The 142,659-nt window shown below is 49.0% G+C and overlaps 3 protein-coding genes, 1 long non-coding RNA gene and 1 pseudogene across 4 annotated transcripts; 2 read left to right on the forward strand and 3 right to left on the reverse strand.

Moving 5' to 3' along the window:
• Positions 1 to 772: 772 nt before the first annotated feature.
• On the reverse strand, positions 773 to 30,436 carry UBE2V1 (ubiquitin conjugating enzyme E2 V1). Its single transcript, XM_037810938.1, has 4 exons — positions 30,378 to 30,436; positions 12,834 to 12,982; positions 4,295 to 4,420; positions 773 to 3,100 (listed from the first exon to the last, which is right to left on the reverse strand). Exons 1-4 carry the CDS (start codon positions 30,397 to 30,399, stop codon positions 2,954 to 2,956), a joined length of 444 nt encoding a protein of 147 aa, XP_037666866.1. The 5' UTR covers positions 30,400 to 30,436; the 3' UTR covers positions 773 to 2,953.
• On the forward strand, positions 13,956 to 15,977 carry LOC119515961 (annotated as a pseudogene).
• A 5,044-nt stretch (positions 30,437 to 35,480) lies between the features above and the next one.
• On the reverse strand, positions 35,481 to 64,927 carry LOC119515150 (plasmanylethanolamine desaturase). The gene is made up of 6 exons (XM_037810937.1): positions 64,716 to 64,927; positions 54,220 to 54,339; positions 44,376 to 44,467; positions 43,150 to 43,294; positions 41,713 to 41,925; positions 35,481 to 40,492 (listed from the first exon to the last, which is right to left on the reverse strand). Exons 1-6 carry the CDS (start codon positions 64,837 to 64,839, stop codon positions 40,371 to 40,373), a joined length of 816 nt encoding a protein of 271 aa, XP_037666865.1. The 5' UTR covers positions 64,840 to 64,927; the 3' UTR covers positions 35,481 to 40,370.
• Positions 64,928 to 91,284: 26,357 nt separating this feature from the next.
• Positions 91,285 to 96,725, reverse strand: LOC119516114. The gene is made up of 3 exons (XR_005213194.1): positions 95,947 to 96,725; positions 94,733 to 94,844; positions 91,285 to 94,388 (listed from the first exon to the last, which is right to left on the reverse strand). It is a non-coding gene; the product is annotated as an uncharacterized LOC119516114 (long non-coding RNA).
• A 1,129-nt stretch (positions 96,726 to 97,854) lies between these two features.
• On the forward strand, positions 97,855 to 99,788 carry CEBPB (CCAAT enhancer binding protein beta). The gene has a single exon (XM_037811962.1). The coding sequence runs from the start codon at positions 98,087 to 98,089 to the stop codon at positions 99,143 to 99,145; it is 1,059 nt and encodes a 352-aa protein (XP_037667890.1). The 5' UTR covers positions 97,855 to 98,086; the 3' UTR covers positions 99,146 to 99,788.
• Positions 99,789 to 142,659: the final 42,871 nt, after the last annotated feature.

Genomic DNA, 142,659 nt, shown 5'->3' on the forward strand with positions numbered 1-142,659 from the left:
ACTTTAGACCACCTGTAAACCCACCCCTCCCCACTACCCTTCCACGAACAGCAAATGACAGCTGTGGGGACAGTAACCACAGGAATGTAGATTCAATGCTGCCACCAGGGGGTTCTCTGAGTGTCAAAGCGTTTGAGGAGCCCCAAGCTCGGTCAGTTTGGCCGGTGTTAAGGTGAAAAGTGTCTGCTCCAGGGTCAAGTCTTCTCTGGAAGACATTCAGCCAAGAAGAGGTGCCACATTTGAAATAGTTTTAGATCCTCACCTGTCTTCCCTCTCTCTTGGGAGAGTTGACTGAGGGTGGAAAATGTCCTTGGCCTAGTTCCCCTTAGGGGAATTGAAAGGCAGCAATTCACTCCAGAGGATTCAACGACCATCTGGCAGAAATTCTGGCAGGCCTTCTCGAAGGTGGCCTAGGAGGGACAACAAGGCCTTTTCCTTGCAGTCAGCTCTTCTCACATCTAGGCTCCACAGCCAGGTGTGGCCCCAGCAGCTAGAAAGGAACTACCTAGCTCCGGCCCCAGGACACTCAGGTCATGCCTGTTGGTGGCTGGGTCCACAGCAGCAAGTTCAAATCCTAGGGAAACATAGACACAGACACCTTCCCACTCCACACACACCGTAGAGGATGGCATACAAATCATCAACCATCAGATCAAAATTCTTATTTCAAACATCAGAAATGCATGTGATGGCTTTTCTCTCAACAGGCCACTTAAGTCCAGTTGATAATGACTTCTAGCAGACTTAACTAGGTTCAGTCCCACAAGATTACTTAAACCAAAGGGGAGCCTTTTATTTTTTATTTTTTTCATGATAATCTTTTAGGACAGGGGTGGCAAACTATGGTCCATGGGCCAAATCTGGCCCACAACCTGCTTTTGTACAGCCCCATGAATGAAGAATGATTTTTACAGATGAACATGTACAACTGATTTAATAGGGAACACTAACCTTGAGCCCCAAAATAAGCAAAATGTTATCCCCTAAAAAAAAGGAATTCCTATTAATAGGCCTGAAACATTACAGAAAAGATTGTACTCACTATTATAATTTCACCAATAAAAATTTGGCGGAAAATTTTTTCTTTCTTGTTATGTAAGTACTTACTTGATATCCTCAGTTTTGCCTCTTGGCCCACAAAGTCTAAATATTTACTAATTTAGGTCCTTTCTAGAAAAAGTTCACCAACCCCTGCCTTAGGACAACAGTTTGAATCCCAAAGCACCCTTAACATTAAATTCTGTTCTTAAAATAGTATGCCAAGAGGAAGAAGAGCACAGCCTCTTAAATAGTAATGCACACTTTTTTTTTATTATATTAAAATCAGGCAATGGTCTGACAATAAAAAGGCTGCTTATGGAATACTGTTAAACTTTACTTACAGGATGTTAAATCCTTAGAACTAACGCTTTCCCCAGAAAAAAAAAGATTAATGGAAACATCAATCATTTTTCAGACTTGATATCTGCTGCTTCGGAAGGTGGTTTTACACAAATACTAAATTAAAAAAGAAAAGAAAAAAAAAAAAAACCTTTAGGACACAATGACTTGCTTTTATTTCGGTATGCATCCACATTTTAGCATTTAGTGGTCCTGAACAGAAAAGTGGGAAAACGCAGCAATTTGTCAGGAAGTCAAGCCCGCCAATTTCAGGATCTGCTGTGCACACCGAGTTCCCCTGCTGAGGCTCGTCAGAGGCAGCAGCACCAAAACCGAAGTGTGCCCCGAATTCAAGGTTATTTTTGTTCCAGTTGTCAGAGTCCAAACTAGACCCAAATGGATTGCAAGGATGACCAAATGAGAGCCCTGTTTAAATGTCTTCAATTTTTAAAAGCAAAAGCAATTATAAGAAAACAATTCATTCAGAGGGATTGTGTGTGCTTACAAGTGTCTTCATGTGGCCTTTCTCCAAGTTTAACCACCAAGGACTTTGAGAGCTGGCAGGTCTGAGAAACCCTGGTGAGTGTTCTTTTCACTGTATCAAAACCTGAGCTAAAAAAATTCATCAGCTGACGATGACAGCAGAGGGTGGCAGGGCTGAGGACCTAATTTTCATTTCCCAGGCTGGTGGAGAGTAAAGAAATGTGGTTCCAAAACTAAATAAGGGAGGTCAGAGACTCTTTCCAACCTTACCTGATGGCTTCTGGCCAAAGCAAGGAAGTGTCATGGAAAGCGTTGGATGGTGAAGGTGCAGAAAGGGACTTCAGGAGGAGGAAGGAAAAAGCAGCACCCCTCAATTGGGGGTGGCGGGTGGGGGTGGGGAGGAGATATGGGGAGAGCCCTGAAAGAATTCCTCATCAAAGGCCAATTTCAGAGGGGAGCAGAGGGGGTTACAATCTATTCTTCGGCCAAGGGTGGCAGTGGAGAGTGGGGAGAGGATGATGCCTTGGAAGGGGGTAGTCATTTAAGACTTAAAAAAAGAAACTGGGGGGGTGCAGATGAAGCACCCACACACACCCAGCAGTAGTCCCACAGGCTGCGACCTGAAACCTTCACATCTATTCTAATACGCCACCCCAATCTGGAGGGCTGTTGTAGGGGGAGAAGGAAGGAGGAAGGTAGGGGGAGGGAAAGGGGGAGAGGCAGAGACCCCAGGCCATGTAATCAGCAGCAAGGTGACTGTGTGATGTGTCTCTTCACAGTTGAGTTAGATGTGCCCCACCAGTTATGATGGGAACCAATTTAAATATACTTTCTTGATCCCAGAAGTTCAACTACATGGACAGTGGTTACACTTGACAGTATGATTTGTTATAGCACAACTTATATATTTCAAATGGACAAAAAATTAGTTATCATTTACAGTATCTTAAGATAAAATGCCTTTGAAGGGGAGCTTCCTTTCCAGTACTTTGAGGTCTACAAGACGTATCTAGAAAATTTACTACTGTGGAAAATGAAGACTGCTTAAATTGAATGGGATGGGGGGAGGGCCTGTGGTTTTTCTTTTTGATTAATTGCTGTAACACTGTCCTTCAGGCGGCTGAGGGAGTTTCATATTTTCTTTAGACATCATTAGGCGCCGAAGTTCTTGCAGGACAACTTTGATGCTATATGAATTCTGCCATTTTGCTAGCACTGATATGGCTCTTGGGTCCACCTACAAAAAGGGAAACACAAGTTACTGTTAGGCTCCCAAACAAAAGAATAGCTGCAGGCTGGGGTTACGTTGCAGAACAAACTTGAGTAAAATGCATTTTTCTAGCTGTGAACATACTGATCACACAACTGATATCTGGCAGGCAGAATACCTGCACAATTCCCTCCTTCCGGTCTTTCTGTTTTTCCCTTTTTGTCCCTCAAACCCTCAATGTTTGGGAGAAAGAAGTCACCTGGAGAAATGGCCCTGACACTTGGCGAGACTCAATCTGGCTCTTTCACAATCACCTGCTACTAGATCGGGTGGCCACCACTGCCAGGGACTGGCCTTTTGCTACTCTAAAGACATGCATGGCAGCAGGCAGACCCATGCTCTAGCGACAGAGGCCCGACACCAACTCACACTCTCTCAGGTTAGTGCAGTTTCCCAAAAACACTTGAGTTCAGGACTTCAGTTGGAACTCAGGCACAGCACTAAATGCAACTGAATACATGGTGACAAGGCTTTGTCACTTTTCAATCTCTCTTCAATTTTCTTCCAAGTCTTCCAAATACCTCAAAGACCAAGGCTCAGTGTGATGCTAACATGTGGTTAACACCCCTCAAGCACTTGCTGATCTCCCTTCTGAATAAGAGCAGGCTGCAAGCTCAAATCCCTTGACATGAAGTAAGATCTTACTAACATTGTTTTGTTTCTGTAATATTTATGTTGCTGTTAATTTTTATGACAGTGATACTGGCTTTCCACTTATGGTAGTGAAAACAGTAGGAAAAAATCAATTTAAAAAGCAAGACCATTAAAAGGAAAAAACTGTGCACCAGTGGTCCACAAATAAGATTGAGGAGGTAAAGGTAGCTAGCAGTTGTTAGCTGTGTGACCCTGGGCAAGTTCCTTCACCTGTGTGTGCCTCAGTTTCCTCACCCCTACCTCATGGGGTGTCATGATGACAGAAGGAGTTACTATCTTGATGTGACCAGCATAGTGCTGGCTTGGAGTCAGTGCTGGAGAGCAAAAGTTAAATACAACTGGGAAACAGGGCCCACAGCCCATATGTGCACACAAATGTACTGTGATTTGATTTTATCATCAAATAACCAAGGGACCTAAGGAATCAGGCCCAAAGTGCCTCCAATGTTAAAGTACAAAGCAATTTTGAACCCCAAGAAACAAGAGAGGGCAGAAACAACAACTTACCACTCCATTAGAACTATTAACTCCATTCATATTAATTTTTGTTACAAATCTTACAAAGGGGGGTGCTTCTGGGTATTTAGGTCCACATTCTATTTTAAGGCTGTATATTCGGTTTTCATAAATTGTCTGAAAAAAAATATAAGGGTAGAGATGTCAGGTAATGGGTGGACTCCCAATTACAAATAAAGAATTCAAAAAGGTAAAACTCCTGAAATGCCAATTTATTCTTGACTGCAGAACTGATGCATCTGCTCCCATTATGTAAACTCGTTACATGAAAAAGTAGCAGTAAGTAGTCCCTACAGTAGTTTATGTGACTTCTGGGCCTTGAAGAAATTAAAAGAGGACAGAAAAATTTAAGCTAGTATCATTAAAGTTTTAAACTAGTATTAAGTCCAGTCAGATGGACTTGCTCTTATGTTAATTCCTTTACTTTGCAGACCTGTCCTACTCTCTGGAATGGTGTATAAAAGGCATTCTTTATTCTAGGAAGCCATGCAAAATGTCCACTCATGCCATGAACATCAGCCAATATATTAAATAGTGCTATGTGCAAAGTGGGGAACAGACTACTGCTTAACTGCTTTACAGAACTTCAAAATTACACCTGAGGTTTGGGCTTGAAATGCAAGGATTACAGCTGCTTCCCCACTTCACTGCACAGAGGAGCCCAACTAGGCTGTACCACCCCAGCCTGCAGGCTTTTTTTGGGGGAGGGGGTTTGGGGGAGGATAATCATGATGACCTGAGAGATTACTGATGGTTAGTGCGTAAGGTGGAGGCCAAGGATACCAGGCATGCACAGGGAAAAACAGTCATTCCTAAACACCAGCTGTGCCCACCTGAGAAACACTGGGAAAGTCCAATCCCCCACACCAGTGAACTTTTCACTGTAACTTCTACTCACTGAGTAGCACAATGCGCTGCCTTTGCCCAGGCCGTTCCTTTAGCCTAGAGTGCCCTGCCCCACCTTTAAGACCTAGTTCAAACATCACCTATCCAGGAGCTTTCTGTCCTATAAGACACAGCACTATTACTTGTCTGTATGAAGACCACGTTAAAGACCACACTAGACAGGCTTCCTGGAGGGCAGGGGCTACCCACTTATGGAGTCCCCTTTCAGGTGTCAGTGCCCCTTCTTCAACAAAGGAATCTTGTGCTGCACAAGTAACTGCTCCTGGGTAAATAGCGACACCTAGTGGTCTTTGAGGGAATAGGTAGCAGGAATAGGAATGTGATTTAAACCCTTGAAAACATTCTAAACAGCGGCCTGTCCCCAATAAAGCTGGAATATAATATGAAGATACTCAGAATGTATCTTTTCAGATACACTTAACAGGGGTCCCAAACTGTAACAAGACTGAAATGCAATTCTGGATTTCCACCCTTCTTCAACTGGCTCCTCCTCTATTCCCCAGAAGGAGCACTGCCCAGTTAGTTAACCCAGTTAGTTAAAACAAAACCTAGCAGCAGCCAGCCACGATTACCTCTTCTCTTACTTTCTACCTTCTAACCATTAGAAGGTCCCATCACTTCTACCTCTAAAAGAGACAACACATCTATCCACTTTCCTCCATCTCCTCAGCTTCCAACTTAGTATAAGCCACCAATGTCACCTCCTCTGAACTACCCCAGGTCTCTGCTTCCTCTCTTGCTCCCCTATGATCTATCTGCTCTCCACACAGCAGCCCAACTGACCTTTTAAAACTAGAAACTGTCTCCCCTCTGCTGGCTTAACCCCGACAATGGTGGGTTTTCTGGTGACCTGAGACCAAGTTCTCAGCTCTGACCCCATCGACTCCTGCCCTCCTCTCCTTCTATTCTCCTCTCTCCTCCGTTCAGCCCATCTGGTCTCCCTACTGCTCTTCAATAAGTTCTCTCCACCTTGGGGTCCCTATACCAGGGCTGCTCCCCACCATCCTGCAGCTCTTCAGCGCTCAAATGCGCACCTTCTCAGTGCCAGCTCTCCCTCACTAAGCACAGAACAAGGAGGGCACGGCCTCAACAGGGTCCCCCTGAGAACTGGCACTCAAACGTTTGTTGAATGAATGAATGTTGCTCTTCATACTTTAAAAATATGGACACCGAGCTCCTAATTGCAATTAAGGTGTTCCTCAGAGGAAAAAAATTCACCCAGTAAAAAGAACCAGTAGAAAGCAAACAAGGGCATGATTTACATACAGAATAATGGAAAATATTAGAAAAGATCTATCCTCAGCACCTAGCACGGTCTCCACCAACTACCATGTGGTCAATATCTGTTACTGAGTGGGCCCAATATTCATCTCTGGGTGTGCCCAGCATTCATGCTTGATAATTCTGTCACACAATCCAAAGGCAGAATTTCTTACATAAAAAAGCCAGGCATAATTCCTATTGTTCAAGATAAAGGTTCAAGATAACTACTAAAACAACAGTCTTTGAAAATATTTGATACCCATTTTGGAGGCTCTGATGCACTAATTTATTCATCTGCAGGGATGTTTTCTGGCTCATCTGCACTGATCAGATTTCACTCATCATTCTATCTATCAACAACAGCATCAAAATGCTAAAGAAGGTGTGCAGTTTAGTAATAGTGGGATTATGATTATTCCATAGATTGAATCTTAACATTACTCTTGACACCATGAAATCTAATTTTAAAACATCCATGCTATGACTAATTTATAAAAAACAAAAAAAAGAAATATTGAGAATTTCTGACCACTGATGTTCAACTGGCAACTGCACTGAAACACAGTAAAAAAGGCCTCAGGTCAAGTGATCAAAACTGAAGGGTCATTAAAAAGCCCAAAGCAAGACTTCCTTTTGTAGAACAGGTTTTCTCTTTTATTTAGTTCCTGAGGGCTCCAGTGACCTGCTAAAAACATTTCAGCAAAGAAAGGAAATGTGGCTGAAGGAGAATTGCTCGAACAGTGTGTTTCTGTGAGGATCGCTGCTCTTAAGATTCATTATTTGATCACAAAACACCTTGCACTTTGTTGATATGTTTTAAACTTTGTGGGGCAATTTGGCAGTACCTAAGAAAATGTGAAAACAGACATGCTCCACTCAGCAAGTCCATTTTTAGGAACATCCTGCAGATAGACTCATACTTGTGTCCACCAATATGAAGCACTGTCTGCAAAAGCAAATATAATTATAAGCAATCTAAATGTCTATCTGCAAGGGACTAAGTAAATAAATGTGGCCAAGTCATAAAATCAAATACTTTGTAGCCTTTTCAAAGGCTAAGCCCCACTACAAACACACACACACACAGAAACATGGTGAAGACAGCTCTTGGTAAAGCCATCAAGTTGCAGAATATGCACAACCTATCCCACACCTATAAAGATGAATAGACACCTTCCTCCAACTCAGGCACATTTAGTGAACGGGCTGTTTCATCCATTAGACTCTCCAGAGCCCGAGCTTTTCCTGGGCCTCAAAAATATATGCAATAACCCCAGTCTAATCCTGAGAAAAACATTAGAGAAACCCCCAAAGAGGGACCTACCACAAAATACCTGGCCAGTGCCCCTCAAAACTGTTAAGGTCATCAAAAACAAGGACAGTCTGAGAGACTGTCACAGCCAAGAGGAGCCTAAGGGGATATGTCAACTAAATGTAGTAACAGTATCTTGGATGGGATCCTGGACAGAAAAAGGATCTAAGGTAAAAACAAGTACATCTGAAAAAGTATGGACCTTAGTTAATAATAACAATGTACTGGTACTGATTAGTTAGTTGCAGCCAAGGTACTGTACTAATGTAAGATGCTAAAATTGGGGTCATGGGGTATAGGGCATATGCAAATCTCTGTACTATTTTTGCAACTTTTCTGCAAATCTGAAAGTATTCTAAAATAAAGTTTATTTTTAAAATATATGAGATATGAGATAAGCAAAAAGTACTGGCTACAAAAATGTGCAAAAAAATTACAAAATCTAAATTAATACATAAAAAAGGTACTATTAAGTCAACAAGTCAACTTCTACTCAGTTAAGATCTTATGCAGTTATATGAAAATTATATTTGATGTGCAATGTGGGCACATGCTATATTAGAATGAAGGGTGGGCCCTCAAAAAAGTGAGAGCTTCCAGAGCCTAAGAAGATCTTAATGGCTCAGGATGTAGACAGGCAGGTAAATGCACAGAACGAGGTGTGGACGGAGAGCAGGATATGGTAGTGAGGTATAAGTCAGGAACAAAGAAACCACACTAAGTATTTTAACAGAATTTTAAACAGATGTCAGAGACCTAAAAAAGCAAAATAGGAACCCGAGCTAACACAGATGTAATAACTGCAGGAAGCAGGGAGGTAACTTATTAAGGCTGGGAGAATAAAAGGAACCAGGAGGAGTTTATCAGACCTATCAAGCCTAGAGGCTCAGAGATAGGGGTGCCAAAAATTGAACTCAGACCTCCAAGGGGACACTGCCTGGCTGCCGCAGTTACCTCCCAAGGAAGCACAATGAGGCTGCTTCTGGTAGTGCCAGAAAATGATGGAGGCTGAACCAACAACCGATGCCAGGATGAAGGCCCAGTCAGGAACAACAGTCAAACAGGAAAGAGTAAGTCCCTTCTCCCTTCCTCCTGCCTTTCGGTCTCTCTCCTGTGTCCCTGATTGGGAAAATCTAACAGGAAGCCAGCTGACAAGGAAAAAACGCAGTGTGGAGATTTCGAGTTCCAGCCCCAGCCCCAACAGCAGAGTACAGAATGGTGGCTTTGGAGTTAATAACCAGTACCATCCCTCCCTCTGACGACTTGGCATCCATACACAGCCTTCCACACACATCTGAACTTACAACAGCAGTACCTTTTGCTTTTTTGTCTGGCAAGATGCAACTGTCCTTTATACAGAGACATTCCACCTCCTCCCTCTAGTCATGGTATCCTCCTGAGGGAGCCACAGCTCCAGCTCTAGGCAATAGGAATTGCTCATTTCTCTAATTCAATCCCAGTCCTAACCTGAACATACAACCAAGAGACTAAATTGTCAAGTTCACCACACAATCCTAATACAAGAGAAAAAGGAGAAAGGAAGCACGTACTCTTCCCATTTGCTTACTGTTGCGTCAGCATCACCCCAGCATCAGGCCCTCCTCTTGGTGGCAGCAGCTGGTTGCAGTGTCCAGAGTCTTTCAGCCTCCCCCAGCAGCCTCGCAGGGCCCCCACAGAACCAGCGAGGGGTGGGAGGTTGGCACCCTCTCCTCTGAGTGCTGGAACTGACAGCCCTAACCTCTCCCAGACCCAAGGGGTGGTGACTGTCTTCTGCTCCGGCAATGTGCCCTTTTTTGCTTTTTCAGTCCAACACTCACTGGATCAACTCACTATATAAATTATCTGTGCTGAAATACCTAGTATGGTTTCTCTTTCCTTGAGTAATACAAAAAGTTAAGGGGAACTAAATAGACTTCTTCCTCTAGAAACAGTATTATTTGAAAGTTTTTATGAAAATATAGTCATATATCAGTCATATAATGTAAAGCTTTTTAAAGAGTTAAGTCAATATGCACTGATACGGAAAGATGTCCACCCTCTAGCAAATGAAAAACGGCAAAACATTATACAAAACAAAGTCTCATTTTTATTAACAAGTTTATATATTTATGTTTGTGTATCTAGCAAAAGCCAGAAGAAACACATCACATGTAAACTTACCAGTTTTCATTCTCTGGGGATTACAAAGAACTGGGGAAAGGATCACTTTCCTTTTACATCACACACCCTTGTAGCTACGTTCTGTTCTTTTTAAGCAAATGCACAGTGTTTTCAGGTATGTGTATGAACACACACCCAGGTTCTAACCAACATACAAAAGCACTATTTTGGAGAACCCAAGTCATAACAGTCCTTCTCAACTGGGGTGATTCTTTTCTGTCCTGCCCCTGCATGCTGGGGGCATTTGGCAATGTCTGCAGACATTTTTGGTTGTCATAATCATGGGGGCACGGGGATGGGGTGGTGGTGGCATTGTTTGCTACTGGCATCTAGTGAGTAGAAGTCAAGGATGCTGCCAAACATCCTACAACACACAGAACAGCCTCTCACAACAGAGAATTATCTGATCCAAAATGTCAGTGCCAAGGGTGAGCAACCCTGTTCTATAACCTCACACAGTTAGCAACTCTTTGGACATAGTAGAAATACTCCATGTCAAAAGGTGTGGACAAATAGACACCTGCCAGAATTTTGCAAGGGGCACCTGGGCGGGATGCTCTGCTTTTAGGTTTCAAGGACTTCCTTTTCTTAAAAATGATACAGCAATTCCACTTCTAGGTACATACCGAAGAGAACTGAAAACATATGTCCATATAAAAACCTGTACACAAATGTTCGTAACAGCATTATTCATACTAGCCAAAAAATGGAAACAGCTCAAATGTCCCTCAATAGACGAATGGATAAACAAAATGCGGTATATACATATAAATACAATGGACTATTACTGGTCATAAAAAGGAATGAAGTTCTGATACATGCTACAAAATGGACAAAACTTGAAAACATTATGCTGAGTGAAAAAAGTCAATTATAAAAGACCACTTAATGGATGATTCCATTTATATGAAATGTGCAGAACAGGCAAATCCAGAGAGACAGAAAGTGGGTTAGTGGTTGCCAGGGGCTGGGAGAGGTGGAAGTGGGGAGTGACTGCGATAGGTATGGGATTTCTTTTTGGGGTGATGAAAATGTTCTGAAATTAGATGGTGGTGACGCTTTCACAATTCTGAATATTCTAAACACCACTGAACTGTATACCTTAAAAGGGTGAATTCTAAGATGTGTGAATTATATCTCAATAAAGCAGTTACTACAAAAAAAAAAAAAGGAGAACATATGGAAAGCACCTGGCCTACTGTAGTTATTCAATAAAAGCTAACCCCCCTTGGGAAGTGATAACCTGAAATTCAGGGCAATCCTTAAGTGTTTTAGGTAGAATATTTCAACAGAATTCAGTGGTTCATTTTTAGTTTGCTAGAACCTGAAAATCAGTAAGTTGATCAACAAATCTATTGAATAACTAACGTATTGTGAGCCATTTCCAGGTGCTTCGAAGAGGGGAGGATAGTTCCCACCCTCAAGAAAGAGGAACCATTCTTAGAAGAGAAGAAATGCAATAAAGGAAGCCCTCAGGATACAATGGACTTTCTGAGCCAACAAAGGAAATTATCCCCATGGAACAAAAGGATTTCCAGATTAGGCTTTCCCCAGTATTTAACAGACAGAAAATCCTGGTTTTCAGAGAGAACAAAACACCACCACCAAACAAAACAAAACAAAACAAAACAAAAACCCCAGAAAAACACCCAAACAGATTAAATACATATAAAACACCATCTCCACCACAAAGCTATAGGATCACCAAAATGACTCAAGAAACAACACTAAATGGCAAAGCTGGTCACTTGTTTTGAGAGTCAATGACAGTGTAACACAAACATCAGATTTTCCTAACACTTGATGAGCATGACCCTCCTTCTTGTTTCAGCTGGGCCATGTCCTCCCTGTCCCTTTCCCACAGGGCCTACACACAGCAAGTGAGAAGAATCAATAAATACCAGAGCGTTAAGGACAAGCAGCAGCAGGAAAGGTACAAAATCTCCTACTGCTTGTCTGAAAGGAGTCCCCTTATGGGAATATATTTCTTGACTCCTAAATCAAGTTACTACTTGACACTCTGGTTAATTCTATAATGGCAACAAATGGAAACTCCAAAGAGGGAGGCAGTGTAGCCAGTGGTTAAGAGCACAGGCTCTGGAGTCAGGCAGAGCTGGTTGGGGAATTATCAGTTATGTGACTTTGGACAAGAGATGTCACTTCTCTGAGCCTCCTTCCTCACCTGTTAAATGGAATGCAATAATACAATATTAGTACCTCACAATGGGTGCTTGTGAGAATTAAATGACATTTTTTGAGGATTTATTATGTGACTTGAAAAAAAATGCAGGTAGCATTACGAAGACTGGGAGCTCTCATAAATCACAAAGCTCTAAACCAGAGGCCACCTTTCCCATCCCCATTCTCTTGGTCTTCTTTGCAAAAGGCTCTGGGCCTAACCATGCCTGAAATAGAGCAGTGCGAACCAAGCAGGCAGTAAATCTTTGTCAAATGGCCCAAAGAGTTAGGCTACAGGTGCACAGCAAAATTAGCAAATAGTGAATAAAAACCACAACTCCGAAGGTTTTCCAAAGTCCGCTTATAGGCTGTCTTCAGGAATGCTGGTTATACCTGGAGACTCCTTGTTCGATAAGTCCATGAGGTTGTTCTAAACTATACCCGAGAATGCATTTACCTCAAACCTCACTGTCTATACTGTCATGTAAATTTACACTACGAGTCTAAACAGGCTTTTGCTTACCATTTAAAGGGATTAAACAGAATCACAGGATGTTCAAATATATAAACTGAAACTGGTCAAAAAAGAATAGCCACATTTCAGAAAATATACCATTGGTGAGCTTTCTCCATGATAAGGCTAATATTTTTTTAAAAGAAGGCACAGTGAATTTAAGACATTGACATTTATAGCCGTAGCTCGACGCTTACTCTTGGAGGCCCAATTATCATCCCTGTCCATCTTGTAAGTGTCATGTCTTCGTCATCTTCTAGACCCCAGCTAACTGTGCCATCTCCTACTCCTTTCTGGCCTTCTTCGAGTTCTTCCAACAGTCGGAAATTGCGAGGGACTTTTACTCCTAAAATAAATGGAAAGAAATTCAAGATACTAGCAACTCCAGGGGAACTTGTAAACCTAGAGCCAGCTGCTCATTATCACTACCTGGGAATAAAGACGCTACAATGCAAAAAAATTGCTGCAACTTGTTGGATCTCAAAACTTGCCTCTTAACAAAGCTATCTGTATCAATCAGCACAACCAGTGGAGGGGATGCACAGTACTGTTCAGGTGACATGACTAATAAACCAGTGCTGGATCAGCAAACCTAGAAAGACACCCCGTACCTATGCCCACGGCTCTCACAAACCTTTGACAAACTTTACATTTCTAAACGTTGACTTGGTCACTGGTTTGAGATGAAAACCATCATGTGCTAACAAAAATGTCTTGTAAGAGAAGAGGCTATTTCTTTTGTTTTGTCCTTATTATGCTTTTCTGAGGCTAAGGGTTTGCTCGATTGTTATAACAACTTTCAAACTACTTTAGGAGGAATAGCGATATCAAATAAAAATGGTGTTTCCTTGATCAACCAAGAGTCAACTGAAAGTGCCAAAGGATAAAATTTACTTCAAGGATAAATTCTTAACACATAGTTAATTTTTCAAGGATTTAAGCCATTGTTTCTCTCTTAACTGGCAAAAAAGTTAAAAGAGGGGAGTGGGTTCCTGATTTATTTGTTTCCAAAAATCCCAAAGCCTGGTAAGCAGCTCACAAAAGCAACCATATGAATATATCTCACAGGTCCAAGCCATGGTGCCTTAGTTCCAGCTGAGGCTTGAGCCATTTCTGGGTGTCTTTGAGAGAAGAGCCCAGGTACTGGGATGCGACAGGGGATGAGGCTGTGGGAGGGCAGGGAAGACCACCTTTCTTCCAGTGTTTGGGCACAGAGCATCTCTGCCTCCCCCATTGCCCCCCCCTTTCCCTGGAATTTGGATGGTTTTCTGTAAAAGAAACTCAGAATCCAGACACATCACAAGCTCCCTTTGCCTTGCATGCTGAGCCCCAGCTGGCCAGACTCTCAGAGGCAAGTGGCACTTACCACGTGACCCACTGGAGGGAACGAAGACTGTGGGAGGTATTCCCAGTGTATCTCAGTACTTCCCAAAGCATGGGACACATGCCACCACTACTTCAGATGGAACGAACACCTGAGTGCCTTACTATATGTCAGGCACTTTTCTAGGCAAAGGGGAACATGCAGGGAGCAAAATAAAACTCCTGCCTTCATGGAGCTTACATTCTAGTGGGAGACATAATCAACAAAATAAATAGGTAAACTATATAGTATGACAGATATTGGTGTTCTACAATAGAGTATTGGGGGAGGGGCTACGATTTCAAACAGGGTGAACAAAGAAAGCCTTGTTGAGATCTGGTGCCCTGACTAAAGACCGGAAGGTGCAGAAGCAAAGCGCCTCCCAGGCAGAAGGAACAGCAAGTGCAAAGGTCCAGAGGTAGGATCTTGTCTAGAGTATCAAAAACCAGCAAGGACGACAGGTGAACTCGCTGCCCTCCCCCCTATGTGGGACCCGACTCCCAGGACTGTAAATCTCCCTGGCAATGCAGAATATGACTCCCGGGGATGAATGTGGACCCGGCATCATGTGACTGAGAGTATCTTCTTGACCAAAAGGGGGATGCAAAATGAGACAAAATAGTTTCAGTGGCTGAGAGATTTCAAATGGAGTCGAGAGGTCACTCTGGTGGACGTTCTTATGCATTATATAGATAACACCTCTTAGGTTTTAATGTATTGGAATAGCTAGAAGTAAATACCTGAAACTACCAAACTCCAACCCAGCAGTCTGGACTCCTGAAGAGAATTATATAATAATGTAGATTACAGAGGGTGACAGTGTGATTGTGAAGACCTTGTGGATCACACCGCCTTTATCTAGTGTATGGATGAGTAGAAAAATGGGTATAAAAACTAAAGGACATATGGGGTGGGATGGGGGGATGATTTTGGTGCTCTTTTTTCACTCTTATTTTTTATTCTTGTTCTGGTTCTTTCTGATGTAAGGAAAATGTTCAGAGATAGATTGTGGTGATGAATGCATAACTATGTTATCATACGGTGGACAGTGGACTGTATACCATGGATGATTGTATGGTGTGCGAATGTATTTCAATAAAACTGAATTTAATTAAAAAAAAAACAAAAACCAGCAAGGAGCAGTTGTTGCTGCCTGGCAGTGGGAGAAGCCACACTCATGCCAAGGGACGCATGTCTGCACTCGCGTGGTCATGGAAGCGCCACTGCCGCTATCAGCTCTGGGTCAGAGCTGAAGGCTGCGTTTGCCACTGCTGCCATTCTTGCTGTGGACCAGGACTTTGCAGGCAGATAAAAGGCCCTGGACCTGTGAAAAGGAATGCCACTTCTACGCGGGTGGACCCAGGGAAGGTGTCCCAGGTATTAGTTGCCAACCACTCCCTACACCTCAGCAAAGCCAAGATTTCCAAACCAGTACCTGTCTGGGAAGGAATGTTGTGATAAATGGAGAATTTAAGGAGCTCAAGTTAACTATCATGGAAAATACCTGTTTCTTCCTTCTCTCCACTTGATTTTACATGTGTGTGTCAAACTGAAATTATCAGTTTTGGTAACAGAGCTAAGAATTCAGATCTGTAAACAAGGAAGTGGTTGTCTGCTCTGTTGATTCAGTTTGCCCACTGAGCCTGGAATAATACCCCTCAAAAAGAGGATGACTTGGGCCAACAAGGTTTCCACTTCTTTCATATTTGCCCTATTAGATCTCAAAAGACTATGGCATTTACAGGACTCAGGCCACACTCTTCGAGTCCTCTTCATTACTAATGACAAAGGAATCCTAAGGCAGACTACTTTGAATGATCTTCCTGTGGGTAGGATGGTGGCTGAGATACTATATTTGGTTCATGCATTCCAGTACACTGACAAACAGGTGTAACCTGGTAGTGAAACAACAATCCTAGGTCCAGCAGGAAAACTTGAGTATTTCGATCAACTAAACAGAAAAGGAGTAGGAGATTAAGGACTCCAGCTGGAACTGAGTGACATTGAGAAGCCACTGCAGTTTTGAACAGAGGTGTGACATGATGACTTGTTTTTAACAGGACCCCTCTGACTGCTGTGGGAGGAATACACTGAAGGGAGCAAGGAAAGGGGCAGTTCAGAGACCAATGCAATAATCCAGGCAAAGGATAATCCTGGCTTGGACCAAAGTGACAGCAGCAAAGGTGGTGAGAAGTGGCACATTCTAGATATTTGGGAGTTCTAAGTTAACAAGATCTGCTGCCAGACTGGCTGTGAAGTATGAGAGAAAGAGGGGTCAAAACTGTGGCTTCCAGGTTTTTGGTCTGAGCAACTGGAAGGTAGGTGAGGTGATTTTAGGTGGTACGGGAGTGAACACTTTATTTTACAGTCATGTTTTTATTTATTTAATGTATTATTTTATTTATTTATTTTTAAGAGTAACTTACTAAGGGCAAGTAATATACTAATGTCCCATCTGTGATAACGGTAAAAGTTTCTTTTTACAATAAAATTTAAGCAAAAGAATAAGTTGATTGAAGAGCAATATTAAGTAAATAAAAGCACAGATGGTACTAGGGAACAGTAAAAACCTGATAGCATAGTTTGAATGACTCATTTGGAAAACACTAGCATTTTTCATCCATAGAACCGCCAACTGGATTATTCATTATTCCGCTATATTTCATTAAGCCTCTACTAACAAATACAAAACTGAGGGGAAAAGCCAGAGAACATGATGACTCTGGTACAAAAAGAGTTAAATCTAAATCTTTAACAAAAAAAACCAAAAACATTGTGCATTACTATTACAACTGATAACTCATTAGCCTATACTAATAAAAATGAATACCAAAAGAGCACAGGAGCCACCTAATAGGAGGGCTGATGAATATTTAAGATACTCATTCATAGCTAGTAAGTGACAGCTTTTAAGAAGCTTAGGAAAGTTGGAAAGGCTATCTCTGGATATAAGGATTATAGGTGATTTTTTTTTTCCTTTTCTACATTTTGATTTCTTTTACCATGATCCCATATTATTTGCTTAACAAAACTAAAAAAACAACAAACAAACAATCTAAGAACTATACTCTACACAAAGGTCTACATCTCAGGGCCTTTGTACTTGCTGTTCCCTCAGCCTGGAAGACTTCCCCCAGATATCTGTAAGTCATGCTCCCTTCTCTTCTTCAGGGTTTTACTCATGACACCCCATCTCAATAAGGACCAAAGATTCTCCAAGACTGGGAACCTCACCTAAGTGAGACAGTATTTCCTAATGACTAACTTTAAATGGTCCGTTTTTTTTTTTCTTCAAATATTCAGACTGTCAATTGAACAATGGCCAAAGTAAAATGGATTCTGTAGCTTAAGCCCATTATTGACTGGAAGTTCAATGTGTGACCTTTGTTTTGAGTTGCTCTTTTTGGCAAAATAAAAAAATGTGCTACTTTCATGTGTCAGATACTTAAAAATCAGGCTAGACTATTTCTATCCCCCTAGCTATTTCTTGTAAATTTTAGCAAGGAACATCCTTATGGCTGTGAACATCCGTTTCATCTAACTACCAGATCTGAAAAGGAAATCCTAACATCCAAATACCACAAACGCATTGCTATTATTTTCCAAATAGATAGTGAATTCATGTTATATTTTTCTGATATTTGATTTTTACTTGTGAATTAGGGCAAAATATTATGTCAGCCATTAATCACATATTTCCAACAGACATTTCCGTTGGATTAGACATTCAACTACTTAAAAACAAAGTGTGCAAAACTCACATATACATACAAATGAACCAAAGCGGTAAGAGGAGGTCAGTTCAAATTATTTTAGGTTAGTGTTTGGAACAAAATCGCGCTTGTTGTTATTGCAATAAGGGCATTATAAGATGATTCAACTTTGATTCAAGTTATAAAACAGGCTTCTGAAACAGTTTAACAAATGAAAAACTTTGGATTGGCCAATATCTATTAGGCAGTCTAGGAATGTTCCAAGTAGGAATTGGAATGTACATATAAATATCAGAATAACTATAATGGTCCTACAATAACATTACAATAAACATTTTTTCCATTTGAACAGCAGTTCTCAAAAGTTTCTGATCTCAAGACCCCTTTATACCTTTATACTCTTAAAAATTACCGAAGACTTCAAAGAGCCTTTGCTTATGTGGGTTATACCTATTGGTATTTACCAAGTTAGAAAACAAAACTAAGAAATTTTAAAAGTATGTATTTATTTATTTAAAACTAACAACAATAAACCATCGCATGTTAAGGTAAATGACATGTTTTATCAAATAAGTATATTTTCCAAAGAACAGAAGAAAATTAGCAAGAAGAGTGGCATGGTTTTGCAAACATCTTCAATGTCTAGCTTACAGCAACAGTGAATGTTAAAAGCAAAAGTGAGCTAGAGAATCCATGTCCTACCTAACAGGGCAATTGCTCTTTGCTCTGGTCAAATGTCTGCGGGCCAGATCCAGCTCGCGGACCATCATTTTGCAACCTTTAGGGTCACCCACATACCCTTAAAAATCCTTTCACCCCTAACACTCTAAGTTTAGTGCAAAGAATATTTAAAACCCTTTCTTCTTTTGTCAGAGGATAAGTAAATACTGGTAAACGTTGTGCTGATCTGGCACTGGGCAGTTAATTACTCTGTTAACCTTTATTTAACTAAATCTTGAAGAACTGGTCCACAAACTGGATAACTCCTTAAGTAGACCACTGATTTTTAATTCACGTTTTCTAAGCCACAAGATTATTTTCACTCAAAAACTGATTAAAAGCAAAGGTTGGGGGGGTAATAACAGCTAGCAGAAATGAGGAATTACAAAAAAAAAATTTACAAATTGTGGAATGTTACACTTAATTTTTCCTGAAGTTCAAAAAGAAGTGGTTAATTACTGCCTAGTTAGCTGGTATAATGAACTCTACTGGGCTTAAAAACATAAATTTCATGGTAAGGGACCTTCTGGGGCTCACCGCATTTAATATGCATAAAATTGAACTCCTAGGACTCCAAATTTACAAGCAAAAAAACAAAAAACTACACATTGCAGAACTGTACTTTTAAAAAGTTTGCTAGGCTTTTTACCCATTTGTCAAAATTTCCCTATACGTTAATTTATCAGTAACATTGCACACACACACACCTTCTTTCAATGCAAAAATTATCCAATACTTATCCGACACTATGTTAGACATTATTGGGGCCATACTCATCAGAATATAAGGTCTCACTATAGAAACAAGATGTACACATACAAAATTCAATAAAACAAAACAGTATCAAAAGGTATGAAAGAATTGTAACCTACTACAGGACAATGTTTCTTAACCTTTGGGGGAGGGGGTCCTGAACCCATTTGAAATTTGATGAAAGCTAAAGATTTTGTTTTCCAGACCAATGCAGTCCTGTAAAAGTTTACATACAATTTCTGGGCTAAAACTATTCTGGGAAGCCCACATCCCCATCACCCATCCTCATCACCCATCTCTATTTCAGAATCTCAGGAAAGGAAGAGAATAATACATGCTTTATCTCATTTGTGCCTATAACATCCTGAGAGTCAAATATTATGGCTTCCATACACAGCAGAGAAAATCAGGGCTAAGAGAGGTTAGGACACCTACGTCACACAGCTTCAAGTGAGATGCCAAGATTTGAACTTAACATCTGTTTAGGTCCAAAACATATTTTTTAATTCATTATTTCTTTTCACTTCCCCCATAAGAAAATAATGTAGACTTTAGCAGGTGGAGAAAGTTTTGGGGAATAGCTAAGATCTGAACAAGTCACTGGAAGACTGTATGGCTGGGACAAAAGGGAGGTGGAGGGCGTACTTCTCTGTCAGCACAACGGCCTCCTTCCAGTGGCAGGGGCTGACTGGTTGAGGGGCAGGGCTATGGGAAGCTGAGAAGGAGAGACCGGGTAGGGAGAGGAGGGGCCACTTTACTAAGAGGGACTAAACTTTATCCTGAGGGCTGAGGGCATCAGTGGGAAGAGCTGCAAAAGGCTCTGAATAGGGCAGGAGATGAGACAAAGACAGGTCTGCTGGGTAGCGTTTAAGAGGACTGGAAGGGCTGGGGGCAGGCTAGAGAAGTGCTGCTACTTATTTCTCAGAGTGTAAAACTAGAAGCATTTGCTTAGCGCAAATATTGTGACAGAACCTCTGTTAGCAAAATTCTTACAGGCCTGGACGGTGGCAAGCAGAGGAACGTAAAGGAATGTAAGGGAGCACTTTAATTTGCACATGGTGGTGGCAGTCCCCAAGTTTATAATGTGACACAAAAACAACTGGCCTGCACACAGAAAGCTTTAGATAAATATTTGTTGAAAAATCCAAAAAATAAGCAAAGAAAGAAAGAAAGGTATGCAAACTCATTATATATATACATATATATAAACAAAGTCAACTCATACTTCCTTGTATGTGTATATTCACATAAATGATCTTTGAATGCCATAAACATAGAATCATAGAACATGAAGATATGTGGTCTGCCACTTTAATTTAAAAAGATCAGGGTAATGGTTATCTCCCACAGAGAAGAATCAGAATATACTTTAGAGAAATTATAGCCTTTCAGCAAAGGATTAAGAGCGTAGACTTGAGCTCAAGCCCTGGCTCCACAACATTCTAGCTGAGTGACTGTGCAAGTTACCTTGAGCCTCAGTAAATCAGGGATCACAATACTCCCTGTTCTCTATACATAACAAGAAGAATAAAAGAGGAGAAACCTGCAAAGCACGGTGTACAATACCTAGCAACAGTAAGCCTTCTACTGAAACAACTCCAACAGCACATTGTGTTTGCCATCATAAAATAAAAAAAACTCTCACTCCACAATCCCCTTATAGCTACCACCTCATTTCTTTGTTCTTTCTTGGCAAAAAAACCCCAGAAGGGTGGTCCAGACTCTTTGTTTGAAAGTCTTCACCTCACTAACATCTACCTATTCCAATCAGGCTTCTCTACCTAGTCACTTACCAAAATTTAGGATACCTGTCACCCTCTTGGGGGCACCAACAGCAGCCTCTAGCCAAATCCTGTGGTCAATTCTCAGTCCCCACCCCAAGTTCCCGGCGCGCTCTGCAGCACCTGATCTCTCTCCTTTAATTCTTGCTTCCCTTAGCCTCAGGTCTCTTCCCACCTCACAAGCTGCTTGGCCTCACCTTTGACCTCCAAACACTGACTGACAGGCCTCAGGGCACAGGCCTCCAACCTCTACTTTTCTCTGTCTACACTTCTTAGATGAAGGCTGCAAATAAACTGGTAACTCTCTGGTTATTTCCAGACATAACCTCTCCAATTAATTGCTTCCTAGACATCTCCATTTAGATGCCCAGTAGGCCTCTCAAAATTAACACTTCCAGAACTGAATTCCCTTGCACTCCTCCTCAAAAAACAAATACAAACTATCCACTCTGCAATCTCAGTATAAGACACAAACATTTACCAGATTGCTCTGGCCAAGAATCTTGGAGTCATGGTAAGAAATCTTTCCCTCACACCAATATCCAACCCATTTTCAAATATATCCCAAATATAGTCACTTTTCACCATTTCCACTGCGATCTCCATAGTCCATGCCACCTTAGCTTCCTAAATGGCTCCTCAGTCTACCTCACCTCCATCTACAATCTATTTTCCACAGCCCTTTTAAAGGTAAATGAAATTCCATCACTGCCCTACTCAAAGCCCTCTACTGGCCTCCCCACTGCAGCGAGAATATATCCAAACTCCTCACCATGCCTATGAACCCCACCTACTTCTCCAATATCATTTCCTGCAACTCTTTCCCTGGCTCTCACCCTTCTTCTGTCATCCCAGCCCTTAAGCTCCTGGATAGGCAACCTTACTTTCTGCCTTTGCACTAGCTGTTCCCTCATTCTAGAATTTTCTGTTCCGGTGCCTGGGGATGGCTGGCTCCCTTATTCTTCACCTAAGGAAGACACCTCTCTCCTCAAGACACCTCTTCAAATAAGGCCTTCCCTGATCTTCCTACCTAAAACTGAGCAGCCCGTAACTCCCCATTCTCTTATCTTGCTTTTTCTTCATAGCACTCATCACTACTGGACATTTTAATTATATTCACTTCATTAGTTTATTGTCGTCTCTCTCATTTGAATATAAGATTCATGAGAGTAAACTTCATCTGTTTTGTTCACTGCAGAATCTCCAATACCTTAAAGAGTGCTTTGCCAGAGTACGCACTCAAATGTCTGCTGAACGAATGAATGGTTGTTAGCTGGGGACATTATTTCCTCAGTGTCACAAAATTCTAACTCAGGTTTATTTCTGAAAATACAGCAGGGAAATATTCACAGAACTATTAAAAGGGAGTCTAATATAAAGATTATCAAAGGGGTTTAGCACGGATTTTAAATTGCCCAAGAAAAGTTATCAATTAAAATTTGAATATAATGATCTTAAGAAATATAAATCTTAATTAGAAGCCTGTCAAAGTTCTCTTTGAGCTCCCCAGCCCACATAACTTTACTCCAACACAATGTCTATACTATATATTTTTTTTCTTTCTTTCCTTTTTTTTAACTTGTCTTACTGTCTGAGCATCTCAAGTCAGGGCTATGACTCATTCAATCCTGCCTCCCCAGAATCTCGTATGCTACCCTGCCTGCCATAAAAGAGTACTCGATAAATGTTTCCTCATTGAAGAAGCTGCAGTATCTCTTTCTTTCCAATTGTAAACTCTAATATGATCTATTGTGACCAAGATACTGGACACTAATACCATATAATTGAGATACCTAAGGTTTTTTATTTTGGGATAATTAAGATTTGATAACTAATTTTATTTATTTTTTATTAAATGTGACTGAGACTTTTAGGGAAACTCTTTTTTAAATGAGGGAAAACATTATTTCTCACCCAAATCATGCATGTAAAAGGATTCTCCTTTGTTTTGGTTTTGTTTGAAATGTTTTTGTTTTTTTTTAGTATTTGTTATTTTTAATTTTTTTTGATAAAGTTTTAAAAAAAGGATTCTTCACTATAAAATAGTTTCATAAATGTGTATGAAAGCATGTTACTAATATCCCAAACCATTTACTAACTGCATACGAAGCTTACACATCAATATTTTCTACAAAGCAAAAAAGCATTTAACTCCCAATGGCCTGACCACATCTAGTTCTAGAACTTCAGGAGCTACTCCAAAGACATAAAGTCAAATAGCGGTGGAGTTAAGAGATCCTGCAGACCTTGCAGACATATCAGTCACAAGTAAAGACTTCATTTGATCCTAAATGCAGGAGTATAAGCTCAAAATCATGAAACTTTAATTTAAATAAAACATTTCAGTGAATATATTTAAAAATCAAACCCAGATATGCCGAGGAACATAAGCATAACAGATTAGAAAAAAAGTCAGACTACTCGAACACATGATTTATTCCTATGTATTTTAATCTACTGAATCAGCCCAAATTTTAAGACAAGATTTCTGTGTGACTCTTACACCTAAAAGGCAAGTGGAGAAACAACTTCAAGTGACAATATGGGGGATACAAAAACAGACTCTTGATAATTTTGCAAACACATGAGAACTATAGGCTCTACAATAGACAGAAAATCCACATCCAAAGATAAGTATAACTGAGTAGACTGTAACTATTAAAATGTTAACTAAGAAAGTGCTAAGATAATTTCACCAAGGTGCTAAAATATCATTGTAATCCAAGACTTTCTTAAAGAAAGTATTTGTTCTTGTTACTTCAGGATTCATCTTTCAGGAAAGATTTTTCCTGGATCTGTGTCAGTAACAAAAGTCAGCCAGTTATTCTCTCGGCTAAATATATACTGAAAAGTCAGCAGCTGCCGTATACTACAAAGAAAAGATGACAACCAGGTTGAAAAAGCATGAATATTTTGATAGGGTTACACTATGTCAGAGTAAAACATTTCATGCAATAATTTGAAACATAGCACCCCATTAAAATATCAGTGGGACAGAAAGGATTTTGAAGCCTTTTAAAACATCTTTTTGGGAATATCATGGCCACAAGCAGCAGCTATTACAGCATGCCAATCTTGGAAACCCCTGGCCTGAACCTTGTCTCACTGGGTTCTCCTGAAAGAAACTTGCTAATTAAAAATGGTTTGGTTGCCCATTCAGGGAGGACAGTGTACGGAGCTAGGAATCTGGTGCTGCTCCCACTTCTGAAAATAAAGAGACCTGTAAGGTGATGTGCTGGGATTTGAGATTCCTGGAAATTGGATATAAAGTAGAAGCAGGTAACTTTTATTTCTGGGCAACCAGCAAGTGTACTCTGGCTGCCTAGGTATAGCTAGTACCTGCCCAGATGAGCAGATCTTTGTTCTCCTTCCTTAGGGCAGTGGGTTGCTGGGTGTGGTCCCCAGACCTGCAGTATTGACAGTACCTGAAAACTTGTTAGAAATGTCAATTCTCAGTCCCACCCCAGACCTAGTGAATCTGAAACTCTGAGGGTGGGGTCTAGCAATTTAATAAGCCCTGCAGTTGATTCTGATACATACTAGTTTGGGAACCACTGCTCTAGAGGAAGACACAGTGGCAATACGTCCCTCTTTTCAGATCCAGACAGTGGGACAACAGCTGGTGACAGAATGCAAGACCTTGTGGTCCTATACTGTTAGGGTCAGTGACCAAGGCCAAGAACCACATTTTCTCTGACAAGGATAAGACAAAAAATAAGATGTGAGGAGTGTGCCAGGACAGCTGAGGTAAGAGAGGACACAGTTAATTCCGCCATAAAGCACTTCTATAAAAAACAACTAATCAAGATAAGAACTTTCCTCTTTGAACAGCTAGACAGCTAGACTTTGCTTCTGCCCTATCAGATACAATGTTTCTCCCTATGTATCAAATTTATATATTTGGCTAAATTAATGTGGGACTATGGATTAATTCGTTCCAATGGTCAACAAATATTTATTGAGCACCTACTATATGTCATAGAGCTGGGTGCGAGACATGTAGCAGAGAACAAAACAGAATCCAGCCCTAATAGAAAGGGACTGTTTGCAAGAAAGCAAATAAGAATTTTCAAGTAGTGGTAAGTGCTTTAGAAGAGAACAAAACAGGGAGATGTGGTACTGAGGAGACTAAGTTGAATTGGGTGGTCAGGGAAGGCCTTCCTTTCTCAACAGCTGAGGCCTGAAGGACAAGAAGCAGCCAGGAATGTGAAGATCTGGGGGCAGAGTATGCCCAAGAGGGGGAAAGCAAGCGCCATGGTGTATGTGATTCTACGGGAGGGCTGGGGGCAGGCAGGGGCTGCCATGTGGACCATGGAAAAGAGATTGGATTTTATTCTAAAGTGCAGTGGGAAGAGCTTTTTGCAGGGGAATTTCTGTTTTATGTCTGTAAAAGATCCTCCTGATGCTGTATGGAGCTTAGTTTGAGCAAGGTCAAGATTAGAAGCAGGAAAACCAGTCAGCAGGCTTTTGCAGTCTTCCGAGCAAGAGAAAGGTGGTTCTGAATTAGATTAGGGTGACAACAATGGATGGGGATAGAGAGGAAGATTTGGCATATATTCTGGGGGTACACTCACTGGACTTGTGATGGGGTAGATATGGGAATGAGGGAAATAGTCCTACTTCAGGGTCATTACTGTCTACCCATGAATAACTCCCCTTCAACCAAGACACAAGTATTAATAGACATGCCAATGGCTGAAGGAACTTGAGATGTGTAGCCTGAAGAAGAGACAATGGGGGATGGAAGAATGGCCAACAGCATATTCCTGGAGCAAAACTGCCCTGGTTCTGCACCCTGGCTCTGCAACTCACTTGCTCTGATCCTCAGGCGAGTCGCTTCTCCTCTCTGAGCCTCAGTTTCTTCACTTTCACAATAGATACCTGTCTCAAATGTGAAGAATGAGGTAATGCACTTAACATAGCATCTAGCTCCTAGTAAGCCCATTTAAGTACCGTTTACTAAGCAGCTTGAAGGGCTTCCATGTAAATGAGCACAAGGACCTACACTGTCATGAGGAGACCCCATGCCCAATGTTTGCTTGTTATTCTACATAAGGTATAAGCAAAAGCTTCCTTAAAAATAGACCTTACTGTTGTTGGAGAGTACATCATTCAAAAGGGGATAAACAACCTGGGATGCTGTGAAAGGGTTCCTGCAAGAGGAGGCGGATGCTTCTCATTCAAGTCCTTTCCCTCACTAAGATTAAATGCTCAAAGACCTAGGGAAGAGCATATGCCAAAATCCAGGCCTAAGGTAATGTAGCTTGTTGGAGAGGGAACTGGAGTCAAAACACTTGGGCCCTAGTCTGAATGTCACTACTCCTTAGCCACTCCCCAGCTTTTGGCTCCCCTCTCAGTAACACTGTGGTGCCAATATACTTCCCCTGGTCAGCTCACTGGGTTATGGAGAGTTAGATAAGACAAAATACAGGTAAGTCAAAGTAAGAAAAACTCTAAAGCATTATGCATAACATAAAAGTAATAGTATCAAAATGTTTACTTCCAAATGTGCTGCTCTGTACTTCACTGTGGACTTTCAGAATTAAACAGTTTCTGACTTCACATTTTATAATCCACTTTTATCAAGTTACTGTAGAGCTACAATACAGGTGAGAGAGAGAGGAAGGGAGAGAAAATGTGGTGGGGAGAAGAAGGTGGATTTAAAGTTAATTCAAAGGAGAAAATCATGATCATCAATATTAATTTGGCAATCCCTTAGGAGAGCACTAGGTTGTACTAGCCCAACAAAGCCAGTTGCCCCCTCCATCACTGGAGCAGACTGCTATTTCTTCCACTGAGCACCAAATGAAGCAGTTCTCTTGAATTACAGCTCATGTTGTACAAAAGGCACTTTATAATACAATCGCAAAGGCAAGACAATGGGAGACACAATGGGCACTGAGACCACCTAAGGGACTACAGGTTCTCATCTCCCATCTCTAGCTCTCTCTGGGAAACACCTTCAACGGAAGGGAAGACTACTTAACCTTTATTGCCCACATGGCACGAAAGCTGAATGTGTGTATGAGGCCAGTCTGTTGTACGCAAATTTAAAATCACACCCAGACAGGGCTTACCCTTCTGGTACTTGGTTTCTGTTTCACTATCAGGAAGCCCATGGGATGCTGGCTGAGAGGAAGGACCTGGCAGCCAAGGGCCACTGTTAGGGGTCCTGCAATCCTGGCCAAGAAGGAAGTCACCTGTGACAGTACAGGCATCCTGAGGCATTCTAGCAGGCATTGCACAGGTCTACCCTCTGCGAGTTATGCAGAAATCACATAATGCAGAACTAAAGAAGGCAGGGAAGGTGGTCTAGCCAAGTGCTGAAAGCAGTATAAAAAACTAAGTGCAGCTCTTACAGGAAATCAAAGGTTTCATAGCTGTTTCTTGGCAACCAGGGGCAGAAATTAATCAAGAGACTTGTTCTAAACATGACTAAGGAAGGCCTCAGAGCCCTTGACCATATCTGAAAGCAGAGAGGCCTCTAATTTCATTTGTAGTGGGCTTAACCCAACGGTGGTCTTTCTGCTTCCACTCTTAGCACTCCGTACTCTTTTCACTGTCTAAGGGCACAGGTCAGATCTTGTTACTCTTCTGCTTTATAGGACTCTCATTTACTTATTCAAGAAATATTTACTGAATGCCTGCTTCATACCAGGCAGTATTCAATGGCTTCCCCTTGTACTTAATAAAATCCAAAGCCAAAACTCTCCAACTCATCTCCTTAACAAGCCTCTCTTGAACGCTATGGCCTCTTATTCTGTTCTTTCAACATGCCAAACTCATTCCCACCACAGGGCCTTTGCACTCACTGTCCTCCCTCTCCTGCCTGTGACACTCTCTGCAGGGTTCACGCCTTCAATCATTTGTCTTAGTCAAAATGCCACTTTTCCCTAACCACTTCTCTAGACATTCTCTATCATACCACACAATCTCCTTTATAGCACATACTGCTCTCTGAAACCATCTTATTTCTCCTGTAATGAATTTCTACCCCACTAGAACAGAAGCATCTCAAGGACAGGGCCTATATCCATCTTGTTCATTTCTGGCATAAAAGGTCCTCAGTAAATATTTGTTGAATAAACAAAGGAGTTTTGGGGAGCCCATTTTAGGATACCTTAAAGTTTGTTCTGTTATCTAAACATACCAAGTGCTCTTATATTCCACTAGACAGAAGCTGAGGATATTTTATCTGAGCACCACAGCATTTATGAAGCAGTCTTCAACTGGTAAGGCCTCAAGAAGTTAGAATTAAGAAGCTGTTAAACTGGATTGTAGAAAGCCAGTCACCAGGGCTGAGTTCCAATACTGCCATAACACTGGCTGCCATGAGCCCTACTGCCCACCTAGTTCATAGCAACCTGGCAGGGGTGGTATTCTGGTGAGAAGTTTCCCACAGAAGTCTGGCCTGACTCAGCCTCTCTCTTCTGGGAGTGTCCGTGGCAGTGTCTTGATAAATGAATTAAATCAGCACTGCTCAAGCTTAAAAACATAACCAAGGAAAAGGATGTGAGGTCTCTCTATCCTCTAGGAAGAGCCCACTGTTTTGAGTGTCAAAGGCAGCTTGTGGCATATCACCTCAGTCACATCTCCTATATCCAATTCCTCCTATTCCTCACCCTAACAATCATACAATGTGGCTCCTTGGGATACTAGATGAGCTTGAGAGAAGAGCAACATCCTGTAAATATGTGCTTTCCACACCCAGTTCCTCTTTGGTCATCAACCCTCTCCCAACACTGTGGGTGCTGTGGCCTTAAACAGCCCAAGGATTTTGGCATCCAGGCTGGTGTCCCTGCAGGCTCTAATGCTCTTCCTGTTTGCCTCACACATCAGGGACTACCCATCTGGAGATGGGTAATGAAGTTCCCCAACTGGGAGAACTTCCTTGGCCAATCCCACTGGCAGGCACCTCAGGGTACAGCCTCCTCACCAAAAGAGGAACACTTGGTCTCCCCCAAACCCTGCTATTCCCGAATGTGATCCTCTTGCTTCATCAGCAACTCTGGGGGATCATTCCCAGCCAATCTCCAAGTGCCTGCAAAGGCCAGCTGAGCCTAACCCCATCTTAGGGGGTAAAGCAGGGAACCCAGTCTCAAAATAAGAGCTGCTTCCCTTGACCTACCTAGGGACTGGAAGAAACCCCCCTTCCCCCTGTATAACTCCCTCATTTCTCTTTTGTCCATCCAGAAGGAGTTTGCTCAGCCTTTCTTATCCAAACAGCTACCCCAGAGCTCCTATTTCATTAGTTCCTCTCCCCCAACTCCCACCTCCAGCCAACAAGAAACTTCCAATCTGAACACACACATCTATTCCCAATATCCAAAGAGATGGAAGGGAGTGAGGTACAGTCTCCATAAAGCAGACACTTCTAAGGTATGCTCCCATCATCCAATCTAAGAAGAGAGTCTTCTTCTCTGAAACATATGTGCAACTTCTCTTCTCTGAAACCTATCTTCCTACTCTCACCCCCAGCAGGGGGCCTCCCTCAGTTAATCCCCTCAACCCCCCAGACAGACACCCCTAGAGTTTCCACCCTGTTTTCCCTCATCCAATATCAGAGGCTTCCACCAGATGTTCCAACTTAGAGCCTGCCTCCTAAAAATCTAACTTGGAGGAACCCATCTGTCTCTTCAAATAGGTGCCTGGTAATGATGGGGTCATTTCACTATCAATCACCCCAACCAGATCCCTCTGGAATCTGACTTCGTTTTCCCCTTCACTCATCCTGCGGAGATGCCCTCATTCTCCTCCAGAAGCAGCAACCCCAAGTTTCCCCCTTTCTAATCAACATGCAGATTGCCTCACCTAACCCCATCTCCCAAATTGACTGCAGCCATTCCCCTTAACCAATGGGGGGTGGTCCTCTCAGTCATCCCCTCAAGATCCTATTCCTCCTTCCACCCATCCTAAAGGAATTCTATGATGTCCCCCCAAAACAAATATCCCAAGGCTCCCTCCTTGCCCGGACCCCAGCACCCAGTAAGCGGTTTCCGTCACTTTGGGGTGCACCCTCATCCTCTAAAGAACCCCCCTCGATCTACCCCAAAGCGCCGCCCGTTGCAGCTTCCTCAGCAGTGCCCTCAGGACTCAACCCGGGCCTATTCCGGCTCCTAAGCGGCGCCGCGAGGCCGGGCCCTTCCTCCCAGCGGACCCCTCACGCCGCCCGGGGGAGCCTCTTGGGCCTCGCCGCGCCGCCCACAGGCCCCTCAGGCCCCCGCCCGTGCTTCCGGCCACCGCCTGCTCCTCCTCCTCCTCCCCCCTCAGGTCGCCCCGGTCGCAGTCGCAGAGCCCAGGGAATAGAGGCAGCGCAAGAGCCCTGGCTTCGCTGCAAGGGCCTTTGCGAGTCCCCGGTTCCCGGCCCCACCCCGCGTCCCCTCGGCCAGCCGACCCGGCGCCCCCGCTCACCCGAGCCCGTGGTGGCCGCCATCTTGCGTCGCTGTCGCTAGAAGGCCGGCCCCTTCTTCACCCCCCCACCCGTCCCGGGCCCTTATGCGCAGGCGTGCGCGCATGCGCCGCCGTGCCGCTGACGCCTGCCCCGCAGACCCGCGCGTCCTGTCGCCGGGAAGTTTTTTTTCTCTTTGCTTTTTGAGGGAGGAAATACGTGCTTTGGTGTGGGGGCCCGGCAACCTGCGAGTCCCTCCGGGCTCGGGTGCGAGGGAGATACTGAAGGTGCTTGGTGAGAAGGGCTGTGGTGAGCAGACTTGGAAGGGCGCGATTGTAAAAGCAAAAGAAAGGACACTTTAAAACAGAAAGCGCCGATTTCGCTTCGGGCATTTTCCGATCTAGTTAGATCCTCGCAACATCTCTGTCGGGTCGGGATTAATGTAAAGTGAAGCCAAAGGTTAAGCGAGTTATCTAAACGAATATTTTTAGATAACAGCTGTTAGGTGGCTGAGTCAGCATTTGAACCCAGGCTAGATCGTCGTACTTCCAAGGGCCGATGCTCCCTGGACAGAAGAGGCTTTGTGGGGCATTAGGTGGCAGGGAAAGCATTCACTCATCCAACCATTCATTCGTTCACTCATCAATCCATTCATTCATTCAAATAAATATTTAATAAGCACCTACTGTGTACCAGGGGCTGTGCTAGGCACTGGGGATGGCTGTGCATCCCTGGAGAAATAGGTTCCTGCTCTCAAGGGGCTTACATTCTAGTCAGAAGATCCACAGAGAACAAGTAAACAAATAAATAGGATTTATGTGTATCGTACCTATGATAGAATAGAGAGTAAGTCAGAGAAGAGGCGGCAGGGGAGGGTCAGGGAGGGCCTCCAGAGGTGGTAGCATTTCAACGGAAACCTGAATGATGATAAGGAGGTAGAGGAAATAGCAAAGGCCTGGATAAATGTTAAATCCAAGAGTCTACTCTTCCTTTATCATAAAAGGTCTAAGAAGCCCTTATATGGATGTGAAAACTGGGGCTGAGAAAGGTGAAGGGACTGGCTCAAAGTCACACAGCTAAACACCTGCAGAGGAAGAACTAGAACTCTCAGTAGAGAGGGGCAAAGAAGCTGGAAGCTCTCACCCAGCACATCCAATTCATCACCTTGTCCTGACAGAAATGCCTCTGAGGCATCTCTCAACTCCGTCCACTTTTCCCACTCAGGGCATTCTTTCTTTGTCTCTCATTTGACGGCCACAGAGTCCTCCACTCTTGTCCCCACAGTCCATTCTCTATATGACAGCGAGATCTGCTCAAAACACTCTCCTACTAAAGCCTCCAGTGGCTCCCCATTCCATCTGGATAAAATACACAATCTAGTACCCATAGAATTAATCACCACCAGGGACACTCTTAGAGTGAAAGGGGGCCTATTATAAACTTGCAGAGACCAAAAGCTCCAGGGCAAACCAGGTTGGATGGCCAACTTACCCATAAGATCTTGCCAGCTCCCAGAGCAGAACCAGGCTGGGGCCAATGAAGAGCCCAGGGTACCAAATTTAAGGAGGCTCTCACTCTCAGATCCTGACCCTGCTATTGTATTGTACAACACTGAGAATGAGTGTCACCTTAAAATTTGCACCCTAGCCCTGGTGCTGTCTGCATCTCTTTGCACCTCTGAGATTTGTTGCACCTCTCCAGCTGTAGGCCCTTTTTGAAACCTCTGGAATATAACATGCCCTCTTCCTCCTCAGGGCCTTTGTCTGTGCCATTCCCCCTCTTTGGCTCTCAGAAAACTCTTCAGCATCACAACCTCAGGGAAAGCTTCCCTGACTTCTCTAGCCAGATCTAAGTGAGCTATAATTTGTTCTCAAAGAGCCAAGTGAGTTTCTTGCCCAGCACTGGCCACACGTAATGCAACCTGACATTTATCCACGTATGGCGTGGTTCAAGTTTGCTCTAAGAAGAGCAGAATATATCTGCCGAGTCATGGTAGAGTCGGTAGGGAGTGGAAGCATTTGAGATCCTAAAGTGGGCTCACCTTTGAAGTAAAATGGCGTAGGTTCGAGTCCTCCCCCACCATGCACTTTGCTTTGTGACTTAAGTCCAAGAGTCTCCTGGCCTCAGTTTCACCATCTGAAAAGGGGGATAATAGTATCCACGTCATAGGGTTTCTGTGGAGAAAAACAACCCTTGGCACAAGGAAGAGAAAGGGACACTAGAAGAGCTGAAATTTATCGAGCCATTATATCCAGCTTTTAACCCTCACAACAACTCAATGACACCTCCTAGGAATACCTCCACTTTATTGAGGACAAAACTGAGACTCAGAGCTACCAAGTGGAAGAAGGATTAAAACACAAGCCTCTATCCACGATGCTCATGAATGTCTACTCGCGGAGAATCCTTGGCTTTCGTAAGGAATTTCTGGCAAGCAAAATTGACAATAAAGCGAATTCCTGACAAGAATTCCTACGAGCATGTCTCGGAACACACGGATCCCACGAGGAAAAAGGAAAGAGGGCCAACTCGGAGCATGCTGGTTACTGTAGTCCAGCGGCGTCGCGGCGCCTGCTGGGAGTTGTAGTTCTCTCCTCCAGCCACTCGCGCCACCGCGGCTACACCGCGGGTACTCGGTGCGCGATTCCTCTTTGCAGCCTAACCCCTGACCCCGCTCTGCGCTTGAGCTGGTAGCTCCAACTGATAGGGACAAGAGAGTTCTGTTTTATCGGATTGTTGGGATGATTAAGACGATTAATAGAACTACAGAATTTAGAAGAGGGCTTGGCCCAGAGTAAGTGCTATGTAAGTATTAGCGTCTTTTATTCTTATGTTTTAATCTCCAATGACCCTTGCAAAGTAGCTATTATCGTCTCCATTTGTCAGACGAAAATACTGATGCTGGGAGGAGTTAGATGGTTTTCCTAGGGCCACACAACAAAAGAGGAGGAAAGTCAGGTTTAGAATCCATCTAACCCCAGAGCACCTGCTATTTCCCCTGTGGGGAGGGAGGTGGAGCATCGGGTTTTAAGCAGGACGTGGGCAGGTTTGCATTTTTAGAAAGTGCAGCCTGGCTGCCTCAAAATGGGTGGCAGCAAATTGGAGGTGGGGAATCCAGAGAGGAAGTGTGGCAGACGCTGTTGACTGCCAAGCCAATCACCATGTTCTCCTTCTGTGCACACAGAAGCCTGGTATTGTTCAGGAGACAGAGGGGACAATGCTAGGTGTGAATCATGATTGATTCAAGCTAGTTATGAACACTGCCGTTTCCTTTTGCCAGTGATTGGTCCAGTGGTGTGCCTGTGACCCAGTTCTGGCTAATTAGTTGGGGAGGGAGGATGTTTGGAAAGTTCCTCTCCCCTTAATACTAGCTGGGGAGAGAGACTTTTGGTCCCCATTTCCTTTTTCTTACTATATGAGGTTGTGATGGTTGGCGATGTGTCAGGCATATTGAAATGCTGAGGCACAAGCCTAATACCAAAAAAGCTGACTCCAGCATAGAAGGATGGCAAGAGTTAGGTCCTGGATGATGTGGTTGAGCTACTGAAGGAATCCTGAGATTGCCTACCTACAGATTTCTTAAGACATGAGATAATAAAGATCTGTTGCTTAAACTGCTCTTATAGGTAGGTCTTTGTTACTGACAGCAAAAAGTATACCTAAAACAGACACCAGAAGCTTGTGCAGTGGTCCAGCCAAGAGACATATAAATAGGCCTGGATTGTTCCATGGTGTTCATTCAAAAACTCTAATCTCAAAAAGGTAGGAAAACATCCAGGCTATGAAAGCCATTTTACATTTCAAAATGTAAAAACTTTCAACATATTTGTATTTGTAGTCTATATAATGTTCATTATAGTTTATAAAACCTATATTATTATTTTATTTTTTAAAGCAACAACTCTCAAACTCTAATCACTAGAGATCTTGTTGAAATGCTTTTCCTAGGCTGTTTAAAGCAAGTACCATGAAATGGTTAGGTTAAACAATGAGAATTTTGTTGCTCATGGTTTTGAGGCCAAGAAAATACTTGAATCAAGGCATCATCAAGGTGATGCTTTCTTCCCTAAGACCAGCCACCAGCGATCCTTGGCTCCTCTGACACATGGTAAGGCACATGGCAGCCTCTGCTGGTCTTTCCTTTCTCTTCCAGGTTTCCTTGATTTCACCTTCTTGCTTCTGTAGTTTTTTATCTCTTATAGTCTGAATTTCATTCTCTTGTAAAGGACTCCAGTAATAGGATTAAGACCCATCCTGAGTGAGGTGGGTCACACCTTAACTGAAGTAGCCTCATCAAAAGGTCCTACTTACAACAGGTTCACACAGAGGAATGGATTAAGTTTAAGAGCGTGTTTCTCTGGAGTACATGCAGCCTTAAATAACCACAAATGCAGATTCTGATTTCTGATTCCCAGGGATGGCACTGGGGTTCTGCATTTTTAACAAGCCCCCAGGGGATGCCACTGCTGATCAACAGATCACATTTTTAGTAGAAAGGTTGTGGATAGCATCATATAATGTTATGTTTATATTTTTATTTATAGTTAAAGGAAATAAAAACCCAACTTCATGCTATAGCTTCTGTAATGCAAACTATTGAAAATAAAGCTGACAAATTGTTGACCGGAAGGGTAATGGACAACCAGAAGGCAGAGAATAGAAACCCTGAGAGGGGGTCTGTGGTTGATGGTGGGTGTGACATATTTGCTGGTGATAGCTTATGACCCATACATGGAGCCATGTACCCCATGTGAGCCATGTATTACAGTATTAAGCACAAGTGTGATTTTCATATTCAGTGTGTAATATCTTATTTAATGGTAGATCCTGTAGTTGCTAAAATATACCACCAAAAAGAGCTGGGAGTGGGTGGGTAGTGGGTCATGGTGCAATTCATTTACTCACTTCCCTATTGTTGGGCATCTGGTTTGTTTCCATTGGCTTCTTCCTATACAATTTATTTCTCTAAGGTCTGAATTTTGTATTATCTGTTACTTTTATGGTCAGGAAAAAAGGGAGTAAAAACCAGGGGTCCAGGGCAGGAGAATGACAAAAAGGATGAGTTTAATTTATAAAGAGCTCTCGTAGTTTGTCAAGAAAAAGATGAACAACCCAAAAGAAAGCAATAATAATAGCAAACATTTATTGAGCATTTACTATGCTCCAGGCACATAGTGTTTTGTACATATTAATTCATTTTTATCTTCACAACAATCCTATGAGGTAGGAACCATTATTATCCCCATTTTACAGATAAGGAAACTGAGGCACAGAGAGGTTAAGTAACTTGTCCAAAGTCACACAGCTTCTAAGTGGCAGAGCTTGGATTTGAGCCTCAAGCTCTTATCCACTGCTACCCTGCCTACCAAGAAAAATGGGCAAAGGACACAAAGAAAATTAAAGAGTCAAATGCCTTTTAAACTCATGACAAGATACCCAATCTCACTCTACATGCTGTATTTCAATGATTCTAACATGCAAAGTTTTACATTCAAACATCTCTGGAATCAGGATGCATCTTACAATGGATGACATCTTAGATTTCATGTAATTCAGTAAGAGAAATGCAAATTAAAACCACCTATCAGATTGGCAGAGAACGAAACATTTGATAACTCACTGTGTTGGCAAGGGTGTGGAGAAACTCTCAAAAGCTGTGAGAGTATAAACCAGCACAACCTCTGTGGAAGAGAATTGGGAGGGAGCTATCAGAATTTAAAACACACATACCTTTGACCAGCAATTTGATTGCTAGGAATTGGCCTTTCTGAGCAAAGACTTAAGTTCTCTGGTGCACATTACCTCAAAAAAAAGTGGATTAAAAATTGATGGGCCATCCCAATGTTGGAATGTATGCAGCTCTAAAAAAGAAAAGAATAAGGAAGGCTTCTCACTATTGATAGAAAACTATCTCCAAAATATAGTGTGAAAAAAAAATGCAAGATACATATCTGTGTGTATAACATCCTCCTTTTGTGTGAGAGTCAGGGAGGGACAGACAAGCCTCTATGTCCGAAGTAGGGAACTTGCAAGGGTCTTGTTGAAATGATGGCCTCTGGGGAAGGGAACTAGGGGCTTGGAGAACATGGGTGTGAGAGAAATTTACTCTTCACTCTAGACCCAGGGCCGGTAACTTTTTCTGCCACTCTAGACCAGGGGTCAGGAACTTTTTCTGTAAAGGGCCAGATAGGAAATATTCTAGGCTTTGCGGGCATTGGTTCTGTGTCGCTGCTACTCAACTCAGTCAACACAAATGGGGATGGGCATGGCTGTGTTCCAATAAAACTTTATTGATGGACACTGAAATTTGAATTTCATATCATCTGCATCTGTTAGGGAATCTTCTTTTTTCAACCATTTAAAAATACTTGTGGGCTAGAGAAAAGCAGATGGGCCGGATTTGGCCCTCTGACTGTGGTTGGCTGGCCCCCCCTCTAGACCCTTTTATGTTGTTTCTTATTCTTTACCTTATGCGTGCATTAATCACAAAATAATGTCTAAAAGGGGTGCTTGAAATTTTCAGGCTTATCAAAAGAGGGTAAGGGTTAAAGTTGGGGTATGTGCCCTGAGGCGTGTCCTCAGACTCCCTCTAAGGAAAAGTGAGGCACCACGGGCGTTGCATATTGCCAGTGGAGCTGGAAAGCATGTTTGCCCTGCATTGCCACCACCCCACTCTACTGACAGCAGCACAAACCCACCTAAAACCAGGCCATCCCTTCATGTGTTTTATTTTGTCCACAGTACATTTTATAAATGGAGCCACTATTTTTAAAATCCTGATTTCTGATTCCTCTTTAATCAGCTGATGCAAGTAGCAGCTGCCGGCTGGGGCCTGATGTCTCCAGGCCATGCCAGTCCCCAGCTCAGCTGCCATTTCTCATCCTGCATGTGCTGTTTTCTCAAAGTAGACAGAGTTCTCACTTGACACCTGTCAGCCTCCCTCTCTCCACGGGAGCGGGAGCAGCGGCGTGAATGTTAATGCAGGGGCTCTTGGTCAGCCCTGGGCTCACATCCCGTCTCTGCTACCACTAGCTGTGTGATCCTCGGCATGTTATGTGACTGCTTGGTGCCTTAGTTTCCCCATTTGCAAACAGGACTATAGTACCCACCTCTCAGAGTTGCAGGGATGGCTGATGAGTGCAGGTCTTTGGAGCTCTCTGCACAGAATCTAGCATTGGTATTAGCATTTCCCCTTGCTGGGCCCTGCTAGGCACTTGTTTGCAATGCCTCCATCTCACAAGTGACGCCAACAACCCCAAACCTGACACAGAACATACCTCCTTCCAGTTTTGAAAAGTACTTTTCTAGGCCACAGGTCTCAGGAGTAGCAAGACAGTCTGGGTTTGAGCTTGGCTATGCTGTGACCAGCTGTGGGACTTTGGGCGAGTCAAAATATGTCTCTGGACCCAGTCTGGGTTCTTTCCCTGGCTCTAGGGAAACTGGAATGGGCTTGGCCAGAGAATCCCCCAGCAGGTCTTGGGGGCAGGAAATTGGCCCCTCTGAAATTTGGCTGTCTGCCCCATCCACCCCTGACTTCTTTTGGAAACACTTTCATTATTCTTTTGGGAATCATCCTGCCCTCCTCTCAGCCCAGGAGGCTTGGAAAGGGCTAACTCCACCCTTTTGCAACCTCAGGAGTGGAGAGTTTCAGCCCTGGCCAATCAGAACGCTTCGTACCCTGGTCAAGGTGATTGGTTCAAGGGTAAGCACATGACCCAATCCAAGCCAATGAGAACCTACCCTGAGACTTTTGCAGCAAGTATAGGGAGGAAAGACTCTTCCCATTGGCAATGCCAAACTGATCCAGTGTCAAGTCTCAATTAGAGAAAACAGAGCTAGACAGACCAAGTTCTGCTGAATCATGTGAGCCCTGGGTCCTGCCAAACCTTAGGTCAGGACCACCTTTGGACTTTTCAGTTACATGAACCAATAAAATTATTTTAATTATTAATTTCTTTTTAAATTATAGTTTTCTGTCATTTACAAGTTGGCTAGTTTGAATACTCCTTCCTTCTATGGTTCCCTCAGACACAGTCACAAATCAAAATAGTCAGATCTAGTGATGGGCAAACTTTAAGGAAAATGAAGTTTATTGGCCACATTAAAAACAACAAAAAAGCTAAATGTCTTATCAGTGGCTGTTCTAAAGGGATTTTTATCATTTCCCTGTCCGCAATAGGCTTTCTTTCTTTTTCTTCCTAATATTGCAGTAACTATCTAGCCCAGACCAGATGAGATTGTAATGTGTTGTTGACTACTGAATTACTATTTAGGCCAACACAATAGGTGCCTAAAAATTTGTTGAATGAATAGATGATCTAGATACTCACTTGAAATGTTCAGTGCATCCCCACTCCCCTTAGCCTATGAGGTTTCATATAACAAGCCCTTATTCTTCCACACTCATTTCCTCCCACTTTCCCCTTGCTCACTTCACTCTAGCTACACTGGCTGCCCGCCTATCCCATAAGTCCCAAGCTTGTTCCTGCCTCAGGGCCTTTGCACTAGCTGTCCGTCAAGAGTCCTCTTCCCACAGTTCTTTCCCCTGCTAGCTCCAGCTCCTCCTCCAGGTCTCAGCCTAAACATCGCCAACACTGAGAGGCCCTCCCTGACCAATCTGCTAGAGCAGCCCTCACCCTGCTTTTCTGATGTGGTTCCATCCTATTTGATTTTCTTTACAAATCACCATCTGAATTTCCAGGTGCATGTATTTATGTTTATTGTCTCTCTTTCTCCACAGGAGTTCAGCCCCACCAGGGCAGGTCCTTGTCCTTTTGTTCGCTGCTGAACTCCCACGCCCAGGCCAGAGCCTGGCACACACTAGGCACCAATATACATTTGCTGAATGAATTCACGAGTAGGGATTGGCCTTCACTGATCCCATCATCATGATCTCCTGTGAGAAGGCCTTCCCCCACCAAATTGGGGGTCCCCTGGGAAAGTGTTTGAAGCAGGTATCAACATTAAGTCACTGATTCAAGTGGCCAAAACCTCAGCCTGAATCCAACACTGGGGGTGGGGTGGGACTGGATTGAAGTGGGGCCTCGCCCCTGGGCTCCTTTATTGACCCCTTCCCCACCAGGGTCAACCAGGAAACACCACAAGGCAGCTGAGGTTAAGTAGACTCTTGCTGCTTTGTTATAAATATATTATTTACATCCAAAACATGACATTAAAATATTACTCCGTGATACCGAAAAGATATTAAGGCTTTCTATTATTTACATTAAACAAGCAAGCACCTTTAAAAAAAAAAAAAAAAACCAAATCAAAAAAGCCCCATTCTTCCTTCCCTGACACACCCCTGACCAAGGGGACACTGTTCCCTTCCAACTGGCCAAGGCCCCTTGCAGGGGCTGTGCCCTGTGAAGACGTCCTCAGGTTGGAAACATCAGCACTGGCTGGAACCAGGTGGGCAGACAGGTAGGGATAAGGGGGGTCCAGACTTGGGCAGGGGACTCCGGCCTCTTCTGGCCACCTGGCCCCAGGAGCCTTTATTGAGCTCTGCTGTCCTTGAGCAGACAGGCTGGGCTGAAGGCGAAGGCTTGGTCCGTCTGCCAGGCCATGCCCCACAGACACTTCATGTGTCTGGGGCTCTCCAGACTACTGGGGCCAGAAAAAGGAGGGACAGGTAAAGACAACTCAGTGGCTCAGAAGCCAGCCAAGCTGAAGGGCTGTCCTGTGGGGCACTGGGGGTATAAGGAGCAGGTAAGCGTCCCCTCTGCCCGAGGGACAGGTAGCAGGGTGGGGCTCCTTTCCTGCAGACTCTGAGGCTTGGCAGACAGCAGCTCAAGTGGCTGGGGAGGGGCAGAGGAAAGAAAACGAAAAAAGGAAATGGAAAATCAGTGGCTCAAGTATTCTGTGTCACGAGGGGTGGGCTGGGGGTGCCCGGGCCCAGCCCAGGAGGCAGCCTCTCCACCTGGAGGGACCAGCAGTGAGGAGGCTGAGATTTGGCAGATGGCTTCAGTTTCGGGGACTGGGGCAGGTTGGCAAGGAGGTGGCAGGCTCAGAGGGGTTTATTTGATCTTCTGAGCCCATTTCATGTCGTCTGCCCGAGGCTTCTCGCCCGTCAGGGCCTGGATGATGTCCTCCAGGCGTCGCCAGAAGCCAATCTTCTCTAGAGGGTAGTTGAGCCAGCCTGCAGTAGAAACAGGGCACCAGGGTGGGGGTGGGGGGTTAAGCAGGGGAGCAACAGTCAAGGGCATTGGAAAAGAGCTGACCCTGATCGGGTCAGGGGGATCAAACGGGAACAGGCCTGCAGAGGCAAGGAATGGGGACCCGACCAGGGAATCTGGGGGTGGGGTCTCCCACTAATAGGCTCAGGAGCTGCTCAGAGAGGTGCGTTCATCCCCTTGCCCACTCGCTTTCTTGCTGAGCACTTACTATATGCTAGGCACAGTGTTGGTGGTTCTTGTCACTTGGCTCAAAGCCACCCCTGCTGAGAAGCCTTCCCTAACCACCCCACCGCACTCTAGGCCTGTCACATCACATTCCATCATTCGTTCATAATTGTATTATGGTAAAATATATATAACGCAAAATTTCCCTTTTTAACTATTTTAAGTGTACAGTTCAGTGGCATTCATTGCATTCATCACCAAACTTTTTCATCACCCCCAAAAGGAACTCAGTACCCATTAAGCAATAACTTGCCATTCCCCTCCTGCCAGCCCCTGGCCACCTCTATAATCTACTTTCTGTCTATGTGAACTTGCTTTAGATATTTTATATCTCAACTTTATGATTTCAAGGTTCATCCATTTTGTCACATGTATCAGAATTTCATTCCTTTTTATGGCTGAATAATATTCCACTGTATGTATATACCACATGTTGTCTATCCATTCACCCACTGATGGACACGGGTTATTCCACCTTTTGGCTATTGTGAACAATGCTGCTGTGAACACTGGTGTGCACGTATCTGTGTGAGTCCCTGTTTTCAATTTCTTGGGTATGTATCTAGGAGTGGAATTGCTGGGTAATATGGTAGTTCTATGTTTAACTTTTTGAGGAACGCTCAATTTCTTGACCCTTATTTCTTTATGCTTTCATCATAACCTGTAGCTATCTTCACTCATTCTCTATTTCCCTCTGTGTTGCCCTCCCTAAACCCAACCAGAATGTAAGTGCCAAAGGTGGGAAAACTATGTTGTTTCACTGCCTTATCCTCAGTGCCTACACTAGTGCCTGGCACATAGTAGGTGCTTAGTAAGTGCACTTCTGAGATGACCCCTTCTGGGAAGGAAGGACTGGATGACCTCCTACTGTGACCTCTGCCTGCCCTCTGTTGACCCTAAGGAAGTTGCTGCAGACAGGGGCGGGGAGAGCCCATTCCATGCCAGCACATGGCCACACCTGTGGTGATGCAGAAGTAGGTCTCGTGGGGCGAGACGTGGTGGATGCGGTGGTGTTTACGTGGCAGGATGATGTGCCAGTCCTGCAGGAGGGTGACCCAGCGTGGCAGCCCGAAGTACGTGTGTGACCACTTATGGATCTGGTTGGTAAAGGTGCCGAAGATGATCAGGCAGAAGACGAAGCACTCCCAGGGGTACAGCTGCCTCAGGACCTCTGCAGGGTGAGGAGAGGGCCCCATGGAGCCATGAAGTGGGATGGGGCCCACCGCCAGCCTGGCCCTCACTACCCTCCCCTGGGGAGCTTCCCATCCCAGGGGAGCACTTAGCAGCCTCCTCCCAATCTCCCAGGTGGTCCCAAGCAAGCTCAGATCCCCCTCTGGGCTTCAGTCTCTCCTTCTGCTCAGTGGGCTAGCAGACGTGGGCTGGCTAAGGACGTGGGCTGGGGAGTCAGCTGACATTTCTTGGCTCTTTGAGGTTCAGTTTCTTCATCAGTAAAAAGGGAATAAGGTTTTGGTCCAGGTCACCCAGAAGCAGAGTCAGAGACAGGGATTTGCATGTACGTGATTCATCAAAGGAGTCGTCCTTCAGGGAAAACATCTGATGGTGTGAGGGAAGCTAGGGCAGGGGGAGAGCTAAGCCACGCTGGTGGGTGCAGTCTGATCTCAGCCCAGTCCTGTGGGGGGCTCTGGAGCACTAAGGGTCCCACAGAAGTGGTCCCACCCCACTGGTGTTTTGTTTTGCATGGCTTTAGCAGCCTCTGGCTGCGGGAGGGGACAGGGGGTGCGAGGGGTGGGACCTCCCCTGGCAATTCTTTGGAGAAGGGGGCAGCGGTGGGGAGGACTTGGGCTAGGCAGGGCACCACGGCACCCACCCGTCGGGAGGTGTCAAGTTGTTAGAACAGTATCTGGCACAAAGTAAGGACTCATCATCCTACCTTACAGATGAGGTAACTGCAGCTCAAAGAGGTAAAGTGACTTGCTTTGAGGTCACTCCCCCAAACAGGTAGGGCCAAGATGTGAAATCAGGACTGAGTCCACAGTCTATACTCTTTCCACAGAGCCAGGGCATCAAACCCCAAAGCCCGCAGGACTAGGCAGGTAACATACCTGAGCAAAGTGGGACAGGTGTGGGGCAGCAGGGAGCAGTGGGGACTGTGGTAAATGGAGGGCAGGTGGCTACCAGGGGCAGCTGCAGCTCAGCTCTGGCCCAGTGAAGCCAGGTGAGAACAGGGATGCAGAGTGGCCAGATGAGGTTTTTTAAGAGAAACTGGAAATCTAGATTATGTCAGTTCTCCTTGTTTGATATAAAGACAACTAAAATAATTTTAAAACCCTGAGAAGGGCCAAATGCCCACCAGCCACCGGAGGCTCATGGGGGTGGGGGGTGCCTGTCCCTGACGGCCCAGCCCGGTCTGGCCCACCACCACTGCATGCCTTACCGGGGCTCTTTGTGCAGAACTTGTAGGCCATGTTCAGCAATGGCAGCAGTGTCACCAGGCAGTTGTCCCCATTGGTCTCGATGAAGTCGTGCCGCGTGATGGCTGTCGGGTCGATGTGGTGCTCCCGGAATGGTCGGATGAATGCCTGGGGTGGGGATGGGTGGGAGTCAGGGTCTGGCCCAGCAGTCGCTGTGCTTGTGGCATCCTGAACACACTCCCCCCAGCTCACTTCTCTGCCTTGGCTCCTGCAACACCCTCTGCTTGGGATGCCTGAGCCCACTGCCACTGACCCCGACCCCCCCAGCTGTCAGGGTCTACGTCCAGCAACTACAACAAGGATGGGTTGAGAGGACATTGACAGGGATCTTTTTATACTTCGGTCTCCCCAAGTTGGCTTTGAGGGGCTTGGAGACAAGCGCCACCCTTCTTCCTTGCCATGACAGGTGGGGCCCTTAGCGGTAACAGGCCAGGCTGTCTTTGCCTCCCCAGCACCCAAGCCCTTCCTGATAATAGCCCCCTTCTTCTCTTGGTTCAGGGGTTTGGACAGGGCTGACCCCACACCCCAGCTAAGAGGCCAGCCTGTGACCCGGGCCTGGCCAGTCAGCACATTCCACCCTCCTGGCCCCAGGGACTGGCTGAGGGCAATGGGAATGAGCCATGGCATTTGGGCTACAACTACGGGAAAGGAGAAGATCTGTTTCCGCTGGGGTAGCTGAGCAGGGAAGGCTAGGGCAGCTGGGGGTCAGAAATGGAGAGAGACCAAGTCTGAAAAAGATCCTTGCTTGTCGGTCTTATGGGATCCAGACATGCCTGAATTCAACACTCTCTCTGAAATTTTCAGTTACATGAATCAGTTCCCTTGTTTGATTAAGCCAATTTGGACTGGATTTTCTGTCTCAACCAAAAAATGTCTGACCGATACAAGATAAATGTGAGGAACAACCGAGATGCAACAGAGAATAAGATGTAACCCCCAAATACAAGGGCTTCTGGTGAGACAGGCACATGCTAAACCTCTCCAACCATCCCAGGCCTTATGCTTTTGCTTCTGAGAATCCCAGGGGATTCCTAGTCCAGTCTTGGGAGTCGGGGACAGGCTGGAATGATGGCCCCATCTTTCAGACAAGGAAACAGGCTCAGAGAGGAAAGGGGGCTCCCCCAAGGTCATGCAGCCTGACCTTCTGGAGGAGACCGGCTGGGCCATGGGGCTGGGTCAACATACGCACCTTGCCCACGATGGGCAGCTCCACGGAGCCCCAGGTGTCGGCACCCCAATGCACCAGTCCAGACAGGAAGTCAGCAATGAAAGCCCCTGTGACTGTGGGCGAGAAGAGGGTGAGCTGGGGGTGGGCAGCATGCGGAGGGGACACCCCTGTCCAACCCAGCCCCCAATGGGGGAATTGCTCATTCACAGGGTGGCTTGCTCACTCACTCATTAGGGGTACCCCTTCTCTACTTGGGAGATTTCCTTCTCTGTGAAAGGTGCCTCAGGTATGACACTCCTGGCCTCAACCTGCCCTTCTACATGCTCTGCTCCAGGGGAGGTGCAGGGATGCATCCTCTTGGTGGGCCTGGAGAGAATAAACTGGGCACGCTCAGCTCAGCAGAACCTTCCAGACCAGGTGCTGGTCCCTCCTCTCTGCCCCCAGCAGTGGAGAAGCCCCCTTGAGACTGGATTCCTTCTGGTTTTGGTGTCTGGAAGTACCCTGCCTGCAGGTGGAAGCCACATCCCCCGACCTAGCTTTTATCAGCCATAAATGTGATAATTTGGCCTCCAGCAGCCTTCCTGTCTTTGTCTTCAATTGATTCAGAACTGGAGGGAGGAAGTGGAGTGCTGTTTACTGGGTTCCCTCAGAGACCCCAACACCTCACTCACTTGTGGGTTCAGTATAATGCAGAGATTAAGTACTGTTAGATCTGGGCTCAAATTCCAGCTCTGTCACTCACTAGCTGTGTGACACTGGGCAAGTTACTTAAGCTCTCTGTGCCAGTTTCCTCTTGTAAAATGGGAGTGAACGTGTTTTTTTTTTTAAAAATAGTGGCCACCACTTAGTACTTTCTCAGTGCCAGGCACCAGGGCTTGACATGCTTGAGCTCAGTGAATTCTCACCATCTGTTAGGAAGATAGGACCATTTTTATTCCCATTTTAGACATGGAAACAGGCTCTAAGTGCAGAAATAATTGGGCTCAGCTCACACAGCTAACACGTGGCAGAGCTGGGTTCTTAAACTGTATTGAGGTCCAAATCTAACACAATAGGATGCATCACCCCCATCGTACACATGGGGAAACTGAGGCAGAGTGGGAGAGGACCTGCCTAAGATTAATAGCCCACTGCACCTTCCATCACTCTTCCCTCATTCACTGCAGCCAGCCCTCCTGGCTCCTTCCCTTTCCCTCCCAGGCCTCTGGGTCTTGCATTCGCCAGTCCCTCTGTCTGGAACACTCTTTCCCATTCCTTCAGGGCTTTGCTCCAGAGTCCTTCCCAGATACCCGATCTCAAGTTGCAACCCTTCCGCCTCATCCTACAGCATTTCCTATCTCCCGACCTCTATTTTTCTCCAAGCACTTCTCTCTCCACAAAGATGTCAGCTTCACAAGGGCAGGGATTTTGGTCTGCTTTGTTTATGGCTGTATCCCCAGTTCCCGGCACACAGTAGGGGTTCAGTAAGTGATTTGTTCAATTAATCAACGTAGAGCACCAAGTACAGTGTTTGGTGCAGAGTAAGCCCTCAGGACACATGACTGCTATTATTACTCAGTCATTTAATATCAAGCAAGCAGCAGCCTGTGAGGACCTACTGAGTGTCAAGCCCTAGGGCCAGGCACGGGCTCAGCATCTCCAGGCTGTGAGGAGGGCAGAGAACTAAGGCTGCCCCAGGGATGCTTGATGCACTCCCCTGGGTCAGGTGATTTCGGCAAACTCCTTCCCTTCCCCTCCCCAGACTTAGTTTCCCTGTGTGAGCCCTGGGGCATTGAAGGGTTCTCCACGTCCTGCTGGGGCCCTCAGCTGCTCGGTGATGGGGGACCAGGGTCTTGGGGCACTGTGGAAGCTGCAAAAAGAAGCCTCAAGATGCTCCCTGGAGAGCTGGGATCTTGAGCAAGGAGGCGAGAGGAGCATTTGGGTCACTGCGGACGTGTGATTCCGAGGCTGGGGCCTGAGTTCAGACACCGCTGCCGAGGACTGTGCAGAGGCCCCGGGGTATCTGTCCTATGGGTGCCAGGTGTGGGAGGGGCAGGGGTGAGGGGACCTGGCCACTTGCAGGCACCTGCACATTTCCGGCCTTGTAGCTCAGGGCAAACGTCACCCAGCCCGCAGCTAAAGCCACCCTCCCAGGCAGGTGCTCTTGCGCACACTCCCTGCTCTATTTCCTTTACGGCACTTCTCGCCCCTGGAATGATCATTCATTACCCCACTTCTGGGAGCAAAGGGGCTCAGTCCCCCGGTCCTGCCATCTGGAGGTGGCAGCACTGGGCTGGGGCGATGTGTTGACCTGCTCCCAAACCAGCATCCCCTCACACCCTCTAAGTGCATCTCAGTAGGTCCAGGGAGCATTAGGAGAACTCCGACTGCATACTATGGGATGCTGTATACACACCGCTTCATGTCTACTGAGAACCAGAGCTAGATGGATAATCGGGAGCTTCATCTCTTGCTTTCTCGCTGTGTGACCCTGAGCAAGCTCCTTGCCCTCTCTGGGCCCTTTACGCACATAGTGAGGGGTCAACTGAGATGTCTCCAGAGGTCCTGTCCTGACAGCTCTGACCAACAATGCTAAATACTGTCTTTTTGAGAAATAAAGCCACAGAAGAGAAGTGACTGGAGGCTACAGGAGCGTGGCCTCACAGGGAATCAGAATCCAGGATTCCTCATTCTCAGAGTACTGGGCACCCCGTGAGACTTTGACAAATCTGGTCACCTCCCCAAATCTTATGATTGGGTATCACTTGCATAGGGTAAGGGACTACATCTTAAATGAGCAGCTCAATGCCTTTATGCACACCTGTTTGTCCCCCACCCGGATCAAAATATAAATTCTATACCTACATAGAATATAGAGGGGTCAGCAAACATTTTCCTTAAAGGGTCAGGCAGTAAATATTTTGGGCTTTGTGAGCTTTATGGTCTCTGTCAAAACTACTCAATTCAGCGTCGTAGCACAAAAGAAAACATAGACAATACATAAACTTTGTTCACAAGTATTTTTGGTCCTCAGACTCTAGTTGGCCAACCCCTGCTAGAGAACATTCCCAGGCCCCCAGCAGGTTCCCTCAGGCCCCCCAATCTTCCTCCCCGCCCCTGCTCTAGACAACCATGATCTGTTTTCTGTTATTATAGACTGGTTTGGCCTATTCCAGAACTTCATATAAATGGATTCATACAGTATGTGCTCTTTTGAGTCTGGCTTCTTTCACTCGGCATGCTTCTAGGATCATCTAGAAGCCATGTGTATCAGTAGTCCATTCCTTTTCACCCACTGTTTGGATATACCACAATGTGTTTACTCACTGGGCTGCTGTGGGATGTTTGGGTTGTTTTTCAGTTTTAGCTGCTGTGAACGTCTCTAGACAGGCCTGTGTGTGGACACAGGACATCCTTTCCTTCCAGCAGAGACGCCAGCTATTTTTATTGTTCACCTGACATTTACTGAGCGCTTCATAGGTACCAAGTCCTGTGCCAGCATCTTCAATGTTTTATCTCCTTTAATCCCTAAATTGAGCCAAGGCCAGCCCTAAACCAATTACAGACCTTACCTCTTTTCATCTTCCTACGTTGGCACCAAGAATTTAATCTCATACAGATGACCTGACACTCACTGCCTCAGCCAGTGACCATGGCCAACACCAGCACCGAAAAGTGATGCTGACAGTATCAACCCTTGACGGGATGGGATGAGGATGGCACATTCCCTCTGTGGCCTTCCTCCCCAAAAACTCATAACCCCAGACTAATCATGCAAAAAACATCAGACAAAATGCAACAGCAGGGCATCCTATGAAAGACCCAACCAATAATCCTCAGCACTGTCAAGATCACAAAACCAAGGACAGTCTGGAAACCGTCACGGCCCAGTGGAGCCCTGGAGACATGACGACACATGCAGTGTAGTGCCTTGGATCCTGGACCAGAAAAGCACACTGGGGAAAAACTAAGGAAGTCTGAATTAAACTATGGACTTTAGTTAATAATAATACATCGAAATTGGTACATTAGTTGTAACAAATGTACTACACCAATGTAAGATGTTAATAATCGGAGAAACTGGGGTGGGGGGGGTATAATATGGGAATTCTCTGAAAAATAAAATTGTTGTTTTTTTTAAAGTGCATTATCTCATTTCATCTTCACAGTCATAGGGCCCTCCCTGTTCCATCTTTCCAGAGGAGGAGATGGGCTCAGAGAGTGAGGATCACCAAGGTCACATAGCAGCAGGGACACGTCGGAGGGTGACAAGTGGCCAGACACTACCACTGTGGTCATTTGTGATAATGTGACCACAGGTGGCTGCACCTTCATGTCTGGGCCTGGGAAAGGGAGCTACTAATAGCGCCTATTTCACTTAACCCACAGAAAGTTAATAAAATGGGTTAATGCAGCTACAGGGCTTAGCAGTCCCCAGGACACGTAATGCTCCCAAGCGTAGTTCTCATTAGAGTTTAAGTATGACTCCCTTCTCTGACCCCAATCTTGTCATCTGTCAAATGGCCAGACCTCTAAGCAGGGAGAGACGTGCTTTGGACAGATGTCAGGAATTATTTTAGGGGAGAAGACACCCTCCCCCTTCCTCTGGGGAGCAATGGCCCCACGGTCCTGGGGCCTTGGTGAGTGGCTGTTTCTAGAGCCCTGGCTCCAGGCTGGCTGCCCTTTAATGGGGGCAGGGGCAGCAGAGGCGGGCAGACAGAAGCTTCTTTGTCCCGGCTCCGGTGGCAGAGGCTGGTGGCTGGCTCACCCTGAGGGTGGCTGCAGCCTGGTTACCTCATCTCTGCAGAATGGGGATGGCTCACTCTGGGCTGCCCTGACTCACTGGGGGCCCTTGAGACAGACACTGGGCCCCAGAGGCCGCCTCTGTTTCCCCACAGCTCACCAGCTGGAACTTATCCACCCCTGTCCACCTCGACAGCTCGGTGCGGAGATGGAGAGTGAGTGGCTGGGACACAGAAGTGGACACTGTTGAGGGAGGACCCACAGGCTTTGTTCATCACAGTGGTCCTGGGTTCAGATCCTGCTGTGGTGGCTTAGAGCTATGCACCCCAGAAAAACACGTTCTTAACCTTGATCCAATCCTGTGGGTGTGTACCCGCTGTAAATAGGACCTTCTGATGAGGCAACTTCAGTCCAGGTGTGGCCCAAATGCATCAGGGCGGGACTTAATTCTGTTACTGGAGGCCTTCATAAGTGGAATGAAATTCAGACACTTAGAGAGAGAGCCACAGGAAGCAAGAAACTGAAGTCAAAAGAACCCAGAAGCCAGGAGAGGTTGCCATGTGACAGAACCAAGGGTCACCAGCAGCTGGCCATGAAATGCCACTGTCTTCAGGGTGAAGCAGCATGACACGGCCGCTTCGAGTTTGGACTTTTCTAGCTTCAAAACCATGAGCCAGTAAATTCCTGTCGTTTAAACTAACCCACTGCATGGTGTTTTAGCAGCTGGTTAACAAGAACACCAGCCTGGACTCAAATCCAGACTGATCTCCTCGACCTACAAGCCCGGACACAACCCGAGACCTCATGACCTCTGACCTCATCACCCACCGTTGTACTTGCTGTTCCCTCTGCCTGGACACCCCCCTCCCCCCACTTTGCTTGTCTGCCAGAGAACTCCCACTCACCCTTCCAAGGACCAACGCACGAGCCCCCAAACTCTTCCTCCATATTCCCATTTTTCAAGTGGAACAAAGAGCACAGGGTGCCCCCATGGCCATTCATTTGTTCATTCATTCATTCTTTCGATCATTCACAATGACTCTGTCCTTGTCAAGGTCATTAATGACCTCCACATGACCATTAATTAACCCCACTACCCCCACTTGCTAGTCTGCTCAGTGGCTGTTCCTGATTGGTTCCAAGTCTTCTGGAAACACATTCCCCTCTTGGCCAATGCAATCCCCTCACCGGTTCTCCTCCCACCTCTCCCGTGGCACCACCTGTTTCTTTTGCAGATTCTTCCTCATCTCCCCAACCAGGACACCCTGGCAGCCTCGGGCCTCTTCTCTTCCGAAAGCACTCAGCCCCTGGGGCCACCCCGCCAGCCTCAGGGCTTCACACCCTGTCTCTACACCCACAACCCCCAGACTTCTATCTCTGGCAGCCCCTCCCTGACTCCAGACCCGTATTTCCAACTTCCTGCGTGACAGCTCTTGGTCCCCTAGCAGGCAATTCAATGTGTCCCTCCCCTCAAGCCTGATCCTCCTGCCACCTTTCCATCTCCATTAATCCTTCCCATCGCTCAGGTCAAAAGCCTAGGAGTCACCCCGACACTTCCCGCTCTCACTCCCCTCCATGTCCAATCTAGCAGCACATGCTGGCGGCCCACTTTTCAAAGTGCATCCAGAATGTGACGACTCTTCCCCACCCCACAGCCCTGCCCGGGTCCAGGCCACCAGCACTGCTCAGCTGGGCTGTTGCAGTCGCTCCTTCCCTGCCCCTCCTCACTGCCCATCCATCCTCTGTGCAGCAGCAGATGGCGTCCACTTCCTGTGGGAAACTCACCAAGGGCTTCTCAGGGCACGCAGAGTCAAACCCCAAGTCCAGACCCTACACGGCCCGCCCCCACTGCCTCTCTGCACTGCCCCCAGCCACCCTCCCTCTGATGGATTTCCTCCAGCCACGGGGCCTGCCTGAAATGCCCCACCTATCTGTGGCTTCCTTCCTCGCCTCTTTCAGGTCACCACTCAAATGTCACCTTCTTGCAGAGGCCTTCCCTGCCTGTCCCCTTCTCTTGATTTTGCTTCTCAGCATTATGTCCTGTATGTCTGTGTTTATTAACCGGGCACCTTTTCAGGACTCGGCCTTCCCCGGTGTCTAGGGCCTGCCTCGTGTACTGGAACCTGCAGGGAGATGGTGACGGGCCAGGGAAGGGTTCTGCAGGCTGGCACGGTGCCCTTACTTCCTGCGAGTTAATACACAAATCAGGGCAGCTACTTAAATCTATTAGGGACTACGCAAACACCATTATCAGGAAATTGTCTGTTCTTATCAGCCCAGGAGCAAAGGTGTGGAATGGGGGAGCTGAGGCCATAGGCAGCGGCTCCACAGTCCGAGATCTCCTGGGCGGCGGGTTGGAAGCTCAGGCCCCGAACCGGGAGGCAAGGCAATGTCCTGCTGGGCCACCCCTCAGACCCCTACCACTCCCCCACCTCCCTTAACATGCACCCACGTGGGCTCTGAGCCTGCAGAGATTTGTCCAAATTGGGCCCGCTGCTCAGAAGACCCTCACCTCCCAGTGATAGCTGGAGGCTGTACAGCCCCTGGTGGGAGTGGTCTATGGTTTGGGAGCCAGGCAGGACTGGATTTGTGACCCCAGATTCTGCCATATCTAGGTGAGGGCCACTGGCCAAGTCACTAGGCCTCTCAGAGGACAGTGATCAGAACCTCCTCCTGGGATTGCCAAGAGGAGTTAAAACGTCCTCAGCATGGAACTTGGCACATAGTAGGTGCTCACACAATATCCACTGTTAAACAGACCAGAGAGCTGAAGGCCAAAGCCTTGGCCAGTGGCCTGGCAGGCAGTGTCCCTTCCCTCCCTACATTCATTCACTGAACCAACATCCCAGAGCCCCTACTATGCCCTCAGCACTCACACATGTCACCTGCAGTTTGCTCTCACAGCAGTCTAGGGGGCAGGTACTCTGAGCATCCTCATTTTACAGATGTGGAAAACAAGGCTCAGAGATGCAACAACACTTGCCCAAGGCCACACAGCCAGGAAGTGGTGGAGCCAGGACCTGAACCCAGGGCTGCAGGGGCCTGCTCCTCTCCACCCCCAGATGAGGCTTCCGGGCTCAGACTGCCTGCCCTCCTGTCTGAGGGTGGTGTTCCAAGACAGAGAGGCTGGTGGTGCAGGTCCTCTCATCCTTGGGGGAGGAGAAGGGTGCCTGGCTCCTGCAGGTGGGGCCCAGGCTCCCCAGCACTGTGTGGGTTAACCTCCCTCTCCTCCAGCTGGTCTGGCCCCCCAGCACATGCCGACTACCTCCCCAGGTGACTCCATTAGCCGACCTGAACACTATTAGCTTAGGCCGCCAGATGTTTCTAAGGAGACTGTGGGAGCTGACCGCTCAGGAAGAGCCAGGTGGGCAGAGGGCACAGCTGCTCCTGCAGCCAGTAAGCCCAGGATGGGAGAAGGACAGCATGCCTGAGCTAGTGGGAAGTGGTGGCAAGTGTAGAGGAAGGAAACTGAGTCACCTCAGGGCCTTGGAGTGGAGACAGTGAAGTACATTGTGCTTCTGGCTTGAGCTGTGACTCTGGGCAGGGCAATTCCTTCCCTCTCCAAGACTCAGTTTCTCATCTGGAAAATGATGACAACTAGCCCCCGAGGATGTACACTGGTGAGGACTCTGTTAGAGAGCACCCAGCAGGTATGGATAAATTGCAGCTTGCTCATTCATTCGTCAATTCGATTAATATTTACTGAGCACTTACTATGTGCCAGGTCTTGTGCTTGGTGTTGGGAACACAGCAGTGAAGAAAACGAAAAAAAAATATCTGCCCCCAGGGAGCTGACATTCCAGTGGAAGAGACAGATAATAAAGAAAGAAATACATTGTATAACAGAGTAGGGTGAATGGATAGTGTGTGACTATATCAATATTTTTTGAGGGCAATCAGGAGGGCCTCTTTGAGGAGGTGACCTTTGAGCAGAACTGGATGAGGGAGGGAGTGAACTATGTGGATGTCTACAGGAGGAGCTCTCCAGGCAGAGAGAAGAGTGCAGGCAGAGGCCCTGAGGTGGGGGAATGTCCAGTGGTATGTGCTGGAGACAGAGTGAGGGGCCCATGTGATGGGCGTGGGGTGAGCCAGGAGAGAGAGGGAGCAGGGGCCAGATCATGCAGGATCTTGCAGGCTGTAGTGATTTGGACCTGTATGTACCCCAGAAATGCATGTTCTTAAACTCAATCCATCCCTATGGGCATGAATGCATTTTAAGCAGGACCTTTTGATGAGGGTACTTCAGTTAAGGTATGGCCCAGCCCAATCAGGATGTGTCGTCATCCTCTTACTGGATGTTCATTCATCCTTTATAAGCAGAACGAAGTTCAGGCTCATAGAAAGCCACAGGAAGCAAGAAGCTAAAAGTCGATGGAACCCAGAAGAGAACGGAGAGGCCAGGAGTGGCCGCCGTGTGCACTGCCGTGTGACGGAGGAGCCCAGGACCAAGGATCACCGGCAGCCAGCCCCAGAATGGCAGTCTTTGGGAAGAAAGCATCGCCTTGATGATGCCTTGATTTGGACTTCTAGTGTCAAAACCATGTGGCCCCAAATTCCCGTTGTTTAAGCCAATCCACTGCAGGGTGTTTGCTCTAGCAGTGAGGAAACGAGCAGAGCAGTGGCATGTCTCGCCTTGGAAGAGTGGCTGTGTGTGGAGCTGGACAGCTGGGCCTGAGGGTGGAGGCCCAGAGGCTAGAGAAGACCTCCTGAGCCAGCTCAGGTGGGAGAGAGGATGGTGGGGGTGGGGAGAAGAGGCTGGATTCTGGATCCGTTTTGAAAGTAGAGCCAATAGAGTTTGCTGATGGTTCAGATTTGGAATGTGAAAGAGGAACTGAGGAGAATGACCAGATTTGGGCCTGAATGACAAAAACTGTCTTTCCTGTCAGTGCCATTAACTGAGAAAGGGAGATGGGGTGCCCATGTCATGTGCCCTGCATGCACACACGTGCAAGCACAGATATGCACATGCATACATACACATAAACATACACACTTGTGTGCACACATACCTACATGTACACAATGTATGCACAATGTGCAGACACACACACACACCCAGGCACAAGCAGCCATCAGAGTGGCACAGACACCAGCCCTGGCTGCCATGGAAACCCAGGCAGACGGCAGGGTGGTGGGCACTCACTGATGCCCAGCATGACGAAGGGTGTGTGCTCCCAGCAGGCCAGCAGCAGGAGGTGGACGAAGTTGTGGGCGATGAGGCCGAAGCACAGGACCACGCAGCACCACTCCTGGAAGCGCTTGCCTGCGGGAAGGAGGCGAGAGGTAAGCGCAGGGCAGGGGAGTGGGGACTGGGTTCAAAGCAGGAAGAGCTGGGGCCCCCAATGGCACTGTGGGCCCGTGGCTGAGTCTACGGTCCTCACCCGCAGGCTGGGCTTACAGCATTCCAAGTTGGACTCCCATGAGGGAAAGGGCCCCATCTAGTTCACAGATGAAGTCACTGAGGCCCAGAGAAGGGGAAGGGCCTGCCCAGGGTCAGACACCCGGTCCTGGCTACAGAATTTGCAGGGCCCTATGCAAAATGAAAACGCAGGACCTCTTGTTCAAAAATTATTAAAAATTTCAAGACAGTGACTACAGAGCCTTAGAGCAAGCACAGGTCCCCCCAGGTGTGGGGCCAGGTTGCATGCCCATGAAATCAGCCAGGGTTGTACCAGTTCCCTGATAGACAGGATGAGAACTCTGGTCCCCTGAGCCCCCTTGAGCTCCCCCTGGAGACCCTTGAGGGAACTTTAATGAGCTTCTTTTTTTAATCTGAATCTTTCATGGCCTCACCTGTCACCTTTCCTGGGTAACTATTTGGAGGTGGAAGCTACAAAACAGCCTTTAATCCCGGAGACTCAGACTCTGCCCAACCTCCCTCATCAGGGCTCCAGGGATGAGTCAGGAATTCATGGAGAAACAGGGCCTTGGCCACGACTTCAGGACTCCTACAAGGAGCGGGGCATCTGGAGCAAGAAACAGGGAAGAAGAGGCTGTGCAGACGAGGGGCCTCAAACTCTCCAGGGGCCAGGAGGCACCAGTGGGGCTCTGCGACACGAGCGCCCCTTCTGAAGGTGTGGCTGCATTCCGGCTGGCTGCTGCCAGGCAGAGATGGGCCCAGGGGGCCAGATCTTCTGATTCTCAAGGGAAGCCAGAAATTTGGATTTGGATATGAAATCTCCTGTTTAAATGTGGACTCATCTTTGATAAGCACAGTGAGGATGGACGAGCTTATTTATTGCAGCTCTGTTTGAGGTATCAAAGCAAGGGAAATAACCTAAGTGTCCATCGCCTGGGGATTGGCCAAATTTGTTACAATCTAGCACATCTCTGCAGTCAGAAAAAGCCCAGGCAGCTGCCAATGTGTGGATGTGGAGGGACATCTAAGACATATAGGTAAGAGCTAAGACAAAGTGCCAAATTCCAGCCATTTATGTTAAAAAGGAAAAAAAGACTATAACGTCAAGATTGGTTTACATTTACTCTCTTTTGAATTTAGAATTTGTGAATGTACCACCATATTAAAATGTTTTTTTAAATTTTTAATTAAAATTAAAATAAAAGGAGATAAAAGCACCGTGTAGATGACAGAGCAAGTCTCCCAGTGGGACAGGGCCCCTGGGAATGCCCATTTGCCAGGCAGCTGGTCCCCAGGGCACAGAAGACACTTTAATAGTAACATTTTTATCATCATTAGTGTTTAACATCTACTGAGCAGTTACTATATGCCAGGCACCCTGCTGAGGCAATGTCTTCCCCCTTTTGCAGATGAGAAAACTGAGGGTCAGAGTGGTCAAGGAACTAGTCAGCCACAGACCAGTGACCAGAGGGTCTGGCTCCTGAGACCCTGCTTTTACCCCACCCTGGCCTGCTGCCCTGGGTTCCTCCGTCCCTTTCCCACCATCTTTATGGCCCTGATGACATCCTTGGGTCCGGAGCCCAGTCCCGTCTTCAACAATACAGCCCGGCAGGCCCTGGTGACTGATTAATGTCTGATGGAGCACCCTCTTCTGTCTCCAGGGCTTTGTGAGTGCTGGCTCCTCCGTCCACAGCCCCCTGTACCAGGCACATTCTGATCCCTCTCCTGCAGATCTCGACTTGGACACCTCTACCCCCAGGAAGCTGTCCACGATGCCTCCTCCATCATGCATGTCACTGCCTGTGTGACACCCACCTCCTGCCCACCCCAGTGTGAAAGCAGGAGACCCCAACCACATCTGGCTTACTCACCAGAGGCCTGGCACGCAGTCGGCACTCACTTAATGTTTGTGGAATGAACGAACAAATTCCCTACTGCAGCCCTGAAGAAAACCTCCCATGCTGCATCACTGGGCGCCCCTCACCAAAGCTTTGGGAAGGAAATATTGGGTTCCCCATCTTCCCCGAAAGGGAAACTGAGGCCAAAGAGGGAGGTCTCGTCCAGGTGGCACACCAGCAGGCTGCAGACACAGAGGACACTCCCCAACCCGCCCTGAACCAGAACATTCGACAGCTGCCCTCCGCTCGCCCAGTGAAGAGACCCAGCCTCAGAGCGGGCGGGGAATGCTGAGGGCCTCAATCCCTTGGTCCTCTCATCCGGGCAAGGACACAGAGATCTGGAAAGGGCACAGACCTTGACAGAGCCTCTGCTTCCTGCTGCCCACTCGGGGCCTCTCCCCCTGGGCCATGCCGCCCCACTGCCCCGGCAGCTCCCGCCTGGGCTCACCAGGCCTTCCCTTTTCTGGTTCTGGGCTTGTGGCCAGGTCCTGGGGCTCAGAGACAGGACGTCCAGAGGAGGCCTTGGGGGTGGGAGGGGGCGGGAGGGGCAGTGGGGAGTAAAGGGCAGGTGAGTCCTCCCTGCAAGCTGTCTGGCTGCCACTCAGCCGGGGACCGGAACAGGGGCAGAGCCGACAGCCACAGTCAGAGCGTGGGGAGCAGCCCAGCACGGAGAAGTCGCAAGCTGGCTCCCTTGGGCAGGTTTTGCTCCCCGACTTTAAAAAATGAGCTACAATTTAAAAATCACATCAAATTCCTAGTTCCCTTGAGAACACGGAGTCTCTGGTTGTCCCATTCGAAGGCTTGGGCTCACACTCACCCTCTCCCCTTCCTGGGCTCTCAGGCTGGGCGGCCTCACTCAGTGGCGGCCCTGGCTGGGTCCCTGCGGTCATCTGAGTTTTCTCGGACCCTCGAGGAAGAAACCTGATCCCCTTTTCCAGATGAGAAAACTGAGGCTCGGCAGGTGAGAGGCAGCGCTGGGTTGTTGCACCCTGTGCTCATAATCAGGCCATGTTAGCCTGGACATTTGGGTCTGTCCTCATTCCAAAGATGGCCCAGCTCTCCAGCCACACCACAGAGAATGTCCCAGAGAGCTGAATATTATTTTTCCATCTAAACGCCATCTTTCTTTGGCCTCTGATGTCTGGATCCTTCTACCAACCAAGTACCTCAACTTTTATCCATTAAAAAATATATGTTCATAACCTTAAGTGGTACCTGCTGAGCATCTTCCACAGCCAGGCGCAGGGCTAAGGGTGGTCCATCACCCCTCAGCACACGCCATGCCTGGGGGCCACGTGCCCATCCTCTGGGGAAGAAACTAGACCCAGAAGTGATGTGACTTGTCCAAAGTCACTCAGAGGGTCACCAACATCATAGCACAGACCACCGGCTTGTGGGGACTAGTAGACCAAATGGTGTCTCTTTAAGGATGGGCAGACTGAGCCCCAAGGCAGGGGACGGCACCCCATGAGGCACTGCAGGCCAGGGCTGTCCTCTGCCCGGTGGCCGGCTGCTGGGTCCTGGGCTCCTGTGCCAGCCCTGGCCTGGCAGAGGTTCAGGGGCCTGGGCTGTGTTACAACAGTGAGGGCCCTTGTTGGCCTGGGGAACGGGGCCAGGCTTGTTTGCAGTGGGTGTGGGGTGACTGGGAAGGACCGGGAGGCCATCTGCCAGATCTTGGCCATTTCGGCTCCTCTGGAGGCAGGCCGCAGCCAAAGGCTGGGCATCGGGCTGGACTCGGCCCAAAGCCCTCCTGCTGCAAACAGGGAACGCCTCGAATAACTACCAGTTCTGCCGCCCTGGTAACTAGGAGCCTTGGCCTAGGGGATCAGGTGGGGGGAGGGCGGGGTAGAGAGAGCACAGGGGCCAGAGAGAGGGACAGGGACAGACAAACAGAGACGAGGGAGAGCACGAATTAGAGAGGAGGAGAAAAAAACAGACACAGAGAGAGACATAGGGAGACAGAGATATGTTACCACTAACATGAACTCTGTGAAAAACGTAAAATGTGTCTTATATTTTAGAATATAGGGGACCTAGGGATAGACAGCAGCTAGGAAAGGGGGAAACGATAATCTAGTAAGAACAGACAAGACATTGAGGGTGAAGTTGATTGTTTCCCCCAAACTGTGCTTCCTGTGGTCCCGCAGGCATTACGGCAAGGGGAGTGAGGAAAGCAGAATGCGTATGGCTCTTCTAGTTGTACAGACGAGCCATCACTGGGTTGGCCTAAATGGACCTGGCAGTAAATTTCAAAAAGGATTTGGCATTATCTCTCTTCCTGACCCCTCTCTTTAAAGGGTAAAATATTAATATTTAGAATGGCAAAGAAGAATTATTGTAATAAATCTAATGTATGCAAGCTTAAAGAAAAAACACACCCCAATGAAAATACTGGGGAAAAACTTGTACCTGGTTTTGTTCACTTCATCCTTCCTGTCTGTGTTATGTTGATGGAGGTGGTTATTTCATTTTTTAGCTAATGTTTTGTTTTCTCCTTTGTATCTGAAGTACCTCCAATTTATTTAATATCCATTGTTTTGAGCTCTGCCATTTCTGGAGTACCTGTTAGTTATTAGTATTTATGTGTATCAGGAGAGTGCACTCACTGTTCAGTACGTTTTACTTGCAGTAAACTGATCTCCAAATATTTCCTTTTGAAAACATTCCCCTCCTTAATTTTTATATTCCTTACCGTTTTACTAAATATTAAGTGTTCTTTGACAATTTTGGTGCTCATGTGTGTGGGAGGGGTACAGAAGTAAAATGAATCTGTCACTACATCAGAAAGTCTGTTTTAAACTCACAGATAAAATGTGCCTTAATGAATTTTTTTTTCATTTAGATTTCAAACAATGATAGGATTATCATTTTAATACATGGCATTGGAGATCTGCTTATTTGTAAATAGCCTATTGCTCATTTGGAAAAATAAGCCAGTGAACAATATTTTTCTATTGTTAAAAAAAAAAAGATATTGAGGGTGACCGTAATGAAATGGGAATGCTCAGGTGTGACTGTGGTTGTTAATTTTCTTTTGGTATGGTAGGAGTATACTGGAGGGAATGACGTTATGTCAGGATATGTGCGTTTCCCATTGCTTTGCTTTGTTTTGTTTGGAAATGCTTTTTTATTTGATAAATAAAATAATTTTAAAAATTAAAAAAATAAAGAGGAAAAGCATGACTACAGAAGAGAGACAGACAGAAGGAGAGAAAACCAGAGAGGGACACAGAGAGACAGTGAGGCACAGAGGAAGACGGCGAGGCAGAGAGAAGAAAGAGTATGACCAGAGAGCACGCGGGCAAGAGACAGGAAAGACCAAGGTGGACGGAGAGGAAGCAGGGCCCGGGGCGCGGCAGGGACCAGGCCTGGCCAGGGAAGGGACGAGGCGGCAGTGCGGCCTCCATCGTCTGGCTGAACCCAGGCTCAGGTTTGGGAGTTCAGGCCGGGACCCCAGCCCAGCACCCATGACACTCTCTGCCTTTCCCTTAACTCCTCACTACGGTCCCTGTGACCTCCAGGGCAGGGGGCATCCGTAGTTGGCCGGGGTGGGAGGGCAGCTGGCTCCAGTGCCCCTGCAGGCTCCAACCCTGGCACCTGGAGCGCTTGAGAAATAAGTGGTCCTCACACAGTCAGCTTTCAGCTGGCACCTGCTGGGAGGCTGGGCACTTGCCTTGCCCACTGGCCTGCACATAAGGCCAGGGAATGTGAGCCCACCAGGCCCTTCACAAACCCGGGCACCTGGTGGGGTGGGGGGTGGGGGTGCGCTGCTGCAAAACCTGGAGCAGAGCAGGCTCTGTAGGACCCTCCAGGGCTCCCAGGCTCCAGCCCCTCGGGCCACTGCCCCCTCTCTGCCTCCCGCTCATCATTCCCTCCTTTCCCACATACCCTGATTCAACTACTCACAGCTCCTGGCGTCCGCTAGGCCCAACCGCTCCGCCACCAGCCCCTTACACATGCTATCCACCTGACTTGGAACATTTGCCCCCTCCTGCACACTCGCCCCTGGCTGGCTCACTTCCGCGGTGAGGACTAATAACACGGAAGCTGGAACACCCCTCACCTAGGTTCTGATTCTGGCCCCTCTGCTGACTGGCTGTGTGACCTTGGGTAGGTCACTTCTCTAAGCCTCCACAAAATGTCTTAACCAAGATGGACTGGATTGCATGACATGCCAGGCGCTGCAGGTGAACCGAACCGATGCAGTCCCTGGCCTTGCTGACCCTCCCGCCTGATGCCGGACATTTGCTGGCCTAATCCTTGGGGGGACAGTGTTAGGAAGAATACACGCAGGGGGTGGGCTACGAGGGAGCTAGGAGGGCTCTTGGTTTCCTCCTCTGTAAAATGGAGCTAATATCGAAAACTTCTCCATCCATCTGACCATCCATGGGCCCAGCAAACATGTTTAGCCCCTGCCCTGTGCCAGGCCCTTTGCTGGGGTCCCAGGGGACCTGTGATGACTTGGTCCTCATTCCTGAGAGACGTTCCTTCACGACACCCTGTGTATAGGAGAATGTTTAAGACACTCCCCCCATGCTTATTTATGTAGGCTCCAAACTACAAAAATTTACTGCAAAAAAAAAACCAAAACTATAATTTCAGATCCTTTTCCATTTCATTCATTCAACAAGTATTCATTGAGCAAGTATTACATGCCAAGACTTATTCTGGGTGCTGCAAACACAGCGGTGAGCAAAACATTAAAAATCTCTGCCTTGTGGAGCTGACATTCAGGAGTGGGGATGATGAGATGGACAATAAACAACAGGAAATAAACTTTGTGAGATGCTAGAAGATGACGGTTGCTTTGGGGGAAAAACAGAGTTGAGTAAGGAGAACGCTGTATTGAGGATGTATTCAGAGGATGTGGGTAAGATGCCCAGCACTTAATCAGTGGCTCAATAATGTCAAACTACGTTAATTGCCTTTGTTATCTCTGTCAAGTGTCCCAGTGCCAAACCAGGACCCCAGAAATCTCAAGAATTCATTCCTGGAAGTCAGGAACTTCTCCCACTCTCCCCTCACTCTCTCTACCCTAGCCCACAGGCATTCTTGTTCCTCAAACACACCCGGCACACTCCCACCTCAGGGCCTTTGCATGTGCTGCTTCCTCGTCTGGACCAATCCTTCCTCAAATATCCTCTTGGTTCCCTCTGTCCCTTCAGGTCTCTGCTCAAATGTCACTGCTTACTGAGGCCCTCCCTGCTTCCTTGTCCAAAATGTATCACACACACACCCTCCCCCAACTTTTCACTTCCCTACTACTATGTTTCCTCATAGCACTTGCTACCATCACTTATTTATTGAGTTTACTGTCTGGCTTTCTTCTAAAATGTCAGCTCCATTTTTTCTGTCTTGTTTGCCACTTTGTCCCCAGTACCTAGAAGAGGGGCTGGAATATAGGTGTTTGATTATAGTGAGCCTGATGCTTCATTTTACAGGTTAGGCCCAGAGAGGTCAAGGTACTTCCCCAAGGCCACACAGCGGGAGCCACAGAGGCAGACAGAGCTAGGCCTCTGGAAAAGAATTTGAAAGACCCACTCTGGCCAGTGTACCATAAGGCCTTGGCCACTGCTTTGGGCACCAGCAGGCTGTTTGTAGCCTCAGATCCCTGCATGGCTGTTCTGCAGAGAGTCAGGGGCACCTGGGGAAGCCAGAACCAGAGAGAGAGGCAATCAGGGTAGAATGGGGAGAGAGTAGTCCCTGGGGGAGGCTAAGAATACCTGGGTATGATCTGGACTAGTTGAAAGAAGCTGGGGTTTCCTTGAGTGGGCAGAGCTGGGCACTGAAGGGGGAGGCCTTTTTTTTTTTTTAAAATACAGTTTTATTGAGATATAGTCACATACCCGACAGTCATCCACAGTGTACAATCAACTATTCACAGTACCATCATATAGTTGTGCATTCATCACCTGAATCAAATTTTGAACATTTTCCTTACTCCAAAAAAAAAAAAGTAAAAAAGAACACCCCAAACATTCCACCCCATCCCACTCTATTTTTCATTTAGTTTTTTGTCCCCATTTTTCTACATTTTTCTACTGTCCACACACCAGATAAAGAGAATGTGAGCCACGAGGTTTTCACAATCACAGTCACCACGTCGTTATGCAATCGTCTTCAAAAATCAAGGCTACTGGGTTGCAGTTTGACAGTTTCAGGTATTTCCTTCTAGCTATTCCAACACACTAAAAACTAAAAAGGGATATTTATATAGCGCTTAAGAATGCCCTCCAGAATGACCGCTGGACTCCTTTTAAAATCTCTCAGCCACTGAAACTTTATTTTGTTTTGTTTCTTTTCCCCTTTTTTGTCAGGAAGATTTTCTCAATCCCATGATGCCGGATCCAGGCTCATGCCCGGGAGTCATGTCCCACATCACCAGAGAGATTTATACCCATGGGAGTTATGTCCCATGTAGCAGGGAGGGCAGTGAGTTCACTTGCCGAGTGGGCTTAGAGCGAGAGGGGCCACATCTGAGCAACAAAGACGCTCTCTGAGGGAGACTCTTTGGCACAATTATAAGTAGCCTCAGCCTCTCCTTTGCAGCAACAAGCTTCACAAGGGCAAGCCCCAAGTTCTAGGGCTCATCCTACCAAATTGTTAGTCCAGGGAGAGGCCTTTTAATCCTTACTCTCAATTCCCAGATGGGGAGTCTGAGAGTCAGAGATAAGGAAACTTGCTCTGAGTCCCATAGCAAAGTTCAGACAACTAGGACAACAATAGGAAGTGCCCCCTGTGAATGCCCAAGTGGATAGTCTCATTTTCTCTTGCAAACAATGCCAAGGGTCAGGTAAATTTTACCTGTGCCCATTTTAAAGGGGAGGAAACTGAGGCTCAGAATGGGGAAGTGGCTTGGCCCAGGCCACACAGCTAGGCAGCAGAGTCAAGATGCCAACCCCAGCCTGCCACATGGAGAGGAGGAGGTTGTAAGTCTGCAGGCTGAGTGCTTTGGGAATGGGCTGCAGAAACTGGTAGCAGGGAGCAGGCACCCAAGTCAAGCTCAAAAAAACCACACACACAGCATGGAATTACAAGGCTGGGAAGGTCTCTGGTGATCTACGATCCAAAGGCAGAAAACGAATGACTCAAAGTCATACAGTTAGTTACGGCAGAGATGGACCTCAAACCCAGGCCAGCCCAGCCAGAAGGCCAAGTAGTGGTGGCCCCATGTCCACCCCAGGCAAGGGCCGTGTGTGGTGGCTGCCCCCCAGCAAAAGATGTCAGAATGTTTGACAAACAAAGCTTGTGTGATGGCGGACACCCAAGCAGATTGGCTGCCTGTGGTTCCCAGTCACCTGACTGAGTTCTCAAAGACACTTCCTTAACCCCTGGAGACACCCGGCCCTCCCAGGGCCTGGCAAGGAGATTCCAGGGCTCACGTGGGAGTCAGACAAGGGGGTGGGGGCTGATGCTTGCTCGAACACGAATAGCAGGCAAAGCAAGAAGAAGGGGGTGTGGGGAGGTTGGATTAGGGGGAAGGGGGTGACACAAACATTGGCATGTGGGAAAGGGACAGCTCCTGGAACAAGGGTCTCTAAACTGTGATCTGGTCTGGGGAGTGTGGGGACTCCACCTCCCCAAGTCCCGACTGAGGTAGCTGATATTTGCACGTGTGGGAGGACCACGGGCTGGAGTTGGGGCTTGTGTGTGGGTGGAGTTTAATCGAGGACTCTGCTCCCCACCCCCACCCCCCTTGAGATTCCTGGATCCAGGGTTTGGGACCCTCATTGGGGGGGAGGGTCCTAGGGGGTCGGTCTGTAGCCATTAAAGCTACGGGACTTTGAGAAAACGGTGTCTAGAGCCCTCTGTACAGCTGAGGGGCCCCTCAGTTGGGGTACTCGGAACTCGGGGATTGACGTATCCAGATTTGAGGGGGTGAGATCACAGTTTGCAGCCCAGGGCCCTGGCCAAGGTGCAGATGGGCGTTAGGGTGTGGACTCCCGGATCAGAGGAAACGGATGGGCTGTGACTTTTAAGGGGCCAGGAGCAGTGCCTGTAGCTGAAGGGCTGCCTCCGACTTGGACCGTGTCCTGGGGTGGGGAAAATCCCTAAATCTAGAGACGCTCTTCGCAGCAGGGTGCCTTGGGGCCAGGATACAGACCTGGGGGTGCGACAGAAGCCGTTTGTAGTCTCGGGCGTTGGTTTAATAGTTACTTTGATCTGGGGGCTCTATTTGCAGCTAAGGAGCCCTGGGGCTGGGGTTCTGGCATGGGCTTGGAAGAGGCGCTGGAGTGGGGTCCCCAGACCTAAGGGCGCTATTTGCAAGTCAGAACCAGGGCTGAAGTTCTGCATCTGGAATTCCGATGTAGGGGGCCCGGGATCGCTGTCCTTAGCCGGGGCTGCTGATGGGAGGCCCGTAGAGGGGCCCGGAGGTCCTACCTGGGGAGTAAAGCGCGGCCAGCTCGCGGGCCCCAGCGTGTTGCGCGCCCCAGCGCCGGCAAGCCGCTGCCTCGTCTTCGTCCAGCTCCGGCTGCTGACCCGGCCAGTCCTCGGCGCCCTCCATGGCCACTCTCCCTGGGCGCCCGATGCGCTCCGCTGGCGGCGGCGGCGGCGGCAGCGCCGCGGGAGCGCGGCGAGATCACGCCGCCCAATGATCGCCTAGCGCCCAGTGCGGCGGCGGCGCCGGCGGGGACCTCGCCCGGCTGAGCGTCACAGCCAATCGGGGCCCGCGCCGGGGCCGCGCCGGCCAATCGGGGGCCACCGAGCCTCAGCCAACCGTGGCGCGCCGGGGGCAGGGCCACAGCTGGCTGCAGCTGGGCGCGGAAGTGCGGGGCGATGTGTGTTTTCGCCCGCCCGGCTCAGCCCCCGGCCAGGGCCAGATCTAGAGGGAGTAGGGGCTTCGGCCTCGGTTTACCGGCGAGTGCAGTGGGCCGAGGCCGTGCGCCGTCGGGTCCAGAAGCGGGCATTTCTTCAGCACGGCCAGATAAGCGCCTTCTGTGTGCAGAGAACGCGAGTGGAGGGTGCCAGGCCGGGAGCAAGGGCCGGGCGCTTGGTGGGCACTTCACACAGCCTCCACTAAATGGAGCTGATTTCACATCCTGCTAGTTTATCAAGCCCTACTGTTGCAGGGCTTCAGAGGATGTGCGTACGCCAGCTTTGTGCTGTGCGCTCGGAGAGAAACTCGGAGCCTGCCCTGAGGATCGCCTGTGCTTCGGAGACAGAGGGACAATACACTGATTAAAATAACCGTAAGAGTCGCTGTTAGATTTGTCGAGCGCTTTGTATCTGTCAGGTGCTGGACTAGATGAGCATTTTATTTACTCTTAATAACCAATAATGGTGCCCCCTTGGAGAGGCCCCTCCAGACCAGCCCGCTCAGTTGCCCCTTCCTCCAGGCCCACTGTGACATCACGCTGTTTCGTTTTCAAAGACCTTGTCACAGCGCAACGAGCTTGCAGGTTCGTCACGTCTCCTCCACCAGAAAATAAGCTCCCGAGGGCAGGGACTTGCTTTGCTTACAGCTCAACCCTTACGTCTAGATGTGTGTCTGTCACATAGTAGAAAATAAATGCTTGTTGAATCAGAGCAGAGTAGGCGGTTTATGGACAAGGAAGTAAGGCTCAGCAGGTAAATGACAGGGGCCGGGGTTTTGCGTCAGGTTTAGCTGACTACAAAGTACACCATAACTGCTCACACAAACTCCATACCATGTGATCATCCTGGGAGCCGCCTTAGAGGGTGTGGAAGGACCAAAGAGGCCCCTGGAAGGGAAGACCCACTTCCAGAATTTTTTCTGAGGCTTGGTCCCGCTCGGGCTCTCTGAGGGTTTAAGGCCCTGGATTCCTCAGCTGCCAGGTAAAACCAGTCACCCCGAGGGCTGTTCCCTGAGTGTTTCTGCCCTGGGTAGCCACTGTCCAAAGCCAGGCTCCTGGCTCCCTCTCTGCTTTCTTCCCATAGCTTCCAGGAAAGAAGAGTCCCTGTCTGTGGCAGGGGCAAGCTGCAGCCCAACCCCTGGCAAATTCCAGGGAAGCTGCCTGGCCTTGTGTCTTTATTAACTGGGCGGTTAGGTTTTCAACCCGGGAGCTTCAGGCAGCTTGCCTGGCAGGGTAGGTAGGGGTGGGTGCCAAGGGGATCTCAGAATCCAAAGAGACCCTCCAAAGCTTGTGTTCCAGAGCCTCCAGGTCAGCTGGACAGCTGGTTATTGCTGGTGATTGGGAGGCGGGCTCACTGGCCAGCACAAGGTGGGTGATGAACTGACCAACCTGAGATCATTCACTCATTCATTCATTCACTCACCTCATTGATTAAGCACCAACCAGGGAAATACCAGGGAACATGACAGGGTCTCTGCTTTCCTGGGAGGTGGGGCAGGAAAGCCTGTTCAAGAAGGTATTTGAACTGAGACCTAAAAGAGGGGACCAGGTGTGCACATAACTGGGGCAAATGGTTCCAAGCAGAGGGAATAGCAAATGCAAAGTCCTGGGGCAGGAACACGTGTGTCATGTTACAGGAACCGCTAGGAGACCACTGTGCCTGGATGGAGGTGAGGGTGGGGGTGGTGGGCAGTGGTGAGGGCAAAGAGGAAGGCAGATGGGGCAGGACCTTGAAAGGGATTATAGCATTTTAGGTTTTCACTTATAGTGAGCTGGGAAGTCTCTTCCCTGAAGGGTTTTGTTTTGTTTATTTTGCCAGAAACAGCAGCTGCAAATAACTCCATATTTAAATATAAAATAAACAGTAGACCATGCATATTTGTGAGTGTTTGTCCTTTTGTATAAATCAGGGAGTTGGGTCTTACCCTAAATTACATTCAAAATAGAATTGCCCTCCCTTTAAAAAGGAGAGAAAGGGGGAGCCTAAAAATAAAAAATAAAAGATATTAGAATATCACTTCATGAGCATTTTGAATAAATTTTCCTAATGGAGTGTTTCTCTACTCTGCTTTTGAACTAGACTGTCTTTTGGTAGCATGTGGGCAAATCTACCTACTGACCTCAATCCCAACTTGATATCCAAGGGTGGTCGTTGGTAATTCCTTGGAAAAGGTGTATTCGATTGTATTAAACTGTGGTTATTGTGAGAAACAAGCACTATTCCTAAAAAGGAATAAACACTCACCCTATTGTGGAGAAGAAAAGAATTTGTTAATGATCTTGCAAAAACGGGCGCCCAACCAAAATGTGGGGGGTTGGCCCGCAGAACAATAGACCCAGCTGTATTTATTCCCTATGCCTAATTCCCAAGTCCCTCCCCTGTTTCTCCAGTGGCTGGATACTTTAGAGGTTACATTCTATTTGACAAGCCTAACTAACCCCCCCCCCCCAAATTTGAAACCTGCAGCCCACCCAAATTGGAAACATTTGAAAAAACTCTCCTGTGCAAACTTGAAACATTTGAAACAAGTCTCCACCCCTTTTTCCTTTGTTCTTTAACTGCAGAGCCAGTCTGAGCTAGTTTGGTAACAACTTATGAAGCTATTTTTGGAAACTCTATTCCCCCACCCCCACCCCAGTCTCCACCTTGCAAGGACAGTGGGCAGATAAACAGGAGGACCGGCCACAGATTATAGCCATTCCTCTAAGCTGCCCCCACCCTGTGTGAAAGCTAAACTTAATCTAATTCTCACATTATGATTCCAAAAATGCTAGACAAAACAAGTCATCTTTCCTTCCTAACAAAACAGAAAACAGTTTCTCCCATTACCAGAGCTATGTAGACTTAAAAAAAACATTTTATTATAACATACGTACAACCTAAAATTTCCCCTTTTAACCACATTCAAATATATATTTCAGTGGTGTTAATTACATTCACAATGTTGTGCTACTACAGTCAAATCAAAGTAGTTTTATTACTGATCCAGTCTCTTTACTTGCTATTTGTTTGTTGAGGTCTCTTCTTGAGTCAGTATAGGTAGTTTGTGTGTTTCTAGAAATTTGTCCATTTCATTCAGGTTATCTACTTTGTTGGCATATAGTTGTTCAAAGTATCCTCTTATAATCAATTTTATTTCCCTGGGGTTGGTATCCCCTTTCATTCCTGATTTTAGTTATTTGAGTCCTCTCTCTTTTTTCTTTGTCAGTCTAGCTAAAGCTTTGTCAATTTTATTGATCTTTTAAAAAAACAACTTTTGGCTTTGTTGATTTTCTCTGTTTTTTTTTTTTTTTTTTTTTTTTTTTAAATTCTCTATTTCATTTCTCTCTGCTCTAATCTTCATTATTTCCTTCCTTCTGCTTGCTTTGGATTTAATTTGCTCTTCTTTCTCTAGACCCTCCAGTTGGGTTAGGTTTCTGATCAGAGATCTTCTGTTTTATTTTTTTTTATATTCAATTTTATTGAGATATATTCACATTCCATACAATCATCCACAGTGTACAATCAGTTGTTTACAGTACCAGCATATAATTGTGCATTCATCACCACAATCAATTTTTGGACATTTTCATTACTCAAAAAAATAAAAAATAAATAAAAATAAAAATAAGAAAAAAGTAAAAAAGAACACCCAAAACATCCCATTCCCCTCATCTTCCCATTATTTATTTAATTTTTGTCCCCATTTGTTCTGGTTTGCTAATTCTGCCTTTTTGCAAAACACCAGAAATGGATTGGCTTTTATAAAGGGGGTTTATCTGGTTACAAAGTTGCAGTCTTAAGGCCATAGAGTGTTCAAGGTAAGTCATCAACAATCAGCTACCTTCACTGGAGGATGACCAATGGCGTCCAGAAAACCTCTGCTAGCTGGGAAAGCACCTGGCTGGTGTCTGCTCCAGAGTTCTGGTTTCAAAATGGCTTGCTCCCAGAACATTCCTCTTTAGGCTGCAGCTCTTCAAAAATGTCACTTTTAGTTGCTCTTGGGGCGTTTGTCCTCTCTTGGCTTCTCCAGAGCAAAAGTCTGCTTTCAAAGGCCGTCTCCAAAATGTCTGTAAGCTTCTCTCAGCTCCTGTGTGTTCTTCAAAGTGTCCCTCTTGGCTATAGCAAGCTCGCTCCTTCTTTCTGAGCTTATATAGTGCTCCAGGAAACTAAGGCCCACACTGAATGGGCAGGGCCACACCTCCATGGAAATTATCTAATCAGAGTTATCACCTACAGTTGGGTGGTCGCATCTCCATGGAAACACTCAATCAAAGAATTACAATCTAATTAACACTAATACATCTGCCCACCCAAGATTGCATCAAAGATAATGGCATTTTGGGGGACGTAATACATTCAAACTGGCACACCATTTTCTACTCATCTGTCCATACACTGGATAAAGGGATTGTGAGCCACAAGGTTTTTTTTGTTTTTTTGTTTTTTTTATTAAATTCAATTTTATTGAAATACATTCACACACCATACAATCATTGATGTTATACAATCCACTGTCCACCGTATGATAACATAGTTATGTGTTCATCACCACAATCTATCTCTGAACATTTTCCTTACATCAGAAAGAACCAGAACAAGAATAAAAAATAAGAGTGAAAAAAGAACACGCAAATCATCCCCTCATCCCACCCCATTTGTCCTTCAGTTTTTATCCCCATTCCTCCACTCATCCATACACTAGATAAAGGGGGTGTGATCCACAAGGTCTTCACAATCACACTGTCACCCCTTGTAATCTACATTATTATATAATTGTCTTCAGGAGTCCAGACTGCTGGGTTGGAGTTTGGTAGTTTCAGGTATTTACTTCTAGCTATTCCAATACATTAAAGCCTAAGCGGTGTTATCTATAGAGTGCATAAGAATGTCCACCAGAGTGACCTCTCGACTCCATTTGGAATCTCTCAGCCACTGAAACTGTTTCGTCTCATTTTGCATCCCCCTTTTGGTCAAGAAGATACTCTCAGTCCCATGATGCCGGATCCACATTCATCCCTGGGAGTCATACTCTGCATTGCCAGGGAGATTTACACCCCTGGGAGTCGGGTCCCATGTAGGGGGGAGGGCAGCGAGTTCACCTGTCAAGATGGCTCAGTTAGAGAGAGAGAGGGCCACATCTGAGCAACAAAGAGGTACTCAGGGGGAGACTCTTAGGCACCATTACATACAAGTTTAGACTCTCCTTTGTGAGCCACAAGGTTTTTAACAATCACACAGTCACACTGTGTAAGCTATATAATTACACGATCGTCTTCAAGAATCAAGGCTACTGGGTTGCAGTTCAACAGTTTTAGGTATATCCTTCTAGCTATCCCAATACACTAAAAACTAAAAAGGGATATCTATATAACGTATAAGAATAACCTCCAGAATGACCTCTAGAGTCCGTTTTTGCCACTAAAACTTTATTTTGTTTCATTTCTCTTTTCCCTTTTGGTAAAAAAGGCTTTCTCAATCCCAAAATGCTGGGTCCAGGCTCATCCCCGGGAGTCATGTGCCACATTGCCAGGGAGAGTTATACCCTTGAGTGTCATGCCCACATAGGGGGGAGGGCAGTGAGTTTACCTGCAGAGTTGGCTTAGAGAGAGAGGCCACATCTGAGCAACAAAAGAGGTTCTCTGGGGGAGACTCTTAGGCAAAATTATAAGTAGGCTTAGCCTCTCCTTTGCAGTAATAAGCTTCATAAGGGCAAGCCCCAAGATCAAGGGCTCAGCCTTCTCAATTGGTAGTCTCCAATGCTTGAGAGAATATCAATAATTCCCCAGGTGGGGAAGTTTAATATTTCCACATTTTCCCCCAGTCCCTCAAGGGGGCTTTGCAAATGCATTTTTTATGTGTGTGTATATACATACATAGGAGTGATAACTTTCTAAGTGCAATTTAACCAGTAGTTAGAGAGCAAATTTCAAAGAATATTATGGGTTACAGTTCCACAGTTTCAGTTATTTCCTTATTTTGAAATATAACATATATACAAAAAGATAATAGCTTCCAAAGTATGATTTAACAAGTAGTTATACAGGAAATTTCCAAAAGTGTTATGAGTTACACCACCATGGTTTCAGTTATATCACAAAAAAAGTGATAACTTTCAAATTACAATTTTACAAGTGGCTATAGAACAAATTTCAAAGAATGCTATGGGTTACAGTTCTACCATTTCAACTCTTTCCTTCTAACTATTCTAATACTAATACCCTAGGAAGGAAGAAAAAGAAAATTATATAGAAATTCAGTATTCCTAATCCTTTGCTACATTCCATCTTTTCTGTTGCTATCTCTTCCTCCGGTTTAATCACTTTCCTGAACTTCGGGGATATCTAGGCGGTGACCATCCTAGCTTCTTCATACTGAAAAGGGATGTTGACTTTATGAGAAAAGGGGCCACATCTGGTTGATGTTCTTGAAGAAGCTATTGGCTCTGGATTTTGGGACTTAGCTGGCATAGGAGTTCTCTGAAGGATTTAAGTTTCTGACGAATACATACTTAGTGAGTGAAACTTGTATAGAGTTTCAGATAGGGATCCAGGTATTCTTTAGGGTTTTTGTTGTTCAAGTCATTGTTGACTTGAACTTATCATACTGTGGTCATTTGGCATATCTAGGTGAAGCTTGCATAGCAAGCTCCTATGCAAGCTCCAGGACGGCCTCTTGACTCTATTTGAATTCTCTTAGTCACTGAAACCTTATGTTGTTGCCTTTCTTTCCTCATTTTTGGTCAAAGAGGCATTCTCAATCCCTTGAAGCCAGGGTCAGGCTCATTCCTGAAATCTGTGTCCCACTCACCAGGGAGACTCATTCTTCTGGGGGGTGGAGGTCTTGTCCCATCCTGAGGGAAGGGTGATGAATTTATTTGCAGAGTTAGGCTTAGAGAGAGAAAGTCCACACTTGAGCAACAAAAGAGGTTCTCTGGAGGTGACTCCGAGGCATAATTATAGGTGGGCTTAGCCTCCCCGTTACAACCATAAGTTTCACAAGAGCACGTATCATGATTGAGGACTTGACTTATAAAGTAAGGGGTTCCTAAGTCCAAATACCGTATGTTCTGTCCATGATAATCCATCCATATCTTGCATTATCATCACTTAGTTGTACAATCCTCACACTCTTCATTTTAAAAAATTCTCATGACCCAAAACAGCTCTTTTCAGCCCTTAATTATTTGTCCCTAGTATTTGTGTGGTACTAGTATGTTATTCCTATTAATTATGGTCCCTAGTATGCTATAGGTAGATTTTTCCCATATACCATTCTATTGTCAACTCTCTGTTGTTGTCTTGCAAATACATTTTTATTCTCTGCCCAAATTACTCTGGGATGTATCAGGGCTTCACACTAACCTGTACAAACCAACTAGATTTCCCTCCCTACTTAAAGTTCCATGTAATTATGGTGTTTGCATAAACTGACCATACAAGTTAAATTAGTGTGCTACAGAAAATATAGATTTTGCACCAAATAAACATGTCTTCCTTTGGTCTCATACAGAAGGTAAAGTTTTAAAAACATCGTCAATATCGTCCTTTACCTCTTCTGTTTTTAATGTAATCTCTCTGTTTTTAATGTAAGCATTTAGAGCTATAAATTACCCTTTCAGCACTGCCTTTGCTGCATCCCATAAGTTTTAGTATGTTGTGTTTTCTTTTCCATTTGCCTCAAGATATTTCCTAATTTCCCTTGCGATTTCTTCTTTGACCCACTGGTTATTTAAGGGTACATCGTTTAATTTGCACATACTTGAGCACTTTCCAGTTCTCCCTCTGTCATTCATTTCTAGCTTCATTCATCTGTGGTCTAAGAAGATATATTGTATGGTTTCAATATTTTAGAATTTACTGAGACTTGTTTTGTGACCTAACATCTGGTCCATCCTGGAGAATGGCCCATGTGCACCGGAGAAGAATGTATCTTCTGCTGCTGTTGTGGGGCGTGCTCCATGTACATCTTTTGGGTCCAGTAATGTTGTTCAAGCCTTCTATTGCCTTACTGACCTTCTGTCTAGAAGTTATATCCATTATTGGAAGTAGCGTATTGAAATCTCCTATTAATAAAGAACTATCTATTTCTTTCTTTAAGTCTGTCAGCATTTGCTTCATATGTTTTGGGGCTCTGCTGTTAAGTGAATATATATTTATAACTGTTATGTCTTCTTGTTGAATTGACCTTCTTTGTGCCTCGTAATGGCTTTTTAACTTGAAGTCTATTTTATCTGACACTAGCGTAGCTACCCCAGCTCTCTTTTGGTTACTGTTTGCATGGTATTTTTTTTCCCCATTCTTTCGCTTTTGATTTACTTGTGTCTTTGAATTTAAGGTGAGTCTGCTGTAAACAGCATATAGTTGGGTCATGCTTTTTTATCCATTCTGCCAATCTCTGCCTTTTGACTGGGGCATTTAATCAATTTACATTCAAAGTAATTATGGATAATGCAGGACTTTTTTTGCCATTTTGTTATTTGGTCTTTGTAACTCTTATTTTTTTTGGGGGGGGGCGTCTTTAATTCTCCCATTAATTTCTACTTTTGTTTTATTTGATTTTTTTGAATTGTGCCATTTTAAATCTTTTCTCATTTTTTTTGGTATATATTTTATATTTTTTTCATATATTTTCTTTGTGATTACCATGTGGCTAAAATATAACATCCTAAATCTATAACAATCACATTTGATTTGATACCAACTTAACTTCAATAGCTTACGCAAACCTGTTCTTACACCCCTCTACCCCTCTACTTTTCTTTTTTTGTACTTGTTATAAATTAGATCTTTATTCATTGTATGTCCAAAACCATAGATTTATCAGTACTTTTTATGCATTTGCATTTAGAACCTGTAAAAAGTAACAAGTAGAGTTACATACCAAAAAATACCATACAATGATGCTGGCATTTATAATTACCCACACGGTCCCGTCTACCCGAGGTCTCTATTTCTTTATGCGGCTGTAGTCCACTGTCTGGTGTCCCTTCCTTTCGGTCTGAAAAACCCCCTTTAGCCTTGTTTGTTGGGCAGGCCTAGTGGTGAGGAACTCCCTCAGGTTTCGTTTATTTGGAAGTATCTTAATCTCTCCCTGGTGTTTGAAAGAAGTTTTGGCTGGCAATTGTTTTCTTTCAGCACTTTAAATATTTTGTCCCATTGTCTTCTTGCCTCCAGGGTTTCTGATGAGTAAACTGCACTTAATCTTACTGGGTAACCTGCACTTAATCTTACTGGGACTCCTTCGTCCATAACAGGTTGCATTTAGCTCCTCTTGTTTTTTTTTTTTTGTTTGTTTGTTAACAGATGCTTCTGATTTCACTGTGTGGCTGGTCCATACTTCATTTATCTGGTCGCCTATTGACAAACACTTGCTTTGTTCTCTGTCTTTGGATGTTATAAAGCTCATACATAATGTCATTTTTTGCATGTGCAGGAAGCTCTTTTTTTTTTCTTTTTTTTTTCTAGATATATTCACATACCATACAATCCATCCAAAGTGTACAAACAGTGGCTTGCAGTATCATTACATAATTATGCATTTCACATCACAATCAATTTTAGAACATTTTCATTACTCCAAAAAATCCTCCAAACATCCCCCCATTATTGACCCTTAGCATTAGTGTGGTATATTTGTTAGAGTTGATGGAAGAATATTAAAATATTACTGTTAATTATAGTTTGCAGTAGGTGTATTTTTCCCATATTCCACTGTATTATTAACTCCTTGTAACAGTGATGTGCCTTTGCTCAAACATTTTTATATTTCTCCTATTAATCACAGTTGTCCACCACAGGGTTCACTGTGTTACACAGTTCCGTGTTTCATACTCTAGCTTCCTTCTAGTGACATACAGGATTCTAAACTTCCCCTTTCAACCACAATCACATACATAAATCAGTGCTGTTAATTATACTCAGTATGATGTGCTGCCATCATCTCTATCCATTTACAAACATTTAAATTCAACCTAGTTAAAAATTCTGCATATATCAAGCATCTACTTCCAGTTCTCTATCCTCATTGTGTCTCTTGATAACCTATATTCTAGATTTTAACTCTATGAGTTTACTTATTATAATTAGTTCATATTCATGAAATCATACATTTGCCCTTTTGGGTCTGACTTATTGCATTTAACAAAATGTCCTCAAGGTTCATCCGTGTTGTTTTGTGTTTCAGGACTTCATAAGGAATTTACTTTTGAGAGAAGATACTTTGCTTCAGACTGATGAAATTAAATAGGGTTTTTATTCTCTATGAACTGTTTACTTCATGTTCTTTGACTTTCTGTGTTTGGAAAATCCTGTTTAAAATTAAAACTGGGCAGAATTCTTTTTTAGGAACATGGAGAATGAAAGCCAGGCATTTCCTAGGATACAACTGTCTTGCCAGCATTAACCTCAGAAGACCTTCTTATGGAAGAAAAATTTGGGATTCTGTTTTGCTCTTCACTAATATCTAAATATCTCAGCTATCTGAGAACTCAGCATTGTTCAGAGAGGTTTCAACATTTAGCTCTGTAGACACCTCTTGAAGTGAGATTGCCATGACAAATGTTAAATGCCTTTGTTGTTTTGACAGATATGGACAAATCAATAGGTAAATAGGTAGAAACTGCCATAGGAATTATAGACCAATTTATCCTCCCACCAGCTGTTTGAGAGTGTCTGTTTCCCATAGCCTTGCCAACAGAGCGTGGCTATTTAAACTTAAAGTGAATAAAATAAAAAAACTCAGCCCGTCAGTTGCACCAGGCACATTTCAGGTGTTCAGTAGCCACCTGTGCTGGGTGGTTAACGTACTGGACAGTGAGGCGAGAGAACATTTCCACTAGACAGTGCTAGTGAAAAAACCATTGTCCAGTGTTCTAGTTTGCTAATGCTGCCGGAATGCAAAACACCAGGGACAGATTGGCTTTTATAAAGGGGGTTTACTTGGTTGCACAGTTACAGTCTTAAGGCCATAAAGTGTCCAAGGTAACACATCAGCAATCGGGTACCTTCACTGGAGGATGGCCAATGGTGTCCGGAAAACCTTTGTTAGCTGGGAAGGCACGTAGCTGGCGTCTGCTCCAAAGTTCTGGTTTCAAAATGGCTTTCTCCCAGGATGTTCCTCTCTAGGCTGCAGTTCCTCAAAAATGTCACTCTTAATTGCACCTGGGGTATTTGTCCTCTCTTAGCTTCTCCGGAGCAAGAGTCTGCTTTCAATGCCGTCTTCAAATAGTCTCTCATCTGAGCTCCTGTGTTTTCTTCAAAGTGTCCCTCTTGGCTGTAGCACCTCTTCAAAACATCACTCACAGCTGCACTCAGTTGCCGCTGCCCATCAGCCCATTTATATGGTTCCACTGATCAAGGCCCACCCTAAATGGGCGGGGCCACGCCTCCATGGAAATGATCTCATCAGAGTTATCACCTACAGTTGGGTGGGGCTCATCTCCAAAGAAACACTCAAAGAAATCTAATCAAAACTGATAACATTTGCCCACACAACACTACATCAAAGATAATGGCCTTTGGGGGACACAGTACATTCAAACTGGCACATCTGGTGAACCTGACTTACTTACATTTAATAGGATCCCTCTGGCTGTGTGCACAGGCTGAGGCAGGAGGCCAGGCCAGAGAGGACAGAGGCGCAGACCAAGGTAGTGGCTGCGGAGGTGAGAGAGGTGGTCGATGCCGGATGCATTTTGGAGGTGAAGCAGCCAGGATTTGCTGGTGGATGGGATGTTGAGGGTGAGGGAAAGAGAGGAGGTAAGGACAGCGCCTGTGTTTTGGGCCTGAGTCACTGGCATGACTGAGACGGGGAAGACCACGGCAGGAGTGGGTTTGGGGGGGTTCTGTTTTGGATGTCCCAAGTGGAGACAGCATCACCTCCTCACCTCCTCACCCCCCACCCCCCTACCACCTGCTTCAGGGCCTTTGTAGTAGCTGTTTCAGTTTCTTGGTGCACCCTCTCCCCAGAGCCCCTGGGCTGACCCCTGCTGCTTCTTCAGATCTCTGGGCTCCAAACCCTCCCGCCTCTGAGACTCAGGCTGCAAAGCTGGCCTGGGGTGTCACGGTGTTGGGGGAGGGAGACTCTTGTCTCCCCCCGAGTCACACTGATCTGGGTTGCCCTATTCGTTTATTCATCAGATCTTTCCCGAAGCCTGCTGTGGGCTGCATGTGTGTGAAATGCTGGTGATACAGCCGTGCACAAGACAGACAAGCTTCCTGCCCTCGCAATCAAGGGAGGAAGAGGTGGGTGGAACATGATGGGGACTGCTTCATGAGATGGGCAGGGCGTCGGGAAGAGCCTCTCTGAGGAGTCACGTTTGAGCAAAGACCTGAGGGAAGTGGAGCCACCGTGCAGATACCCAGGAGAGAGGGAACAGCCAGTGCAAAGCCCTGTGACAGGAGCATGCTCGGAATGTACAGAGAACAGCAAGGAGGCCCATGTGGCTGGAGCAGAGACAGCAAGGGGGATGGGGGGACCTGTGGGATCAGAGAGATATTAGGGAGCCAGATCATTTGACCTTTTAGGCCAAAAAGATGCTGAATGAATAAATGAAAGACAGAGGCAAATGCAGGGCTCTGGGAATACATGTGGTTTGGGGGTGTCACCTACCCAGGGTGAGGAATCAGGGAGTGCTTCCTGGAGGAGGGGATAACCGAGCTGAAATCTGATTAAGAGCTGGTTAGGGGAAGGGGTTGAGATGAGGTGTGAGAGTGTTCCAGGCAGAGGGAACTGCATGCGCAAAGAACTGGAGGAGAGAGATTGTTTTTACACATTGAATTGGAAAAAAAAAATATGTTAGGCTGGAGTGTAGCCTGAGAGGAAAGTCAGAGAGAGAAATAAGAGGTAGGCGGGGGCCTGCCTGTTTGGTGCACTACATAGGAATCCAGACTCTATCCCAAGGGCAGCAGGGAGCCCTGCAGGGTTTTCAGCAGGGGAGGGACAAAGATCCGATTTGTGCTTTGACAAGACCCCTCCAGCTGCTGAGAGGAGGCGTTTAGGTGGGTGGGTGGTGGGGGTGTGTGAACCTGGAGGGAGGGTGAGGAGGGAGGGGGGGTGCTGCAGAGAGAGGGATGAACAACAGCAGAAGGGAGAGTGTGGAATCAAGTCAGGGGCTGGAGGTCAAGGGAGGCCGCGATGAGGGCAGACTTTTTTCTGCCACCTCTGCACCCATCTCACCATCCATGGACCCAGTAAACATGTTCAGCCCCCGCCCTGTGCCAGGTCCCTTGCTGGGGTCCCAGGGGACCTGTGATGAATTGGTCCTCATTCCTGAGAGATGTTCCTTCATGACACCCTGGATATAGGAGAATGTTTATGACACACACTCTATGCATATTTATGTAGACTCCAAACTACAAAAATTTACTGCAAAAATGAGCATCACCATAATTTCAAATCCTTTTCCATTTAATTAATTCAACAAATATTTATTGAGCAAGTATTACATGCCAAGACTTATTCTAGGTGCTGCAAACATAGCAGTGAGCAAAGCATCCAAAATCTCTGCCTCGTGGAGCACACACTCAGGAGTGGAGCTGATGAGATGGACAATAAACAATAGGAAATAAACTGTGCAAGGTGTTAGAAGGTGACGGTTGCTTCGGGGGGAAAATAGAGCCAAGTAAGGAGAACTGGGAGTTGGGAGGTTGGAAGGCAGCTTGTGTTCCCTAGAGTGTTCAGGGAAGGCTTCCCTGAGAAGTGACATTTGAGCAAAGCCTTGAAGGAGGTGGGAGAGAGGGCTGCGGGATTGTGCGGTAAAGAGTGTTCTAGGCTGAGCCAACAGCCAGTGCAAAGGCCCTGAGGTGGGAGGGAGCCGTATGTGCTGGAGGCTGTGGATGCATTTTGATGTTTTAACCGAGTGTATGGGCTGCTAAGAGACAGCAGGCTTGAGGCCTACAGGGTTCTTAAAGGGCCCAGGCTATAGCCTGGTGGAAGGCCCAGGGGCCCTAGAGTCTCCCAGGCCATGAGAAAAACCTCAGAGGCAAGTAGGTGCCACATGTGTGCTGGATGTCAGGGACCTCCTGAGAGTCTGCACATGCCCAGGGGGGGCGCCTGCTCCCAAGCCAGGCTCCCAGCACAGCTCCCTGGTCCCTAGCAGGACCTCCCACCAGAAGGAAGTGCCCCAGGCTCTGCTCTGGCCCAGCTGCAGGCTCCCTGCCAACTTAATGGGCAAGCTTATTTTTTGGTTTCTCTGCATCCACCAGGCATGGGCATGGACGGAAAGGCCTCTTCCCCTGTAGGGTTCTAGAGACACTGGCCAGATGCTGCCTCTCTGGGCTATAGCTCAGCTGTCTCTAAAACTAAGCCTCCCTTTTTCTGTGATGTTCATTTCAAAATATTACATTGTACATGTGAGTCGTGGGGTGTAGGCATCTTTCTGGTTGCCTACCTCCATTTCCCTTCTTTTATGGAAACAATATCCTGAATTTTTTTGCAGGATTCTCTCTTGCTCCCATTCTCAGCCTGTGGTTTGACTGGGACTGACCTCACCTCTTTACTGTAAGCCAATCAGCATTGTCCAGCCTCCTGGGATACTGTGATTGGTTCAGAGATGGGCATGTAATTTCAGTTGGTCCAATCAGAATGCATCTCAGGACCTGCCCCCCCCCCCACACACACACACATGGAAATAGAACTTAGCTTCATCTCCTTGGTGTTGGAGGTGAATGAGGAAGTCAAGCTCATCAGAATCTGCAGACAGCCATGAAGGGGTCAACCTTAGGGTGAGCTCAACATTGGAGAAGGCAAAAGAGGAGTGACCAACAGGAACCAGGTCCATGGTGAGATCTCTGAGGGGCTGGGTCAAGCCTCACTTGAAATCCTCCCTACCTTTCCAGTCAAACAGAGCAAGGTTTAAGTCTCAGCCCAACCACTACTTGGCTGTGTGACCATGGGCAAATTATTCACCCTCTTGGGTGTCAGTTTCCTCATGTAGAAAATGGAGGTAATAATAGTGTGCCCATCTCATAGGATTGTGAGGATAAATGAGTTAGTGAACCTATGGCAGTTAGAAGAGTGCCTGGCACATTGTAAGCACTCAATAAGTTTTTGCTATTATTATTACTAGCTCTGAGCCCCTAGATCAAACCTCACCTGAACCACTAACTTCCTCCAGACTTTACATTTATAGGAACCAATAAATCCCCCTTTTAAAATTTTGCCATCTCTTTTCTTTCTTGCAGTGTAGGGTTGAGGTCAGAGAGGGGCTGGGCAGAACGGGTGTGGGAAACTGGTGTTCATAGGGGGCTATCACCAGGTGCCAGGCATTTTATATGCACTTGCTATTCAGCCTCGTTTTACAGAAGAGAAAACTGAGGCTCAGAAGACTTAAGTAACTTGCACAAAGATGAGTAAGATTTCACCAAGGAGAAAAGGTGAGGGAGGGCATGCCGGCAGCAGGCATGGCAAGAGCCAAGGTCAGGAGGTATGAATATACTTGGTGCACTGTTCAGGGAACCTGGAGTCTCCTAGGAGTTAATGGATAATGAAAGGACATAAGGTCAGGAAGGGCGGGGCCCGGTTCCATCAAGGTTGGTGGTTGTCAAGTTGTTAATCTTGTGTTAGGGCCACAACTGCTGTCCCCTTACATCAATTTTCTCATCTGTGAAAGGGGGACATGGAAGTACATTCATTTGGATTAGATTCGGCTGTAACTGACAGCCACCCCAAAGTCATAGTGGCTTACACATGGTAGACATTTCTTTCTCTCTCATGCAGATATGACCAGAGATGATGTGGCAGCTCCACAGGCACCAGACCCCTTTCTCTGGTTGCTCCACCATCTTAACAGGTGGCTTCTACCTCAGGTCCAAGAAGGTTGCTCTTGTTCCAGCCATTTTGTGGTATTCCAACCAGCAGGAAGGATCTATTCTATTCCATTGGTTAGAACTTAGTCACGTGGCATTCTTGGCTGTACAGAAGGCTGGGAAATGTAGTTTTTCTCTCAGGAGGCCAGCTAAAAGCCTGGGGTTCTATTAATAATTAGAAGGGAGAATGAATATTATTTGCTACCCAGCAACCTCTGCCTCAATGGCAGATATCAGTCCTTCTTTTTGGCCACTAGTTTCTGAACTGCTTTCCTAGGTGTGCCAGTTTGAATGTATTATGTCCCCCCAAATGCCATTATCTCTGATGTAATCGTGTGTGGGCAGACCTATCAGTGTTAATTAGATTGTAATTCTTTGAGTGTTTCCATGGAGATGTGCCCCACCCAACTGTAGATGATGACTCTGATTGGATAATTTCCATGGAGGTGTTGGCCCACCCATTGGTTGGGTCTGAATTAAATTACTGGCACACTATATAACATCAGACAGAAGGAACAAGCTGCTATAGCCAAGAGGGATGCTTGAAGAAAGCACAGGAGCTGCAGATGAGAGACAGTTTGAAGACAGCCGTTGAAAGCAGACTCTTGCTCCGGAGAAGCTGAGAGAGGACAAATAACCCAAGTACAAATAAGAGTGATACTTTTGAAAAACTGCAGCCTAGAGAAGAACGTCTTGGGAGAAAGCCATTTTGAAACCAGAACTTTGGAGCAGATGCCAGCCACGTGCCTTCCCAGCTAACACAGGTTTTCCGGACACCATTGGCCATCCTCCAGTGAAGGTACCGGATTGTTGGTGCCTTACCTTGGACACTTTATGGCCTTAAGACTGTAACTTTGTAACCACATAAACCCCCTTTATAAAAGCCAGTCCATCTCTGGTGTTTTGCATTCCAGCAGCATTAGCAAACTAGAACACTAAGCTTTTCAACCCTCCTGGCATTACTGAGAGCCCCCAATATCCTTCTAGTACATTCCTTGCCTGTTTAGTGTATTCCAATCCCTGTTTACCAGAGTTGGTCTAATAATCCCTCTCCAATGGAGAGAATGAATGGAATAGGCGTTGAGAGCAGAAATGTCTTGCCACACAATAAGAGCCCGCATTTATTGAGCACTTACTGCATGCCAGGTCATAGTATGCACTCAATGAATCCACACATCCATCCCTAAAGCTCAGTGGTTTAAAGCAGCGCTGATTTATTATTTCTGGTGCTCCCAGGGGTTGGCCGGAGGTTCCTCTGCTGGCTTCCCTTGGGCTCCTTCCTGAGCTTCGTGCAGCTGCAGGGTGGGCTGTGCGGGAGGGTCCAGGACGGCCTCAGTCACAGTCTGGCAGTTGGTGCCAGCAATTTACACGCACTTGCTATTCAGCCCCCTTTTACAGAAGAGAAAACTGAGGCTCAGAAGAGTTAAGTAACTTGCACAAAGGTGAGTAAGATTTCACCCGCACGTGGCCGCTCCTCTTCCAGAAGGCTAGACTAGCTCCTTCACATGGAGTCCTCACGGCAGCGTCCAAGAGTACAGTGGCGGAAGCTGCCATTCCTAGGCTGGGAAGTCTCACAACTTCACTTCCACACGTTTAATTGATCAAAGCAAGTTAAAGACCAGTTTGAAGATGCGGGTAAACTACTCTTGTTTCTCATTGGCCCACTTGCATCACATGACCACCCCTGGACCAATCACTAGCAGGGGGATAACCCAGCGGGTCCGCCCATGGGGCTGGGGGTGGGGCTGCTTCCCAGAGGCGCCCAGGCTGCCTGGGGGCAGAGTGGCCGCGAGAACGAAACTAGGAGGTGGGGGATGGTGGCTGGGGGGCCACAGACAACAGGGGCCATTACTAAACAGTTTCTATTTGATGGGCTTTTTTCACAGGCATTTTGCATACCCAAATAAACACACAGGTTCTCCTGCCTGCTACCTTTTCTGGAAGGCTCTTGGGACCAGGCCCTACCTGGGGACCGTTGCTGGCATCATCATGCAATGATTTTTCCTTTCCTGGCTGCAAGTGGGAATAATAGATTAAAGCCATGTTTAAAAAACTAGGATGTAATGTGATTTTTAAAAAAGTTTTAAATTTTGAAATAATTTCACATTTACAGAAAAATTGCAAGGGCAGTACAACAAGCTCTCAGATTCCCCTATGGTCATCATTTTGCTACCTTTGACTTATCTTTTCTCAGTGTGTGTGTTTCTGAATCATTTGAGAGTTACTGCCACGAGGCCTTTTTAGCACTGAATACTTCATTGTGCATCTCCTAAGAGGAAGGACATTCTCTCAGGTGACCACTATATAGTTTTCAAAATCAGGAAGTTTAACACTGATACAATGGTATAATTTAATTTCTATTGTCCATATTCAAATCCCACCAATTGTCCCAATAATGTCCTGAGACCATTCTTAAACTAGTAACTACCAGAAAGATAAGACAGGCATCTGTCCAAAGAGAAGAACATCTGCTAACATCCACAAACCTGCTTAAAGAATCGTGCTTAGAAATCCTATGCGCAAGCTCTGTTTAATCTAGATCAGTGGGTCTCAACAGGGGGCCATATTGTCCCCCAGGGGACATTTGGCGGTGCCTGGAGACATTTTTAGTTGTCAGAACAGCGGTGGTGGCGGTGGTGGTGGGAGAATTGCTGCTGGCATCTCGTGGGTGGAGGTCAAGAATGCAGCTAAACATCTTACCACGAACAGGACAGCCCCCACCACACAGAGTGATCTGGCCCCAAATCAAAGTTGGGAAACCTTTTCTAAGTAAATTGGGGAGAAGTGCTTCCCTCTGCATCTAGATAACTTGCAATTAATTGGAGCACCTGTGGGTCTGTGTTACATCCCAGCATTCTGTTTCTCCCTAGCCACCCTGGAGAAACCTGCCCATGGAGGCCCAGCCAAGGCTGTTTCAGATTGCCCCAAACTAGAACCAACTCACATGGCCGTTAGGAGGAGACTGATGAAATAAAACCCTGTAGTCACACTGGGCTCATGCCTCTTTGCTGGGCTTTGTTTGCTCCTCTGCAGAATGGGGCTGGGGAGGTGGGATGGGAAGGACTCCAGGGATCTTGGGCCCAGCTGCTCCTTTATGACTTCTGTGCCTAAATGCCTCTGACTCATGCAATCGGCTCAGGGATTATGTGCTGACACGTCTCCAGGCTTTTATCAATGGGAGGCTGTCCCGGAATGTCTCCCCAGTGGAGTCAAGGGTGGCTCGGCCTCTGCTGAGTCAGCTCTGGGCCCTGACTCAGGGTAGAGCTCCTTTTAAAAGCTGCTGCCATTTCTTTAGTGCCTGCTGACTTGTGTCTCCCGCAGGGGCTGAGCACACTTCTTCTCTTGTCTCCAGTTTATAAAAGAGGAGACTGAGGTTCAGAGAGGCTCGTGACACACAGCTGGGAAGGGCAGAATCGGGATTCAAACCCAATGTGTGTTAAACCCCAGAGTCCGTGGTATTTCCAGTCTGCTGCATCTTGTCCCATACATGGTGTTCAGTAAATGTTTGCATGGCAAAGAATGGACACTATCTTTTCTCCCATTCTTCCTTTGTGATAAAACTCCTGAGTTTTAGCAGGAAACGTGGCTGTCCAGCTGTGTTAAGCTCATGAATATCCTTTCCAGCTTCCCTTGCAGTCGGGTGTGACAAGTGACTAATTCTGGTCAGTAGGATGAAAGTGGAAGTGATGTGGCACATTCTGGTATATGCCCTTACAGAAGCCAACTTCTACTTCCTTTTCTCCACTTCTCACTGGTAGGAATGTAGATGTGATGGCAGGTGCTAGATCAGACACTTTGGAACTAAAGATGGAACCTGCATGTTGAAGATAGAAAAGCTACCATATGGAAAGAGCTTGGGTCTCTGACACCATAAAGACACATCCAACCCTGGACTGCTTTCATTCAGACTGATGTGAGAGAAGAAAAACTATTTTCTAGCCTAGGAGTCACTGTCATTTGAGCCTTTCCTACAGCATTGAGCCTGTATCTCACCAATGCAGTTTGTCAAATGAATGAATGACTGGATGACAGAAGGAACAGTCAGATCCAGGCCCTTGCACATATATGTAGGCATACTTGTTTTACTGTGCTTTGCTCTGTTGCACTTCCCAGATACTGTGTTTTTTACGAATTGAAGGTTTGTTGCAACCCTGGGTCGAGCAAGTCTGTTGGAGCTATTTTCTGTGTCTCTGTGTCACGTTTTGGTAATGCTCACATTATCTCAAATTTTTTCGTTATTATTATATTCATTATGGTGATCTGTGATCTTTGATGTTACCATTGTAATTGTTTTGGGGTGCCACCAACTGCGCCCATGTAAGATGACAAACTTAATCGATACATGTTGTGTGTGTTCTGACAGCTCCACTAACTGACCATTCTCCCATCTCTCTCCCTCTCTTTGGGCCTCCCTATTTCCAGTGACACAGTGATATTGAAATTAGGCCAATTAATAACCCTACAGTGGCCTCTATGTGTTCAAGTGAAAGGCAGAGTCAATCAATGTGATAAATTTCATTTTTGTCATATTTTAAGAAAATTGCCACAGCCACCCCAACCTTCAGCAACCACCACCCTGATCAGTCAGCAGCCATCAACATGGGGCAAGATCATCCACCAGCAAAATGATTACAACTCGCTGAAGGTTTTTTAGCAATTAAGTTTTTTTTAAAATTAAGGTTTGTACATTGTTATTTTAGATACAATGCTATTTCACACTTAATAGACTACAGCATAGAGTAAATATACCTTTTACATGCACTGGGAAACCAAAAAATTAATGTGACTTGCTTTATTGTGATATTTGCTTCCTTGCAGTGCTCTGGAACCAAACCCGCAGTATCTCTGAGGGGTGCCTGTAAATGCGCAAAGACTGCATTTGAGCCCAGGTGGAAGCCACGTCCAAGTGCAGTGTAAATATTCGTGGTCAGAGAGGCCAGTTCTAATCCTGGCCCTTTCATTGGTTTGCTGTGTGCCTCTGGGTAACCCACATACCCTCTCTGGACCCCACATTCCTCAGCTATAAACCAGGCTTGGCAAATTAGTGGAACTTATGCAATTTAAAAGATACTTTTACGATTTCATTTCTAGGAATCTATTCCCAGCCCACAAACACATGTGCAAGGATGCAGCTGCAGCTTGGATTGGAGGACAAAATCTTGGAAACATCCTTAAAGGTGATTAAACCATGGCACGTGCACGCTTGGGAGTGCTGGACAGCTGGCTGCAGACACGGGGAAGTTCTCTGGTGACACCTGCTGGCACAGGAGGAGACTGCAGCCCAGCTCTGCTAGGTATTGGGAATTTCCAGAACAAGAGAGGTTCAGGGCAGCTGTGAGGGTAATTTGGGAAGCCACAGAACAGGGGGATGCAGAAGTCAGGACAAGGAGGTTGGCCTGGGTATATGTGGTGGCTGAGAGCACAGGCTCTGGATCCACCGAATTCCAGCTTCCTTACTTCCTAGCTGGGTGAGCTTGGACAAATTTGGGTCCCAAATTGAGCACCTCCGGTGTCAATGATTGATTGAGAATCTCATCCAGGTGCTAAGGATACAACATTGAATAAGACCTGGTCCCTGCCCTCATGGAGCTTACAGACTAATGGGAGGAAGACAATAAACAAATAAACACACATGCAAGATCGTTTCATTTACTGATTTGCGCTTTAAAGGAAAATAAAGCAGGAGATTGGTTGGTGTGTGTGTGGAGATATTATTACCCCTAGGGGTGAGTAGAGCCTGAGGGGGCTGCATCTCATGTGCATTCAGAGTGCAATAAAAGACCCCTCAAAGTGCCTGCCACAGAGCAAATGCTCAATACATGGATGTTCATATTTGTATCATACGAATCAGGGAGAAGGAAATTAAGGGGAACACCACAGTCCATTCCAGTCTGATGCAGTCAGAGATAGTGGGAGAGAAGATTCCTTGGGGCTGGGCTGCTGGAGAGTCGGCCCTGGCTCACGGTGTGGTGGTGCAGGTGGAGGGGACAGGGCTCAGGTCCCAAATCCAGACCCAGCTCTGTGTGGCCTTGGAAAGTCACTGTCTGTGCCTCTATTTCCTCATTTGGAAGACAATGTCAACAGTGCCTGCCTTGTGAAGATTAGAGTGATGGGCGCACAGTAGGCCCTTTATGGGAGCTGGGCTCCTTGGCCAAGAGCCACAAGGAACCCCTCAGCTGAGCTGGGGGTGTGACTTGTTAATACTCAGTAGCTTTTTATGGTTACCCTCTGGCAGCTTGGCTCCCACTGTGCTTCCTGATTGGCCCCACCCTGGGGACCCAGATCACTTAATTTCTGCCCTCCTCTCTGGTTCATTAGTTGGTCAATCCACAAACTTCATGTGGCAGCCCTGTGGTCAGTCTGCAAATCAGGGTCCAGCCTGGAGGATGGAAGCCACCCTAGGGATTTCAAGCAGGAAGAACTGAATACAGGGAATTGGTTGTAGAGGTGATGGAAGAGCCAAGGGGCCCAAAGGATAGAGTGAAGCACCCCAGGATTAGCAACGGCTGGAGGCTGCTCCTACCCACAGCCAAGGGACAGGAGGAGGAGATAGTATCATTGGATCTGTAACCAGGGCTAGAACTACAGTGGTGGCTGCTGGTGGGAACTGGGACCAGGAAGGGAGGGCTGCTGGGCAGGGCTTGTCCTCTTCTCCCTGAAGTACATTCCCTAACTGCTCTGGGTCACAGGGGGTCTGACAGCTGCAGACTGCATTGCCCAGGCTCCTGAGCCAGTTGGCTGCCCATCGGCCAGCGAGAGTTCCTGGCACCAGGCTGAGGAGAGGGGAGAAGGGAGAAATCAGTTTCTCCCCTCCATCCCCTTGCCCTACACCTTGGGCTGCATCTCCACCTGGAGTCTCCTCCATGGCTCCAGGGCCCGCAAGTCGGGCCCACTTGCTTCCAGCCTGGGTCCCGGGCCGCCCTGCTGCTGCTAACCTCGGAGCTACCTTGCAGCCCCCTGCCTGACTTCTTGGCTCCTCCATCATCTCTATAGCCAACTCCCTATGTGTAAAGTGGTTTCCATTTCCTGATTAAACATTTATGGATACAAGGTATGGATGTGAGAGCAGACTGGCAAGTGACCGCTCCAGCAGGCCTTTCCAGCCCCTTCCCTCTCCTTACAGATGGAAACACACGGCCCGCAGGTGGGAGAGGCAGCTGGGTGCTGGGGTCGAGGGGCAGCCCTGGAGCCAGACGTGCCTCCTTTAGCCCTAGCTCTGCCACTTGCTGCTCTGTCAACACTGTCAAGTCACTTCCCCTCGCTGAGGGCTGAGTTGACTCACCTGCCACATGGGGACAGAATTGTCCCATCGACACACGTTTTAGGAGGATGTGATGAGGTGTCCCAAGGAAAGAACTTAGCCACAATCTTAAATAGAAATAGGAAAGGGGACGTCACCCAGCAGCTGTTGAAAGGCACATACCATTGTAACAAAAATAGTGGGTACCGTGCAAGGAAGAACAACTCGTTGAGGCACAACGAGGGGGTTGGAGCCGACCCGTGGATATATGAGACTAAATATTCACCAAGGGCAGCACCACAGCCATCGGGGAAGGGAGAGATTGTTTAGAAGATGGTGCTGGGGAACTGTCTCAAAATAAAACCGGACGCCCATCTCACACCGCAAGCAATGGTGGACTCCAGACAGACTAAAGACGTAAATGTAAAACGCAAAATTAGAAAATTAGCGGAAGAAATGTCAGAAAGTATCTTTGTGCCTAGAGGTCAGAATGAACTTCTTAAAGCGAACTTCAAAAGAACAGATGTAGAGAAGGCAAAAAAATTTTTTTTGTAAATTATTTTGATTACATCACAATGAAGTCATTTTGACAAAAGAAGGGCCATAAGACAGTGAGAGAAGACATCGCAGCGTCTAGAACTGCAAGAAACTCCTGAAAATCGACAACTTAAAAGGTGGCAGTCCCAATGGAAAAAGGGCAATGGATGGGAGCAGCAATTTACAAAACAGGCAAACCGCAAGCCTATGAAGAAGGCACAGATGCACTGGTAATATGAAGTGCAAACTAAAGCAACAATGAGAGATCACTTTATACCTAATAGATTGGTAAAAATTAAAAAGTTGGATGGCATCCAGATTCTGGTTTCTAAATGCCGTTCTCCACTAGAAGGAACCAGGGCTCCTCGGGGAGAGGGCTGAGCCCAGGGTGGGGACAGCGAGAGCGGGCCGTGAGCCTGGAGTGTTTTGTTCCAGAAAAGAGGGAGAAATGCTCAGAGAATAACGGGGACATTTGAAGGGACGCAGGAGGGGCTCATACTGGTCAAATCTGGGACAACTGGAGCATCAAAATAAATAATGGCACTAATGGATTTATAACCCATGGAATAAAAGAAAATCCACAAGTCCACACTAACAGAAACAAATAAATAAAATGGGGTGTGGTGGCTTTAAAATATGTCCACCAATTCTTGTACACTTTTCTCTGCAAAAGGTGGGAGGTAATTCAGGTCTCCTCGAGTCAAGGCTGGACCCAGGGACTCGATTCTAATGGCCAGTAATAAACGGCCTTGCCGCTGCCTCCTTGCTCTCTCCTGGATCATTCTCTCTGGGGGGGAGCCTGCCGCCCTGTCAGGGGGACACTCAAGGAGCCCTGAGGACGGGCCCACGTGGTGAGAAGCCGGGGCCTCTGCAAACAGCTGCCTGCGGAGCCATCTTGGAAGCAGGTTCTCGGGAGCCGAGCTCTTCAATGCAGAACCACGATATTGAGCACTTGAAATATGGCCAGTTCAAACCGTGGTGGGCTGTGAGTTTTATGTATACACTGAATTCCAAAGACTTAGGCTGAGAAAAAGAATGTCAACTATCTCATTTAATAGTTTTTATACTGAGTGCATGCTGAAATGATAAGATTTTGGAAATGTTAGGTTAAATAAAATATAGTATTAAAATTAATTCCCCCCTAAGTTTTAAAAATGCAATTTTATTGAGATAGAATAATACAAACACATTATACATCATACAAATCATCCAAAGAATACAATTATGGGCTCACAGTATCATCGCATAGTTCTGCATACATCCCCAAGATCAATTTTAGAACATTTTCATTACTCCCGAGGAGAAATAAAAAGAAAAAAAAGAAAACCCAAATCCTCCCATACCCCTAATCCCCCACTATTATTGACCCATAGTATTGGTGTGGTACATTTGTTACTGTTGATGAAAGAGTATAAAAATATTATTGTTAAGTACAGTCCATAGTTTACAATAGGTACATTTTCGCCATATACCCCTCTATTATTAACTCCTTGTAATAGTGTCATACATTTGTTCTAGTTCGTGAAAGTTCATAGTTTTTATGTTTGTACAGTTAATCAAAGCTATTGTTCACCACAAGAGTCACTGCATTAAACATTCCTATGCTGTAACCTCCAGCTTTCCTTCTGGTGACCTAAATGACTAAACATCCCCTTTCCACCGTATTCACACACCATTCAGCACTGTTAATTATTCTCACAATAACGCACTATTGTCACCTCTGTCCATTTCCAAACGTTTAAGTTCAACCCAGTTATAAACATTCTGCATATATTAAGCAACCACTCCCCATTCATTAGCCTCATTCTATATCCTGGTAACCTATACCCTTGTACTTTTTTACTTATTTTAATCTCGCTACTAGAAAGCTTACAATGAAATGTGTAGTTTACCCCGTTGCCTATCGGATGGTGCAGCCCCAGCCCCAGCTGAGCTCTCAGGTGACTGCTGCCCCCGACAACATCTTGGCTGCAACCTATTGACAGACTGCAAGGCGGAATCTTCTAGCCAAACTACTCTCAAATTCCTGACCATAAAAACAGAGAGAAAATGAATAATCATTGTTTTAAACTGATGAGTTTGGGGGTAATTTGTTTTAGAGCAATAGATCGATTTACTGAGACAAGCATCATATGTGGATGTGGAAATTAGTGGGTGAAAGTTGGGGGAGTAATGGGATGTGCACATAGTCCCAAAGTACCTCCCATCAGATGGTGACTCAATGGTGGCGATGCTGGGAAGACCTCACCTCAACCAAGTGACCAGAGTTAACATCCCCAGGAATGGGCTGTTCCAGTTTGCTAAAGCTGCCATTATGCAAAATACCAGAAATGGATTGGCTTTTATAAAGGGGATTTATTAGGTTACAAAGTCCCAGTTCTAAGGCCATAGGAAGAGTCCAGACTAAAGGATCAACGAGAGGATACCTTCACTGAAGAAAGGCCAATGGCGGCTGGAACACCTCTGTCAGCTGGGGAGGCATATGGCTGGCGTCTGCTAGTCCTTTGCTCCCGGGTTGCATTTCAAAATGGCTTTATCCAAAATGTCTCTGGTTGTCTCCAGGCTCCTCTCTCTCAGCTCCTCTGCATCCTTGCTTCTTTCTCCCAGGACATTTCTCTCTTAGTGTGTGGGGGTCCTCTCTTAGCTTCTCCGGGACAAACTCTGGGCTTCATCTCTTAGCTTAGCGTCTCCAAACGTCCTTATGTCTCCATCTCCAAGCGTCAGCCAGTGTCTGTGTTGACAGACTGCTACTCTCACTTGATCATGGGTCTCTCCTCCCGATGTCGACCCATCAATCCATTATAGTTTTCGTTTCATTTCCAAGTATATTGCTGACACCAGCACACTTCACCCCTACACACTTCAGCATGCATGTCATTAACGAGGGTACAATATTTGTTTATGCTTCTCTTTGTAAAACTTACATTCAGTGACATACACAATCTTAGGTGTACTTTTATTTTTGACAAACATGCCTCCATCTGTGTTACCCAAATGCCTTTCAAGATACAGAACTTTACCACCACCCCAAAAAGTACCCTCGAGCCCCTTTGCAGACAATCCCACCCACCTCCCAGGGTGAGGCAACTACTGTTCTGATATTTCCCACTGTAGATTAGTCCAGAGCCTCACAGAAATGGAATCCTGCACGATGTACCCCTTTGTGCTTGGATCTTGCACTCAACACATGATTTTGGAGACTAACCCAGGCTTTGTCATTCATCAGTGGCTGGTGCACCCATAATTAAGGCCAATTTGCCCAAGAAGGAATCAAGTTTTGAAGTTCATGAGGGAGAGCTGTGGGCAATAAAAGTAGTGAGAAACGTCCCTTTAAAGCTGGGCTTGGAGTCTGCTGCCCTGGGGTCTTTGACTCCTCAGCCAGCAGCTGCAGAGGTTGGGGGCTGGGCTCCAGCGCCACCTGGCGGCTATCCCAGGCAGTGCCACCACAGAAGCCCGGGTCCAGCCGGCTCTGGATCAGGCAAGTGTGTGGTGTCCTGGGCCGCGCCCCCAAATCACTGAGCACCTCCCCAGCACCTGCGCGATTCCACTGTCTGTGTGGATGTAAATGTGTGTGTGTGTGTGTGTATGTGTGCGGGGAGTGGGCAAAGGTAGCCTAGAGTGGGCTGATCATGATCATCAGGAAAGGGAAATGACACCCACTTCACTGGGGTAGGAGCTGGCTCAGATCACAGAGGCACAGAGTGTAGGAGGAGCCGAAGGAAGGGGAGAGTTTTGTGGCTTGGGCATTCAGGGAGAGCTTCCCTGGGCACTTCTGCGGCTGGAGAAGAGAGGAAGGCCTTTACAAGTAGGGGAACGACCCGAGCTAAGGTGTGGACACAAGACTGCAATGGATAGATTTTGAAACTCAGACAATGACATGTGACATGTCCGTGGTAAACGTGCTAGGTTACAAGAGGTTGCAGGTCTCCCTCCTGCCTTGGCCAGGTCTGCTCCTGTGGGGACTCACTTTAGTGGCTCCCAGTGAACTGGCCTCCTGGGAGGCCTGCCCTGTAGCTCCCTCCCCTTGCCAATAGACTGTGACACAAGTGGGGCTGTATGTTTCAGGCTTAAGCCTTACGAAAGCCTGGAAGCTTCCACTTCTGTGATCTGGGGGATGTCAGCTGCTATGCAAGGTATGTGGCTGCTGTACCAGGGAGACCACGTGAAATGGCTACATGGAGAGATCATGTGGAAATCCACACGGAGAGATCACTCAGGGAAGCCACGAGGCCACGTGGAAGGCCACGTAGTGAGACCACGTGCTGAGGGCAATGGAGAGACCATGCAGAGACCACAAGAAGAGGCCCTGTGGAAATCCATGTGGAGAGGCGACATGTACAGAGGACACTGGCCAAGAAGAAAATCCATGAAAGTGAACTGAGGAACTGGGAACTGAGACGGCAGACGTATGATCCAGGCAACCATCAACCGTCAGAGCCATCCTGGCTGAGATGCCACATGTGGGAGTGAAGAAGCCGCGTTGGGGGTTCCAGCCAGCAGAGACAAGCTGCTCTCGCTGTGCCCTGTCCAAACCACTGGCCCACTGGGCCATGAGCAAACGAAATGGTTGTCGCTGTAAGCCCCTAGGTTGTGGGGTGCTTTGTTACATGACGATATCCAGAGCACCCCCACCCCAAGGCTGCCGCTGTTGCCAGTTTCTTCTGCCCCTCCCAGCGGGAGTCTCTACATCCTCAAATTCACAAATAAATCCTGGCCTGCACTTGGCTTTGTTCGCTTAACTATAGATCTTAGAGATAGTTCTAGATATGTACAGCCCAGGACTATAATGAGCCACATGAGGCTGTTTTAAGTTAAAATCAAATAAAATTTAAAAGTGACTTCCCAGTTTCACTAGCCACGTTTCAAGTGCTCAGTCATCTGTCAGTTGGACGTCTTTATGTCTTTGAGTGGCTCACTCGTGTCCTGTGAGTACCTGCCATACAGGCCTGGGTATCCCAGGGCCTCAATCAAGAGTTGTTTAAATCGCTCCTGCAGTTCCAGAGGTGGCCACATAGTGGCAGCATATGCACAGGCAAGTTTCACTGGCTGTCCTGCTCCATTCAGTACTCCAAAATCCAGTCCCGCCTGGTCACTTCAGGGACGGAACCCTGGCCCCATTTGGCAGATGGGGAAACTGAGGCCTCAGAGAGGAGTTAAGGTGGAGAAAACTCTCAGACATTGGAATCAGGGGATCTGGTTTTAAGGGTCCTGGGGGATGCCCTGAACTTCTCTGGGCCTGTTTCCCCATCTGCCTGCTTTGTTGCATGTGCAGGGCTTAAAAAGAGATCTGATTCACCCCCAAATGTTGGGCGAGGGCAGCAGTGAGGGGGAACAGCAAGCCCAGAGCCCCCAATTGAGAAGGGATATTAATGGCCCCCCTTTGAGGTGAGGGTCTGGGCCCCAGAGGGGTCACCAGACTTGGCCAAAGTGCCACAGCAAGGAGGACACAGAGCAGGAACAAAAGGCCAGGCCTGTAAGCACCCCGCCCCCACTGGAGACACTCCCCATTAACGGCCGATGGTTCACCTCTCAGCCTGATTTCCCCCACCCGCTGCTGATTTCTAAGCCACTTGCAAATACTTTCCCCATTTCCCCTGCAAAGAAGCAACGGTGGGTCTCCTCTTGGGCCAGTCGTCTTGCTTTTCTCCTCCTGAATATGTAGCCCAGGGAAAGCTGCAAGAGAAGAGGGAGAAGGAATTCTAGAAGCAGCCTGGAAGCCAGCGGAGGGCCCTGTCCTGCCGTGGGAAAGTGCTGTTTCCCCTCACAGCCCCGGGGCTCGGGCTGCTTGCTTTGTGGCCCCACCCACAACTTCTGGTTTTAAAAGAGAAGCTGGAAATTTGAGTTTTGACACAAGGTCTGCTGCTTTTTAAATGTTGGTAACAAATCCACTTAAAAAAAAATTCAAACCACTTTGGGGCCAAACAGAGCAGGTCTGTGGCTGGGGTGTGGCTGGCTGGTGGCCAGGTTAAGACCCTTCCTGGCCCCAGGTTCCATGCAGGGCAGATGGGGGAGGTCACTGTGGGGGGCTTTGGGTGGATCCTTGCGTCCTGGGTCCTTGCTGGTCGCACACAGCTGCTCTGGTGGGCTCCGGGCGAAGGCAGTTCTGAGTCTCCCACCACCGTCCCCTTCCTTGGGAAAAAACAGGCACGGCCTGCTGACCCAGGTGTCCGGTAGAAACAAGGGCTGCAGGACACCAGGGTTGGCCCTGGGGTGGGAACTGCCACTGGGTGCACCAGCCGGGGTGGGGAAGGGTGGGAAACGAAGGGCTCAGAGTTTGGCTGGTGACGTTTTATCACGGAGGCCAGAGGGCTAAGACCCCCAGGGGTCTGAGTCTGGTGCTATGGGCTAGTCCCCAGGGCCCAGGTTGCCCTCTGTCTCTCTGTGTGGCTCTGGGGCACCCTTCCCTGGGCCTCAGTTTTTCCATCCAGAAAATGGGGTTCACACCATCCAAACTGTTACGGTTTATTACAAACCCAAAAGGGGAGATCAGGCTGGAAGGACTTTACTATTTCCCACCCCTTTAATATGACCTTGAGCAGGCACTCTTAGCTTTGCAGGGACTCAGTTTCCTCCTCTATAAAATGGAGATAATAATAGGATCTGCCTCCTACAAATTATGGGGATGATTAAATGAGTCAACACATGCAAAGAGCCTAAAATGTGGTTCACAGAGGGCAGCAGACTGGCCCGGGATTTAGACACACAGCAAATCCTCTGATCAGCTCCAGACCCTCCAGGTCTTACTGCATCTCCCCAGAATCCTGAGACGCAGGGGGACTGAGGCTCAGAAAGGGGAGCCCTCTTGCCTGAGGTCACACAGCCCAGCCAGTGGAGGCCTCCCCTTCTTCTCAGCCTCCTTCACTCATTCACTAACATTTACCAAGCACCTTCTGTGTGTCAGGCACTGGCCTAGGCACTGGGGGGATAGCAGTGACCCAAGAGACAAAAGTCTCTGCTCTGGTGGGGTTGACATGAGGAGGTGGCAGGGACAGAAAGCACAATGGGCAGGTGAGATAATTTTGATGGTAATGAGAATGGTGAAGGATATAAAACAGGGGGATGTGAAGAGTGCTTGAGAGGTGGGAGCTTCCCTGATGGGGAAGTCAGGGAGGGCTTCCTGGAGGAGGTGATGTTTGGGCTGGGACCTGAAAGGTAAGAAGAAGCTGCCCTGGGCAGAGCTGGGAGAACAGTGTTCTCGGTTCCAGAGGGAGTGGCAAATGCATCCACTCACTGGTAAGTATTGAGCATGCTGGGCCCAGGAGTTCCACGCTGTGACTGCCAGCCCTCATGGAGCACACAGTCTTGGGGGGCAGGAACCCAGGTAGACCAGTAAACAGGCAACTAGGATAATGGCAGCGGGAGACAAGGGTTGTGAAGGAAGTTCACCAGGTCGGGACAGGGAGGGCCCCTCGGAGGCGGTGGCCCTGAGCTGAGCCCTGAGTGTCCCAATTTACAGCTCGGGAGTCTGGCTGGGTGGCTCTGGGGATGTCACCGCAACCCTCGGGGCCGTGGATCCCTCCCTGGCCCAGAGGCTGCTGGGAAGGCTCAGAAAGCGAGCAGGCCCGGCCGGTGTTTCATCCCATCCCTCCCTTCCCCCCACCCGCCAAGGGCGCTCAGAGATGTCATTTCTCCAGCTCTAGGGGGCGGAGGTCACTACAGCTCAGCAGATAACGCCTAAGGTTGAGCAATGCCCGCCGCCGGGCCAGGGCTGGGGTCAGTGGGCCGGGGGTCAGCCTCAGGCAGGCCGGAGCTTCTGCCGGGGCGGCCTGGGCTGGGAGTGGCAGAGGGGTGGGCCCAGGGAGCTGCCGAGCTGCCCAGCTGGCCGAGGAATGGGGCCAGAGAGGGCAAGGGGCCCCCTGAGCCCCTCAGCATGGCACACGGTGGGGGTCCAAGTCCTCTGCCTGGGTTCCTTCTCCATCTGTGAAACGGGGGCAGCAAAAGCAACCTCCTCGCCAGATTCTTGGGTGAAAACGTGAACGCCCGGCCCAGGCCCACCTGAAAATGCAGGAAGTCCCCTCTTCCTCCTGCATGGCCCCCAGTGAGCCATGGCCTGCCCCCCCACCCCCACCTCGGAAGCAGAGGCTTTTGGGCCTCTGGGGTTGGAATTCGGTCTTAGGACACTGGGACAGGGGCTTTTCTTTGGGGATGAATGGGGGGATACGAGGCTGGGGTGCCGGCGGCGTGCCATGCCCCCTCTGGGCTTTCCTTTTTAATCTCTGCTGTGGGGCCTTATGTTTGGGACTTTGGTGGGGACAGTAATACAAATAATAGCAGGAAGGACAGCCTTCGTGGGGAGAGGCTCAGAGAAGAGAAGTGACTCTCCCAAGGTCACACAGATGTGGCGGGGCACCCCCTGCTACCCCACCCTCCTTGGGGCCCAGGTCGGGGTGGGGTGGGGCAGGAGGAGACCCGGTGTGTTCTCTGGGGGCGGGCAGGTGCGGTGGGCGGGGCTAGGGGACAGGTGCGACCGAACCCCGGCGGTGCCCCACTGGAGAGCGCCCAGGTCACCCCACCACCAGGGTCCTGGTACCCGCAGTGCCTTTAGGAGCAGAGTAGCCACAGGCGTGGAAGCCGCTCTTTTCGACGGCTGGGGCTAGGGGTGCAAGTTTATATGGGACCGCGCCCGGGGAAGGGCCGGGGAAATGGGGCGCCTCTTCAGGAGCCAAATGCTGGGGTTGAGGTCTCCAGGGTCCCCTTGGGAGCACTCCTGTGGGGCGTCGGGGCTGAGTTGGGACGAGCCTGAAGCCACCGTCTCATCCAGCAGGGGGCAGGCCGCGGCCGTGTTTGGGGTGGGGGAAGGCGATCGAGTCGCCCCCTCCCCGGATTCCACCCCCCTTCCAGGGCAGCCTCCAGCCCAGAGGGGGCGGTCTGGGGGCGGGGTCGCACCTCCCCGCCTCGTTCCCAATCCCGAGGCCACCGGGTCGGGGTGGGCGGGGGTCATGAGGCCGCCCCCCGCGGCCGGGAGACCCCCGAGGGGGCGTGCCCGGTTCTCGGCCCGGCCGCCGCGTCTCGTCACCGCCCTCCCGGGGGTCTCGGACGGCCGCGGCCGTGGCCTCCGCGTCCCGGCGCGGCGGGAGGGGCCGGGGCGGCAGCCAGGCGTGACGCAGCCGTTGCCATGGGCCGCCTTATAAATAACCGGGCTCGGGAGAAACTTTAGCGAGTCAGAGCCGCGCACGGGACCGGGAAGGGGACCCGTCCGAGGGTCCAGCCGTCAGCCCCGCACTAGTAGCGGCCACCCCGGCAGCGGCAGCAGCAGCAGCAGCAACAGCAGCAGTAGCGACAGCGGCGGCAGCTCGGCACCGGGAGGCCGCGCCACCTGCGGGCCGGCCGGAGCGGGCAGCCCCAGGCCCCCTCCCCCGGCACCCGCGTTCATGCAACGCCTGGTGGCCTGGGACCCAGCATGTCTCCCCCTGCCTCCGCCGCCTGCCTTTAAATCCATGGAAGTGGCCAATTTCTACTACGAGTCGGACTGCTTGGCTGCTGCGTACGGCGTCAAGGCGGCCTCCGCGGCGCCCCCCGCGCCCCCAGCGGCCAGGCCCGGGCCGCGCCCCCCCGCCGGCGAGCTGGGTAGCATCGGCGACCACGAGCGCGCCATCGACTTCAGCCCGTACCTGGAGCCGCTGGGAGCGCCGCAGGCCCCGGCGCCGGCTTCGGCGCCGGCCACGGCCACGGACACCTTCGAGGCGGCTCCGCCCGCGCCCGCCTCCGCGCCCGCCTCCTCCGGGCAGCACCACGACTTCCTCTCCGACCTCTTCTCCGACGACTACGGGGGCAAGAACTGCAAGAAGGCGGCCGAGTACGGCTACGTGAGCCTGGGGCGCCTGGGGGCCGCCAAGGGCGCGCTGCACCCTGGGTGCTTCGCGCCCCTGCACCCGCCGCCCCCGCCGCCGCCGCCGCCCGCCGAGCTCAAGGCGGAGCCGGGCTTCGAGCCCGCGGACTGCAAGCGGAAGGAGGAGGCCGGAGCGCCGGGCGGCGGCGCGGCAGGCATGGCGGCAGGCTTCCCGTACGCGCTGCGCGCCTATCTCGGCTACCAGGCGGTGCCGAGCGGCAGTAGCGGGAGCCTCTCCACGTCCTCGTCGTCCAGCCCGCCCGGCACGCCGAGCCCCGCCGACGCCAAGGCGCCCCCGACCGCCTGCTACCCGGGGGCCCCGCCGGCGCCCTCGCAGGTGAAGAGCAAGGCCAAAAAGACCGTGGACAAGCACAGCGACGAGTACAAGATCCGGCGCGAGCGCAACAACATCGCTGTGCGCAAGAGCCGCGACAAGGCCAAGATGCGCAACCTGGAGACGCAGCACAAGGTCCTGGAGCTCACGGCCGAGAACGAGCGGCTCCAGAAGAAGGTGGAGCAGCTGTCTCGCGAGCTCAGCACCCTGCGGAACTTGTTCAAGCAGCTGCCCGAGCCCCTGCTCGCCTCCTCCGGCCACTGCTAGCGCGGCCCCCGCGCGCGGCCCCCTGTCGGCCGGCCTCCGCGCTGCCGGGCGCGCCGCGGCGGCCGAGACTCCGGGAAGCGCCCGCGCTCCCGCCCCCGCCCCGGGTGGCGCCGGCAAAACTTTGGCACTGGGGCGCTTGGCAGCGCGGGGAGCCCGTCGGTAATTTTAATATTTTATTATATATATCTATCTATATTTTTGTCCAAACCAACCGCACAGGCAGACGGGGCGCTCGCCGGTGGTGTTATTTAAAGAAGAGATGTCTTATGTGTACAGATGAATGATAAACTCTCCGCCTCTCCCGCGGCCCCCTCTCCAGGCGCCGGCGGGCGGGCAGGCGGGCGGGTTTCGAAGTTGATGCAATCGGTTTAAACATGGCTGAACGCGTGTGTACACGGGACTGACGCAACCCACGTGTAACTGTCAGCCGGGCCCTGAGTAATCGCTTAAAGATGTTCCTACGGGGTTGTTGCTGTTGATGTTTTTTTTTTTTTGGTTTTTTTTTTTTTTTTTGTATTATAAAAAAAATAATCTATTTCTATGAGAAAAGAGGCGTCTGTATATTTTGGGAATCTTTTCCGTTTCAAGCATTAAGTAAGAACACTTTTAATAAACTCTTTTTTTGGAGACTGGTTTAAAAAGCCTTTTGGGGGCAGTAGTTGGTTTTGGATTTTTTTTTAATCTTAATTTGGATTTATTAGATTTTACTTTTTGCTTTTCTGGTGTGGGGGCATTGTGTGTGTGTGTTGGGGGGCTGCTAATATTTTTGGCTTTTTGGTGGTTGGGTGGGGGTGTGGCAGCTGGGGTTTCTCCTGCCCTGCTGCTCCCCAAGGTCTGTGGTTGGAGATGGGGGCACCGGGCCGGGGGAAGAGTACTGGGTCAGGCTTTCCGGGTGACTCAGCACCCCTGGATGCTGAGAATCCGTGCTTGGGGATGGGGTGGGGGGGCCTCTGGGTGGTCACCTTGGTCCTGGGCACCAGGCCTGAGTTTGGTGGGGATCCCGGAGGTCTGTGACCCTCACACTGCGTTTGGAGACCGGGCAGGCAGGCCTGTGACTCTGCAGGAGGAAGGAGTTCAGGTTTTGGTCCTGTCCAACTCAGGTGCAGACTTTTTTGAAAGTGCAGTGAGGTGGGCTGTTTGAAAAAAATTCTTTTCCTTATATGTGTTTGTGCGTGTGTGTGTTTGTTTTGTGTTTTTTAAGAAAGGAGCTTGGGTGTGTGGGCGAGTCTGAGTTTGTGTGTGCCCTGCCTGTGGGAGTGGAGAAGTTTGGCCAGTTTGGGGGGGGTGGGTAGGGATTCTTGCACTCCTTTCCTGGGGTGGGAAGCATGTCCCTCCCCCTCTTTGCCCAGATGTGGACCCTGAGGCCCGGCCTCACCTGTTTGCTCAAGGTGGCTGAGCCAAGCCGGGCTTTGAACCTGGGGCTGCTGTCCTTGATTCCCTGGGCAGGAACTGCCCCTGGCAAGTCTCCTGCTTCCCTGCCCTCAGGTCCCCCTGCCCCCTCCCCTCCTCACTGCACCCCTCCTTCCTGCCCTGGATGGCATTCCTGAGAGGTGAGGATGTAAATGGAGGGGCTGGTGGATACGGGGCCGGCATCCCGGTGCCTGGCACGCAGGAGGTGTTATATAAGTGTTTGCTCTTGTTTCTTCGCCGGGAGCCTCCGGGCATCTGGCACCCCAGTCTTCACGGCAGCCGCGCCTGCCAGGGGCCTGGGGTCCGGAGACCCTTGACCTGCCGCATCTCATTTAAACCTCACAACACTGTCGGGGGGGAGGGTACCTTTTGGCTGTTGGTCTCTGCTTGAGGAACTGCTTCGGGACCCCTTCCCTAAGGAATTCCGGGGTGGGGCGGTGCAGGGCGGCTGCTTTGCCAAGGACCTGGGGCAGCCACTGATACGGTGGTGTGAGCATGGGGAAGGCTTTTCCTTCCCTTTCCCTTTGGGAGCCTGGATGTGCTTTCCTGAGGGAGCCCAGGGTGTGGGGGTCAGAGGCGGTGACTCTTGGCTCCCACCCTTACGGAGTTGAGGGTCGAGGCGAGCTCACCCTCCCTCATGCTTGCGTCTCCTGTCTGTGGTGCGAAGGCTGTGCTGAGCCTGGACGTAGATAAATAACCTCACTTCAGCCCTCCCGGGGCCAGCTGTGTGACCCTGAAAGGGGCTCTGCCCTGCCCAGCCCTGGCCCCGCCCCTGGAGCCCCGAGGTCAACCGAGCCCCGCGCCTCAGTGGTCTCAGTGGCCTCCGTTGAGGCCAGTGGCAGCACATCTGCTCAAGTGTCCACTGCCTCTGCGATTTACTTCACTTGCTGAAGGTCAAGGTGGGGGTGGCTGTACCTAAGAAAGGAGGTGGCTCATGCTTTCTGGGGTCTGGGGGAGGGGAGGGTCACAGTTTAGGAACACGTCTCCCCCCACACGATCGTCAATCCCCGCCCCCCCCTTATCATCACTGAGGGTTGGCTGGTGGCTGCCGCTCACCCATTTTGCAGAGGAGACAAACGAGGCGAGAGGGGAGCATCCTTACCAAACGGTGACCCCCAGACTCCTGTTCCTGAGTACTGCCACACACACACACAAACGTCTTGCTTTAATCCACACGAGCACTACACGGAAGGTGTTATGCCTTTGTTCTAAAAAGAGAAAACCGAGGCCACAGAAAGGGGTTGTGGGCTCAAGGACGAACAGGGGTGCAGCTGGTTACAAAGCTCCGTCTGACTAAGAGGTCTCCGGGGGGAAGTTTGGGGCCCCAAATCTTGGGCCCTTCCTGGAAGACTTCTTGCCCAGTCCCAAGTTCAGGCACCTGCCCAAACATCAGAGCTAAGTGACTTTCTCACAGTTTCACTGTTCGGAAGCAACCAAACGACCCCTGGAGAGGCTGGGAAAAATAGTGCATTGGTAGGTGGTGTCTAGGTGGTCTGGTGCAGGAGCACTGTGGACGGAGCTGTGCCCAGAGGACTTGGGGAGATGCTGCAGATGGGGTGACTCCCACCCCATGGGTCACCAGGCTGCCAAGGGGTAAGGGCTGGTGGTGGTGGGAGGGACCAGCATGTAGCATGTTCAAGGGTCTGGGAGCCAGTAAGATGGGGGAGGGGTGAAAGAGCATTGAGGGGGCCCAGGACACCAGGGCTGAGCCCCAAGGAATAATAGTAATAGTGGGTGAGAACCAAGTGCTTACGATCTGCAAGGCACCACTTCAAGCACTGGGCACAGATGGGTTAGCTGGATCCTTCCAGCCACCCAAGAAGGCTGGACATGCTACCACAGACCCATTTAGTGGGCTTGACTACTGAGGCTAGCTGGGGAGGTGGGGAGCCTGGAATCCCAGGCAATGTTTGCTCAGGACAACACATGCTCACACCTCATCATCTTACATAATCATCGATCTGGATTTTACCAAGGAGAAAAATGATTGTCAGAAATGGAACCTGGAGCCACCACCGGGCTGGGGATGCATTCGTTGGCTTACTCAGCTCAACAGCCTCTTAGAAGCTCAAAGAAGGAAAGTGACCCAAGGTTGCATAGCTAAAATATGGCAGAAGTTGGAGTAAGAAAGGGGGGTGGGCAGGGGAGTGTGGGGTAGGGAGGGTGAGCAAGTCAGTTTTTCTTCCTCCCCCAAAAGTCCCATCCAGACCTCCCTAGACTGTTTCCCCTCATCTCTGAGACATTTACTTGCCCAGTTATTTTTTTCATTTATTCAACAAGCATTTATTGAGCACCTGCTGTGTGCCAGGCCCTGTCAGCAGGCCAATACTGGGGGACATGTGGTGACCAAGAAGGAGAACATTTGTTGTCTTATGGAGGTGACAATTTATGGGGAGAGACAGACACTAAATATCCAGTAACTGGAACAAGATAATGACAGGTGGGGGCCCAAGGAAGGAAAGTGGGGCAGGGAGGGGCAGGGAGGTCCAGGCAGGCGGCTGCCAGAGGTGTCACTGAGAAGAGGCCTGGGCCAGGAGGGGCGTGAGTGGGCAGAGACATGGTTTACTGAGCTAGGTGCTGTCACGGGTGCTTTTCGTGCCTTTGAGCCTTATAATAACCAGCAACTATTTGGGTGCTGTTTGCCATCTTCCTTCCCCAGATAGAGAAACTGAGGCACAGAGAGATAAAGTCACTTGCCCAAGAACTGGTGAGATTTGAACCCAGGCTTCATCATTGAACTTGCCTCTGCCATGGTCCCCAGCCTCACATTTGCTCTATTTTCTTGTCCCTCCACCCCCCACCCACTCCCAGTCCCTTTGTGACCCAGATCCTCCAGGCTGGTTTGGAGTTCCGGTGGCCTCCGCTGGGTGGCTGGCCTCCCCTCCTTGTGAGGTTTTTGACTCTTTTTGGCCGCTGCCAGGAGCAGGGGAAGGAGGGCAAACCCAGGGCGGCCAGGGTGGGCTGGGGTCCCCTCCTAGGTGTCCTCTGGGAAGGGGTAGGAGTCCCATTTCACAGAGGGGAGCTGAAGGTTCTGATAGGGGAATTCCACTTGCCCAGAGGGTGACAGAGCTGGGATTTGGATCCAGGTCTGTCTGAGCCCCAAGCTCAGCCACTGTCTTCTCTGCCCGACTGCACCGTGCCACCAAACGGTGATGCTACACCCTCTGAAGGGGCAAATGCTGCGGCAAGATAAAAGCCCCGAGCTCCACCCCTCACTTGCTGAGTGACCCCAGGTAAGGCGCTTGGGCTCTCTGGGCCTGGGCTTCGTCTGCCGTGAACGAAGAGCAGCACCGGCTTCCGTTCCTGCGTTCAGCCCATCAGCCGAGCACCTACCGCGTGAGCCGGTCCCTGCCCTCCTGGGGATGACGCCAGTCGGGAAGAGGGACAAACCACTAACTAACAAATTAGCAGGCTAATTTCAGACGGTGATAAAGGCCTGGAAGGAAATAAAATGGGGAGAAGAGGTGGAAATGGGGAGGGGATGCTGAGAGAAGGTTCCAGGTGGAAAGAGCAGAAAGAACAGTGAGTACAGAGGCCGTGAGACAGGACTGAGCTCCGTGTATTGGGGAAAGAGCAAGGGGCCAGCTTAGTTGGAGTGGGGTGGAGGTTGGGAGGGGGCGGGGAAGGGGTATAGGGGGGACAGGGCCCCTCACGTGGGACCCCGGAGGCCCAGGCCAGATGGGGAAGGTTGCTTTGAGGATGAGCAAGTAGGTGTCCCCGTCAGAGCCTGGCACCTGGAAAGCCCTTGTCAAGTTTATGGAGGGAACAAGACAGGTGCCTTGGCCCTCAGGGGGAGGCAAAGTGCAGTGTGTGAAGGGTGCAGGGAGGCTGCCTGCTCGGCCCGGGAGCCTCTGACCCAGGGCCTGGAGCCGTCGGGTGCTCTTCTCCAGGCTGGAATGAGGGGACGGGCATGCCAGGAGGGGGGACCCGAGGAGCAGAGGCCCGGAGCCAAGAGAGGGAGAGTTCTTTGGGATACAGCAACTGCTGGGGAGAGGGCAAGTGGAGGGAGAGAGGCAGGCAGACGAGGCTGGAGAGGGAGCAGGGCCTGGCCCCAATGCAGCCTGCAGGGTGGGGGCTGGGGCTGGGGCAGGCGGGAGACTGGACCCCCAGAGGAGTGTTTTCTTTTTTATTTCCCATGTAATGGTGAGAGAGTTGGAAAATGTGGAGTATCGGCAAAAGAGAGAAATGAAAATCACTCATAATTCTACAGTCTAGAAGTAAACCCTGTCACCAAATTGCTGTGTGTCCTTGGGCAAGTCACTGCACCCCTCTGTGCCTCACTTTACATGTTTGTAAAATGGAATACTAACAGTCCCTCTCTCAGAGGGTTGCTGTGAGGATTAAATGAATTAACCCATGCAAAGTATTTAGAGCAGTGCAGCACATAGTAAGTGCCAATTTTTATTAGCTGTCATCAATATTATGAATACCATCATTACCATTTTAGTGGGTTAAAAGCCCAGATGATAGAATTTGGCTGCCTGTATTCTAGCTCTCACTCAACTTATGATTTGGGGCAAGTGACTATATCTTGCCGGGCCTCAGTTTCCCCAAATGTAACAAGGATTATAAAATTCCTCATAGTGTTCTGAAGGATTTGACAGGTTGATTCACTTGGAGTGAACGTACAGAAGGCTCAGAGTGTGGCAACTGTTTTTCCTTTCTAGAATTTTTGTTCTGTGTGTATTTATTTATTTTTTCTCATTATGGCTAAAGTTGCCTATTTGATATCTACTACGCCCCCTTCTTCTTTAGCAATGTTGGGGCAAGTACTCTGCTAAAAGACTGTATTTCCCAGCATCTCGCTGTTAAGGGTAGCTGATGAAACATGAATAGAAGATGTAGGTGGGCTTCTGGGGAAGCTCTTTAAAGGAGGCCGACTCAGCTGTGATGCACATCCCTTTTGCGTACACCCTCCCCTGGTTTCTTCTTTCTTTTTGCCTGGAACTCAGTTGTGATGGCTGGAGCTTCAGCAGTTATTTTGAACCATGGGGGCAAACATTGAGGCATGGAAGCCACATGCTGAGGATGGTGAAACCAAAGGCCAAGGGCACTGGGTTCTTGATGGACGCAGAACCTTCACAACTTGCCTGCCTTGCTCTGGACTTGTTTATGTGAGAGAAAAATAAACCTCTGTTTCTAGAGTCTTTGTTTGGGTTTCTGTTACTGGCAGCTGAATCTATTTCTAACTGATACATTTGCCAAAATGGAATCAACCTGTATGAGCTGTTTTGTGACTTGTGTTTCTTAGGGATGCCTCAGTGCTTCCTTGTCCAAGAATGTTCTACTGACGCTATTGCACATGAGCACAGAAATGAAGGAGGGGCCTGTTCTTTGCTTAGGAAAAATAATTTCCATCAGAAGTGGTGGAAGGATTTCTTTTCATTCCTTCAAATCACAGAGGTAATGCATAAAAATATTGTGCCATGAAAATATTCTGCCCGTTCTTCTCCCCTGTGACTGAAATTTTTATGTGCATCAGCAACCAGCAGAAATGCCTCTGCTGACCCAGTGAGCACCACATCCTGCCCCCCAGCCCCATGAGCGTTCCATCAAAGGGGCCCTCCGTTTGGAAACAGAGGGTCAGCCCTTGCTGCAGCTCACAGAACATGTCAGCAGCTGCAGTGGGTTGAGACGCTCTGAGCCACCCTGAATAACCTCTCTATCCCATGTCACCACCACCTGTCCTCCGTGCCTTGAGGACAAGGCTTGGAGGCACCTTTGCCAGTCTGCCTGGGACCAGCCCAGCTGGGTTCTCTGCGAGGCAAGTCTGTGGCCAGGGAGCCAGGCCCGGCGAGCTTTTATTTTTATAGCTGTCACCAGATCCCTGCGTTTTTGGCCCCTGATCCAGAGCTCTGATGGGGACTAAGTTGGCCAGGAAGGAGGGAGGCTCCTCAGAGAGTCTGGTGGGTGGGTGGGTGGGGTCAGCAGGCTGTGGAGGAGACAGAATTGGGGTGGGGGCCTCCAGGGCCCCTTACTCAAGCCAGGTCTCAGTCCTCTTGCCCAAATGCCTGCGTTGCTGACTCTTTGTGGGGGAATATTAAGACACAAATGATAGGGTGGATCCTTTCCTTTCATTATTCTTGAAAGTCAGGTACAGAACATTAGCTCACCGTGCTTCCAGTTCCTGGGATGTGATGGTCATGGGTCCTTGCAAGGCCTGCATTGCATTTTGTTTTATTTCCCCTTCGTCCCCACTCCCCACATCCATTCCACCCACTTCTCAGACCCCCCACCCCAGTGGGGCCGATACCTGCCCTCATATAGACACAGGCTTATGAAAGCATCGTGCTGTTTTCTATCTTTTCTTCCTAGTGAAATATGCACACTCACAGTAAATGCACGCAGCCTTGGTGCCCAGCTCGATGAATTTTCCTGGCGTGGACCCACCTGTGAAACCAGCAACCAGCTCAAGAGACAGACCATTCCAGCACCCCGAAGTCCCTCAGACCCCTTCTGGTAGCTCTGCCCCAAGGGTAATTGTTGGCCCGATTTCTAACAGTATACATTGAGTTGCCTGTTTCTGCACTTTGTATAAATAGGATCCCACAGAATGCTCTCTTTTGTGCCTGGTTTCTTTGATTAAATGATGTAACTGTGCTCTTCACTCAAGTTGTGTGTATCTGTATTTGTTCCTTTTTCTCACTGAGTAGAATTCTACTCCATGGATACACCACAATTTATTTACCTGTTTTTATTACTGATGGACATTTGGATTGTTTCCAGTTTGGGGCTCTTATGAACTGAGCTGCCACAAACATTCTAGGGTACATGTCTTTTGGTGAACATATGTACATATTTTCCTGGGCATATACGTAGGAGTGTCTTATGGCATCATAGAAAATGCTGTGAGTGTGTGTTTTAATTCATATGAATGGTATTCAACTCTAGATCTCATTTTGTTTCCTATTTTTCCCCACGAAGTCTATTTTTTCCCAACTTTTTATTTGGAAACAATCTCAAATTTAGAGGAAATTTGCAAATAACAGTACAAAGAACACTTTTTATGGAGTTTTGATAATAAATTGCTGCTTGTTGTTCCATCATCTCTTGGAAGTTGGATGTATATTTTCTACAAATAAAAACATTTTCCTACATAGCCACAATATAACCATTAAAATCAGGAAACTAGCATCCTAAATTACTATCAGAAACATTTGAGTTTCACCAATTGCCCTTATTAATATCCTTATAGTAAAAGGACCCAGTTTGGAATCAGTTAGTTGTCACATCTCCTTCATCCCCTTTAAATTAACTAGGACAGTTCCTCAGACTTTCTTGGACTTTTATGGCCTATGACCTTGACACTTTTGAGAATTACAGGTCAGTGTTTTATTTTGTCACATGCCCTTCCTTTTGGGTTTGTCTGTATGTCCTCATGTTTAGATTCAGGTTATGCATCTTTGGCAGGAAAATCACAGAAGTGATGCTCTGTCCTTGTTGCATCCTAGCAGGTGGCACAGGGTGTGATTTGTCTCATTGGTGGCGATGTTCACTCTGATGACGTAATTGAGGAGTTGTCTGCTGGTTCCTCTTTGTAACTGATACATGTTTGTGGGGAGGTGCTTTGAAACTATGTGAATATGTTGTTCCTCATCAAACTTTCAATCACCTATTTATTTTAATCAGAATGTATTCATGGTACTCTATTTTACTCAATGGATTGTATCCAATATTGTTACAATTATTATAATTTATCTGGATGCCCAAGTAGTCCTAGATTTGGTCAGTGGGTGCTCCTTCTAGCTGGATTCTGTGCCCTTCTGACATGTCTCCATCATTCCTCGAGCACTTCCCTACTTTCTGGCACAAGGTATTCCAGGCTCATCTAGTACTTTCCCTGCTTGAATCCTGGAATCAGTAATTTTTCCAAGGAGTCCTAGGCCCTTTTAGCAGAGAATGGTATTTAGAAACCAAAATCTTGTCACCAGGTATGCTCGTTGATGCTGGGGTGTCACTACTCCCAGGCCCTTTCAGAGGATAAAACTAAGGATTGTACGTGTGTGTGTACCTAGATGCACACATTTTCATCTGTGTTATTTTTCTATCTATCCATCCATCTGTACATCTCTCTATGTATCTATGTATCTATCTATGTATCTATGTATCTATCTATCTAATCTACCTACCTACCTACCTGTCCATCCATCCGTCCATCCATCCATCCATCTAATTTGTCTATCCCTCTAGCTATAAAACTAAGCTTACACTAACTCCAATTCCAGTCCAGCACCACAGAATTCATTGTAGTTTTCTCTCTGTCCATATTAGCAACTCTCATTTCTGACAGTGAGAAAACTGGCTCCCCTTATTCTCCCGCTGCCCCCGATCAGATGCCCTCCTCATCCTGCTCCGGTGCTGACCCCCACACCTTGCGCCCTTCTTGTGGATGAACTCACTCCGAGCATGGCTGCCACGTCAATTCCCCTGGGGCATCTATGAGTTGTTTTTTTAATTTTTAATTTTAGTTTTGAATACATAAAATATGCACATTGCTCAAAATCCCAAAGGTGTGAAAAACCAGTCTCCCTCCCTCCCATTCCTCTCCTCAGATTCCTGGTTCCCTTTCCCAGAAGTCACTGCAGTTCCCACAATTTTTTCCTCTTTTCAGATGGTCTATGTGAGCACAAGTGTGCACATACACACATATCATATTTGCACACTTTCCAAAATGTTCTGTACTTTGCTTTTCTCACTCAACAATACATCTTGGGGTTTGTTTACATCAGAGATATAGAATTTTCCATCCATAATATTCCATTTATGGATGAACCATAATTATTTAACAGTCCCTTTTGGAGAGACTTTTAGACTGTTTCCAATCTTTTTCTATTTCAGATAATGCTGCAATGTACCACTGTGTCCAATAGGTTACATTTTGTACCTTTGCAGCTTCATTCTTGGAAACTGTTCATTCTTGTTCCTCTTAACAGTTTGTGAACTTGGGCAAATGACAACTTTTCTGTGCCTCAGTTTCCTCTTCTGCAAAATGGGAATGGCAGTGACAGTACCTGCTGCATAGGGTGGTGAGGATTGAATGAGGTGAAACTGCAAAGTGCTTAGAACAGGCCTGGCACATAGTATGTGCTCAACGAGTATAAATTATCATCACAATTCATTTATTCAACTAATCATTTACTGAGAATATTGTATGTGCCAGGGTTAGTTGACTCTCTCTGCTTCCACCCACCTGGAACCTTGGATTCTCAAAAATCAGAGCCTAGAAAAGATGGCAGGGTCTTGGGGTGTGACTGCCAATCTGGCTGTCAAAGGTGGTTAAAGATTCCCTACACCCTGCACTTCTAGGCTGGGCCTCCTGACACCCCCATGAGCTCCCTCTCCCTGGATTCCTGGAGCTTGTGATGTCCTCAGAGCCTTCTCCAACAGCGCTGATGTGTAGACTCAGAAATAAATGGACAGTTGGCAAAACCCCATTGGTGGAATGCGGATGCCCTTTCTCAGGCCCTGGCTGCTGCCGAAGGGCCCAGACCTGCCTTTTCCTTGCAGTCGGTTGGGTCCTGGTGGAAAGTGGGCAGCAGCAGTTGCCCAGGGGTTCACCCCTTCGCCGGCTCTGACATTGGTTCAGCGTGGGGCAGGGCTTCTCCACCTCAGCACTATTGACATTTGGGGCTGGATCATTCTCTGCTGTGGGGGACCGTCCTGTGCTTTGTAGGGTGTTTGGCAGCATCCCTGCTCTCTACCGGTAGCCCCCTCCCTCAGTTGTGACAACCCAAAACTGCCCTGGTGGTGGCCCACTGGGGTGTAGGGGCCACAGCCTGGGCTGAGACCCCACCGGCTGAGTGGCTCCCTTTGTTGCCATGGGCAGGGCCCTGCCCTCAGTGGGCCTGTTTCCCTTCACTATTGGGGGGTCAGGCTGAGCCAGCACAAGGGGACTCCAGTCTGCTCCCACTAGAATCCTAGGCTCCCGTGTGTCCGTGACTTTCTTTGTATCCTGGTTGTAAGTTCCAGGAGGGCAGGGCGAAGACGGGCCCAGGACGGGTTGAGGGAGGGGCAGCCCTGTGTTTGTTCTTCTACCCCATGCCTGGACCTCCCTCCCAAAGTGGGAGAAATAATAATTAGCAAAGCAGGATGGGCTTTGTCTTATTTAATCCTTGCAAAGCTATATGAAGTGGGAGCTTTTATTATCCTTATTTCCCAGCAATAGTACAAATCATAATTTGCATGCCATTGGGTGGCAAGCATAAGAAGAGTGCGGTGTCACTTCTATTGTATTTCTGCAAAGTTGCATCACTGCAGGATGATCCATCAGCCAAACCAAGGGAGGGACCTGCTACAAAATAGCTGCCTGTCATCCTCAAATGTGTCGAGGTCTTGAAGATCAAGGGGAGATGGAGGACCTGAAAGAGCCTCAATACAATGGAAGGAAGTGTGTGATGCTGGATCAGAAAAAAAAAAAAAATCATGACGACCTTTCTGGAGACAATTGAGGAAAGTTGAGTGTGGCATGTGCATTCAATGGTAGTAGTGTATCAATGATAAATTTTCTAAACTTGATAATTGTGTGGTAGGTGTATAATGAGGGGACAGGAGAAACATGCTGTGGGGTGTAGGGGTAAAAGGGCATCATGGTCTATAACTGACTCTCAAATAGCAGAGGACAAAAGAAAAAAATATAAATAGAGAGAAAAGGAGATAGTACATGCGGCAAAATATAAACAATCTAGGCAAAGGATATCCTGGAGTTCCTTGTAAGTCTTCTAGTAATTTTTTTGTAAGTTTGAAATTGTACCAAAACCTGGTAAAACGAAACAAAACAAAACAAAATACCCCACCTTCAATATACTGAAGATAAATGAAAATATATGTCCAAAAAGACCTGTGAGCATATTGATAGCAGTTTTATGTATAATAGTCCCAAACTGGAAACCAACCAATGTCTTTCAACAAGAAAGCAGGTATAAACGCATTGTGGTACATCCATTTATGGAATACAACTCAGCGATAAAAGGGAGTAAACTGTTGACTCTTGCACGATATGAATGAATCTTAAAAGCAATATGTTGACACAAAAGACCACACACTGTGTGATTCCTTGGATATGAAGTTCCAGAACAGATTAAATGAATCTGGAAGTCAGGATAGTGGTTCCTTCTGTGAGGTAGAGGAGTTAAGATCTGGGTGGAGGTCACTTGGATTTATACGTATCTAAGAATTAATTAGACTGTGTGCACTTAAGATGTTCTCCCTTCATGCACTTTACTGTACATGTTAGATCTCAACTTAAAGGTAAAAAACACAGTAATTAAAGATGCACATCACACGTAGGAGAATGAGGCAGGCAGGAGTGGGGTTAAAGGGAATAAATACACAAAACCAGAGAGAAGCCTGGTGTGGACAAGGATGATAGCATGCCACGGATTAGGGAGTGTGGCTAACTCAGCCCTTTGGACCCAAGGGTCAAAAGGAAAACCCAGAAAGGACACAGGGTCTCAGGGACGAGCAGCACCTTGCTCAAGGTTGTACACTTGGTGGATGGTGGAGCACGATTTGAACCCGGGTTGGGGCGACCCCAGTGTGAGCTCCTTACCCAGTGCTCTGGCCTGGACTCCCTGGGCAGGACAGGCCTGTTTGGCTCCCAGAGGCCTCCCCAGGGCCCGGTTGGATGGCGAAACCACTGCTTGACACAGACCATTCTAGGCCAGGCGCACAGCTCCAAGTGGCGGGGGGGAGTTCAGTGGGGCTGAGGGCAGCCCGGCCGGGTGGCTCCTACCCCCAGAACCTCGCTCCCTGTCCTGGGGCGCCCCGCCAACCTCCACCCGCCTCCTTCCTGGCCTTTGCCTTCCTTCCTGGGCCAGTGTGTGGGCTCGGGAGCCGGACAGGCCTGGGTGCGAACCCCAGCTCCACCTGGCAGTATTATGTTAGGCCTGTGCCTTATAACGTTGGTGAGCACAGCTGATGAGTCAAATGTGTGCAAAACTCAACATCTAGCTTGCACACACAAAGCGTTCAATAATAGTAGCCACTACCTTTGGTATTATTATCGCTCCAGCTTGTGGGGAGGCCCCCCCACCCTCCTCTGCCCCGAGGCCTTACAAACCCCAGCATGTTAAAGTGGCCAGCATTTCAGACATCTGGGAACTGCACAGACTTATGAGAATGGAAAGTTCTGGAGAAAGGAGCTTCTCTGACAGCTTGAAATTTACGCAGACAACTCGCTTCATTTCCATGCTGGTGTTTGCAAAAGTTCTTGGTAAGCGAAGGCAGGGCCAGGGCAGGCTTCACGGGCGAGCAGTGTGTCCGCCACTCAGGTCCCTGTGCTGGGAAGGGCCCTGAGCTTGCTTATGCTCTGCTGTTGTCATCTGGAAATTTCTTCCTGAAATTCTTTCGTGTAGCTGGTCCTGGGCCAGTCTGTGGCATCCAGCGAGGTCACCAAGCACTTTCACCAGAGTTGTCTCATTGGATGCTCAGAGCGTCCCCATCACTGACCTCACTGACTTCGGTTTCCTCACCTGGGAAGTGGGAGGGAGAGCCTCGGGCCAACCCAGGTCCTCTGGCCCCCAGATTCCTTCAGTGGCTGAACTAAGGTGAAACTTGGCTAAATAAGGACATGTCTGGCCTATGTGTAGCGCCCTGGGGACTGGGGCATGGTGAATGTGCAATAGATAAAAGTTGTTCGTTGCTTCTCTGACTTGCCTGTCTTTTTGCTTCTTCATTATTAACGCTGATTTTAAATGATGCCAGTAAAACATGCATCCATTCTTTTAAACAATGAAAATATTTCAGATCAAGCTGAAGTTTTGTTCTTGAACCATCAACCCCTAGGCTAGCCCCTTCCCACCCTCCCAGGGCAGTTTTGCAATTTTGGAGTGCAAACTTCCAGACCTTCGCTTGTGTGTTGCTTTCAAATCTGTGTGACTATGTCTTTTTCTTTCTTTCTTTCCTTTTTCTTTTATACTTTTTAAAATATAAACTTTTTAATGGACGTGTCACCTGGGTACACACCTGTGTTACAAGCACTCAGCTCAAGAAACAGAACGTTTCTAGTCTCCCGGAAGGCTCCCTGGCCATTCACTTCTGCTGGCAAGCATAACTGCTCTCCTGGCTTCTAGCATCCTAGATTGTTTTGCCTGTCCTGGAACATCACATCAACAGAATCATTCGGGATGTCTGCTTTTGAACCTTTGAGATCTACCTGTGTTGTTACAGGCTTCACTCTTATGTGGTGCTGTATTCCATTGTATGAATTTACCACAACCCATTCTACTGTTGATGGACATTCGGGTCATTTCCTGGGTTTGGTTGTTGGTAATAAAGCTGCCACAGACATTCTTGTTTGTATCTTCTGGTGGGCATAAGCTCACACTTCTCTTGGGTTCATACCTTGGAGTGTCATCTCTGGACACAGAGTTCATGTATGTTTGGCTTAGGAGACACCATCGACAGGTTTCAGAGTGTTCGTACCAATTTACCCTTCTGCCAGCAATCTATGAGCGTTCTAGCCTCTCCACATCCTTGCCAACTCCTATAACCATCAGACCTGTTAATTGTAGCCATTTGGGTATGTAGTCGTGGGTTAGATTTTTGTTTCCAGATGTGTGTCCTTTATTAACGTCTCGACAGCCTCACACCATCCATTGCACTGGGACTTGTTTTTACCCTTCCCACGACACTCTCAAGTGCCGTCCACCATGGTGCATGCACAATTTCCTCCTTTCCAAGGCCATGCAATCTGTCTGGGTGTCCACGCAATGAGCATGTTGCCTTGTGGCTTCACACTCCTCCGCCCCCAACCCCACATTTCCATCCAGCTCTCTCCTTGTTTCTGAGTCCCTGTGCATCAGTCCCATCTAAGTGGGGGGACTCCACGATGTTCCCATGCTTGGTGCCCAATAAATGTCTGTTAAATGAATTAACAGAAGCAGAAGAGAAATTAAGAAACAACAGCAACACAACAGTTCTGGTTAAATTGCGGGTTCCAGCAAGGTGGGTTCTGGTCAACTGGTGTATTTTTGTGAAAAGTGTAAAAGCACGTTCATTGCTTTGGCCATTTGACACTAGCTGTCACTGGGCCCAAACTTTCCAGAGAAGAATAACAACACTGCAGGTGTCCCAGGGTCCTTGGGATGAGCCAGTGGGATGGCACTGGCTGGTCTGTGGGATCAGCTACCTCTCAGGCCTCCAGAATCCCTCTGAGGTCCCACAACTGGGAGGTAGTTGAATAGGATCCTGGACCCAGGGCCTCCGATGGCACTTTCCATGTTGTTTTCAATTTGTTCTCTGCTCTATCTGCAGACAGAGCCTGGCACACCGAAGACTCTCAATAATGCTGTGCTCCAGGAAGGACTTAATTGAGCACCTACTATGTGCCAGATACTGTGCTGGGCCCTGGGGATATGACAGGGAATAGGACAGCCCCAAACCCCCTCCTCATGGAGTTTACATTCTCGTGGTGGGGGATACAGTCGGTCAGATGGTAAGTGCTACGGAGAAAACTAAAGCTGGGGACGGGGAGAAGGAACGCTGATGTGAGTGGGTGTGCATGTGTGTGTGCACGTGTGTGTGAGGGATGTCACCTTTGAGAGATGAGGGGAGGCCTCATTGAAAGAAGGTGGTATTTAAGCAAAGACCTGAAGGAGGTAAAGGAGAGCATCACAGGGATGTCTAGGGAAAGAGGGACTAGTTAATGCAAAGATCCTGAGGTGGGATCTTGCTTTATATGATCACAGAACAGCAAGGAGGCCGGTGTGGTGGGACCACTGTGAGTGAGGGGGAAAGATGTAGGAGAGGGGGTGGGAAGGTGGTGTGTGTATGTGGTAGTGGGGTGTGTGCGGGGGGAGTCTGAGCACGATCTGACTTCTTCCACTCGGGGAGAGAACACGATGAAATTGGTGGGAAGTGCTGAGCCCAGGGGCTGGTACCCAGTAGGCACTCAATAACTATATCCTGTTACTGCAGAGGGTATGGGGTGCTCTTGTTGGCTGGCCTGCTAGGCTTTGATGGGGCTCCTGGGGCTGGGGGATGCCTGCGGGGGCCCGTCCGCACTGGCCTACGCCCCTGGAGGGCCTGGTGCCCCTGGATGAGCAGTGGGGGCAGGAGCGGCAGGTGAGTGGGAGGACTGGCACGGAGCTCGGAGCTGGCGGGGGGCCAGGGAGCTGGTGTTCCGACTGGGAGGGCAGGCCTGGGCTGGTCTCCCCAGCGAGCTTCCCAGCTTCCCGACATCTCTCCTGAACAGCTTCTCGGGAACTGATTCCTGGCCCGGTGGCCTCTGCTCTGTGGCTTCTGCCCCGTTCCCCTGTGATCCTCCCACCTCTCCCCTACCCTGTGCTCCTGCCAGGTGCATGACTTTTCCCCCATCGCTCCACCTTGCCATTCCTCCTTCCACTCTTGGGCCTCTGTCCATGCTATTCCCTCCGCAAAGAATGCCTTTCCCTTCCTTTTCACTTGGTTGCCTCCTACTCATCGCCTAATTCTCCGACGGGAAGGCCCTCTGCCCGGGAGGCCTTCCCTGACCACCCACCCGCCTGCTCTCCTAAATCCAGGTAATTCCCAGCAGGGGAGCCCCGTCTGGAGGTCTATATGTGTGTGAGTATCCGTTGTGAGTCTCTCCTACAGGCAGCGAGCTCCTGGGCTGGGAACTGTCTGTTGTCTTGATGGCTGTACCCCCAGAGCTTAGAATGGTGCCTGGCACATAGTAGGTGCTCAGTGAATCCTGGAGGGGGGACGGTTGATGGCTGGTTGGGTGAGTGTTGTCTATAGACAGAGTGATGGATGGACAGGCAGACAGGCAGTGGGGGGTGGATGGGTGATGGTATGAGCTGTGGGCAGGTGGATGAGGGGTGGGTGGGTGGAAGACTGGACTGACAGCAGGATGGAGACTGGACCAGGGTGAGGTGGAATGCAATAGAAAACTCCTGGCCCAAGAGTAAGGAGACCAGGGTTCAAGTCCTGCCTCACTACATAGTAACTCCAAGGCCTGAGGAGTCTTGGGCTTGTCCTTTCTCCATCAACTGGCTTCCAGCTTCATTGTTGTGTTTTGATGGTGGTGTTTTTTTTAATTTTTTTTCCACTGTATGAACAGAGTGATGGGGAGCTGCTGAGGAGAAGGGGTGGGGCAGAGTCCTGGGCATTTCCCAGGAGCCCCGTGGCCCCAAGAACACGGCTTGAAAACAGCCTGCCAGCCTGCCAGGTCACCATTTTGCCCCAGCGCTCTGCTCCATTCATCTCCCCTGCACCCCAGGGTGCTTGCTAAAAATGCAGGTTCCAGGGACCCTCACCCCCCACCCCCTTCGGGTGGTCTGGAGCAGGCCCAGAACTGTGCAGTTATAACAAGCTCCCGTCCCGTGATTCTGAGCTCATCCCTTGTAAGACTCACTTCCACCTTCCAGGACTGGAACCTACAATTAAGTAGCTGTTTGTGTGGGGCGTGTGTGGGGTGGGGGGTGTGGGTGTGCGGTGTGGTGTGGAAAGCTGCAACATTTTCTGTATTAAAAAAACAACAACACTGGAAACACCAGGGCTGTCCTTCAGTGAGCTGCCTGGGTGCAGGGAGGCTTTCCCTCCTGGAGGACCCACCAGGCGGTGTAAATAAGGAAGAAGGTTCTGATAAGACAAGCTTGCTGATATATCATTAAGTGAAAAAAACAGGTGCAGAACAGTCTTGATTGTTTCACCATTTGCATTAAAAAACACCTAGAAGAAAAGAAATATAGATAGGCGTGGTCTTTTCTGGAAGGACACAGGAAACTGGGAGCCGAGTGGTCTCTGGAGAAGGAAACCTGGGCCCAGGAGTGGGAAGGAGATGGACTGCACTGAAACCCTTGGTTATGTCTGAATCCCTTCCTGAGTCCTGGATTTGAACTCTGACCCTGGTTAGCTCTGCGACCTCAAACCAGAGGTGGATGCTTACTGAGCCTCAGTTTCCCTTGTGTAAATGGGGCCATAATGCTCCCGGCTGGGGGCTGGGCAGGCACAGGGGTCCCAGACCACCTGCTCCGACCCCAGCTTCCGTTTCCCAGGAGGCCCCCGGTCAAGCCTCACCTTCTCCCAGCTCCTGTGGACCCAGGGAGGGTGGCTGTCTGGGGAAGGGAGGCTGGGGCCTAGGCGGGGCTGAGCTGGAAAAACCAGCAGGTTTTGAACGGTCTGTGCAGCACCCATCCCCTCTCCCCTGCCCGCATGTTGCTGGGGGCACTCCCCTCCACCTGGGCCCCCTCCCCGACCTGAGCCCCTTCCCCAACCCTGGCCCCCTCCCCCAACCGGGCCCCTCCCCCACCCAGTGCTTCAGGCTGGAGACTGGGGTCCGGGAGAATGGCTGGGGGGTGGGGAGATAGACAGGGAAATACACAGACAGAGAGAGATAGGGAGAGAGGAGAGACACAGAGACAGGGAGACAGAGAAAAAAAGAGGCAGAGAGAGAGAGATCTGGAGAGAAATTTCAAGGAGAGACGGAGACAGAGGGAGAGAGATGGAGGGAGGGGGAGAGAGAGAGAGAGAGAACAAGACTCTGAGGGGCAAGAGGTGAGCTCTGGGGGGTCGGGTGGGGGTGCCCGGGCTGCCTGAGGCTGTGTGTGCTGGGGGAGGGAGATGAGGATGTCCTGTACCCTCTAGGAGCAGCGGGGGGAATCGGGTGTGCTCTCCACACCCCGGGTTCCAGCTGCAGGTCCAGTAGCCCCGGGAACCAGCACTAGGGCCCCTTCTTGCCCCTCGGGTCCTCCCTGGGAACCCTGTACCTGGCGGCTGCCTCCCCAGGGGGCCTTCTCCTTGCAGAGCCGGGAAGGCCCGAAGTGAAACCGGGCTAATTAGTGCTCAGAGTTGAGATAATCGCTGCCTGGAATGTTCCCCTGGAGGTCCGGGTGGGGGTGGAGGCCAGGGGGCCTGGGGTTGGTGTGGCCAGGTCTCCATCTGCTGGAGGGGGAGGCTGGACCCTCAGGGCTTAGGACCCCCCCAGCTGCTCAGGCCCCTCCAGACCACTGGGTGCAGCAGCCAGTGAGCCACAGGGCTCCACTCTGATCACGTCCACCCCAGACCCTGCCTAGAGCCTTCCCCGGGCTCTCCAAGTCCTCACCTTGGCTGGGGGACCTGGGAGTCTGCTTCTGCCTTGTCACTCTGACTCTTTTTCCCTCCTCCTGCCTGTGGTTTACTTCCATGTCTTGACATTCCGCATTTGGTGCACCGCAGGACCTTTGCACAGGCTGCTGCCCCTCGTGGCACGTTCCTCCTCCAGCTGGGAGACCCCTGATGCCCCGGCTGCCCCTGGTACGTGCCCTCACAGGGCTGTCTCCTTCCCAGCATCCTGTACTCCTAATTCTCTCAGTGACTCTGGGGTCCCCTATTTGATGTCTCCCTGCCACCCCCCACGAGAGCGTCGGCTCCATGAGGGCAAGCACCGCCGGGTCTGCTCGGTCACCATGGTGTCCCAGAGCCTAGCACAGGACCTGACGCACAACAGGCGCTCCGTGAGTGAGCCAGTGACGCCAAGGAAGCAGCCTGAACATTTTTTTGCAGGATAGATTCCTCCTAGGAAGGGACCCTGCTGACCTTCCGGTTACCTGTCCCCTGCCCCCCAGCAGAGGCTGCCATCCTATCTCTTGAACTCCACGGGGCTGCCCTGGCCGTGATGTTGTAATGTAATGGTCGGAATCCAGTCCCGATTATCTCCTGGCTGGGCATGACCCGTCTGTCTGTCCTTGCAGGGGCCGGGACCACAGGCCACCCTATCAGAGGCTCCAGGTGTCCCAGGGCACCTCTCGCCTCTGGCCACAGATAACAGCAGGCACCGCAGCTGCGGGTGCCTCGGCGTGTCCCTGCCTCTCTCCGGGTCTTGGTGTCACACAAGGCGGGTTCTCACCCGGCAGGAGAGAGTCAGGGGCTGGTTGGAAATGGGGTCTGGGACTGGAAGACCTTGGGGTAATAATAGCATTAACTTCTCTAGGAAGGGGAAATGAGAAAGTGGTTGGTAACATGTGACATGATTCCCACAGGTCCCCAGTGGAGGGAGGTGTCCAAGGTGACAGATGTGCCCTCAGGTGCCCGGCTGCCGGAGGTTGGGGTGGACGTGTCCTTGCAGGATGGCAGAAAGTGTTGGCAAGTGAGGGCTTGAGGCATTTCTCGAGTATCCATTCTCCCCTCCCCCCACCTCAGTTTCCTAAGTGTAAAGTAGGGATAGTAAGAGTTTCTACCTCACAGGTACTGAGGTTTAAATGAGATACTCTCTGTGAAGGGCTTGGAACAGTGCCTGGCTCAGGCACTGATCAGGTGATTGATAATTACCATTATTATGACTTCCTAGAGTCTCGCGTCACGCTGCCCCTGCCTCTCTGTGCCTGCTATTCCCACCACAGTTCAGGCTTGGGTAATTCACCTGAATGATTACAACAGCCCCCAACTAGTCTCCTGCACCCACTCTCAGTCTCATGTCTGTTTTCCACGTGCTGCCAGAGGGAGTCTTAAAAACTTTAAGCTGGATCACACCCCTCCTCTGCTCAACAGCCTCTCATGGCTCCCCAGTGCCCTCAGAAAAAAGTCCTTATCACGACTCTCATGTGCTGCATGATGGCTGACCCCTCTCACCTCATCTCCTGCCACTCTCTCTCTCTCTCACTCACTCTGCTAGAGCCACCCTGGTCTCCCTTCAGTGGACACTGCTCCTCCTTGCCTTGAGGCCTTTGCACATGTCGCTCCCTTTACTGGAGTGTTGTCCTCTCTCTTCCTCGCCTAGCTAACGCCCAGATCTCAGATTAGGGGAACCTCCTGTAGTGGGGGCTGTGGTGTCCCACCTGGATCCCCTTCACTGGGTCCTGCACCTCCCCCAGCTGCTCCACGATGTTCGCTGCGAAGGCTCCCAGCTGCCCCCTTGGTGGAGAATTGCCTCGCTGGATGGGAGCTGCCTCATCTGGGAGATCTCCTCCCCGTCCCCAAGCATCCGGACAGACACAGCCTATGACCGCCTGGGTCAGGGGTACAGAAGCTCAGTCCTCTGGCTTCAAGGTGGAAACAACTTTATGGTGCAGCTCATACCAGGGAGCGGTCCCTCCCAATGGGGGCAGGCTGAGGCTAGACTTCAGCCGAGACCCATGCTTGCTTGGCTCCTTCCCTGCCTGGTCCTGCTTCACTCTGTCCCTTCTCCCAAGAGCATTTCCTCAGAGCTACACGCACTCGAGAACCTGGCTCAGGTTCTACTTCTGGGCAAGCTGGCCCAAGACCCCTCCCAGGGAAGCTTTCCTTGACTCCCCTTTCTGGTTTTGTTTCCACGGACCTTTCCTTGCAGTCCTCAGCATGCCGTATATTCACACGTTCTTAGATGATTATTTAATTGCTGTCTATTTCCCATCCCCAGAATGTAAGGCAGGGATCATGCAGACCCTGTTCCCTGCTGCACCCCCAGTGCCCATCACAGGGCTAGGCATACAATTGGTGCTCCATAAATATTTGCTGAATGGCTGAATGAATAAAGGCAGGGTGAGTTGGAGGTGGGGGGCTGGGTGTTACTGAGGCCCCAGGTTCTTCCCCTTCTGTGGCTCTGCTAACCCCACCCCACCCTGGCTCCTCATAGCCCCATGATGGCTGCCAAAGCTCCAGGCATCTTCCTTACAAAGCCATGGCCAAGGCAGGAAAATGCCCTGAAGTGTCCTCTTAAGAGTGAAGAAACCAGTCCTTGAAGCCCCTTGGCAGACTTCCCCATCTCTCAGGCCACAAATACACTCCACGACCAGCCTAAGCCAATCACTGCAGGGGAGAGGAGGACCCCGTTTGATTCGAGCTGATCAGCATTCCCCCGGGCACGGGGGGTGGTCAGTCCTTGCCACCGAGGAGGGGTCCAGCCTTCTCTGGCCACCTCGCTCCCATGTTTGGTGGCCCTGAGACATGGACTGAACTGGGGGCATCTGGAACATTCTCTGGGGCTGGGGCTCCCCACCTTCCCCACTCCCTGGGGTGCCCCTGGGGGAGGACCCGAGTGGGGAGGTGGGGTTGGGTGAGAGTTTCAAGCAAATTAGGTGGCCAGACACCTTCAGCTCAGTAAATATTTGTAGAGCAGGACTGGAGAGGAGATAGTGGGTCCAGAGAGAGAGTGTAGGGAGAGGCCACTGGAGCCAGAGACTCTGGGGGTGTGTCCAGAGACATGGGGAGAGATGGGGAGTCACTGAGGGAGAGACAGAGAAATGAGAGAGAGATGGGGAGACACTGAGGGAGAGACTGAGACACGAGAGAGAGATGGGGAGACACTGAACGAGAGACAGAGAGACACAGGGAGAGATGGGGAGACACTGAGGGAGAGACAGAGAGACACGAGAGAGATGGAGAGACACTGAGGGAGAGACAGAGATGAGAGAGAGTTGGTCTGAGAGACATAGAGGGGAAGAGACAGATAAAAGGAAAGAGACTGAGGCCCAAAGGAGGAGAGACAGATGGAGAAAAAGAGAAAGAAACAGAGACTTTTTTGGCAAGACTTTTTCATCGGGGCTGTGGGCAGTCAGAGGCCCTGTCCCAGTGGGAACGACATCCCCATCCTGTTCTCTTCGGCTTCCTATCTGGGCTGAGTCACACTCTCTGCTCCTCTCTCAAAAGGGGTAAATGACCCCCTTTCACAGGACTCTTCTGGGGTGCCCCTCACTGGGATTTCCTCCCAGTGGCCTCCTGGGCCCTGCACACAGCCACACATGTGGGTGGGAAGCGCCCAGTGGACGGGGGATGCGAGGCACGGGGTGGGGTGGGGGTCACGTGCTCAAGGGCCCATAGCGGGAAGGTGGGCCGTGGAACGTGTGACCCTAAAGCCGTGTCCCACCTGTGCCCTACAGGGCCGGCCGTGACTCCCAGTGGTGACGCCTCACGGTGACATCCCCCCAGTGGTGAACCCCCTGGCGGTGGCCCTGGGTGGCCAGCACGGTGTGTCCATATCCCACTATCAGTGACAGTGGGTTCCCAGGGCTCCGGGTGCCAGGCCCCAAGCCTGGGGCAGAGGCGCCGCGTGGAATTCCCATTTCACAGCTGAGGAAACAGCCTCGGAGGAGCAGTGACTTCCTAAAAACGGCTCCTGGGTAGAGCGTGGGGTCTGGAGTCAGGCCTGCTGTGAGTCCCTGCCTCACCCTGTCAGACTGCGTGATCTGGGGCAGTCACTTCCTCTCTCCGAGCCTCATTTCCTCCATCTGTAGAATGGGAAAATAACAGCTCAAGGGTCAACAGGAAGATTCAATAAGATGGTGCACAGTAAGTGCTCAATAAATGTTAACAGCTACGTTGGGTGTGTTGCGGGTGATGTGCTGAGTGGCGTATGTGCCTTTTTAGGGAACCCCTTCAATTACCTCCTGTTTTTCGGAGAAATTGCAGAGCTCCAGAGAGGGCAAGTGGCCAGCCCAGGGTGTCCAGCAGATTGGAGAGGCTGAGATTTGAACCCGGCGGGCTCTGAGGCCACATCTCCCTTGCTGGCCCCTTGCTGCCCAGAGTGGCTTGGCCCTGGCTGGCCTGTTTGGGACTCAATCCCTGTGGGTCAGGAAGGTGCTCGTGGCCTGGTGGCCCTCTGGCCTGGCATCAGCCGTTGGGGGATTGCAAAATCCCTCTCCCTTTGCCTGTCGATAAAGGGTGTCCATTGCAAAACTTGGCAGAGAAATTATTAAGTGTTGTGTCATCCTGTGGCCAGGGCTGGGTGCCCCTTTCCTGCCTGGAGGCCCGGGTGGGGCCGGCTCCTCACTCTCTCCCTGCCTGGCCGTGGCCTGAGAGAGAGGCTGGGGTGGAGGTCAGCAGGGGGCTGCCAGGGAGTGGGCAAAGGACAGAATGGGCTCTTGTCCCCACTCCTCCACTATTAGGAAGTGGCGGCTCCATCCTTCCGGATGCTCAGGCCCAAATCTGGGATCACCCCTGATTCATTTCTCACCTGACATGTCACCTCCATGTCCAATAATTTGTCAGGAAATCCTATCAAGCTATCATCAAAATACATCCAGGATCCAATTAAGTCTCTCACCTCCACTTTCACCCCTGGACTCAAAGCTACCACCCGCCCTGGTCTATTGTATTATATCCTCCCTCGTTCCTTGCTCCCATCTCCACTCCCCACGGTCCATTCTGCACTGGCAGCCAGAGGCACCCTCTCAGAGCCCAAATCGGATCCCGTCCCTCCTCTGCTCAGAACCCTCCGTGGCTCCCACCTCAGAGAAAAAGCCAAAGTCCTTACAAGGGTACAGGGCCTGGCCTGATCGCTTTTCAGTCCCTGACTTTCTGACGTTGGTGCCACAACTCTCCGTCTCTTGCTTCCTCTGCTCCAGCCACGCTGGCCTGCTCGCTACTCCCCTGACACGCCAGGCAGGAGCCAACCCCAGGGCCTTTGCACTAGCTGTTCCCTCTGCCTGGAAGCCTCTTCCTCTGGTCTTTCAGATCTCATCTCAATGTCACCTCCTCAGAGAAGTCCTCCCTGACTATCGTGCTAAAGGATCGCCTCCACCATCGCCCTCATCCCTATACTTTTTCTTCCCTACTTGCTGCCGTATACATTTGTCTATTTGTTTAATGCCCGGCTTACTCCTTAGGACGCCACTTTCCTCAGGACAGGGACTGCTGTTTGTTCTGTCCCCATGCTCCTTTGGCACTTAGCATGGGGCCTGGGACACGTTAGGTACAAAGATCCGTTGGAAAAGTGAACGGCTGGGCACTGTGCCTCGGCAAATGTCACCAGAGCCGACAGCAGGAGTGGACCCCTGACCACCAGCCTTTCCCAGGCCCTCTCTCGGCGCCTCTCCGCACAGTTCCCTCAGAGCGCTCACCACTCTCTTTACTTGATTTCTTTGTTTCCGTATTTCTTAGCAGCCTCCCTGCCCCAGACCCCGAGCTCCCTGCTCCGGTCCCACTGCTCTCTCCCCAGCACCCAGCGCAGGGCCTGGCACCCAGGGGGATGTGTCCAATGGTCCCGGTTTGTATCAGCTGCCCCAATTTGCAGGGCAGATCCTGGCCAGGAGAGGGTTAAGAGTTGACGCCGTGCCTCGACTTGCCAAGTCAGGGAGGGAAGGGGCCCTGCTCGTGCCTTAATTATAATACGTCCCATAATGACACGGTCTTACAATAGGCACACAAAGTGTACTAATCTGTGCTGTAATCTGGGCTTTTTACAATAGATACAATCAGCCGGCTGCAGTTTGCTAACTCATTCTCGACCCATCTCCCCGCTCCGCCTAGATTATTATTGGCTTCCTTCGTTAAGTGGAAGGCAGAGCTCTGCCGGGGAGGCCCCCAGCCCGGGCACCAGGAGCCCCGCCCGGCCCTCCCGTAAGGCAGGATAATAGCTGCTCCCACACGGGGCGAGGCTCCATCCCAAGCCCCCATCCCAGGCTTGGGTGTGAAGGGCCCGTTCCGAGGCCCAGGGAGCCGGGTGAGCCGCAGATGCCAACCACGGAGGCCTCAAACTGGAGGCCCACGGGCCAGCCTCAAGACAGCTGGCTCTGGCCCGTGTGGTGCTTTGATAAAAGTCGAAATGAGTTGCCAACACTGAAAAATTAGGATGTTGTATACAAAACCCCATAATTCTGGCTTCTCTTGAGAAACAGGAAGATCCAGGGACTCTGGGCTCACGGTCCTGCTGTCTGGGGCTGAGGAGAAGCTACCCCCGCTAGATGGGACATGGCTGCAGGACCACCCACCCATTTGACCTTTATGTCCCTGTCTGGCTCTCAGAGGCTGTGAGTGTGCAACGCCCACTCTAGGTTTAGAGACCGTTGACCCGTTTTCAGGATGGGACACTGGGGCCCGGAAAAGGCAAGCGAATTGACTGATGTCCAGTGAGCTCGGAGCTCACATCACAATTGTTCATCAGGTCTTTATTGAGCACCCACTGTCTGCCAAGCACTGGCAACACAGAGAGGCCATGCCAGAGTCCCTGCCCTCTGGGAGTGACCGCCTCTTGCTCCACAGTTCGCCTCATTTCTGGGTCACAGCATCTGCTGGGGACAGGTCCTTTTGGAGCCCTTCCAGGTTTCCCGTAGCTGTTGGGCCCCATCCCAGGACAGGGCATGGATTCTGAGAAGTCCAAGGGGATGGGAAGCAGCTATCTTGGAAGGAAAGCACTGGCAAGACTTCCCACAACGAGCTGCCCCTACTTCCCAACCTGGGTTCCCCGAGAGCAGGAGGGGTGAGTGGGGCCAACTAACGGGGAGGTGTCATAGATGTGTGCATGTGTGTGTGTGCGTGTGAGGGTTGGGGCAGAGGTTCGCAGAGAAGGCAAGGATAACATCAGCTAGACAGAACCCGAGGGTCTTTCCTACCCCGGTTGAGCTGAAGGTAATGGCGTTAGGTTTCCAAAGGTAAGAACAGGAGGCGCAAGGCACTGAGACACCCAAGCCCCCCTTTCCTTCTCAAGAAAAAAGGCACTTGCACGCCAGCCTCGGCGCAGGGGCTGCTCCTTTCGCCACATTGTCCCCAGCGCCACCCTTGGGCGCCCGTCATCTCTCCCCATCGGACCCCATCGGGGCTCGCTGACCCCAAAGCCACCAGGGCCCAGGGCAGACCCCGTGCTTTCCGAGGGGCCCCACCTGAAGCGCTGAGCCGCCCGCACGCTCCACAGCTCGCTCCCCACTGACGTGGGGGATGAATAACAGCCCCAGCCATCATGTGCATTTGCTAAAAATAAACTTGACATACTTTTGCATTGGGAAACAATGTGGATTCCAAACATTCTCAAAGGGCAGAGAGGGGAAAAAAGGCAGAATGGAAATCAAGTTTTCGAGCTTAATAATTAATTAGCGCCTGTAAACAAATGACTCATGCTCTTTCCTGGCTATTTTTCTTTCCATTTTGCGTGGATTTTCGCAGGGACTGGGGGAAGGAGGCCAAGTGAGCAATGATGATAGGCAAGACAGGGCCCAGATGTGCCCCCCTGGGGTGGAGGAGCTGGCTGGTTAGAGAGTGAAAGGAAGAGTGTCAGGTAGGGGAACAGCATACGCAGCAGCCCTGAGAACGGAGAGAACTTGGCGTCTTGTGGAAGCGAGGAAGCCAGTGTGGCTGGAGTAGAGAGGGCGAGGGGGTGAGCTCAGAGAGGTCTCCAGGGGCAGGCTCACACAGAGCCTTGTTGGCTGAATCAAGGTGTTTGGACTTGATCCTGAAGCCAGGGAAGGGTTTTGAGCCGGGGAGGAACGGCATCTGATGTGTACAACGCTATCATTTAAAAAAATGAATGACCAGAAAAAAAAATTCTAGATGTTTTCTGCTTTTTGGATGCTTCTGGAATTTAAATTTCCCAAACAAAGGATTATCTAGTGGCTCCATTTCCTAGGGTTTTACATGTTTCATGTCTGTCTCCTCTCCACACCAGCCCCGTGATATCAGTGACCTTGTCTGATCTATGTTCTCTGGTGCCTAGACCACTGCTTGGCACACAGTAGGAGCTCAGTAAGTATTTATTGAATGACTGAACACTCTCTGCAAGGTCAGCGGCCTCATCGCATTTTGGAGAGGAGAAAATGGAGAGGAGGGCAGGAGGTCTCCCAAGGCCAGCCTGGGGGGTCTCTGTGAGAGGCAGGTTTTATTTAATTCAAAATAAGAAGTTTCATGGCTGGAAGAATCAGGAAGAGACTGAGTGCCCTGGAAATGGGGGCATTCAAACAGGACCCATCTTCCCAGCACCACGACACCCCTCTCTGATTTAAGATAGCCTTGACCTGGCTCCTCAATTCCACCCAACAGTCTATGAGGTGGGCATCTTGTTATGCCCATTATGCAGATAGAGAAACTGAGGTCCAGAGAAGAGCTGTGACATGTCCAGGATCACATGGTTGCAAGTAGGGTGGCTGTGACTGGAACCCAAGTCTGACCACCAAGCCTGTGCTCTTAACCCCTTCCCTGAGCCAGAGACATTGCTTCGAGTCCCAGCTCCACCTGTGTGGTGCTGTGTGACCTGGGGAAAGTCACTTTACTTTTCTGAGCCTCCGTTTCTTGCACCATGAAATGGTATGTGGATGGGCTCCTGGGCAGTGTCAAGAAAGTCTGAGTGGAAAACAGCTGGCACACAGATATTTCACCTTTCTCTGCCCTGCTGTTGACCCCTTCCAGGCTGTTGGCCCCCATAACCCTTGTCTAGCAGCTCGGTGCGGTCTACTCTCCAGGCCCCCACCTGCCCACTGGCTGTTGATTCACCCATGCCATGAGTGGCTTGCCCTCTGCCTGAGTTTTCTTCCTCCTTTTCTTGGTAAACCCGCTGCCTTCTCTGATTGCCAAAGCTCTTCTCAGGGACAGGCAGGCGGTGGTGGGAGGGCCCCATCATCCCACAGAAATGTCTCCACTGCTTCCCCAGCCCTCCCACCCTCACCGGGCAGGGCTGAGGTCACTGGCACGAGGCCTGGACCGGGCATGTTGGCCCCGGCAGGGGGTTTAAATCATCATCACAGGGGCAGGCAGGGCTCTGCTAGGTCCAGGGAGCCCCCTGGGGGGGCTGGTCTGGGGTCGGGTGGAGAGATCAAAGGAAAGATCCTGGGAGGATGGTGCTCCCGGCCCCTGGCAGACAAATAGGTGGAAAAGCTCAGCTGAGTGCTAGGGGTGCGCTCTAATGGCGGGAGTAGGGCTTGGGGCAGCCTTGGTGGAGGAGGTGCAGCTGGGGCCAGGTATGTAGAGGGGAGTTGAGAGGGGTCCATCTGCAGATGCCGCTCCTGGGACTGAGTCTCAGCTCGGCCCCTTTGCCATTGTGTGAGTTTGGCCAAGGTGACTTCCCTCTCTGAGCCTCAGTTTCTCCATTTGGAAAACAGAGATGATAATAACAGCATCTGCCTCGCCGGGTGGGGTGAAGACTGAGTGAGATGAGGCAAGCACACAACCAGTCCTCAATACCTGGTAGCCAGTATCTTTATTCTGACTATCAGCTTAATGGAAAGTACTAGAATTTTGATCTCAGATAAATCTGGGTGCAAATCTCGGTTTCACAAACCTCTGTGTTGTGGGGCAAGCCCCCTGGCCTCTCTGAGCCTCGGCCTCACCTGGAGGTGGAGGTGGTTTTACTCCACGGGTGTGATGTGAGGATGAAGCACACACATCAACATAGAGTGTAGCCCAGAGCCTGGCACACAGCAGGTGCTCAGTAAATGGTGTTTGGCGTCCATTGGCCTTATGGTCTAGTGGAGAAAAGCATGGGTTTGAGTGGACCTGGGTCCAAATCCTGGCTAGAGCCTTTGCCTCCTGGGTGTCTGAGAGCCTGGGAGAGGGGCCTGATCTTCAGACAAGTTGTCCTTCCTGGGTCATGTGGGGGATGAAGGGATCAGTGGATGGTGAGGGGCTTGGTGCACGTGGTGGGTGCTTGTAGGATACCACTGGGGGTTGTGGGGACTCAGCAGTGGGTGAGAAGGGTGGGCTCAGAGGGAGCTGGGTCCCGCAGGGAAATGGGGGAGGGGCATAGGGAGACCATGGTTGGGTCACAGGGATCCCCTGGCTTCCAGAAAGGCTCTGGCCTCATCCCAACCTGTTCCAAGCTATGGGGCTAGCCTGCTGGCTCCCTGTCGTGGGGTGGACCGAGGAGGGACCCTCCACATCTCTGCTAGAGACGAGACAGCCTCAGGAAAGGCCTCCTGGGAGGGTCTCCAAGATCACAGGGGACTGGGACTGGCTCTGGGAGGGGTGTTTGGGGTGGGCCTGGGAGGTCAGACCAGCCTTGGTGGCCTGGGGGTGGCTGTTGAGGCCCTGGTCTTTGACATCATCACTTCTCTTTGTTTGTTTGTTTATTTGCTCCTTTTTGAAAAAGACATTCCCTGGAAGCCCCAGCGTAGTAGGAGCTTAATAAACATTTGACGCAATGAGAGGGAGGAGTTTAACAGAGAAGTTAGGATTTAACAACTGATTATGACTACTGAATCATTATATGGATATTTATTTTTAGTTTCTAGTGTATTAGAAGAGCCAGAAGGAAATACCTGAAATTGTGGATCTGTAACCCATATGATAAATTTGCTCTATAACTTTGGAATTTGCTCTATAACTACTTGTTAAACTGTACTTTGAAATGTATCACCTTTCTGCATATATGTTATATTTCACAATAAAAAAGTTAAAAAAAAAGAAAATAAATGTTTGCTGCATGAGTGATTAAATCAATAAACAAATGAGCCAAGGAACGAGTGAATGAGCGAGTGAATGAGGGGTCTCGGGGATGAAGCAGAATTGGAGGAGGCGGTTGCAGGGTCCTGACTTGGTCACCCCACTAGCACGGGAGTGGGGTGCACCCATGGCCTCATCCACGTCATCCACACCCACCCTGAAGGCAGGAGCCTACAGCTGGGTGCCTGTCCGTGGGCTCGTCCGTGTGAATGTCTGTGTAAACAGCCGTGTGAATGCCCGCATGCACACCCGGGGCACACCCCTTCATTAGGCACGGTGACTGAGCAGCAGCGCTCTAGGGCTCTCCAGCTCCTTTAAGAGAAGGCGAGGACCAAGCTTCGCCTGCCCACCTTGCTGGCTGCAAGGGCTGCTGGGATAGACTGGGTAGTGCAAAGGCTTGGGGTACGGCTGAGCAGGGCTCACATGAACCCTTCTATGAGCCTCAGTTTCCTCCTCTGCAAAACTTGCCCCTGGATGACAAGTGCTGGGTGCCTTGCGGTCAGTGAGAGTAAAATCGGGCTCTCTGTACTCCTGACGGCCGGCGTGAGGCCACGTTGAGTCCTGGTTGGGACGATAGCTGCCTCGTGTTGTGAGGCAGGGATGGTTCTCACCCTTCCACCATGAAGAAAGTCATTAGTCGGAGGTGGGAGCTTCTGTAAGAGGGTCTTTCTGTAGGGTCTGGGCATGCATGTATTGGGTGAGGTCCCTTGGGAACACTGTGGGTGCTAACAGAACAACCTTTTAATTAAGGTTAAAGAAACCAGGCAGCGTGCCCAGTGCAAGCAGTCGGCCACCTTTGCCACAAGGTACTGGGATCCTGCGGAGTGCGTTACCTTTGCCCCAGTGTGCTGCCCCAGGCAAGGCCCCCTGCCCCTCCCCCCAGACCCGGGACGACTGGGGAGGGCTTTGCTTGTGTGGGGGCTGCCCTGGGGTCTTGGAGCAGGGGCCAGCCCCCACCAGACTCAGCCTGGGCCTTCCTCCCCAACCGGCTCCATTGTGCCCCTTTTATTTTTATTATTATTTTTTTACTTTTGGTCACTGTTGGGCACTTTGGGCCATTTTTTCAACTGCCCAGAATCTGAACCTCCTTCCTACATGGAGAATTCCCTGCCCCCCGAGGTGGATTCCGCCTCCCGCAGAGGATGCTGAGAGTGTGACTCCCTAGCAGCTGCGCAGGGCCGTGTGACCCTGCTCGGCCACTCAGATTCTCCAGGCGCCCCGTGCTGGACCTGGGCGCGTCCATTCCGGCCCCACCCGGAGGTGCAGGCTCCACGCAGCGGCTCTGGTTTGCATGTCATGGTGGCCCCGGTGCACGTGGGGCTCTGTATGTGCCCAGAGACACGGCAGGGGTGTCTTCTCCTGGCTGAGTCAGCAAAGGGGGTTTCCAGCATTGGCCCTGGCTCCAGCCCTCATTCCCCAGAAGCCCCCTAGATATCCCTGAACTCCCAACATCTTTAGAAAACTCTGTTCTCCCTTAGGTCAGCCGGGTGCTCTTTCTGTTACTGGAAGCTAAGAGCCCTGCCCTTGGGAATTTGCCTCCTGGGAAGGTAGATGAGCCCGTGGGGGCAAACAGCCAGGCCTCTCTTGGGCTCCAGGGGCTCAGAGCTAAGACCCTAAAGGGAATTTGCCCTAAAGGTAGTTTGAAAACTCTGACAGGTTTCAGGCCACATGCACACTTGTTTGTTATTTCCTTAAAATAAGCAAACATCTTGGGCACATACTAATCATCCATTTATTTGCTTGTTCAGCAAATGTTTCTTGAGCACCTAATATGTGCTGCTCACTGATTTAGACCCTTATCCCTTTCCTCCTCGCTCCTCCAGCCACACGGGTCTCCCTCAGCTAAACTCAACACTTGGAGCTTATTCCTGCTTCGGGGCCTGTGTGTTTGTTGTTCCCTCTGTTATTATATCTCCATTTCACAGGTGAGGAAACTGGGGCTCAGGGAGTGAAGGGAACGGTGCATGGGCCCACAGCTAAGAAGTGGGGGAGCCGGGATTTGAACTGAGGTCAGCCTGGTCTCTACATCAGCCCTACTGGTTCTCATGGCCTGTGTCAGAGACTAGTTCCTCCAGGAGACAAACAGATCCCCTTCCAAGAAGGGCAATGCTACTTACCTCAGCTCAGATGAACTCCTCAGTTGAACTCAAAGACAAGGTGTGTGTGGGGGGGTGATATTCCAAGAGGGTGAAAATTGGTTATTGGGGGCAGGGGTGTTAAAAAATCTTAATTCTTTTGTGCTTAAGCACAGCTATACATACAGAACGTAAACAGATATATAGTAGTGGCATCACATCAGTGGCATTAAAATTTCATAGGGGGGCAATTAGGAAAAAATGTCGACAAATGCTCTTGAGGGAGGGCGATTATGGAAAAGAAAAAAATCGAGAAACTGGGTGTAACCCAACTCAACTCCTCAACTCGATTAAAAGTCCCAAAACTCAACTCAAATTCAGTTTAACTCCTTCAGTTTAATTCATTTCAACTCAACTCACCTCAGCTCAATTCAATTTGATTGCATTCAGTTGAAAACTCACCTCAACTCAACCCAATTTAACACGATATAACTCAATTCAACTCGTCACCTCACCTCAGTTCAACTCAGTTTAACTCAGTTTAATTCACCTCAACTCAACTTATCTGGATTGCACTCCTTTCAACGCAGCACAAGTGAACTCTGCTCGATTCAACACTCAGCTCAACGGCACCTAATCCCCTCAACGCACCTCATCTAAACTCAATTTAACTCAACTCCTCAACCTGACTCCACTCAGCTCACCTTCAGCACCCCGTTTCTCACCCTCCACAGGTGAGGGACGCCTTCCAGGCATTGTGGTGGAAGATGTCTCAGACCTCACTCCTGCCCCCCACGGTGCTGCCCGTCTAGCTGGGGACTCAGGCATGTCAGAGGGCAATACAGCCCCTACAACGGGTGCTGGAAGGGGAAGCCTGGGGCGCTGAGCCAGCAGCACATGGTGGCCCTGGGGAGCCCAGGTGATCTCCAGGTGGAGAGAACACCCAGGCAGAGCCGTGGGGGAAGGTCATTCCAGGCCGAAGGAACAGCACGTGCAAAGGGGCAGAGGCAGGGTGGCCGGAACCCCGGGAGAGACTTGAGGTTGCGCGGGGTGGGTTGAGGGAGCTGGCTGGAGGGCAGAGTGGGAGGCCCAGGCTGGTGCCAGCAGTGTCTGGGCACATGTGCAGGCCCTGGCAGGCCTCGTGGGGACTCTGGCCGGGGGACAGCAGGCGGGAAATGCAATTTGTAGGATCCCTCTGGCTGCTGGGAAAAGAACAGAACTGAGAGGTGAGACTGGACTGATTGGGCAGTGACTGAGCTGAGAAAGCCAGGCTGTTGGAGTGTCGCTGGGGGGCCGTCTGGCAGGGGGCTTGAAGAGCCAGCTCAGGAAATTAATGGTAAAATGACCAGGTATTAAGTGTCTACCCTGGACCAGGCCCTGTTTACTTATCTTACATGTATTAACTATTGTCACCTGTAAGATAGTGCATGAATTATCTTACATGTAATCTTCACGACAACTGTGTGAAGTAGATATCATTATTAACCCTATTTTGTGGATGAGGAAACGGAGGCCCAGAGGAGTCAAGACATTTTTGCCCAAGGCACACAGCACCTAGGTGGCAGAGCCCGGATCTGAACTGAGGCACTGATGCACCAGAGGCCTCAGGAGAAGCCAGCACGCCCCTCAAAATCCCATGGTAGGTGCCTCCTGAAGGTTCCACCCTCCCCCACCCCCCTGCCCCATATGTGCTCAGGAAATTCTTGCTCTGTGAGTTTATGGGAATTTAAATCATCATCGCATTTAAGTTGGGAGTGCCCGTCCCCCTTTCGAAGGAAGAATCTGTTATTCCTATTTCGCAGGAGAGGAAACCGAGGCCCAAGGTCACACAGCCGGGAAGTGGTGGAGCTGGGATTTGAACCTCGCGTAGGAAAGTGTTCTACGCAGGCAGTGGTTATCACCAGGCTTCTCAGCCATCTGAATTTCAGTGCAGCCTGCACGTGTGCAGGGAGCAGGCTCTGCCCGTGGCGCTGAGATCCTGCACAGCTGCCCACTGTGTTGGGGAGGCAAACCATGCTCCTTGCTGCATCTCACAAGGCCCTGCCTGATCTCCCCCCTCCCCACTGCCCTTCTGGCCTCACCTCCCACCGCTCTCCCCTTCTTGCCCTCTGCTTCAGTCTCCTCCACCACACCCGTTTTCCACCTCAGGGCCTTTGCACATGCTGCCTGTGCTCTCTCTTGGAACACCTTTACATGGCAGCTCCGTCTCACCCTGTTCTCAGCTCCAATATCACCTCCTCACCTGATCTGAGGCCCTGATTGTTCTCTTTTATGTCTCCCATTTTGTTTCATTTTCACATGCAGCTCCCTGACTGGAGTTTTCTTGCTTGTTTATTATCTGCCTCTTTCAGCGGACTGAGCTCCTGTGGGCAGACACCATGTCTGTCTTGTTCCCTGCTGTATACTACTGCCTGGCACACAGTAGGTGCTCAATAAATGTTTGTGGAATGAATGAATGAGTGAAGGGATGAATAGAAATGGTTTAAGAATCTAGGCACAGAGAAGAGGACAGGAAGGCCCAGGCCCACTCCAGGGTGCGAGGGCCCCTCGCCCCAGGTCTTCCTGCCCTGAGGAGCGGCCCCTGCCAGGGCGGGAGGTGGGCGTGGGGGCAGCAGGCAGGGCTGGGCGAGGCCTCCCTATCCCTCACTGTTTTCCTCCTCTGGGTAATTATGGGCTCAGACACTCCTCGATGCCTTCCCAGAATAATAGCCGGGCCTGTTATCAGCGGCATCTCCGGGACCTTCTCACAAACAGTCATTAATCAAGTCTGGCCGCCACCCTGCCCTCCCTCTGAGTGGAAACCGAGGCACAGAGGGGTGAGGCCACTTTCCCAGAGCCACACAGCTGTGCGGGGAGGATGGGCTGGCTCTGGTGTGGGGTGGGGTCCCCTCCCCCCTTCCACCTGGGGGGATGCCTCTGAGTCTGTGGGGCTGGGGGGCCCTGCCCCCAATTCCTGGCCACTCAGCCCTCCTCGGAGCCCCAGGGGCCTTCCAAGGTGGCCTCTTAATCATTGCTGGTTAATTAAGGAGGTTAAACCGCTCCGCGGGGCCCATGCAGGCCTGCCCGGGGAGAAAGGGAGGCCCTGCCCGCATCTCACTGTGAGGACCCTGCTCCCCAGCCAGGGCCCGGCGCGGGCCTTGTCTGTCTTGGCACCCACAGAGGGGCCCAGGGGTCTCGGGGAAGGCGAGGGGCCTTGAGCCATGCACAGAGCCCCATTGTCGGGGCCCGCGCCCCCTCCCCGTCTTCGGGTAGTGTGTGGGAGGTGCTGGCGTCACCGAATGAGGCCTCCGCCACTGCCAAGGAGAGCTGGAGGAGTTGAAACAGGTTCTGGGTGAGGTGAGTTTCATGGGCTGGGCAGAATCTGTGGCTCTTTGCCATGTGGGTGCTCCCCGGGGCGGTGGGGGGTGGGTGTGGGACCCCTGCCTCCTCCCCTGGCCCGGCCCTCTGCCCTGATGAGGTGGGAGCAGTGGGATCTCGGTCGGGGACAACAGGATTGGCAGAGGATGGTGGTCAGGAGTGGAGGCCCACATCCCACCCGCTCACGCCTCCCATCGCAAGCCCGTGGGAAGTACAGTGAACACCCCCATGGCGGCTGGGCCGGGCAACGTTTCCGATGCCCTCTCTGCCATGGGCTTGGGCCTCGGGCTTCCAAGCAAGAAATGGGGGTGGTTGGATGTGATGGGCTTGGGCACAGTGCTTTGGTTTAGGAATGCCCTGACCCAGACAGAGCTGCCCCCCCAACTTGCTGTGTGACTTAGGGCAAGTTGCTTTCCTCCTCTGGGCCTCTGTGGCACTGGCTGTGACCTGGAGATGGCATGGGGGAAACGGGCCAGCTGATGTCAAATTGTTGCTCCTGCTAACCCTCTGTCTCCACTGAGCAGCCCTGTTTCTCTAGGACACAAGGATCTCATTCAGTGCCTCTCTTGGCCCTGGGGAAACTCTGGGGCTCTGGATTCAGGCCAAGGAGGCTCTGGAGGAAGGATCTGGGATCTGGAGGGTCAGCCCCCAGCATTGCTGAATCCCTGGGGTCCCCGGGGAGGCTGGCTCAAGATGGGGCCCACTTCGTTCCTAGAAGCTGTGTGCATGTGGGATTCCTAGGAGACATGTGGGGTCTTGGCTGGATTCTGTCTCCCCTAACCTTTTTTGTAAATCAGTTTAATAGAAGTATAATTTACATAGAGTAAAATTCACCCTCTTTTGGTGTACAGTTCTATGAATCTTGACACATTTATACAATTGTGTAACCACCACCATGATCAAGATCTGGAATATGTTTATCCCTATGGAAAGTTCCCTGGTGCTCCTTTGTAGTCAATCCCCTTCCCCACTCCCAGCCCCTGACAACCAAACTTAGAGAAAAGTGCAAAAATCATACAATGAAGTACCATGGACTGTTCACCCAGATTCTCCAATTGTAAACACTTTGTTCGTGTCCCTTCATCTCTCTCTTTGCATGATTTTTGCTGAACCATCTGACAGTAAGTTGCAGACACCCTGACCCTTCACCCTAAATACTTTACCTCCTAAGAACAGGGCTTCTCTCCACAACCACAGTGCCAACCAGAGAAATGGAGCGTTTATTCAATGACATTACCTAATATCTAGTCGATATTCAAATCACTGAGATAGTCCCCAAAGTGTCCTCTATAGCTGGGATTTTCTTTTCAGGTTCAGAATCCAATTAAAAAAAAAAATCAGACCCTGCGTTTGGTGGCAAGTCTCTTTGGTGTCCTTTCTCCTAGAACATTTCCCCTTGCCCTTGTTTGACCACGACACTGTGACACACCCTGTTTTTAAACTGCCCTCAAGGTTCTCCGTACTAACAATGAGAACTGGGATGTGAGTGCCAGGGACTGGATCTGCTGACCTGGGGGGCATGGGCTGCCCTGAGGGTTTTTTCCCTTAAGAGCTTTTTATTTAAAAGTGGTGGTGGGGGTGGGTGGGGAGGGAGAGACTTGCACTCCCTGGTTCAACTTCCAGTAATGCTGAAAAATTTGAAGAAAAAAGTAAAAATCACCCAATCTGCAACATAAGCCTGGGCTCTGCAGCCCAATGATTGGGTTAATGGTGTTTAAATCCCAGCTCTGCTTCCCCCTGGCTTTAAGACCTTGGGCAGGTGATCTCACCTCCCTGGGCCTCAGTTTCCCCATCTGTGAAATGAGGATAATAGTTCCCCCTAACCCCAATGTTGTGATGATTAAATTCATTAGTACACACGTGCATGAATAGGAGCGATACAATTTCTGTTGTTAGCAATTTGGTGACAGTCCTTCCAGATACTTCTTTTTGCACAGACAGATACACAAGTATATTCTCTTATACAAATTGGGTCACCCCCTTTTTACTTGGTAATTTATCAGAAGCATTTCCCTACATCGTGAATGTAGCACTCTTCCATCATTTAAACACTTATAATTATTATTGATTTTTGACAATAAATAATACATTCCTATGGTACCAAACATCAAAGGTTCAGCAACTGTACAGTAAAGAGGCCATTTCATTCCTGCCCTCCACCCTCTCAGTTCCTTACCCCAGAGGCAGCCACTCATCTCACTTTCTGATGTGACTTTCCCCAAAGGTTCCATGCACACACAAGCAAAAACATTTATTTATTTGGGAGACTATGCACCCTGTTTCTGTGTCTTGTTATTTTGGTCAACAGTAAGCCTTGGAGTTGTCTCACACTGATACCTCGGGAGCACACTCATCCAATGTGGAAACAGACCAGGATTTAATGAACCTGTTCCTTACTGGGGGAACTTTAGGTGGCTTGCAGACTTTCACCACTACAAATTGCCACAGATAGTCTTGTGCAAACAACTTTGTGCCCATGTGCAAGTGTATCTGTAGGATACATTCCTAGAAATGGAATCGCTGGGTCAAAAGTCATGGTGTATTTTGAGTTTTGCTTCCCCATCATTTTTCATGACTGCAAGAGCCCCGTATGTATTTAGCACTCTCCCATTGGTGGACATTTAGGCAGCTTCTAATTTTTCTTTCCTATAAACAATGCCACAATGAACATCTTTGTGCAGCCGTCTTTTGCAGGAGCAGTCAGCTTACAGGGAATTCCCAGGAATCAGACGACAGATCAACAGGAAGTGCTGAGAAGAGAAAACTGAACCAAAGGGGGTGGGGGGAGACGTGGGGAGGTCGCTCTTGCCAATGTGGCCCCAGGGTGGGGATGGCTGCCCCTTGCATGGCCACTGGGTCCTAAGAATAACAGACATCCCTAAACCCTCCCTACTATTCCACTCCACCTGGGAGCCAGTTAGAAATGCAGAGTCTCAGGCTCTGCCCCCAGACCCCTTGAATCAGCATCTTCATTTTAACAACTCCCCAGGGGATTTGCAGCCAAATTTGCAAAGAACTTCCTAGGACAAACCTAGAGACCCCTGAGACCTCTTGCTGGAGGTGACGGTTCAGTCTTAGGTCTGGGTAAAATCCGGCTTCACCACTTCTATGCCTCAGTTTCCTCATCTGTAAAATAGGGGTGCTGGCACCCACCTCAGAGGGTGGGAGAGAGAATCTGGCATGATATTCATAAAAGTGTTCGGCACAGTGCTTGCACATAGTAAGTGTTCAAATAAAATTTACTGAGGTGCTTATTATATAAGGGGAGAGAGGAGTCAGCTCTTTCTCTCTTACTGTTTATCATTGTCATTCCCCCTCAGTCTCTCCGTGTCTACCTGTATTTCTCTCTGTCTGTTTCAGTATCCCTCCTTCTGTCTGTATTTTTCTCCCTGTCTCCTGGGGTTTCTATCTGTCCCTCTGTTTTTATCTCTACCCATAGGGCCATACAAACTTCACAAACATCTGTGAAAAAGCTAAAAAACAGAAAGATGTAGCTAGAATACAAAGAGGACACTGCAAACTAAAAATTTATTTCAATGTAAGGGTAAAATCATTCCATTACACACAATTCTAACATTATTACACACTTTAAAATATTAATAGCAGAGAAATTTGTTTTCTGTGGGGCACGTGGCCCTTCCGGTTGACGGGTTGTGGTGGGGCCTGCGAGACTGCAGGACCTTCCGGGTGTCCCGTTTCTCTTTCCTGCTTCTTTGGACCCAAGGCAGCCTTGGGCCTGGTAGAGCTGAGTGATTAAGAGCGAAGATTCCTGCCTTGGACATCACTGAATCTTGTCTCTGTCACATCCTTGCTGTTCGTTCATGACTTGTTCTATGTTCTTCTGATTCATTTACTGAGAACCTCTGATGCCAGGTCTTGGGCTAAGTGCTGGGACACAACAGTGAACAAGACAGACAAAACCCCTGCCCTCGTGATGCTTCTATTCTAGAGAGGGAGCCAGATGACACAGGCAGGATGAATAGACAGGCAGAACACAGCGGTGAGTGATTAAAGGGGTAGGGGTCTAAGAAGTCTGCTCTGCCCTGAGTATGAGAAGGAGCCAGGTGTGTGAAGATCTGGGGGAAGAGCCTCCAGGCAGACAGAACAGCAGGTGCCAGGGCCCTGAGGCAGAAACAAGCTTGTTATGTTCTGGAACAAAATGAAGAGAAGGATTAACTGGAGCAGAGTGAACAGTGCGGCGTGAGGTGGTGGAGGAGGCTGGAGAGGCCGACGGGACCCAGGTCACACAGGGAAGCCCCCATGAAGCTTCAAGCTGGGAGTCGGTCATGCTTGGTAACTTCCAGAGGAGGAACAGATCCCAGAATAGGGAGAGTCCTGGCCCAGTGTCTTGAGCAAGCCTCTTGCTTTCCCTGAGCCGGTTTACCCCCATGTAAAATGGGGTCAGCACCTAGGGCTTAGTAAGGACCAAATTGAGTGGCAGACCTGAATTTCTAGACTGGAGGGGCTCGGGGGATGCTTGCGTGGTAGGGGCATTTGTCTTGAAGCTGTGGGCAGAGCAGGACACTCTTTGTAAATGGATTATTTGGGGAGTGACAGTGAAGCTCATCTGGGACTGAAAGCAATGCCCTGATCTTTGCACAGCTCGGCCCCTGATTTTAGGAGTTAATGGGCCTAAAGCACTCGACAGAGGACCTGGCACAGAGCAGGCAGACAGGAATGAGGAGGAATTCCAGGTGGGAGGAGAGGTGTGTGCACAGGTGTGGAGATGGGAATGTTTAAGGTGTGGTGGGGGCAGAGCGAGGAGACCAGCCCGGCCGGTGGGGAGGGGTGAGAGAAGAGGCTGGAAAGACAGGTTGAGGCCCAGGATGAGACCTTGACTGGCACGCAAAGAGGACAGGGGGCCTTCGTTTGAAGGCGGCGGGGAGCCACTCTGGAGCAGGTGAGGTGGTGGAAGTGGTTTTTGTTTTGTTTTCATTTTTCGATAAACTATTGTAGATTTACAAAAAAGTTTAAAGGATAATAAACTTCCACATAGCATCACTCAGTGTAAAAAAGAAAACACCCTAATATAGGAGAATCCCCCTGTATGCCCTTCCCCAACTGCATCCCTTCTAGAAGTTTCTGCAGTTGATATATGTGAATTTGGTGTTCAGCATTTCCACGCACGCCTTCATCCTATTCTGTATTTGACTGAGGTATAGACTACACATAGTAAAATGCACAAAGCTTAATAGTACAGTTTGATAGGGATCACCGCCAGATCAAAACAGAATATTTCCGGTCTCCCAGAGGCTCCCCCACCCCACTCTCAGTCTCTACCTCCCCCTCCCCCAGAGGTTTCTCTCACCCTAGATTGGTTTTCCCTTTGTCTGAACGTCATGTAAATGGAACCATCCATTGTCTGGCTCTTCACTGCTCATTACATCAAGCAGATGTATCCATGTTTTGCTTTGGTGGTTCATTCCCTTTTCACCACTGTGTAGTATTCCACTGTATAAATCAACCACAGTTTGTTTACTCACTCTATTGTCTATGGACACATGGATTATTTCCTTATTTTGACTATTTTGAATAGTGCAGCTACAAACACTCTTCCATGTGTCTTTTGGTGCCGTAAGAATGCACCTCTCCTAGGTATGTACCCAGGAGTGGAGTTGCTGGCTGATGGGATATGCATATGTTTTGTTTAGTAGCTACGTCTGGTTTCCCAGAGTGGTTGTACCACGTCTTTATACTTTTACTGTACACACGTGTGTCCCTGGACAACATGGGGTTCTGCTTTGGTTGTGGGAGCAATTGCACAGATGATGTCATTTGTACATTTGCTTCTGCGACTTGCTTTTCTTCCTCTCAGCATCCTGCCCTACAGATCCATCCCCTGACGTTGCCGCCTCACAGCATCCGTTTTTCCTCCCTGTCGGATCTGTTGTGGGAAAAGGTCACAGTGCCCTCCTCCATGCTCCTGCAGATGGTTGTTTAGCTTTTTCCCAATTGGGATTCTCTTTCTGGCTTTTCACGAGCGTCTGTTACATCCTGGGTGAGGACAGCCAGGCCCGTGGGGAGGCCGCAGCAGCCGTCCAAGCAGGAGGTGAGGACGAGGGGTCAGCGGGGCAGATGGAGTCGAGGGACGCTGGGGAACCTGGTTATGGTGGGAGAGGAGAGACATGAGGCAGGGCCAGGCCTGGACACTCCACGCAGTCCACCCACAGGCCGGAGCTCTGGGAGCCAGAAGCCTGGGCTCGAATGCCTGTCCCCGCTTCCGGGCTCTGTGGCCGTGGGCTTGTGGCTTGTCCTCTTGGAGCCTCAGTCGTCTGGTCTGTAATTTGGAGCCATTAACCCTCCCGGCAAGCTGATTGTGAGGGCTGAGTGAGCAGAGGTGTGCAGTGGACCAGAGCAGGGTTTCAATCCATTTCTATCTAGTTGACCTTGGTACAATTGTGTCACTTGAGCCTCAGTTTCCTTGTCTGTAAAATGGAGATAATAATGGCACCTGCCTCCCAGCCATTTTTTGGACGATGAAATGAGATTACATACAGAAAGCACTTATTAAATGCTCAATAACTAGTGGCTCTTCGTCATCCTTACTGTTGTTGTTGGGTTCTCTGCTTTCCCACCAGACGGTGGATGGCGGGAGGGTGGGGCCTGGCTTCTGCCCGCCTCTTCCTCCCGTGGTACCCACACAGGCGAGGGTTAGGGGTCATCAGAGATCATTGGAGCCTGACCACACCTGATTCTGCTGCTTCCTTGTGGGTTATTTTACCCTCTTAGTGCCTTGGTTTTCTCCTGTAAAGTGGGGCCCATGACAGGCCCTACCTAGACAGGTGTTTGTGATCTGACTTGGGGGAAGAGCTCTGAGCTGGTCAAGTGGGGCCATGGGAGGGGGTGACATTGTCCCAGTATTGCTGTGGCTGATACAGTCTGGGGGACCTCCCAGAAATTGGGGAGCCTCAGCAAAGGGGAGTGCATGGGGGTGGTGAGAAGAGAGAGGGAGGGGGGTTCTGGCCTGCAGACCTCCCAGGGACAGGTTTCAGAGCAGGGACACTGGAGACCCTCACTGCAGGGGGCACCCCAGGCCACAGCAGGAGGGAGGCTGGCACCCTGGCCCAGACCTGCCTCTGGCACCATGTGCTGTGTGGCCCTGTGTGCCTGCACACCTTCTCTGTGCCTCTGTTTTCTTTCATGCAGGAGTCCCGTCTGCTGGAGTTCCCGGCCCCCACGGACCCCGGCCCTGGCCCCCCTGCCCGCTGTGGAGGCCGAGTCAGGGCTCCGGGCCAGGGCTGCGCACCTTAACAACCCGCCCACGCTGGGCACAAAGGCCCATTGTTTGGGCCCACGTTGGCGGGGAAGCGGGCGGGGGAGCACCGCCTTCCACCCAACCCGCTTGTGGTCGGCGGGGACTGAGGAGCAATTCACAGAGGCCCCCGCCCCCTGCCCGGGCACCACGCCAGGCCACCTCCCGGGCAGGCACCCTCGCCAAGCTCAGGCAACTCCTACCCTGAGATGGGCCTCAGTTTCCCTGGTTGAGAAAAAGGAAGCACAGCAGCCTCAGTGGGGAAGGTGGAGCTTGCTGTCAGGGCTGGCTGCCCTGAGATCCCTGGCCATGGCTTCCCTGGCACAGAGAAGTTGCTCCGCTGTGTCCCAGAAGGCTCTGGGACCCGGCCTTTGGGCCCCACAGGCCTGAGTATGAATCCCTTCTGG

The sequence above is a fragment of the Choloepus didactylus genome, chromosome 19, assembly GCF_015220235.1.
Source record: "Choloepus didactylus isolate mChoDid1 chromosome 19, mChoDid1.pri, whole genome shotgun sequence".
Taxonomy (NCBI): Eukaryota; Metazoa; Chordata; class Mammalia; order Pilosa; family Megalonychidae; genus Choloepus; species Choloepus didactylus.

Coding starts and splice junctions, on each gene's coding strand:
- CEBPB (XM_037811962.1), top strand. CDS start 98,087: ATGCAACGCCTGGTGGCCTGGGACCCAGCATGTCTCCCCCTGCCTCCG.
- UBE2V1 (XM_037810938.1), bottom strand. CDS start 30,399: ATGGCGGCCACCACGGGCTCGG. Junction 12,983..30,377: donor GGCGGCCACCACGGGCTCGG/GTGAGCGGGGGC, acceptor CATTTATTTTAG/GAGTAAAAGTCCCTCGCAAT. Junction 3,101..4,294: donor TTAATAGTTCTAATGGAGTG/GTAAGTTGTTGT, acceptor CCCTTTTTGTAG/GTGGACCCAAGAGCCATATC.
- LOC119515150 (XM_037810937.1), bottom strand. CDS start 64,839: ATGGAGGGCGCCGAGGACTGGCCGGGTCAGCAGCCGGAGCTGGACGAA. Junction 44,468..54,219: donor CTTCGTCATGCTGGGCATCA/GTGAGTGCCCAC, acceptor TCTCGCCCACAG/TCACAGGGGCTTTCATTGCT. Junction 43,295..44,375: donor AGCTGCCCATCGTGGGCAAG/GTGCGTATGTTG, acceptor TCCCCACCCCAG/GCATTCATCCGACCATTCCG.